The 144,179-nt window shown below is 34.1% G+C and overlaps 3 protein-coding genes across 5 annotated transcripts; 2 read left to right on the top strand and 1 right to left on the bottom strand.

The window, feature by feature from the left end:
- Positions 1–4,769: 4,769 nt before the first annotated feature.
- On the bottom strand, positions 4,770–8,902 carry LOC129001226 (uncharacterized). Its single transcript, XM_054428455.1, has 20 exons — positions 8,737–8,902; positions 8,571–8,678; positions 8,418–8,525; positions 8,267–8,374; positions 8,114–8,221; positions 7,963–8,070; positions 7,810–7,917; positions 7,659–7,766; positions 7,566–7,613; positions 7,369–7,462; positions 7,251–7,309; positions 6,247–6,354; positions 6,156–6,203; positions 5,945–6,052; positions 5,854–5,901; positions 5,625–5,750; positions 5,401–5,448; positions 5,248–5,295; positions 5,037–5,144; positions 4,770–4,993 (listed from the first exon to the last, which is right to left on the bottom strand). Exons 1-20 carry the CDS (start codon positions 8,900–8,902, stop codon positions 4,770–4,772), a joined length of 1,989 nt encoding a protein of 662 aa, XP_054284430.1.
- Positions 8,903–32,488: 23,586 nt separating this feature from the next.
- LOC128986083 (tachykinins) lies at positions 32,489–117,997 on the top strand. 3 transcript variants are annotated; one of them, XM_054406205.1, is made up of 3 exons: positions 32,489–32,560; positions 110,218–110,926; positions 116,969–117,997. In XM_054406205.1, the coding sequence occupies exons 2-3, from the start codon at positions 110,218–110,220 to the stop codon at positions 117,022–117,024; spliced, it is 765 nt and encodes a 254-aa protein (XP_054262180.1). In that variant the 5' UTR covers positions 32,489–32,560; the 3' UTR covers positions 117,025–117,997. The 3 variants fall into 3 exon arrangements, with proteins under 3 accessions (XP_054262180.1, XP_054262197.1, XP_054262189.1); XM_054406222.1 differs by having other exon boundaries at positions 32,530–32,647; XM_054406214.1 differs by lacking the exon at positions 32,489–32,560 and adding an exon at positions 83,527–83,613.
- A 22,211-nt stretch (positions 117,998–140,208) lies between these two features.
- Positions 140,209–143,659, top strand: LOC129001203 (uncharacterized). Its single transcript, XM_054428420.1, has 3 exons — positions 140,209–141,772; positions 142,838–142,935; positions 143,564–143,659. The coding sequence occupies exons 1-3, from the start codon at positions 140,209–140,211 to the stop codon at positions 143,657–143,659; spliced, it is 1,758 nt and encodes a 585-aa protein (XP_054284395.1).
- The last annotated feature ends 520 nt before the right edge of the window (positions 143,660–144,179 follow it).

Here is a 144,179-nt window from a genome sequence, read left to right as displayed (position 1 = left end):
ATTAAGATAATTGCTGATATAAAATCAGAGATAACAGTATTAAATGTATATCACGTAACGTATAAACTGACAATCGCCGGAGTATTCACGTTTTACGATGTAGAACTCTCGCAAACGAATGACCAACAAATAGGTGCTGAGGGAGGCATAAAAAATCCACTGTCCATATAATTCTTGTTATCGCTTGAACATTTTGATAAGCGGAGGTGTCGTTTATAGCTGCCCTCACTCCCATAAACAAGTCTGACGTCACTCACTGCTTGGCCTCACACTTGACATGTACCAGCCAAACTTCACACTGGGGTTTATTGAGTTAAATTTAACATTTGCAATCACAAGTTGTATATTTTTAATGTTTTCATTTCTATAAATCATATTCAATTGATTTTCATAGTATATGTGTTTTGCCAAACACACTATGTACAACTCTGCTCCATTATACTTTTAAAGACGATCAAAAATAAATGTAGGAAACGTACACAATAGGGACAGCGTTAGTTCTTTCTATTACTTTGTATTACGTTGTATTCAGATATATATTTCTTGAACAAGGTCTGATGTCAATCTCACCTTATAGCGAATATCCCTATAGGGAAGTAGCTATTACCGTAGGTGGTACGGAAGGCCTGGGCCCGGGACCAATTTACTTTTTCATTTTGATGTCCCCAGAGGCCAAAAACACAATTCGTTCAAATTTTCATATTTTATATAGTCCGTGAACGTGATTACTAGAGTAATTTTTGTCAGATTTTGATGTAGTTTGGTTTAAAGGTATAAGTCGGGATAAACTTAAATGAGTTCGAGAACCAGCATAATCGGACCATGGTAACATGTTTTACGGGGTTTTATTGTGTAAAAATTGGTTTTTCACATTTTTGACCCTCATAACACAAAATGTCCCAATTTCTCTCTAGACCATTTAAGAGCTTAAAAAAAACAAACAATTTATTATGCCAAAGTGTTTTTGTACGGTTATTGTTAGGTAGAAAATTCAATAAAATTGCAAGTGTAAAATGTTGTAGTTTGTTTGTTTATGGAAATATTTTGATCAAACTTTGTAAATTTATTTATTTTATACTAAGCTACTAATATTTTACTAAAAACACACTTTATTAGCCTCCCTGTTGCAGCAAACCTAGGTACTCGTTAAACGTCATGTAATTTAAATATATTTAATTGATAATCAATTCAGACAAATAGAAATTTGCTTAGCCGGCAGGTTTTGCTGCGGCAGGGGTATTATTATTTATATTGATGCAAAATACCAAACTTGACAACTGGACATGCAGACTGTGCCATTTTACAACATTTGGACAGAACCAGTGATTGGACAAAGCCGTGTCTGGTTGTGACGTGAATACACCTTCAGTGAGCCACGAGTTACAACACCCTCTCTCTGGCTGGGTAAAACTTGCTTTGTTACAGTAAATGTATATAGAGTCTGTGGATATTTGAATCAAACTCTCACATAGTTAATAAAAATAGTGATTCCTCGTACATTTCTTCAGAATGAAGCGCGCCATTACTGTACGAATAGCTAACCACCATTGGAGATTGGCGGAGTTTGAACCCAGAACATCAGGGAAGGAAGCCGTGACGTCCCCAGGTATTGCATTGTTGTTAGATAATGTACCATAAATGTATTAAACTCATTTAAGAATTACTGTTTTTATTATAAAATATACACGTAAAGTAAAAAAAATATTTACAACGATATTATACAAACATAATAAAAAACCAATACATATAGCATTTAAACACTAAAATGTCTTTGTATTGTCCTAACTCATTTTTGGTATTTTTAGTCGGCGGGACACTGGTGTCCTAATTGATCAGTGGTATCCTTGGTTGATGGGAATGTCCTGGGTTGATGGGGCACCGGTGTCCTAACTGATCTGTGGTATCCTGGGTTGATGGGGCACCGGTGTCCTAACTGATCTGTGGTATCCTGGGTTGATGGGACACCGGTGTCCTAACTGATCTGTGGTATCCTGGGTTGATGGGACACCGGTGTCCTAACTGATCTGTGGTATCCTGGGTTGATGGGACATCGGTGTCCTAACTGATCTGTGATATGCTGGGTTGATGGGACACCGGTGTGCTAACTGATTTGTGGTATCCTGGGTTGATGGGACACCGGTGTGCTAACTGATTTGTGGTATCCTGGGTTGATGGGACACCGGTGTCCTAACTGATCTGTGATATGTTGGGTTGATGGGACACAGGTGTCCTAACTGATCTGTGATATGCTGGGTTGATGGGACACCGGTGTGCTAACTGATTTGTGGTATCCTGGGTTGATGGGACACCGGCGTCCTAACTGATCTGTGGTATCCTGGGTTGATGGGACACCGGTGTGCTAACTGATTTGTGGTATCCTGGGTTGATGGGACACCGGCGTCCTAACTGATCTGTGGTATCCTGGGTTGATGGGACACCGGTGACTTGGTCTTTGGAAACTTGGTATCCTGTTCTGTAGTGGTAGACTGAGTGCGCCACTCACGCACACTGGGGTAGCAGGGGCCGTCAGCGATCTTCGTGTAGTCTGTAACAAAACAGTAAATATTGTACAATCATGTTTAGCAATAGTTACAACAAAAATTAGTCCTACAAATTTTAGATGAAAGAACAATCGAGCTTAGGGTTTTCCATGTAACATTATTACCATTTTGTGGAAGCTTTAGTCAAATTATTTAACTAATATTTTTTAATTTAAAAGGTTTAAAAATGCAGTTAATTTACACAAGGAACACTTAAACCTTAGCTTGGCAGTTGTTGACATTTATAATTTTGTTATAAGATCGTCACAACTCAAGATTAAATTATTTAAATTTAAAATCTTCTCGTTAATTAGTGAAATAAAAATGACTAGCCTAAACTATTATGATATTTGATAGGTAATACATCTTTATGCATAAATTAGGATCGCGAGAACTAGCATGTGATGCTGAAGGTTACAGACTCCTCACACACACCATCCATCAGGTTCAGATACTCTTAATCTATTCATCCGTGGTATTTTCACTTTTTATTAACAAGCAAAATATATTTTACCTATCTTAGGTCTGTTACCATATGAAGCACTTAAATCTCTCAAAATTTAAAACTGGATGCATCACAATGCCGTTTGATAATTCTAAGATTAAAAATTGTCTCCAAATAAGAGTCACATTAATGATTTTGCATTGCAGTATCTAGTCTGATTACTACATCCCAGGGACCCTTGGTGATCAGACCCATACGATTGTGCACACAGACATTCTAAAACGTGCAAACGTAATAAGAATTAAGACTGAACATAGTGTATTCGCAATGCCAAATAGAGTATGTATTTTTGTCTACGTCTACGTTTTTCGTATTCTACAGATCCGGTGTCCATAAACATTTTACGAGTCAATAAATAGTTGATATCATAAGGTACTGATATCACACCCGGAAACCGATTTTTAAACATTTATTGAAATAAAATTAGGGAATTACTTTTAAAGTATTCTTCTACGATGCATACTCTACTCTAACAGCTGGCAAAAACACCGTTTTCCATTTTGAGTCGTAGCAAAGATTACACATGTTACGCAAATACCTCATCTAATAAATAATCATTTTTCTTATAATTGCCGGCATTTTGAGTCTCAGGAATAGTATACTATTCATAACAAGAGTAGAAAGTAATTCATTACATATTTGGAACCATACCGTGTTTAAAGTGCGATATTTATCGAACACTTTTATTATGGGTGAGAATATGCAATGGCCAATGACCCACTTTTACTCGGTGTTTTTAACGTTACTTTTCGTGAAACTAAAAAGACTAATTATGTTTTAATTAAAAATAGACTTTGGAATATTTCTTTGTAACAGTTAGAAACATTTAAAAACTAATAGCCTTTTTAGGTTTGGCCATCTATTTTAAGTTTAAATTTACATTACAGTTTTGGTTGTTGATTATTTGATTTCTGTATTTAATTAGATTATTAAAAAAAAATATTAGCGACTTTAAATATAGCACGACTATCTAAGTCAGATTCATTTGGCTGGTTACAATATTTAACTGTTGACTTGATAACTTATAGCCTCTGAAACACCAATTGAATATTGTTTGACATTTCATCATTTGCTGAATATATTTTTATCAAACGTTGGTTAAACATTTTCGCAATACCTGATATAAGTATAAGTTTTAACTAAATTGATACAATAGTCAATAGTATAAGCAAGAAGCTAGAACTCGGAAGAGAACAAACATCCTCAACCACATGGAGACCAAGCAGTTTACGTTGTGATCAGCGACGCCAGCACAACAACATGGAGATAAACTTGCTAGTGACTCACGAGGCATGCATGGCGTGTCCCAACAGATAACTAAGTCTGGAGTGAGAAAGGTCAGTGTCCATCGGGGACTATCGTGACACAAAGTATCCCCAAACAACTCTAGTACAGAACCATCTAGTTGACTAGTCATAGAGCTCTACTGAGTAAAAGTACTAAAATGGAAGTCTCGAATGATAACTTATTGAGTTAATTCAGATGATACTTACTATTACCCCTGCTGAGGTTACATTTGTCCAACGCCTCCACACTACAGAAGGTGGTGTACCCCAGTCTAGGATCATGGCCACACACTGGGATGTACACTTCGTTACAGTTGCTGCGACACTTCTTGACACCGTGCACTCCCGTCAACACAGCCACTGTAACAACACAATATAGAGTTGTACATATCTTGGACTATAGACAAAGGTGGTGTACCCCAGTCTAGGATCGTGGCCTCACACTGGGATGTACACTTCGTTACAGTTGCTGCGACACTTCTTGACACCGTGCACTCCCGTCAACACAGCCACTGTAACAACACAGTAGAGTTGTACATATCTTGGACTATAGACAAAGGTGGTGTACCCCAGTCTAGGATCGTGGCCACACACTGGGATGTACACTTCGTTACAGTTGCTGCGACACTTCTTGACACCGTACACTTCCGTCAACACAGCCACTGTAACAACACAGTAGAGTTGTACATATCTTGGACTATAGACAGAAGGTGGTGTACCCCAGTCTAGGATCGTGGCCACACACTGGGATGTACACTTCGTTACAGTTGCTGCGACACTTCTTGACACCGTGCACTCCCGTCAACACAGCCACTGTAACAACACATTAGAGTTGTACATATCTTGGACTATAGACAGAAGGTGGTGTACCCCAGTCTGGGGACATGGTCACACACTGGGATGTACACTTCGTTACAGTTGCTGCGACACTTCTTGACACCGTGCACTCCCGTCAACACAGCCACTGTAACAATACAATATAGAGTTGTACATATCTTGGACTATAGACAGAAGGTGGTGTACCCCAGTCTGGGGACATGGTCACACACTGGGATGTACACTTCGTTACAGTTGCTGCGACACTTCTTGACACCGTGCACTCCCGTCAACACAGCCACTGTAACAACACATTAGAGTTGTACATATCTTGGACTATAGACAGAAGGTGGTGTACCCCAGTCTGGGGTCATGGTCACACACTGGGATGTACACTTCGTTACAGTTGCTGCGACACTTCTTGACACCGTGCACTCCCGTCAACACAGCCACTGTAACAACACATTAGAGTTGTACATATCTTGGACTGTAGACAGAAGGTGGTGTACCCCAGTCTGGGGACATGGCCACACACTGGGATGTACACTTCGTTACAGTTGCTGGGACACTTCTTGACACCGTGCACTCCCGTCAACACAGCCACTGTAACAACACATTAGAGTTGTACATATCTTGGACTATAGACAGAAGGTGGTGTACCCCAGTCTGGGGACATGGTCACACACTGGGATGTACACTTCGTTACAGTTGCTGCGACACTTCTTGACACCGTGCACTCCCGTCAACACAGCCACTGTAACAACACATTAGAGTTGTACATATCTTGGACTATAGACAGAAGGTGGTGTACCCCAGTCTGGGGTCATGGCCACACACTGGGATGTACACTTCGTTACAGTTGCTGGGACACTTCTTGACACCGTGCACTCCCGTCAACACAGCCACTGTAACAACACATTAGAGTTGTACATATCTTGGACTATAGACAGAAGGTGGTGTACCCCAGTCTGGGGACATGGTCACACACTGGGATGTACACTTCGTTACAGTTGCTGGGACACTTCTTGACACCGTGCACTCCCGTCAACACAGCCACTGTAACAACACATTAGAGTTGTACATATCTTGGACTATAGACAGAAGGTGGTGTACCCCAGTCTGGGGTCATGGCCACTCACTAGGATGTACACTTCGTTACAGTTGCTGGGACACTTCTTGACACCGTGCACTCCCGTCAACACAGCCACTGTAACAACACATTAGAGTTGTACATATCTTGGACTATAGACAGAAGGTGGCCTTAAGGCCTTAAAGGCTAGTACTCACGAGGACACCCGGTCGCTTATCAACCGGCGATCTGGTTGACGAGCGACCAAATTGCACAAATATCGCCGTGTGTGTACGTATCTGTCAATTTGGTTGACGGCGATTTGTAGGTTGCCAGGCAACTTTTTGGTTTTCGGACATGTATCGAAAACCTGGGGGTTTCCGATCAACCATTTTATCGCCGGGCAATCAGATTTCTCAAAAAACTAGAGTGTGTACGCTTCAGCGACCAAGTTGATCAACTAAAAACGGCTAGCGCATGCGCAGTACACTGTTTGTATCAACTGTCAAAATTAAACAGTGCTAGTGCTAAACGTGGTCTCTTTCAATTTAGAGGGGGTTTTCGATTGTTTGAGTTTATTGTAGACTGCTCAAGTGTTTGTGTTTGTTTGGATGAATGTGTGTACCAACCATGACTGAACATAGTGAAGTCAATGTTGATCAAGACGTGGCGGGCATAACCAACAATCCGGATACATCAACGACTGCGATTGGTCCAATACCCTTTAGCCCAAAATATTTTGAACAATGTCTTCCTTCAATTAATTAGAATTATAACTGCGGCAGCAATCTCTTCTTCGTAGGTGGGCATGTTGTCACAACACACAGGTCAGTGCAACTCTGCAACTAGAGCTCGAACCAGATTCCAGAACCAAACACAGTCCATCCCCACCAAATTTTGATTTCCTGCTCGGTTGAAAGTGCTAGGTATCCTAGTGTGTACCACCCAGCAATAAAACGTTCAATCATCAACTTAGTCGCTCGTCAACCAGGTCGCCGGTTGATAAGCGACCGGGTGTCCTAGTGAATACTAGCCTGTAGAGTTGCTGAGACACTTCTTGACTTGACACCGTACACTCCCGTCCACACAGCCACTGTAACAACACAATATAGAGTTGTACATATCTTGGACTATAGACAGAAGGTGGTGTACCCCAGTCTGGGGTCATGGCCACACACTGGGATGTACACTTCGTTACAGTTGCTGGGACACTTCTTGACACCGTGCACTCCCGTCAACACAGCCACTGTAACAACACATTAGAGTTGTACATATCTTGGACTATAGACAGAAGGTGGTGTACCCCAGTCTGGGGACATGGTCACACACTGGGATGTACACTTCGTTACAGTTGCTGCGACACTTCTTGACACCGTGCACTCCCGTCAACACAGCCACTGTAACAACACAATATAGAGTTGTACATATCTTGGACTATAGACAGAAGGTGGTGTACCCCAGTCTGGGGTCATGGCCACACACTGGGATGTACACTTCGTTACAGTTGCTGGGACACTTCTTGACACCGTGCACTCCCGTCAACACAGCCACTGTAACAACACATTAGAGTTGTACATATCTTGGACTATAGACAGAAGGTGGTGTACCCCAGTCTGGGGTCATGGCCACACACTGGGATGTACACTTCGTTACAGTTGCTGGGACACTTCTTGACACCGTGCACTCCCGTCAACACAGCCACTGTAACAACACAATATAGAGTTGTACATATCTTGGACTATAGACAGAAGGTGGTGTACCCCAGTCTGGGGTCATGGCCACACACTGGGATGTACACTTCGTTACAGTTGCTGGGACACTTCTTGACACCGTGCACTCCCGTCAACACAGCCACTGTAACAACACATTAGAGTTGTACATATCTTGGACTATAGACAGAAGGTGGTGTACCCCAGTCTGGGGTCATAGCCACTCACTAGGATGTACACTTCGTTACAGTTGCTGGGACACTTCTTGACACCGTACACTCCCGTCCACACAGCCACTGTAACAACACAATATAGAGTTGTACATATCTTGGACTATAGACAGAAGGTGGTGTACCCCAGTCTGGGGTCATGGTCACACACTGGGATGTACACTTCGTTACAGTTGCTGGGACACTTCTTGACACCGTGCACTCCCGTCAACACAGCCACTGTAACAACACATTAGAGTTGTACATATCTTGGACTATAGACAGAAGGTGGTGTACCCCAGTCTGGGGTCATGGCCACACACTGGGACGTACACTTCGTTACAGTTGCTGGGACACTTCTTGACACCGTGCACTCCCGTCAATACAGCCACTGTAACAACACAATATAGAGTTGTACATATCTTGGACTATAGACAGAAGGTGGTGTACCCCAGTCTGGGGTCATGGCCACACACTGGGACGTACACTTCGTTACAGTTGCTGGGACACTTCTTGACACCGTGCACTCCCGTCAATACAGCCACTGTAACAACACAATATAGAGTTGTACATATCTTGGACTATAGACAGAAGGTGGTTACCCCAGTCTGGGGACATGGTCACACACTGGGATGTACACTTCGTTACAGTTGCTGGGGGCTTCTTGACACCGTACACTTCCGTCAACACAGCCACTGTAACAACACAGTAGAGTTGCACATATCTTGGACTATAGACAGAAGGTGGTGTACCCCAGTCTAGGATCATGGTCACACACAAGGATGTACACTTCGTTACAGTTGCTGGGGACTTCTTGACACCGTACACTTCCGTCAACACAGCCACTGTAACAACACAATATAGAGTTGTACATATCTTGGACTATAGACAGAAGGTGGTGTACCCCAGTCTGGGGTCATGGCCACACACTGGGATGTACACTTCGTTACAGTTGCTGGGACACTTCTTGACACCGTGCACTCCCGTCAACACAGCCACTGTAACAACACATTAGAGTTGTACATATCTTGGACTATAGACAGAAGGTGGTGTACCCCAGTCTGGGGTCATGGCCACTCACTAGGACGTACACTTCGTTACAGTTGCTGGGGACTTCTTGACACCGTACACTTCCGTCAACACAGCCACTGTAACATCACAGTACTCCACATAAAAAAAATAATTTTTTCCTTATCGATAGTTAGTGTAAAAGATGAAACAGTAATGAATTACTTTGATTGTATTAGAGTATCTGGTTGGTATTTAAACTAGTTGGAAAACATTTTCTTGACGATCATTTGTAGGGACTAGTTGATCCCCAGAACGGCTGAACAATGCACTTAATAAATTTTATCTAATCCCTGGTAGGATGAAATATCAAAGTTTGATAACTCTGAAAACCTCTGTGTTTTTACATTAATAGCGGTGTTTGATAACACTGTTTATACAAGATGAGTGTTGGTGACGATGTGCACATGCCTGTCGCAGTAGCTCACCACACTGACAAGGTTCGTTGTCTTGTTTACATTCTGCTGAAGTTTCGCAACGTCAGCTTTCTCCGTTTCACACCTTTCGGGCGTTTTGATGTGAAGCACGCAGCTCGAGCGAGCTTTGATGATAAACGCAATATAGTCCAGGAGCTGAGGGGGCTTGAGCATGCATGAAAGTAGTACGCAATGTTATTGCTGATTATTGTAATATGGACTGTAAGGATCAAAATTACGTATGTCGCCTATTTCAAAAGTGGTCGATAAGGTGGGGGGACGGGGCAAACATGGTGGTTTGTGCTATGCGTTAAAACGCTGATATTTCGAAAACGGTAAAAGATAGAACATCGGTTAAAACGTCGTTGTAATTCAAAAAATGTGGACTAGAATAACGGTTATTGGGTCCGAGGTCGTATCTCTATAAATAAACAAGTTATTGTATAAAATATGTAAAAATTGACTTTTCGTGTAGTTTTTTTTACCGAAAGTAGAATTATTTTGTGAGTGTTGCAAAGAAGTAATATCAAATATCTTTGCTTATAGTTGTAATATGGACTGTGGTGATAAAAATTACGCATTTCGCCTACTTTTCAGGTGGTCGAGAACTTGGGGGGAGGGGGGCAAAGATGGCGGAACGCGCTATACATTGAAACGACTGTAGCTCGATAACGGTACGAGATGGGACATCGGTTAAAACGTAGTTTTAATCAAAACATATGGCCAATAGAAAAGGTTATAGGGTAAAAAGTTTTATCTTAACTAATAAAAAAGTTATAGCAATAATAAGTTTAACAAAATCTACACTATGCAGCTATTTTACTTCAAAAATCATATGGATTGTTTATAAATAATAGTGTAATTACTTAATTACTCGGCTAAATATTAACTAGATGGATTTTCTTATAAGAAAAAATATATTATTACGAATACATATGGTTTAAAATGTAAAACATGGCCTCCAAACGCCTTGGGGTTCGTCCGATAGGTTGCGTCATAATTGCTGCGCAGTGCTGCTGATATCGGCACAACTGTTAAATCCCCCCAAAGATGCCTTCCAACTCAGTGATATCGGGGTTGTGAAAGTATTTGTACAGTTTAAGACTACTGACATTTATTGTGTTTTACTTATACAAATAACATTCTTTTATAACTTTTAATATTTATTTAAATGTATTAAATTTCAATACATTTTATTTTAAGTTGCTTACGTTTTTTTTAATTGTGTGTGGCTGGTTTTTATGTACGTTTGTTCTTAGTGACTAGTGGATTAGGCAATTTAAGTAAAATTTCACCAACTTACAAAAGTTAGGTACCTATTTCAATTCAACAAATAATATGAACAACCAGTTTAATTGTTATGGACAGAATGAAGAGATTTACCGTATTTTTTATTATAATTTATTTACTTTTGTAGTTATGTTTTTTATTTCATATAACAGTATTTAATAAGAATCTGTTACATAATCATATTGTAATAACCTATAACATTATAAATAAAATTGGATTTGTAGTGGCAAAGATTACATATGTAATCTTTGGTAGTGGTAATATGTATTACGCATTTGATTGTGGCGAAACCCCAAGTATTATACGTAGTTTGGAGGCAGTGTTTTTACATTTTAAACCATATAAATTCGTAATAATATATTTTTTTTCTTATAAGAAAATGCATCTAGTTAATATTTAGCCGAGTAATTAAGTAATTACACTATTATTTATCAACAATCCATTTGATTTTTGAAGTAAAATAGCTGCATAATGTAGATTTTGTTAAACTTATTATTACTAAAACTTTTTTATTAGTTAAGATACAACTTTTTACCCTATAACCTTTTCTATTGGCCATATCTTTAACCGATGTCCCATCTCATACCGTTATCGAGCTACAGTCGTTTCAATGCATAGCGCGTTCCGCCATTTTTGCCCCCCTCCCCACAAGTTCTCGATCACCTGAAAAGTAGGCGACATGCGTATTTTTTATCACCACAGTCCACATTACAACTACCTATCAGCAAAGATATGTGATATTACTTTTTTGCGACACTAACAAATTAATTCTTCTTTCGGTAAAAAAAATACACGAAAAGTCCATTTTTACAATAACTTGTTTATTTATAGAGATACGATCTCGGACCCAATAACCGTTATTCTAGTCCACATTTTTAGAATTACAACGACGTTTTAACCGATGTTCTATCTTTTACCGTTTTTGAAGTCTCAGCGTTTTAACGCATAGCGCAAACCGCCATGTTTGCCCCGTCCCCCCACCTTATCAATCACTTTTGAAATAGGCGACATACGTAATTTTGATCACCACAATCCATATAACAATAATCAGCAATAACATTGCGTACTACTTTCATGCATGCTCAAAGCCCCTCAGCTCCTGGACTAATAGAAATTGTTGTCGTAGTACCGTATCTACTATCAGCTGATCTCTTATTTGCATTCTTATTGGAAGATGAGAAATCTTAAGAAAATCTTAGATCCCTAACAATCTTAAAGATCTTAAATCTAAGCTATCTAAATCTTTAGATATCATATCCAAAGAAAATTTACGTTGAAATACAGACAATGAATGCAAACCCTTTGTCATTCATTGATACAGCGGTCAATTAATGTAGCTGTTTAGACTCATTAAAATGTATCTATAATATTTCTGAATAATTTGATTGCGTCATGATGTATAATAGTGCTTCTAATTCGTGTCTTAAAACATATTGCAAGGCTCCGCATTATATGTACTAACAAGCGACTCTTCGGAATCAGTTTATCAAGGAAAGAAACATAATTATTACACTCCCACCAGGACGTAACCGACTGCTTTGAAACGTCGTTCGGCGGAAGGAAAAATCTGTTTTCGAGGCATACAGAAACACAGCTGCTAATTTGCTTAGAGTTTATAAGAGGAGATCAGTTATGGTTTTGCCTGTTAGTTGACCTGGTAGTACGACGACCCCAGTCATCTCGAGAGTCCGCGACGTATACATAGAACATGCCAGACACGACTCGTGGCCCACCAACCCACATCCTTCATAAACAGATTATCTTATCAGGCGTTGAAATTGGCCACTGAGAGCGTTATTGCATAACGTTAAACAAGAACACTGTCAAGATTGGTCGTAATAGGAAACTGGGCTTATGCAATCAATTTCTACTCTGGCACTTAGGTAACGTAAGACCCAAAATAAACGATAACTTGTTTTTAGATACACAACTCGTGCAAAACTAAGCATACAGCTGATGTAGCGGACACGGAAGTGCAAGAACACGACACGCAGTCTGAACACCAATAATGGGAAACCTTGATGAGAATTGGACGCAATGAGATAATTTGCCACAGCACTTCAGACCACAGCTTCGCAATCTTCCTAACCGACTATCTTGATACAAAAACAAAACAAGGGCTACAACGTTTTGAAGATGAGTGATAATTCTCTTTCAAGTTTCAACATGTCTTCCAAACCTAACTACTTTTAACATAGGTATACACATAATACTTGTAAAATGAAATAGCCCAATCGTAATCTGCTGTAGGTATCATTGATTTCATGACAGCCACTATACTTCAACAATATTGTACCGTTGACTATTGCACACTGAAGTTGTATTAATAGTCAAATATTGTACTTAGAGTGAGATAAGCCTATTTGAATTATTCATATAGAGGAGTAGTGTTTATGGCAGTCTTTATTAATTTTTAATAGCAATTTTATGTGTTACAGCTAACAAATCACTTATGCGCATGCATGTGCCAACATTATCATATTATTATTTATCTGATGAGCGCAGAAAAAATCGTGAAAAGAATAATGTTTTTTTATTAGCAATTATATTGTGCTATGCTCTTGAAAAGATCAAAATGCAAATTTGTGCCAGGTCAATAGTACTAAAATAAATGTTAACTGAAATGAAGGCTTATTACGAGTCAAAACTTGTTGACAAAACCAAACGATAATTTAGGCAAGTTACAAGACATGAGCAGGACTGGCGTTGTGACCTTGACCTACAAATGACCTTGCTGAAGTCCAGGAGGTCCTTGGAGAGATGTAAGAGATTGTACACTGGAGTGAAACTATGCAAATACCATTAAAATGTGGAACAGTTAGAAAGTGGCTTAGGTCATAGTCCTAGAAATAACACGTTTGTTTACATTAATATTTCTGATGGTCTAATGTATGGGGCAACAGCCTTGAAACCAAAAATATTTATGTCAAGTATAACTTGTATAAAACATTGATTTAGGGGCCTTTAGGAACCTACAATTTTATCTAGGCCTACTGTCGATGTTTCGATTATTGACTAACGGTACTGTAGTTATAATGTTTACACAGTACCGGTAATGTTATTAAGTAGGAAAATAGCGTTTGCATCTTGGGTGAAAAACAATTTCAACCTCCCGAAACGGACCAAACGTGAAATTATTTTCAAGCCTCCAAACTCCAAATTTTGGCTGAAAACGTATGTGGTGATGATTGTACATAACAAAAACCTTTAAAAAATACAAATACATCCCAGAAAATTCTACATAATAAATACTCCAGGATACAAACTTAGCTGAAATCTTCCATGAGAACCGTTTTAATTAATTTACTTAAAATAAACAATTCTTTCTAACTCTTTTGACAGTAATTCAACTTCATCCTAAAACACCCATTAAATTAACGGAAAGATAATGTACAGAGTAAAAATGCGACGTTAGAAATATAAGCATATTCAAATACTAATTCAACAAGAAACATATTTGTATGTTAAACACGCCAAACCTTCTTTTTAATTGAATGCTCTAGTCCTTAGAAGGAAAACCTTTAAATATTATTTATAACCGTGCTCCATTAAAACTTTCTCAAGCTGACACAAAACTATGCGATTGTAAGTTCTGTTACAAGAGTGACGAAACAAGGACAACGTGCTTTCGCCGCCGAGCGATAAATTTTACAAATATGAGGCATTGACAAACCACTTTCCTACGAGGAAACAAAAGTTAACTATAACAGTAACATTGAATCATATACTAAATACAGATAATATGGCTAAAGGGGTCATTCAAGCTATAGTAAAAAGATGAGTACGGGTATAACAATTTTTGTCCATAAATTAAATGCCTTTATTCATCTAGCAAATAAGATAGTACACAAATTAGATATTTTTCACGCATAAAAAGTACTAAGTATCTGATAAAGGCTAAAATAAAATAAAACGTAAATAAATAATGAAATGTTTTAAAAATTCAACAAAAACGATCTTGGAAAGTTTGTATAAAGTTTTTAGATTTTACGACTTAACAATCTGTGATGTAAATAAATTAAATACATTACAAAGCTTCATAATTAAACTTATATATAAATAAGCACAAAAAAACTTTAAAGTACCAATAATATTTTCTAATTAATTACTTTACTTACAAATGATGAGAAAAAGAGCCACCTCCATGTCTGGTGGTTCACAACTCACTGGAGGTCCAGGTTGTGAGTCACAGTGTTGTGTTGGTGCTCCGTCACACAATCACTCATCTGACTACCACGACACACACACCATCCTGCAGCCTTCACAACTGACCACTGGCAACTCAGTAAAGACACTCACAACACGAGCGCCACCTCCATGTCTGATGGTTCACAACTCACTGGAGGTCCAGGTTGTGAGTCACAGTGTTGTGTTGGTGCTCCGTCACACAATCACTCATCTGACTACCACGACACACACACCATCCTGCAGCCTTCACAACTGACCACTGGCAACTCAGTAAAGACACTCACAACACGAGCGCCACCTCCATGTCTGATGGTTCACAACTCACTGGAGGTCCAGGTTGTGAGTCACAGTGTTGTGTTGGTGCTCCGACACACAATCACTCATCTGACTACCACGACACACACACTATCCTGCAGCCTTCATAACTGACCACTGGCAACTGAGTAAAGACACTCACAACACGAGCGCCACCTCCATGTCTGATGGTTCACAACTCACTGGAGGTCCAGGTTGTGAGTCACAGTGTTGTGTTGGTGCTCCGTCACACAATCACTCATCTGACTACCACGACACACACACCATCCTGCAGCCTTCACAACTGACCACTGGCAACTCAGTAAAGACACTCACAACACGAGCGCCACCTCCATGTCTGATGGTTCACAACTCACTGGAGGTCCAGGTTGTGAGTCACAGTGTTGTGTTGGTGCTCCGTCACACAATCACTGGTCTGACTACCACGACACACACACCATCCTGCAGCCTTCACAACTGACCACTGGCAACTCAGTAAAGACACTCACAACACGAGCGCCACCTCCATGTCTGATGGTTCACAACTCACTGGAGGTCCAGGTTGTGAGTCACAGTGTTGTGTTGGTGCTCCGTCACACAATCACTGGTCTGACTACCACGACACACACATCATCCTGCAGCCTTCACAACTGACCACTGGCAACTCAGTAAAGACACTCACAACACGAGCGCCACCTCCATGTCTGATGGTTCACAACTCACTGGAGGTCCAGGTTGTGAGTCACAGTGTTGTGTTGGTGCTCCGTCACACAATCACTGGTCTGACTACCACGACACACACACCATCCTGCAGCCTTCACAACTGACCACTGGCAACTGAGTAAAGACACTAACAACACGAGCGCCACCTCTATGTCTGATGGTTCACAACTCACTGGAGGTCCAGGTTGTGAGTCACAGTGTTGTGTTGGTGCTCCGTCACACAATCACTGGTCTGACTACCACGACACACACACCATCCTGCAGCCTTCACAACTGACCACTGGTAACTGAGTAAATACACTCACAACACGAACGCCACCTCTATGTCTGCTGGTTCACAACTCACTGGAGGTCCAGGTTGTGAGTCACAGTGTTGTGTTGGTGCTCCGTCACACAATCACTCATCTGACTACCACGACACACACACCATCCTGCAGCCTTCACAACTGACCACTGGCAACTCAGTAAAGACACTCACAACACGAGCGCCACCTCCATGTCTGATGGTTCACAACTCACTGGAGGTCCAGGTTGTGAGTCACAGTGTTGTGTTGGTGCTCCGTCACACAATCACTGGTCTGACTACCACGACACACACACCATCCTGCAGCCTTCACAACTGACCACTGGCAACTCAGTAAAGACACTCACAACACGAGCGCCACCTCCATGTCTGATGGTTCACAACTCACTGGAGGTCCAGGTTGTGAGTCACAGTGTTGTGTTGGTGCTCCGTCACACAATCACTCATCTGACTACCACGACACACACACCATCCTGCAGCCTTCACAACTGACCACTGGCAACTCAGTAAAGACACTCACAACACGAGCGCCACCTCCATGTCTGATGGTTCACAACTCACTGGAGGTCCAGGTTGTGAGTCACAGTGTTGTGTTGGTGCTCCGTCACACAATCACTGGTCTGACTACCACGACACACACACCATCCTGCAGCCTTCACAACTGACCACTGGCAACTCAGTAAAGACACTCACAACACGAGCGCCACCTCCATGTCTGATGGTTCACAACTCACTGGAGGTCCAGGTTGTGAGTCACAGTGTTGTGTTGGTGCTCCGTCACACAATCACTCATCTGACTACCACGACACACACACCATCTTGCAGCCTTCACAACTGAGCAATGGCAACTGAGTAAAGACACTCACAACACGAGCGCCACCTCCATGTCTGCTGGTTCACAACTCACTGGAGGTCCAGGTTGTGAGTCACAGTGTTGAGTTAGTGCTCCGTCACACAATCACTCATCTGACTACCACGACACACACGCCATCTTGCAGCCTTCACAACTGACCACTGGCAACTGAGTAAAGACACTCACAACACGAGCGCCACCTCTATGTCTGCTGGTTCACAAATCAATGGAGGTCCAGGTTGTGAGTCACGGTGTTGTGTTGGTGCTCAGACACACAATGATTGATTTGAAGACAAAAAATAAGTTTTTTTAGCAGGGGCAGGGTTTCACTTTTTTAAGAGTTGAAAGTAATACAGTAGGGCTAGATATTTTACAATAATAGCAATAGAACAAATCAAATCTCCAGAGAAATCAACCGTCGGTTCCCATTTCTTTATGTAAATTTCAAATAATACCTTTTCAATAATAATGATAATAATAATACCTTGTCAAATAATAGCTTGCAACAGTGAACTACAATTACAGTATGGCATTGTCGTTCATCTTAGGCCTACTGTTCCATAAGGCAGAGTTTTTAAAATTCATTAAGACGTTCGTTCTTTAACCCCCAGTAAAAAGGAGACACCTCCTCCGCACAATTTGGCTAACGTATGGTCTTTAGGGGGCTTTGCCCCCCTTTCCCATATTGATGGACGCCCAAACATTATGGTGCAAGTCACACGAGGATGTTAAAGGTGAAAACAGTGATATGACAGAGCACAACTGTCAATGTTGAAACCAATCGACAGTGGATTAGGGAATATTTTATATGAATTGAAGGCATCATACTCAAATAGGTTGAGCTCATAAATATTTTATAACTAAAAAGAAATTTTAACAGAATGTTGCCAGTTTTCTTCATAAAGTGAACGTCTGATAACCACACGAGAAGATAACCTTTAGGGCCGAAAATAAGTGAATTTCCAGATTAAACCGCTTTGGAGCTTGTTTACGTTTGGCAAAGCGATAAATAATTACAGACATTTTGTACATTGTAACTTTGTCATGCCACTTCTTCATTGTTTTCGTATAATAAGCTTAGCGATTACATGAACATTTAAAAGTTTACGGGTTTTAATAATAAATAACTAATAATAATTAATAATAAATAATTAGGCTAATAACAATTAGTAATTAATTTAATAATCCTCCATCTATCCTAAAATTAAAGTTTGTATTCTTTATTTTTTTTTCTCATAATCCGTACTAAGTAATTTACCTTTTTACTTACAGCACAGATAAGTTCTGCTTCATTATGTCACTCAGTGTTATGGAAAAAATCTATTTCTGCCATAATATAAATTAAAATGTTCAAAAATGCAATATGGGCATTGTAAGCTGCCAAAACGCTATGTTGGCTTTACAAAAATAAACAAGTAAACAAAATAAACTTAGAAGATATTTATTAACAAGGTATCCATACTTACAAATTTAGAACAAAACAAAGCAAAATTCAATTAATATCATAACCGATTATTGTATTAAGCATATGTTTCGTGGTGGAATTCGTGAGAAAATTAAATTAAAAATTATATTACAGGGCTATATATTGTTTTTTTAGTGGTGGGTTCTGTAATTTTTTCGGGAGATATTTCAGTTTTGTTATTTATCATATAAACATCATATAAATTTAAAAAAAAAATAAATCACAACACCTTTGATTTACAATTAAATTGGGAAAACCCTAGCTATATGTACGAGGACTTATGTTAAATATGGCTTCCTTACGATAAAAACTACTCAAAATTTTTATTTTGCTGTTAATTATAGTGTGCATTCACAAAGAAAGCTTGTTACAATAGCTTTTTCAGCACTTATTCCGAGCGCTTGTGAATTTTGTTTTGTGTTCATTACAAGCTGGTTTTTTGTTAAGACAATTTAAAATTTATTGTAAACAATGTAAAATTCAACTTCATCAATTGATGACGAGTTATTTTTAATTGAAAATGTCAAATTAAAAATTCGTAGAAGGAATGACGGTGTTCATGCAATTAACCGCAGATGAGGTTGGTTTGCGGAATACTGCCATCTATTTCCTCAATTGACATTGGACAAAGTGAGGTTTTTTTCCTGTAGGAGAATGGAGTTAACCACGTACAGCTACATCCTCAAGAAACTCTATTAGCATGTAAACAGTATATAGTTTGAGGCGTTTGTCCCAAGTAACCCCTCTTCTAAAGACTTGAGATATCACTTCATCCACATCCACATTTGTTTGTCACTGACTGGTTCGGTCAACAAGAGCCGGAAAACAAGTACAAAACGTTCTCGCGTGCTTGTTAAAAACTTGTAGCAAGCACTTGCTAGCCAGTACACGCTTTGTCTGTGAACGCACACGCTTGATAAAATGTAGAATTTTCTCACACCGGTTGGAACTTGCTGCGTACGCATCCATAAACGGAATGTGACCCTTCAAAAAAGTTTCACTTCTTATTTTCAGTGCAAATTCACGTACATTGATACATCTTAAAGAGACCAAAGAGAAACTTATCGGTGGCCAACAATATATTACTTATTTTAAACTTATAAAGAAAAATAGGCATATTTAGTTCCATGCAATGTTAATATTTCATTTGTTATGGAAATAAAAAAAAAATATTAACCAAATAAATTCTGATCACAAAATAGAATTATAACGCTTCAAATTCTTACAAAAGCTACAATATTCTAAGACAAATTTAGTCAAAAAGAAAGTGAAACCAGCTAGAATTGAACCATGAACTACCAAAAATTAGGGACAGTTTTTTCAAATTTTATGGCGTCTTGTCACGTTGATGTCACGATCACAGATGCCACGATGTCTCAATGGTCGCGTAAGATAAATCCATGTTTATAAGACTCAGAAGATGACCGTGTGTCATAATAAATATGGAAAAAAAAAATTAAAATCATGTACAAAGGTAACTATAGGACTTACAAAGCCTGCATCTATGCCCAAGGACAAAGAAAGATTTTGATGCCGCTAGGGAGTTTATAAGAGATACAACCAAAGAAGTTTTCAAAGAGAGTTTGCGGGGTTCTACAGGTGCTGCAGTGTCAGTATCGTATCACGGTCATGTCACATTACACCCAACTGCTGATAATGCGTTGCAATTATCAAATACACTAATGTAATTACTTTTTTGTCGTTCAAAGCGTGGTTATCGTTCTATAATTCGACCACCAGTGCTGAAAATGGGAATACTAATTAAACCGAATGTCCACCTGGCTGTTGATTGGTGCATAAAAATGCGAGGTAACGTTTTATTATCACCCGCTAACACTAACTTTTATGAGTTATACAGTTCATTTACACGGTGAAGTGATTTCAGTCGGTGACAAAATTAGTTCATTTGTAATATTACAATACCCTTACCACAGCAAACCTGCAGACTGGGCGAATTTCAATTCGTCTGATTGGGTTGCTACTAAAATATTTCCGTATACAAGTCACATTTATTCCATATTTTAATAATATTTGATTTAACGAGTACTTGAGTTTTCAGTGGGGAAAGGGAAAACTGTTTTCATAAAATGTTTGTAGTATAGGATAAAAGAAAGAAATTTGCTAAAATTGTATTATATACTTAAACAAGAAAACTACAACAGTTTTATTTTCCTGCATAAGAAAAACATGAGAATTTTAAATGTTACAAAAATGCTGCAACGTACAACTTTTTTAAGTTCTACATGATAGTTGTTATAAAATTGGGCACTTTTACTCAGCTCCTACAATTCATGGAGAAGTTTTTCAAAATCAGGCTAAAATTGCTCGAGTTACCGTTTTTACTGACAAAAATTTATAAATGAATGAAAATAAGTCGGCCTCTTGTCTAGGTCTTTTCGTGCCACCAATGGTAATAGCTTCTTCATATTCTTCTCTACATAGGGAAATTCCCCAAAGTAACATATAATGTAGTCCTTATTAAGTCGTGAAAGACCGTCTCTGTGACAAATGTGAATTGGTTAAATACGAAAATAATCATTTTACTGTGTCATGTAATAAAACGATTGCGATAACAAGTAATAATTTTCAAAATGTAGAAAATTTATTTAGCCTATATACGTTATTGCTTTGTAAACGTCAAAGTTTATGGCTAAGTTTGCCATATTATTGCTAGCTGACTTACATTAATCGAGAAATTGCGTTAATCATATGTTTGGTAAAGTTTTATTGAATTTCCCATATAGGGAATACGCTATTTCCGTAGGTTCAGTAACACATGGACCCGAGACCGATATTCTTTTCCTTTTGATGTCCCCAGAGGCCAAAATCATCTTCTGTTCAAATTCATATAATACATATGTATGTGCGTCCAGTGGCACCTTAACTCGAGCAAAAATATCTGATTTTAAAATAATTTGGAACAAACGTGTAAAAATACGTTTATTCGAACGAGTCCGTGAACCAGCATGATCGGACTAAAGGAACGGGGATTTTATGGATGGATTTAAAATTGCACACAAAACCTGACATTTCGCAATATCTAAACCATTTTGTGGAGCATAGAAAACCATTACTTAGTATAGTAAAAGCGTTGTTTACGTCTAAAGGTTACCGAGAAAAATGTAAAGAACTGTAAATTTGGCCCCTACAGTATGTATTCTTATGGGGAATAAGTTACCTGCTGCAGTCTGCTTATTTAAGGATACATTTTGATCAAGTTTTGGCAAATTTATTTATTTCATACTGTCTTTTAACATTTCACTAAAAACACTCTTTTCTTCCCTGTAGCATCAAACCACCTAAGTACTCGTTAAACCTAATGTTATTTTATTTCAATAGGAAAATCAAGTAAATAAATTTGTGGAAATCCAATCAGGTAAACGGGCATTGGCTTATTCTGCAGGTTTGCTGTGGCGTGGGTTTTTATTAAACAGAAACCGTAAACTTTTTATATTAGTTTGGTACAGTGAAGAAAATACGATATGCAAACTAATAAAACTACAAAGAAGACGTTTTTATGCAAATCCATATCAGGAAAATAAATTTATGCCAATTCTTCAATGTTTTGGTAGCCATACAATGTGTATGCATTTCATCCTTATTTAATTTAGTGAGTATTAAATACATAATAGTATAATGTTGATCATCATATCATCATATGATTAAAAGTTTGTTATTTTATTTTCACTATTTGCTACATGTTTCTATTTAGGAAGTCGATTAAAGTAAAATAGTTCAATAATAATTATCTTACGGATCATAACGTCAAACTACATATTAACAAACAACCCAGATAAGAACTATATATTTACATAAGTTTACGTAAGTGTAAGTTTGTTATTGAAATGTATCATTATTTCTAGATTCATCTGCTTTTTCCTAGTTTTAGCTGCCAAGACTCTGCCAAAAGCAGAACATTATCACGATGCTCTTGTACTTCTTTCACATGCGACCTCACAATGTCAATTCTTATTTTTGAGCGGAGTGAAGTGAAGCTCTTATACTACACCCCTGCTTTTGTTTTACAAATACTCCTCCTGAACGGCTGAAGCGATCTGCATAAAATATAGCAAAATCATAGTAACCAACCATGGGAAGGTATAAATGTGAAATGGTACAAATTGGACCTCAGGGCTTTTCCCTACGTGAATTTAAACTTTTGGAACTTGAACATGGGCGTTATGGATTAATTGGTTGCTATGGCATTATTTGCGAGATAATAAAAAGGTAAACAAGAGTCGCAACATGTTAGAAAGATGTTAGTCAACGAATCATCTAAATAGTAGATTACAAATACAGTACAGAGAAAAAGGGAAGAACGATCGGATTAATATCATTGAGCATAATTTTATATAAAATGAATAACCAATAATTATAGTCGCCGGAATAAGGCTGATGCACCATTGTCTTTATCCAAACAGCCATTGCATTGACGTGAAACAATATCATTGCAAACAACTTCCAAATAAAATATTGTCTAACAATTTTATAACCGAACATAAAAAATCTTAAATAAGTAATGATGTTTCGTTACTATCTACCAACATACATGTTAAACAGCGTATTATTTTTAAAGTACTGCGATTTAAACTTTAACTTTGTCCGTATCTCTCTTACCCTTTCGAGTTTGGAGTTCTCGTTATAAAACGCAAGCTCGTTGTTAAACATGATGTGTTACAAGGCTAATGAGATAGGAACTGTAATGCAAACAATTAACACATGTCACCTTATTATAGAATTGCTTTTTAATGAAAAAAACATTTTATTTAACAATTTTTTGCAGGACCAACGGTTTGTATAAAATCAATACTGGGCACCTTACGAGATTAACCTTGTATAATACTAGTAGGGTTCCCCAAGCAAAAAATAACAAGTAAAATGAAATCATACCATTAATATGTATTTCTGATTTTTACTGTAATGAATTATCATTCATGCATTGTTGTTATCATCATACATCATATCTAAATATTATATTGCTTAGAGTATGTTTCATAAAAAAAAACTTCGCTTTCAGAACAACAATAGTATTAATGTGACGTTAAAAAAATCTTGTGGAATAAAAAACTAGTTAAAAAAGAAATATGTTTTTCTAAGATCGAGAGTAATCATATGTATGGTCAATAACGCAGTTAATGCTAATTGATAAGAAAATAAAACAATGTATATCATAAATATAATTTTATCATTAAAAAATTCTTCAGAATGTCGAAAAATGATTGTATTTTCACCCCCTTGTACAGTAGTGCATAGTGTCTCCAGAAGTTACCCTATACGATGAGAATCTTTTACAAACCGTTTCCAAAAAATCCGAAGTAATTTAAAATGTGCCATTTTGAAACAGCAACTGATGCTGAAGGAAACCATTGCCTTAGTGAATACTGAGTAGTGATGAACTGATTGGGTGGACCCTTTACTCATAGATGTCTGTGGTAGTGTAGTCATGTCCAACAATTATTGCATTATATAAACATGAAGGATAGTCAGAGAGATGACCACTGACCACTGCCCAGCTGTCACGTCGCTTTGCGGCTCAAGTACATCTTAGCTGAAAGCCAACACAATGTCATAATAGCATCTATTGTTAATATATATGCATTTCGTACACCAGACCTCATGTTGGTGGTTGGGGATGTTAATAGTTAAAGTTATTGAGTTTGTACACATAAAAGCAGTAATGTTATTAAAAAAATATCTAGTTCAGTGACAAAAGTAACTGAAATCAAAATAGCTTGTATAAACGGATATGAACGTCGCAAATACACTTATTTGGTATTTACTCAGGGGAGGTATAGAAGAGGCTACGATGACAGCTGAGGGCTTTTTATTAGCTGAGGGAACGCCATTACCGTAACAAAACTTTCGTTAGCCATCGGTCTCGGTGGTCTAATGGTTAGCGTGCCGGGCTGATATACTGTAGGTCCCCGGTTCGAATCCCGCTGGTAGAATTAACTTTTTGCCCAAGATTTTTTTATTATCAGCAAGTTTGGTTGGTTTGGTTTGGTTATTACAGTTTAATTTTATTATTAAGTCATTATAAAATTTTAATTGAGCAATTTCTAGTTTTATTTAATAAACAGAATTATTTTTCCGATTACTAAACTGTTGTTATATTATTTCTTTATCAGCAAGTTTGGTTAGTTCGGTTAGGTTATGATAGTTTAATTTTATAATTAAAAAATAGTAAAATTGAATTTGAGGCATTTATAATTTTATTTTATGAACAGAACTATTTTTGAGATTAGTAAACCTTTATTGCCAAAGTGCTCTCTACTACAGCGCTGTTCACGGAGGAATTTTGAACTAAATGCCTCATTTGTACCTCCCCTAAGTCAGACCCCACTTATTTCCGCAAAAGGAACTTTGCTTTTGGAGGTTAACATTCTTTTAACAGTGGCTACTTAGTTCAGAAAAAAAACCAGCTTTTATTATGTCCCATAGATATAAGGACAGGCCCATCCTCACAGCCTTCAAAAGCCTAATGGATTTGATTTTTAGCCTTACCAGTCAAACCAAACCGTCATGTAGGTAATAGTAGTTTACGCAATGAACGCGTAGATATAGTGCTATGGACACGAATAGAAATTTAAGGTACGATCCTTGGAGATTGTCTTAAAAACTTCTACTAGTGTCGTTAAGACTGTTTACGCGAGTTGCGTACACTACTTGACCTACGCCAGTGCTTTAATTACTAGCAACCACTGCTCATAGCTTATAAGAGAGGTTATGTTTTCGCGTATAACCTTTCATTGAAAAGTTCAAAGCATTAAAGTTTTACTTCTTTTCTCTCAATCCTTGAACCTCATTGGTTACTCGTGTTGTTAAGTAAAAAAAAAACAAAAAAAAAACAATGCTGTTAAGAAAAAAAAATTCTGTTACGGTCATAAAAAAAGATTCACTTAACAGCATTTGTTTACTTAACGACACGGGTAAGGAACCAATGAGGTTCAAGGATTGAGAGAAAATAAGTAAAATTGTAACGCTTCGAACTCAAACTAATCAGCTGTTTACCAATTTAATTGTTAATGATAGGTGCAATTAGTGGTTTGTACAAAGAATCGTTGTATCACCACAGTCTAACAATATAAATAATTTATACAGTCCCGACATAAGCTGAATTTTTTGTCGCCCGATAGCGACTGCAGCGCTCGTAGTTTTTGGAGGTATAACTAATGCGTCTGCCTTATTGGATTATTGGATTTTGAAGTTTGGATTGGAGGCTCAAGGAGGCACCCTATCCAAAAGCGACTTCGACTTGTGCTGGTGCTGTCGAGTGTCGATGTCAGTCAAATTAAATAAAATACCTATGTCAACATTGTAAATTACAATAGGCCTTATTAAATTTTAGAATCAAAAGAAAATGATGGCATTTCACGATACAAATACGTAGGCCTATTTGAAATTTTTACGAGAAGATATTGTTTCTTATACTGTATCAATTGATTAATTAAAACCAATAGGCCTACAAAGAAAACATTTAGATTTTGGTAACTCATACCACATAGCTATATGAACCAATTTTCAAGAGTTAATAAGTTCGTTGATAAACTAAGGAGTTGTATAATCTATGCTCATATATAGTTTGCATAGCTTAATATTATAAAAAAACCATTGTAAACATATATATAGTAACACTTTTATAACCACTATAAGTTAATTAAAAACCAAATAAGCCTATCCAGAATATATAATAAAAATATAGGCTACCTTTAAATAGTATATTTTGCTATTGTTATATTGTAGAAATCTTACTAGTACCTATTTGTAAATATATTTCAATTTCTTAAATAATTTATAATAATTACAAGCTGATGCTTTATTATATTTTATTATATATATATTTTTTTATTATATTATATGATCTATGACTATGGGTAAATTATATTTTCATGGACCAATAAAGTGTTGTAACACCATTTGCCCCACTGAGCTAAAATTATAACTGGAGGTAGCACTGCCATGGCAGAAGTCTGTCAAAAGCGAGTCGCTGATTTTGTTAGGTTGGTATAGCAGTAAGTTTTCTTACCATAGCAATAACATGGCTTCTTATAACTAGGTTGTATAGCAGTGAGTTTTTTTGTCATAGCAATAACATGGCTTCTTACGGACACCCACCTCACGCAAACATGGCGGCTGGCGACACGCATCTTTGACATTCAGTGCTACCTCCAGTTAGAATTATAGCTCAGTGATTTGCCCACTGAGCTATGCCCATTGCCCAATGCCTTTGCCAAAAAATACAAAATCCAAAAATCCAATATGGCAGTCGTGTTAGTTGTACCTCCAAAAACTACGAGCGCTGCAGTCGCTTCCAGGCGACACATCATTCCCATTATAAAGGATAGGGAATGTCGGGACTGTATACTTTATTTATATTAGACTGTGGTATCACTGTCAGAATGAATGAGAGGTTATAGATGAAAACATAACATCTTCTAAGAGCTATGAGTAGTGATTGTTAGTAATTTAAAAAAAACCGGTCGTAGGTAAAGTAGTGTGCGCAACTCGTAGAAGTTTGTAAGGCTTTCACCAAGGCTCTTGCCATAAATTTCTACGGTACTTACGTATTATAACGGAGGCCACTTATTTTACAGCGCGCTGCGGCGGTTAGGTTAGGTTGGGTTATCATAAGTTTTTATGACTCATCTCGTATAGTTCGATTCATAACGAAACTAGGAAAGTTCTACAAACATATTTATGATAACCCAACTTAACCCAACCGCCGCAGCGCGCTGTAAAATAAGTGGCCTCCGTATAATACGTAAGTACCATTTCTACTCTTGTCGATAACACTATCTTTACGCGAAAGTTGCTTAATCTACTATAATACACCTCACGCAAACTTACAGTCACTATAAACTACAACTATGTATTAACTGTCAATATAAACTACATTAGCTGCGTTTTGGCGCATCCTCGACTTGTACTGTTTGATGCATTAAAGAGTATTTCTTAAGCTCCCAATACTTTAACTGAACAACCTAATTTTAGTTACCACCTTTGGTAACCAAGAGCAAATAAAGCATCAAGTTATTCTAGAGGAAACATGCAGTTGCCGCCAAGTTAGTTGTACAAACAAAGTAATAGCTCAATATTTGTTCGAATATTGCGACACGAACACAGTTTATAGAGCGATAAATACTTGGTGTTGGCTTTCTGTGGTTTATTGGTGTTCGTTCGTCTTAGTTTGACATCTCGGATAATCTCTAGCTCGCTGGTAATAAAGGATTTTATGAATGAAAGAGTCAAAGTCTTTCAAAACAAAATAACAGAGGGTAAACTACTCAAAATATTACAGTCGACAGTTTCTGTGATGAATTGAATGTTGATTTTGTGTAGTATTTAGGCTAGCGAATCCTCTGCAATCTAAAGTCAGTTCTAGACGACTACACATGTGAATCTATCAATATTCTATTTTATGTTTTTTATGTTAATATATTTTTCCGTATTTTTTAAGGGTGAGGTCAAAACCCTGGTGCTTTTACTGTCATTTTTTCGCAGACATTTTTTTTTAATAAGGTGTCATTAATTAGTAACCTATGACAAATAACGTTAAAGATCCTATTAGGCAAAACCAAGTCTAGGTTGTTAAAATCTTCCTAACTTTGAATGAGTATCCTGTTTGAACTGTCTAGCAAAATATTTGGTTGTTTGAGTTTCCAAAACACTCATACAAAGATGTTTAATATTACTAGCCCATTTTTCACAGAGAGCTTTCAAACTTTACACAACTTATACAGTAAGGAGGTTGTTAAAATAATCTCTCTTCTGTAAAAATGTCTGCTTCCTAAAAAAACAAAATCTCGGTAACGTTACAAAAGCAGATTGCCAGCGGTTCCAAAGGTTTTATGTCTTGCGACCAACTTATAAAATAAGTTTTATAATAAGGCAACAATTATTCAGTGTTATAAACTTATTAATATTATCATGTACGCTGAGAACCACACAGCTAAATTGAAATTGTGAGGATTGTGTTGTTGAAAATACAATATAGTCAAAAACACTAGCCTATTGTTTGAGAAACTTAAAATATTATACAGAACTGTTAAACCCTACTATCTACAAGAGACTATCTGAATTGAATGTTGACACCTACTGTAAGTTGAATGTGACACCTACTATTTTACACTCATAGTCTATTTCTGTGTTTAATTTTTAAGGAGAATGCCCTCTCACACAAATACTGTTTTACGTCCCAATCTGCTCTTATCGATGCTTCCACCGTTCTTAACATATATAGCTAGAATTAGTAAAATTTTTTGTATAATATAATTCTGCCAAAAGTTAAAAGATGAAATAATATGTCTATTATTATTACCAATAATTGAGATGGGAATGAGGTTTATCGAGTGACCATGCCTTGGGATGAGTGAAGGATGAGTGTAGAATGAAGTGTGATAGTTTATGTAAAGCTCAATGTCATAAAATAGATTCAACTTTCTTAGGATTCCAGCAAAGTAGGGGTCTTTAGAAGTTTTGGGTCCAGTACTATTATAAATGTAGCCCACTTCGGATCAGAATGTTGACAGAATTTGTCATGCTAAAAATAAACAGTATCCAATAAATAGTACACTATTTACGAAAGATAATGATAACTGAACAAACTGTCTTAATGGCGCACTTCCTTCATGAACTCGTCGTAAACAAAATTTTAAATGATGAGAAACCCCTTATAAACCAAACACTGTATGACGTGTTTAACAGGAGGTTAATTTAAGAACTGAATAAAGCCTTTTTGTACATTTAACTACAAAATCTCTTGTTTAAAAAAAGTTAGGGGTAAGTGTTTTTCACTACACTATGTTTTTAGCTGTTTTACATACGTTAAAATTTGTGGCTGAAAGTTACGTTTTGCTAGCCATGCCAGTTGTCATAATCATTTTGGGACCGAGAAGGTTTTTACATCCCTAGGGCCGCAAAATCAGCTGCCCGCTTACTTTCTTAAACATGAATGCATATTACACTGTAATACAAAATCAGTATACATAGCAGCATTGCACTAGAATTTTGTTAATGTCACCGCTGCCTAGCAACTATTTATTATTATTTTTGCTGATTCCTCAAATTATTTCTTCACATAATCTTAAAGTTGTAGTTGTGTTGACTATCATTGTGCATTATTATGGTGATGAATAGTTGTAATAGGGTATAGGCCTAGTATGGTGAAAAATAGCATTCGTAGTACAGAACGAATCGGTTTTGCAGCAAAAAAAAAAAAAAAAAAAACTAACTAAGTTTTAAAAACTATCTTGAGCCAACAAAACCTCATTTTCGGCCCTAGGTACGAAATATAATATTTTGATCACAAGTTGTTGTTAAGTTAATTATCGTGTTGTGTATTTATCACGAATTCATCCTAACTATATTCCGTAACGTGTCACTACAGTGACCAACTCAACGATTACGATGACATCGTAATCATTCTTCGCGTCGTCGTGGCAACATCATGATAATCTACACGTCGCGAAGTAAAGATTCATCCAATAAAAAACGGGATAGGTTGGCCCTTTGCATATTGCGCGACAATATTGTAAGTTTTTGTCACGAAAAGTTAAAGTTATTTTCCTTGATCACAATATTAGAGTTTAATCACGCCCAAGAATTCACAAAACTATTCAAATCCATTAATATTTTGAATAACAACATTTCCCAAACAATTAGTATTTTAAATTCAGATTTTAAAATCAATATTACGTCAAAAAGTGAATATAATGAAAATATTTGAATGTACAGCCATGCCCTGCTAAACCGATCGGTACTATTCTGGTGCTCAGAAGACCATTCAATTATTAAAAAATTACAATTCCCGATATAAAAAACCTATAAAAAACATTCTTTTAACGGCACCAGTGGGTCGCAGTTTGAGGACCGCTGGACAGACACTATCGTGTTTTCTACCCAGGAGTAAGCCCACATCACAGTAAGCCCAACGGCAAATAAGTGGACAAATCCTTGGTTAAATACTGGTAAGTTGTAAAACATAGTCTGCTTCTGTAACGTAACCAAAAACAACATCTTAAGCAGAACACTTGAATTTCAAAAATTAAGATACATTCGTCGAACTTAAGTTTATATAAAAAAGAACTTTAAGATAAATGAAAAGTTCGCAGAATGTTTCAAAAACCTAGTTTATTAAATTTGTAAAGTTTTGTAAAGTGGTCAAATGGGATAGTTCCATAAAGTCAAACGTAAATACCTCTTTGTAGGACTTTTACAGTGCACGGTATCTGTATAACCAAGCTAATGAAGAGATTTTCTTGTTTCCTAAAATAACGAATCGCGGTTAGAATGGTTACCATTATTTTTCTGTCTAGAAGCATATTCTAAAACACCCTTCATTCCAGCATCCTCTTGTTTTCCATCAAGCAGAGTTAAGTTTATTGTTTTATTCCTTTATCCATGATCATTGATTAACTCACGGTACCGATTAACTAATTGTTTAATCATTTGCTTCGATGATAATCATATTATCATCTATATTGATAATGATAATGATGTATCTTAATGATTGTATTTGCTATATTTTATTTTATTTGTATGCTTCAATACAGTTTAAACACCATTTACATTGAAGCAGTTCATGCACTTATAATATTATTGCTTCAGTGGGTTTCTTGTTGTCTTTTCACTTCACTTTTACCTACACTTTCATGCCATGCATTTAATACTAACTTAAAAACAAAATTTTCAATAACTATAACAACAATGTATATATATTTGAAAAGATTAACAATGATAAATTATATAAATATATAAATACTGACTAGTAAAAATAAATAGAACAACGAAAAAATATATAAATTAACATTTACTGATTGATTAATACTGTTTTTAATTTTAATTTGAAATTATTTATGTTGTCAGAGAAAATATCAATACTATTGCACTTTTTTATTACGAAATTGTAGTGTTTCATTATATAGAGGGGGGAGGAGGCATGGGCAGTGGTGCGGCTGTAGGGCAACGAGAAGAGATGTTTGTTTCTACTATTAAAGCAGGTTTCAAAGATAAGCACAAAAAATGAGATTGAAAATTTGAAAAAATTAACATGGATTTTATGCGTTGCCATGCTGGTGACGAAATAACAACGAAATATAAACAGAAAATCAAAACAAATGGAAGAAACTCCAATCACATGTTTTATTTACAGTGTGGGGTGAAAATAGAGAAGTGAGTACATTACATATTTTTGGTCGAGTTTCGACCACTGGACGACCTCTCGTTGATATTAATACCTACTTCACTAGCTAAGGCGTTCTAATAGACAACCCGTATAAGAAACAAAAAAAACTTCGAATAACAACGAAGTGACCCTCTGTACTATGTTGAGACAACTATGTGATCCTTTAATTCTCTATTAGATGTACAATTCTCCAGTAGGCCTACCGGATAGTCCAGCATTGTAACCGATCTTAGATAGCTAAAATTTAATACTAGATGGTCGATATTTAAGTTTTTGAAAGACAGGTTTAGAATTTCTTCAGAAGGGTTAAAATTTTTTTGGTACAACTTTGGAACCCAAAACAAGAACACAACTCCAAGTAAGCCCATAAATCACGAGTAGCCACGTCTTACGTCATTGCCACTTTCACAATCTGCTGGGTTTGGATAAGTGTTTGAGTGGCGTGAACAGTATCCACTTGTCATCGCCAAGTTTGTCACAGGCTCATTACCCAGGGACCGTCGGTATCTGTGGACAGTCGTTGTGGGTGTCAACAATGGGGGTGGCAACAATGTGAGGTGGAGGGTGGAGAGAGGCACCCTGACTCACTCACTTGGGCCGCAACCCCGCTACTGGCAACACTCTCCCACTGAGCCATATCAGGTACGACCACCACACTCGCCACCACCACTCTACCACCCTAGTACTGTACTTCTACTGCACTCTTGCACCACCACCTTAGAAACCAAGGTTAGATCCTCGAGCATCACAAAATCGGCTTTCATTTTGAATTGGCATTGCTTTGAAAACTCTGTAAAAGGTACTTATATAAATAGTTAAAAGGTACTCGTCGTATAAAGTCATGAGATTTTAAAGCTTGGTTGGAAAATTTTAAACATTTTTAGGAGTCTACACAAATATTCCATTCAATACTCGAGGTATGAACGGTAGACGACGTGACGCCGAGTAATCGGTCATACAACTCAGCTCGCGTTGAAAGTCACGCTAAGATGCTAATTAGGGCCAATAGCTGCTCGGTTGAAGCGAGATATCGCTCGTTAATGTCACTCCAGGACCAACTGACATTTAATTCCACCTTTGTCGTTACCATTAACAAAAGGAAACTAATTGCAAAATGTTAGCGTTAATATTTATAAACTCATTTAATAAGCACTACATTTTGCTTATTCTTTCCATGGATTAAAAATATTGTATCGTAATACTTAATTTTTAGTTGGTTTGAATAATCTATATATTGTATTCAAGTAAGTAAAGACTACAATCCTACAAATGTACATACCAGAAGGTGAAACATTGTATCACCTAACAATCTACATAAGATTTTTAAAACGCATATATTGAATCAATAAGATATACGCTAAATCCACAAAAAAGTAGTTTAAGATAACACTTGCTAAAGCTCTTAAACCTTTATCAAATTTGCTAAAACTTTAACTGTACAATAAAAAGATTTGTTCAATTTTTGCCAATACACAAAATGATAAACTGATATTTAAATTTTAAAAAGTAGGAAAATTACAGATTCTAGTAAAATATTGCTCACCCGAGTTATTTAATGCAGTTTTATGCAAAGTTAAATACGCAAATATTGGCAATAAAAATCAATATGAATAATAATGAATTGACCACCAACTTATTCACAGTATCTCACAGGTATCTTATTAAACATGTCCACGTTTTCTGTACAGTTTGATGGAGTAGTATGGCAAATGTATTCATTACTTTGCTTAACTCATTAGAGTCCCTTTTTCAAACTCATAATTTTATAAATAACGTAAAAATGCTAATCCATAAAAATATGACAACAGTCTGAACAGATTAGTGGCAAAGCATTTGGATTAGTAATTGACCAGTCCCGGCAGTTATTTATAAATCCATGCTTTATTTTTTACAGTGATATGATACAAAAATATAACAAATAAATCAAAACATATATAACATAGTAATAGTAGTCTATTACTATGTAATATATGTTTTGATTTATTTGTCTTTTTAATGTGCATTATTATATTTTTTTTGTCCATAGTTATACAATTCTCCTATAAATTAAATAAAAGTCTCTTAAGATATTTTGTGTGCTTACTACAACTATGCTCTAATAATTTAGTAAGTTAGGTCAAATGAAACTCCAAGAAACTACTAAGAACTATTTAATGCAATCTTTACACCATAATTGTTATTGTATACAAAAATAATACGGATATTTAATAAAACTATCTATCAACATATGCAGTTATTATTTGTATTACAATCAATATTTGGTATTATTTATTAGTTAAGCATAAATGAGTATAGTGGTTGTGAAATCTCTAATTACAAACACTCTTTTAAACAGTATAATACGATGCTTTAATAGTTCATTGGCCAAAAAAAGTATAGCACAGTGTTTCGGTTCACCTACCATGATTTGTCTAAAATATTATCTAAACTACACAATATTTTCCAACGAAAAAAACCCTTTTGCTGGTTTCCACACTCATAATGACTGAGAATTATTAGTTTTTTTTGGAAATCCTGCAAAATCATATTATCTTCAACCATGAAATCTTAATATCTTAACAGGGCCTCATAATGACTTGTAATGATTCTTTATGGAAATTGTATGTCATTTTTATAAATAATCTTTCGTTATGTTTGGATACATCATGGTGGTGTAAGCAAAATAAATATATCTATTATTTATGAATAAATTCAACGACGTGTTATACGTTGGCAAAATGTGACTGTGACATACCAAAGCCGTGCCGGCGTGCATAAGTAACACAGTAGGATTAAATTCAGTTTTTACTTAGGTACAATCTACTTTTTGAATTGTAAGTTTTGGATTAGTAAATAAAACTATCCAAACGAGTTATTGATACTCAGAGTACATATACCTTGATATGCATAAATAACGAGTACAGTTAGTTATGCACTTAAAACAAACACTCACCATACGCGATAGAAATCGTAATAATTAACTGATGCCTCTTTACATTCATCACGCATTGGCATTTGTATTGAACGTGACATAGTTTAATATTACTATTCTGTTATAGTTTTACAGTAATAAGTATAAATTCAGTTTACCAACGAATTGACGTCACCTAGAGAAAGACCAGTGTATTAAACATTTACTTTTCTTTTACTTTTGGAAGTGGTAATACACTTATTTGTATTGCAGTCACGCCAACACGACACAATAATTTCTTAGCATGTGTCGTGATCTTGTATGAATTTATCACAGTTATTAAACTTAGTTGTAGCTAGTATTTCACAACGAGTTAAAAAATAACTACTACTCGATATCAAGTAGTTTAACTACGGAATTTATCGAGCTTAACCGTCACAAAATACTCTATATCAATGGTGGACTTTCTTAACTTCATGGAGCTTAAATTATAGTTTACAAAAAATTGATAACGTAGGAGAGTATTTAAGGTAGAATTTACACACCAAACTACTTATTACTGGATAATTATTATTAGAATGAATTTCGTATTTTTACCACAAAATACCCAATCTGGCTATTGATTTACACTAGACAGTGATTTTATTGTATAAATAAATACTGGTTTCCAAACAACATAGTATTTATCAGTGGTCTGTGTGTATCTGTACAGCAGGCCGGGACCCTGAGACCATCTCCCGGGTATAGCGTTGTGAACTGATGGAGATATTTATTACTTATTCAGTGCGTATTCAATTATTGTTATGTAAGTTTCGGAATTGGAAAAAGCTTTCAGTTTTGCGATAAAAATAGTCAAAAAAATTTTAGAATTTAAATTACGACCAGTTAAAAAAAATACAAATCCTATTAGATTCTATTAGTATCGACCAATGGTTCACATATTTCACATTTTTGCAAAGATTAAATAAAAAATCAAACATAACTTTTACAATGAAAGCTTTAAACTGCAAGAGCCCCAGGCACAGCACCACTCGTGGAGAGACTATGCAAAGAAATTCTACACGCTCAGGATTAATTAACTATAAAAAGTTGATTTAATTAAATTCATTGCTCACTTCCAATTAAGGTCTGTTCAATCCAAGCGCTTTTATAATTACTTAGATTTTAAAAATGAAATATGAAACTCAAATCTCACCAATGTGCTTTGTTTCCAAAATAGTTTGAAATTAAAAATATTTATTTGTCATCAGGAAGTAAGTTGTTCTTTAATTTATTTCACGCTATATAATCGTAGGTACAGAATATTTACTTTCCGCTCTATTTCATACACACACTGAGAATAAAAGTGGCGAGTTTGTTTAACAACTGCGGGACTCTGAATGGAACTGAACTCGTTCTCTGCGAGTTTCACGTCTTTGTTCAAAAATTGTGACGCACAGTAACATTTTAATTTGCCACAACATTTGTTCTGCCTCAAAAAATAAATTTGTTTAGCTAAACTACTTAAAACTAGTTAACTAATAATCTCAATACGGCCGTTGATGATTTTTAGTTTCATACATATTGCGATTTACCAAATCTCTTGGCAAAGTAATAGTGTTTTTCCATGCAAGGTTTTGAGTTTACATAGGTACATGTCATAAAGGTTACCTGACATCATGTCACGTAGGCAAGATTGTTATACACTAACTGCTATATAGATTGCGCTAAAGGGGATATCTGTAGAAATAAGGCAATTGCAGATCTGCTTATCTTCAATGCAACAACATCTAAATAGATATATAATATCCTACATGCAATAAAAATACTAAATATTATGTCATTTTATTAGCATACTAAAATCTTGCTAATATGATCATTAAAGGCAGGTTTGTCTCAGTAGTTATCCTGGCCATACGACAATTTACTAATATACTTAGAAAAATTTACTTACTATTTTGTCGTATAAACTCAGCCTTTGCGTACTTTGCACAAATTTATATTCATATATATTCATATTTATATTCATTATAGAATTATTTAGATTGATTTCTTCTCTTAATTAGAAATATCAAGGAACAGAGAAATAAATTTACCCCGAATCTACAGAAGTTTATATTATACTAACATATCTGTAGACTATCTTTTTATTCACGACTGGGGCCAATATTTAAAACATGCTTTTGGACACAATTTGATTGCCGATATCCATCATGCGAAAGTTATTTAGTTCTTAACGAGTCGACGTTTAGTAACAATAGTAGTAAATAAAATAAATAATGAGATAAGTGTTTGAAATGCCGTATTAGTGGTTGGCTGCACACACCTTCGCTCGTATAGATTACATAAATTTAGACCTTCTGGTAGGATTCAAGTAACTAATTGTTGTAGCTTGTTCGGTACCTGGATAAACTTGAGATATTTAACTCTTATACATCATAACATATATGCAAAACATAAGTGTAAAGTTCACCAGTATAATTTTTGGTAACTAGCTTTTGATCAGTTGACAACTTTGAGCGTAAATGTATCCTCTTCCTTTAACCACTTATTAGGTCTACATACACTTATACAACCTTAAAGAAATTGGCTAAGTGTGAATGATTGTTAAAAATTTCTTTAAGCATATGTCAATCACCTTTACAAGAAACAAGCCCAACCATTTCATAACAATATTCTTTCCAACACGCATATTTCTGAGTCCTCACACTTATGTGGTAAAAGATGAAATATATACTTCCTTGTAAAATAAATGCAAAGATTTGTCAATCAACATAAATAATTGAATCCTTATAACTGTCGTATTAATATTTCACAAATACACCTATCTTCTTAAAAAAACATCCTACCAATGTTCGGAAACGGTTTTCATGTGTTGACGTTGCATTTTACTGATTTAAGTTAATCAACAATATTAATAGTTTCATTGATAGTGACAAATCTATAAGTATAAAAGAGGATGTCGGTTTGTATATTTGAATAAATATTTGGCAGTGATAAACTCAGACACCGCTGGACCGATGGCCATGAAACTTGGTACATACATGTAGAATTTCATGGAGTAGGTTTATACACAATCAATTTCGTGCTAACTTTCAGGGCTTAAAGGTGCCGTCCCTGGAACCCTGGAACCGTCTTAAAGGTACCCATGTCAGGGATTTTATTTGAAAGAATTTGGTTTAGATTTGTTTACTAACAAAACATAAAAAGTAAAATGTAAACAGGTGATTTAAGTTAATGGTATGTTTCGTTATGTTATTTAATTATTTAATTGTATTTATTTATATGAAGATTCGTTTCTTGGTTCCATGTGGTTAATGAATTAGACCTTTGCATATATTTTAAATGGAATAGGCATACACTATTTAAAATACTGGTATTGATTAAAATAAGGAAAATTATGGGAGGTTGAGATTTGCCTGAATAATTTGCATGATGTAACTGGTTCTTTACAGTAGATTTTGAGCTCCACATTATTCTCTTATGTATTGTTGCCCCGTTTCGAAGCACGGGCAGAACAACTAGTAATACATATATTCCTGAAGTTGTTACCAGGAGTGCCGATTGTCATCTTATCCGTGGTTTTTGCAGATAAGCAGGCTACTTTTAGCTTCTATTAAAATAAATTACAACGCAGTGAGATAGACTTGGTTAGTGAAAATTTAAACTATAATTTCACTAAGTTGGATACATTAAGGACATGCTTATAATTAAATTAAATGAGGATAACATTTGTAAAAAGAGCTATATTTGTTTACTACCAATTAAAAGGAAATATATATATATGTTAAAATGGAGATATAAAATACCTATTTAATTTGCCAAAGTCATAGTAAATATCATTTACCTATTTTCTACAAATTATGTAAACGATAGGCTTACAGCGGGCACAAAATTGGTGACCAGTCATTGTAAATATAGCCATGTATCAATTAGCCACGCTACTGCGGTCTTATGACGTGACTCTACACACACACACACACACACACACACACACACACACACACACACATAGACACCACTATACTAGGTCTACTGCACGGTGTGTAGCCGGCGGGCTCGTCCTGTCCACTACGTCACTGATTGCGATGGACGCTGATTAATTAATCTTTACTGTGCTATGAAATATTTCAACCAGATAACGAGGAAAAATATTTCCATTATATTTAACCCCATATTGTAGCTGAAACTCAAAATGTGTAATTAAATTAAATTCTTAGTCAACTTTATTGGCTGCACATTTTAGTTTATAGTAATAACCTAGGCGTAAAGCAATGACTACTGCTTTAGATTTGAAAGCAGGTGAGTTAAATTGTTATTTTCAGCATAGTTGATAGTTTTTACCACAAATCCGTGTAATTTCTAATTAAATCCACGTCATCTCTTTACATGCTAAGCTGGTGACTGACGCTATTCATACATTCCGTCAATAGGACTCGGTTTCTTCAGTTTCTCAAATACTGTTTCTGCTTTCATTCGGCAAGATATATTTCTAAGGTGTTGGAAGGATTTATTTGGTAACAAGTGAGATGGAGATTTCCTTAATATTAATGCTTTAGCGTTAAAATTCGCATTAGAAAGAACCACCTAACTGAATTTGCTTTGTAAATAATATACTTTAGGCTTAATATAATTTTAAAAAATCTTGTAAACTTAATACCAAAATAATCTTTGATGGCAGCTGAATTTTCAGTATGTCTCTAAGTCTTATTGACATAAAATATCTAGAACATTTATTTGAAAACAAATTCATCGTCGTTTTATGTCATTGATTTATTAGTACGTTAAAATGTCGGTTGCATAAAAAAAATCTTTGTCGTAACCTATTATAATAGATTTTTTATAAATTTTTCAATGCTGTATTCTGATAAAATTTAGTTGTAAAAATATGAAAAAAATATCATTAAATCTAAGGCTTAACATTATCGTCAGTCCTTCGTCTCATAGGCTAGCTAAACTTTTAGTTTGCCATTTCTTACTTGCAAACTAAGAACAGAAATTTACTAGTATTTGCTGGAACTAACGAAATATTTTTAAACATGTATATAGGCTAGTTGAGTTTCACCCAAGTGTAGTTGTTCCATCAGAGGGAAGTGTAACATGTTACCGATGTTGGCGAGACCTTGCTCAGTTGTATGTAGCTACATTTACACTAGATACGCAACTCGCATCACACAACAGTGCATCGATAATTTAGTGAACCCAAGAGCCCTATAGAAAAAAAAACATTTTAAAAATTGGACCATAAGAATTTGCTTAAAATATCATTTCGCTGCAGATATTTTTATTCCAAACAAAATGACGACACCAGTATATCACACAAATTGCGATTAGTAATAATGTTTTTCATGTAATTGTTGAATAAATTACATCTTTATGTATCAGTGTCAAAAAGTTACGTTATATACCTAAAAACCTAATATTTAAAGCAAAAGAGGAATTTTCCATCATACTGGAGATGGTTCACAAGTATGTGGGTGGAAATCTTAAATGAGAGCATAGATCAATCAGTATGTTGAATTAAGAATGTTATCATATTATCTAATAGGTTTAACAATACCATAATAAGTCGTAGCGAAAACGGAAGAGGTTTAAAATTACGAGCTTGAACTTCCTATTCCTTGTAATTTTACACTGCCACAGTTTTGGCTTCAATACACCTTTTTTGGTCGGGTTTGCAGCCCTGTGTACTACTTATAGGCATTAAACATTTCCTCTTGTCTGGAGGATAAAAAAACTTCTTTAACACATTGGCTCAAGCATATTTTAATGTAATAACGAAGAATTATTACCTAGAATGTTTTTAGGCCGGGTTTGCCAATGCAGAATGTTAATTCATACACTATTTGACCTATGATCGCTTAAATATCTTTTCATCTTCCTCATGGACCCGTACCCAGTATTATGGAAAGTTGATATTTGTGTTAAAATAGTACAGTTTTAGTTTTACTTATGTGCAAAGTTTGTATAGCAATATCTGCAATGGTCTGGAGAAACCGGTACCGGATGTTTTGAGGAGACTGCATATAAAAGTCTAGTTCGTCAAGAACAGTTGGATCTAGATTTGAAACTTGAAAATGCTACTGACTCTTTTCAGTATTGGTCCTTCTGAACTTTGCAACTACATGTATATAATGACTAAAAAGCTCGAAAGGACATGGTACTGTGATTCTATTGGTATCAGAATATTTAAACATCTCAGTCATGACGTATTCAAAGTGTATTAGACTACGTTATCGGCATCAAGGGAACATACAGTAAGTCAACCTTTGAGGTTTTAACATTCTAGGGCTGCTACATATGCTTACTGTTACAATGGGATTGCGTCATTGACGTTTAGGTTTTTACATGTACCATTGTAATAATCTACAAATCACAATTAAGCTCTAAATTCGATACATTTGAAGTAATCAAATATTTTTTACCTCAAAGAGACACTCTTCTACGTGTTGTTATGATATTATGTCTTCTACACCAAATGCGATGAGAACAACGATAAAAAGTCTTTTAAAGCTATCTATTACATTTAGAAACCAAAACGAACCCAACGTGATCTTTTAGAATATTTTTTTTTATGTAGCGTCATTGACTTTGGGTAGTACAAGCTTTACGTATTAATGTAAAAAAACTCTTACACTAGTAAGTACGATTTTTGCTTTGGCAAATCTCTTCCTTCTGCAAATGCATAAATATGCTATCAAACGGGTTTGAATAATCATTTTAAAATACGTGACAAATCAAATATTGATAAAAAATAAGCACTAAAAAACTAATAATTAAATAGTGATACAAACAGTGCGATTGGAGGCTCTGGAAGGATAATATCAGGAAAGATAAAAAACCTGTTAATATTCTTTAAATCGCCAAACATTGTAGCCTAGAGCTAAGTATGTTTAGCAAACTTGATAAATATTGATGAAATTTAATAGGAGGATGGATCCGACAGTGGTGGAATTCTGAATATGAAAAAAACTCGATAGTAACGCCAACGAGACAAGACGCTATTTGACGTGTTTGTATCATGTATTCCTATTGTAAGCTCTAGAACATTTCAACTCAAACATCTCCTCGTATCCTTTTTGAATTATTAACTTTTTACATACTACATGTACTATTCGTATTATATAAAAGGTCGTCCATCATCAGGTTATACTGAATTCAGTTCTTTGTTTTAGCCACATTAAACCGAGTGTGTATTATTAATCTCAAATAATATGGTAATGACAAGTCAAATAAAAAATAAATAAAAAACAGCTTTACAAAAGCTTATAATACCCAGTAAGGAGTTAGAGCTACAACTATACACTATAAGTACACACAAATATAACAATGTCCACAAATATAAAGCATTTTGGAGCATGGTAGAAGAACATGTATTTTATTAATCGAAACAATTAATTCATAATCCAATTTTGGATAAAATGCACCAAAATGAATCTGCAATAAAGAACGTATGTTTCTCAGTTTTAGCGAATTTCTTATATATAGGGAAACAAACTATTACAGTAGTTCTCGTGGTAAGACCTAGACCCGGGATCGATTTACATTTCAACTTTAATATGCCTCCAAAGCCCAAAAACACCATCCGTTCAAATACATTAATATATTTATACATATATAATATATACAGAGTCTCCTGGAACTCTCTACCAATATTTTAGAGTACTGTTTCTGGGTAAGAACAATATCTAAATATCATATTTAAATTGTCCAGAAGTCCATACTGTTTTTTTTTTTAAGTCCATACTCACACTCACATAGCCACCATTTTGTTTTATTCACTTATTAATCGGTCTAAAAATGAGAAGGAGTTCTGTTCACAAAAATTGGCTTAGTGTATTATATATAGTTTTGTAGTGTATAAGGTAAATAAACTTTGATAATCTTAAGCCTAGGATATTAATAAAACCATATTACTATATTATTAATATTGAGTAGGTTGATCATTAAATTAATTCAATAATTTATGATGTAAAAATTAGGTCCCAAATACAGTTATATTAATGTTTAATATATTTCCTAAGGAGATAATATATAGTAGTATGTACGGCAATGGTGCTGTAATATGTACGGTAAAATCACACATTTTATTTACTACACTCATATATCATATTATTGGTTTTCATATGGAAGGGGACATGCAGTAACATAATGAGCGAGTCAGATCGAATGGGAGAATGAGATTCGACTCGCTAATCATGATAAATACAGAGCCATGTATCATATTGGTCACGTTGGTCTTTTTAATATTTCAAAGCCCTCACTCTAACAAAAGAGGCTCATTTGTTATGTCGATCAACAGAATAATGCTCAAAAACATAACCAAGCCATTAAAATATGAATGGAAACATTGCAGAAAATTGCTTTTCACTGGTAAATGAGGCAGTAATAATTGTTTTTAGATTACTGCGCTTTTAATTTGGTCGCTGGAACTAGAGTCTTATTTTCCATGATGATATCTTTAGGAATCGTTCCAACCTCTGGTCGGTAAAATACATGTGTTCTGTTCCTCTTTTGCTTTCTAGTAAATAAAGTAGTTGAAAGAAGCAACCAGGATGTTTGGTCTATTCTGTAAACAAATATGAAAATAGTCTGTTCTGAATTACACAGTTCATTAATTGAATTAATCGATTAATCGATTTCGAATGTCTTACAATTAATCGATTCGAAATTTTCAATCAATATATAATTGACACATGAGTAAGTTTTGTATCAGTGATGCAATTCAATATCTTCAGATATTTTAGCTTTTAAACAGTGCAATACTTTCTTTACAAAATTTAGGCGGTGTGAGGGGAAGCGATTCTATCCCCTCCACCTCACCCTAACTTTGAAATAAAGCCGGCTGCTGATCAGCTGATTAATACATTAAGTTGAAAAACGTTTTGGGGGAACCCAAGGAACGTTCCCCTTAAACTCCATACATTTTGTTAATAGACTATCTATTATATTATTAAAGTGATACAATCAAATTTTATGTAAACGGTTAAGGCCATTTACCAAATAAAAATATAGGCATATGGCACATACAAATTAAGCTTAGAGTGTGTAGATTTGCCGAAAAGTATTGATATGGACGAATTTCCTAAGGGCTCTGTCCCACAGGCTGATTTCCAAAGGGCTACGCCTGTCATGCTTATGATTTAATTTAATTTAGTTAATGAAACAGCTGGTCAGTACAATGAATGATGTTTGTTTATTTACTCGAAAAAGATGTTTGTGAAGCTTTATGTAGATTTAGGAGGGTTATGTTTGGTTTTAAAGAAAGTTTGTATACGTTTTGTATATAATTGCGCAAAGTTTCATTTTGTAATTTATATAGTAAGCTAAACTAAATGTAAAGAGGCTTGACCAAAGTTGAAGAATTATGGTAAACATGTCATTCGTGAAGCATCAATATGAAGCAATTTATGTTATTGCTACACTAAGGTATGTTGTCATATTCTTTTGGATCTATTAACATAAAAAGTAGGGGTTTGAAAGTAAGCAGGTTTACACTTTTAAATCAGAGTTTATATTTTCAAACTAAATCATAAAGTTGCCGTATTTTATAACACACATCAGGATTACTTTAATAGCTCTCTAGGTCACATTTTCTTCCCGTTGCAAAGCACGGGTATAGCAGCTGTATTAAACTAACTTGTTACTGCAGACCATTTAAATACATTATACATTTTAACTGGTCTGTCTTGAAATTGAGTTGAAAATTTAAAATTCAGACAATAAAATTGAAAAAAATGTGTTTTTGGCTTCTGAGGACATCAAAATTAAAAATAAATTGTTTTCGGGTCTAGGTCTTTCCTACCCTAAAACTCCTTCCCAAAAAATAAATCTATAATATTAAAACATAATAGGGGGTTTTTATTTCACGATTATGAATCAACCACTTGACGGATTTTCATGATTTTTGTGTTGAAAGAAAGATAATTTTGAGAACTAGGTAATGTCGAAGGCATAATTTTAGTTAAGGGTTTTAGTTTTTTGGAAATTTAGTTTAAAATTTTAAAAAGTCTAGCAGCCATTTAACGCTTAATTCTACTCTAGCTTTTGGTATAATAAAATTTGCTTAACGTAACAGCTGTAAACATTCAGCGTTTTTCCGACACAAATTCAGCTTTTGGATGAAAATGAAATGACATACGTAGAATTGACTTATTTATACTATGTGTAATGCTATAACCGTATATACGTTTATTTAATCGGTAAGAGGATGAGAGTTTATTTAAATATACATAGTAAAATAATAGATGTTGTAATTTATTTTTTTGAGCAGTCTATAAAATATTTAGTTTGTTTTAGTGAAATATAATTTAGTTATAACTAACAATTGGTTGAATAAAAAATATTCTATAGATTTATGAGGTTAGTTTATTTACTCTGAGATTTTGTCATTGATAGTAAATAAGTAAGATTCTATAACCATTGTACATACGAATCGAAGCTCACGAATCTTCAAAAGAAAGCTAATGAAAATTATTTTACTATTCGACTTTTTGAGGAAAGGTTGGGGAAATAACAATGATCACATGTTTTAACTCATCTTGGAAGCTTTTTCTTTACTATCAATTTTGAACTGCTTAAACTATGCCTGAATTAGTAATAGACACACTATACAGTTTTAATGGACTACTCGATTCCCGTACGTAGGACGGGCCAACAGCTCGTTCACTAATAAAGAAACAACATTCCTGAACATAATATATGATATATTATATTACATGCATACCATTCTGGAATTTTTCAGAACATTGAGATGGTACGTCAAGATACTGCCATATTTTTTCTACGTACTGTATATGATAATTGCGTGCAAGTTATAAAACGTACTGTGTTGCAAGTATTCAGAATCACTAGAGTAAGCTGAGATTTACTTAGATATTGACATACCCAGAGCAACTGATCGGTTTGGGAAAAATCATAATGTAATTAAGTGTATTTGCTCGGCCAATATACAACCACGAGAAAAAAATACAGTGCTCTTACAGCAGTAACAATTTCTTAAAAATATAACCCTGTTCTGGTTATAATAAAAAAAACATTGAGATCCTAAGAGCTAGCTAGTCTTTTTAAAATGTATTTTTCAATATTCTTAGGAGAGGTGCAGCCGCCTCAACTCTTGGTGGTGCAATATACCCGGGGATAAATCTTTCATCCTAGCTAAAATATTCAAAAGCCAAAATTAAGCCTTTGTTTGGATTTCTATAATCAGTCCATTTATCTACTTCACTAGTAAAACCTCATGAAATTTTATTCCCTGCAAAACTTTCAAACTGTTTGTCGTTTTCAGTAAAGTTTAAGAAGCTTTTTTCCATTATAGAAAGCAAAATGTAAAACAAGATACAATATTAAAGATGGTATACATAGCAATTTCATTTATATGCATTTATATATAAAGTATTCTTATAAAAAACAGTATTGCCTCATTGGGCGGTCTTTGGAGTGTCAATCGCCAATCAATCAATCAATCAATACATTATACTTTTAACATAGTTTATAGTCATTGCATTGTATATGGGTACAGTATTGAGTAAATGTGCTTTTAAATGTTATTATTCACATCCATAGATTACAATAAGAAGTAGAATGCAATTAAATGAATTATTCAGTAATAATATCAGCAGCATATTCATATGGTAACTCAGTTGATTGCAATTTCCCATCAGGATATAACATTAATCAGTAGCATCTAAATGGTAATGTGTACGCATTACGAATGATTCATACGATTTTTACCATGATTATAGGGTTGTTGGTTATTACTTTCGATGGAAGATCACTTTACGGTTAATATACCCGGTATTTTGCTGATGAAACATACACATTGTGGATAAAAATACTCTTTCAGCTGACCTTACTCAATTGCTACTCCGTATTTGAGTTAGTATGTATTAATATATATGCAATTTGTAATATCCCTATATATAATTTCATTTCATTATTCTTAACTCACAAACAGATCCGTCCATCTGTGTTTTAGGTTTGGCGAATTGTATTTGTTATTAATAGAAGGACCTTCCACATTTTAAAATAACGAAAGTAGAAGATTGTTTAAAATTTAAAACAAAAGCGATTCAGATAGCTCAAGATATCTTTTTGAGGACTAGTCCGTAAAATTTTACGGGCTCGAATCATATGGTTATGTCAAAGCTTATCTAAAAAACAAATCAGCTATTCTGATCCTCTAAAATGCTTCAACTCGTTCGATTTGTTTGGTAAAGTAAACGTTCTTTTTTAATCAAACTGTTTAGGCTATATTTTGTATTTTCTGCTATAATATATGACAATGTAACGAAAACTATTGTTCGTAACTCATCCTAAAATGTTTTTTTGTGACTAAATGAAATTTCCGGACTCGGCAAGGTTTCGTCCAAAAAAGCCTACTTTAGTAACGAAAACGACTATTTCTATACTTTTCTATTTTTTTCTTACATTTTTCTACACAAACGTATTCAGGTAATAATTTAATGTCTAACGCCAGTTAAGATTTAATGCACTTCAATAATATGCACTTTATTATTGTATTTTTGCCGTAACTGAAAACCTACAGCATGTCCGCAAAACAATGTCCATACATTAGTGGACACGGCAGCTTGCACCTTAAATATGCTGTCTCCACGATCAAGTTCATATCAGGTCTATAAGTTTCTAGATAATCCTTTGTCCGAATAATTATCATAATTACAAAGTGAGACCATTTTGTCGAAACGAGACAAACTAATGCGGTGTGGTTCACTGTTATTCACCTGTGGCGACAAGTACTGTGTGGATGCTCAAATCTTTGTCATACCCGAATACCGATGATGGCGGATTTCCTTGATACTCATTGTAGTTGACATATCATACAAAGTTAAACGAATTCATGACTTAGCATGTGTCCACAGTACATGTCAACCTAGTTGAACTCGTAATTACAGTCTAACATTTTTATAAAGGTTTTATTTATCTATTGCATATAGTTTATAAAATAATTTAGTGTCGTCATGCTAATTTTTTGTAGTAAGTACACCATACTACTAATTGCCTAAAGTACCTTACCTTTCAAATAATTGCAAAGTGATTGTCGTGAAGATAAATTTATGAACACATTTAAGTCAAGACACAACATCGAATGGGCCATGTTCCATATCTGAGCAAAAGACTAAAAATACTTAAGTGCGACATCGTGTGGAAGTTTAAGTCTATTGTTTTAAAATACACGTATTGTTGTACAAGTTGACAATATCTAAATTTAAAGAGCTATCACATTGAATATATGTATTTATTTTACATAATATTACAAGTTAATGCATAAATAGTCAGTGCTCACTAAGCTTCTAAAGCACAGTAAGGAATTGAGGATTTACCAGCTCTTGAGCGCTCATTATGGGCTGAATTACAACCAAAAGGCTGATTAATACCGAGCTGTAAGACTGTAAGGCTGTTGTGGCTGAGGTCTAATGAAAGTGGCTGTGACGGACGCAGACACATTTCCCTTCATTGACTACTCCATCCAGACAGTCGGTCTCTCGCCATAATTATTATCAGAGGTCTAATCTAGGCCTTCAATTTACCAGGAATGTCCAGTTTTTTAGTCATTAAATCAAATTAAAAAATTCGTTTCATAACGATCATTTTGAAAATCGGGTGAGTATCAAAAATACACAAAAATGCACTTTAGTCCGTTTCAATATAAATGGCTATTTTTTGGTTGTTATTGGTTCTGGTACAAAATTCTCTGTTTTGACAGTTGTCATTATGATAATGAAATGAATGTCCTGCAATTACCTCCATGCAGATTTTTGTGGCTTATAGATTTATTATACGATTGTTTAAATTTAGGTTTACCAGGAGTTGGGGTATAGTAAACCAAATGACGGATTTAAATAGCTATAAATCGTATTGAGAGCTGTCTCCTTTTCTAGCTTAACTTCATTTAAATGAGCTGTATCCTAATATTGAACTTAAAACTTACTAGTTTACTAGGGCAACAGGGGTATGCGGATGGTTAAGTGCGGTTGTGTGTGTGTGTGTGTGTGTGTGTGTGTGTGTAAGGATGACACTAATGACAATGTCATCTCGGAGGGGTGCTTCCCATTGTGGCACTACAGTGATGTATGATGTCTGACACATACAACTTGCTCAGGTGACAAACAAACCGAGTACCACTAAAATGTTTTGGACTCATTGCAAATTTTCACATTAAATCAAATTTTTTTAAATGTAAAAATCGTGATATAAATTAGCATACTTTCAAAATTGGCATAATACATACTATGTAAAACATGCAGACTATTGCTAACTCAAACTGCACTTTTTAGAGTCACTCATATGATAACAGGAATAACTCGAATAACTTTGAGTACGAAGTACAGTAATTCCTATATACATCTCGTGATAACGACGTATTTGTGATTGAATTATCTGCTTATGATGAACACGATCTAATATTGCAGAAATCAGTGGAATTGATTTTTAGGTTAGAAATAGTTAATACAGTATATTTTAAAGCAGTTAAGCTCAAAATATCTTTAGTTATAGATAGATTATGGCTGACTAAACTAAAAAAGAAAAATGCTTCCCCTCGAAAACTAAGACCGTCAACGCATAGTATGAAGATGTTAAAAGGAAATTTCTGCATTTTGTATAAAATTGTAGCTTAGTTTTGTTTTTAAAATTAAAAACAAAGAAAGGCTCTTGGCGGCAACGTAACCTCAAATCTCATTCTCCTTTGAATTGAGTCACCGTGACTTTGGTCATAACGAGCTTAAGGATTCTCTCTCTAGGAGAGGGAGGGCAGAGAAAAGACCGTTTGGTATATTCCATTGAGCGGATAATACTTAGGTTTCAAATCATATGGTTCTGAGAACAAAAACGAATCAAAAACCATATCGGTTCAAAATATAAGTGATTGAGGGGATTCATAATAGCCTACATCTTATATTGGCAAAGTTTATTAGATGAATTGTATAGCGTACATTGTGTAATGTTTCATATTCATAGACCTCTAAAGAGTTGAAGATCATTTGCAAACCAAAAACTACCAAACAATATTTGTTTTAGTTAAGGCTGTCTCGTAACGTCCCTCTGTCTTCGTGGAGATCGCATTTCTACATACAATGCATTAGTAGTGTTGTGAAATTATTGCTTTCACCATCAATAAGTTGTTAAATCACTCAAGCTAGACGATTCATAGCAATGAAAAAATTAGGAATTCAATAAATATAATAACACCTCTTAACCTTATAACTGCATAAACAAACTAGGAATTTATCCACGTGTTCGCACATAAAATGATCCTAATACTAATTGAAATCCAAGGCCTTAACAAACCCTGTTTTAATGTTCATTTTCCACATACTATGTCGAGTTCGACAAATTGCAATTAGGGTCAACTAGCATATAAGCAGTTTATCCTATTTTCATCGTGGATTGATGGTACATTTTTGACCTCGTTCTGTTGTAAATGTTACGGTCTGACAAAGATTGAAAATGAATTCATGCATTAAAACTACGAGTATGGTTCCAAGAGAAGAATACAGCTGCAATAGATTTTAATTAAATTAACGATATTTATAATTTACCCATTTTACATCCCTACAGTCTTTAATGATTGTAATTTTTAAATAATTATCGTCAAGATTAGAATGTAAAAATGTTTGCATGATTTTAGGGATAAATAAAAGCAACAGTTGAGTAAATAAATGCGAATGATCCAGAGTACATATTTACATGTTGATATGATTGTATGAACGTACGACGACGTAATCATCACAGTCGGTCTCTTGACACGACCCACAATGCTGCATGCTTCAGTGTTGCCTGCCTCTTATACACTTATAGCATTGATTTGGCGCAGCTCTCTATGTCACTGGCAGTGCGGCGAACTAAATAAATACGGCCGATGATTCCAATTGAAAGTTATTTACATGTAGTTGAAACATAATCAGCTTCGTGAACTGATATGGCTACACTTACTGACTGTGTTAATGTTTGGATTTGGGGAATTTGATAGAAAAATAATACATAGTAAAATACTGTATATTCAACAGTTTTTAACTGGAGTTAAATTAATTAATATTACTGGGAGGACCAGATCAAAGATGAACGGAAAATTGAAATTAAAACTAGAGTTTCTAGAGTTTCTATATACAGTATTTCAGTTGAAGCGTAAATGTTGAAGTGTAAATGCACTAACCGTTAATTAATATCCTCGAAGGAGACACGGTGTAGGTAGAGACTCCCGACAGTGGTCCGCTGTGTCCCGGGCTAGGAAAAAGGTGTTGTCTTTCCAGGGGGATAGGTAGAGTAGATCAGAATATCCTTACTAGAATCACAGATTTTTTTTCGGAACTTGATGTATATCAAATAATCAATCAATCAATTATATCAATTATTTAAGATGTGGACGCCACTATGTGCGCATGTTAACCCAAATATGAGTGAAGGATAAGTGGGGCGATCTTAGTGACTAAGGCCAACGCACGCACTAAGGAAAACACAGCTTCCCCCTGGTAACTCGAATTATAACACAAAACAGTTATAATAGGGAGTGTAACATAAGTTTGAAATGAGTAGCCATTTAAAATGACATATTAAGTAAATGTATCGAAATTGGTTTATAAAAGAAAAATGAAAGAAATGAGAACGCGGATTGAAGTGGTCAAAGACTCGGTGCGTACAAACTGGACTACGCCCCGCAGGTAGCGTCAGTGTAGCCGCGCAAAGGTAAGCGGGCACACCATAGAAACGGAATTTGATTGTTTCAGCCAATCAGAAGCCGACCTCAGTAATAGCAATGACTACTAAAACCTATTCTGTTTTGACTGACATGGCAGTTGATGGATTGAAACCCGACCTCTGTCTCTCTTTCACCACGCAAATAGGTATGCATAAAACTAGCATAGGCCTACATTCATTTTATACTAGGTACGGTATTTAACAGACAATAAATTAACTAAAATACGTCATCAATTTTTTATTAATAAATTGCAAAAAGAAAACTTTAATGAGAGTGCTTAAACAGTCACGTTCCTTCAAATTATTTCGCGTCCTAGGTCGCCGACTAAGTTACATAATATATGGACCAGCCGGTCCTGCTTAAACTATTACGTTAATACTATTAGTCCGCGTTTAGTAATGAAAATAATGTAAATGTACCATAAATATAATGGTCAAACACTTCTTACTGTTTATCATTTAGGTTCTTAAAGCAGGTTTTTATCGCATTATATTACCTTATTGGCAGGTTAAATCGTCTGCCGTACCACGCAACGTCTACAGAAAGTAGTTGAAAGAAACATATTAGATACGTAGATACCACATTAAGCAATGTCCTATATGAAGTAACAATTTAAAAGGCAACACTTGGGGTTGTAAAATGATCGTTTAATGCATCGCTCATAGTTGCCTTCATAGGTATTCTATATAAGCAAACTACAGTTTTTAAACTAGTTTGTTACTGAATGTATTAAGAAAAGTACAAAAGAATCAATTTTTTTAATTATAAAAGTTAGACACAGAATAATAAATATGTTCCGGGCTTTCTACGCAGCTAAGAACTTTGAGAATGGATGAATGCTTTTCACGTGTCATTTAAAACAATTTGAATACCGGTACAAAAACATCTTGAAATAGATAATTGTTTTTAAAACTTACGAGATAAAATATCATTAAAGGTACAACGAAATGTGGCCAACGTTTAAGGTACTGGGTCAATGCAATGCTGGATAAAACCATGAATAAAGATGTTATCATGCACGGAGTCGGTGTGAACGTTATCGAACGGCGCGCTGTGATTGGTTCAACCACATAACTGGATATAAACATAGCGATCTTACGACCAGTCGAATACAACTGGGAGCTGACTATTGGGCTTGGGGAAGACCAAAGTGTGTAAACATAAGTTAACTGACACCGCCGTACACAGTATACTGTATAGGCCTACCAACACACTTTTTAGCGGATTCCCATATAGGGAATAAGCTATCACCGTAGTACTCATGGTGAGACTTGGACCCGAGACCGATTTACTTTTTCGCTTTGAGGTCCCTAGACGCCAAAAACAATGATCGGACTATGGGAACGGTGGTTTAATGGGGTTTTATGGGGTAAAAATTGGTTTTTCCCATTTTGAAAAAAAAAACATAAAATGTAGTAGGCCCTAATTTTCTTTCAAACCATTTTGTAGAGCTTAAAAAACAAACAATTTACTATATTGAAGCTTTGTTATGCGCCTAATGGTTACGAAGAAAATTAAATTGTAAATTTAAAATTTCTATGTTATTCTTATGGAGAATAAGTAAACTGTTGCAGTTTGCTTGTTTATGAACACATTTTGATCAAATTTGGAAAATGCACTTATTTCTAACTAAACTATTTAACTTTAAAAAAACAAAAAAATACTTTTACTCTCCATGTTTGCAGCAAACCTAAGTACTCGTTAAAGTAATTATATTTAAATAAGGAATGAATGTGATATTTTTAAGGATAAATTTTAGTGTAAATACAATCAGGCAAATAGAAATTCGTTTAGTCTGCAGGTTTTCTGCGGCGGGGGTATTTTATACATTCATTTGAAACTAAAATAATCAATTCAATAATCTCCCTAGGTTCACGAGTGGGCTGGCAGTAGAGGTGTATTTTCATTCATGTTTAAAATAATGTTTTTAGTCGAGTTCTTATTTTAAAATTAATAACAATCCAAAATTAATTCATAGATAATTTTCCTTTTCAGTGGTTTTAAAGTACAAGTACATCAGGACACCTGGTCTACGTAGCCATTACACATCAGGTGCGACATAGCGGTTAACTCGTGATCCGTCACACGTTATTGTATCATGGAGGAACGACCGAGAAACTCTTGTGTTGGGACGGCAATCTTTGATTGTATATACACAGTGAGTCCACTATTAATTGTTTACACAAAGAGTTGTCAGATATAAAATTGCACTTGTTAAACAACCAGTTTGAACTAATCCAAATAGGTTGTTTGCACCTTGTAACAGTAATAAGCACTCAACAAGCTGATACTATTTACTATTTATACCGTATGGGGGTTTTAGTGTAAAATTGGCTTTACTTTAAACGTCTAGGCGAGTAATACTTTTGATTGGAAACTTGGAATATTTGATCACTGTGCAGGTTTGATGCAAACGGGGTTTTATTAACTACAGTATAGTCTCTTGTCATATTTAATGATGTCTAAAATTCAATATTATTAGACGGATCAGAACCAAGTATGATATACTGTATTTTTGTTGATACAGCGTATTGTTTCGTTGAATATGTTACATGAATATGTTCAATTTGATATTCTTAACGCCAAGAATGATAATATCTACATCTACTCGCTAACTACTCGGCCCATTCATAACTTTACTTTAAAAAATACTGATATATTCGTTGCACTAAAACATTTTTAAACGTTGCCAGCAACAGATGTAGTTTTAAAAATCACTGTTTAGTAAAACAGCATCATTTAATGTTATATACAGTATTAGTGGTAAACAGTAATGTAAATCTTATTGTATACAATTCGTATTTGACTAATACTGAATACCACTGGATTATTAAAATATGCAATAGACTGTCACAGTGGTGGACCAGCAGTACAGTGCACAATACACAGTAACAAAACATATGTCATTATGCCACATATTCAACTCTTAGCAAAGAATGAATATCTTTATCTGCTAAAAGTGCGATGAATTACATATAATTGTTCAACAACATGGTTTAGTCCCCAACAAACGTTACAGTAGTGGTTAGTCAGCAGCTGTCGTGTCGGACCTTTGGTGATGCATCAATGTTGTCTGTCATGTCCTGGTAGTTAGGCATTCTCTTTATCATCACATTCTCACCTGGCCTCCATTCACTGCCACACACATACTCACATACACACGTTTACACACCAATACTGGCGCTCATACGCGTCTTATCTCATATTATGTCTATTGCCCAAGAATGTTAAACATACAATATACAGTATATACTGAAACAGGACATATAGGTGGTTAATAAACGAAACGCAATCTTGTTAACAGAACTGAAGTGCTTTCTAGAAACAATAATGTATATGTAGCCTTTTAAAATAATATCATGATAATGATGTGATTTGTTTGTGGTACATAAAATGTTGAAACGCTGAAGGAAACTGTGACGAAAACTCGTTGTACACGTTGTTCTTTTATTATTCAGTTTAAGCTCCGATAGCTCTTACTCGATAACTTTTGTTGAGCGCCATTGTGGCTACTCTCGAATACTTACTTTTGTTCGAGTAGCAATCTAGACGGCCTTACAACAAACATCGTGGCAGAAGTATTACATTTTAACATTCATATGCAAATACTTAGGAGGTTTATATATGTTTTTTAGATCACTGAATTTATTATCCTTAATAATCTTTGTTTATGCTTGTAGTGTTTTTTGTTTATAAGAAAGTTGAGCCTTTATACGGATTTTTAACAAAAGTAGCACATAAATAGCTCATATAATATGCTGGCATTGTTTACAAAGATTAAATTCAACGAATACAACTTTTCATGTCATGTTTTGGAAAATAACATTTTTTCAGTAAAATATACGAATTATAAAAACTACCAAAGGCACAAAAATGTTTTGGTTCCATAAATCACAGATTGTGTGTAATAATTGTGTACCGTACTTGAAAACCTTTCATGTTTAGGCTAAAACAGTTACTGGACGATTTCTATACGCCCTATCCCAAGTCGGTGTGTGTAAAAACTATAGCTAATCAGTACCAATAAAATACAAATTAAAATATTGCCCTAATAGAAACTGCAACGTCTCAAAGATACCTTATAACCTGGAAACCAATAGCATTCCCTTATCAAATGTTTGGCTACGTCGAGATGGACTTCTCATGATCTTAGTTGAATGAGGATACTAATTGCATTTCCTCTTAAAAAGTTGGAGTTTTGTTATCGAATAAGAAATCAAGCTTATCAAGGATATGAAACAACAACAAATGCTTTTTCACCATACTACGATTTTTTTAGTAGTTTTACAAACGTTTATTGGAGGCCGAAAGCTACGTATTACCGTCTATGCCAGTTGTCATCGTCATTGGGGAACGAGCAGTTTTTACATCCCTAGGGCCTAAAATCGTAAAAGATACGAAATTGAAACTTTGCACAAACATTTATGACAACTAGAAAAAGCTACAACAAGATTATGAAAATTTTTAAACTTCATAAACCAAAATGGCGGCCATTTAAAATGTTGTCTCTTAAATAACTAAAAAACCGTTGATTTTACAAAACTTATACAAGGATACATTTTTTAAGGCAATTAATTTAAATATCAATTAACACAATACTTTTTAAGATTGTGCCAATATTAACTGAGATATGGCGGCTTTAGTAATACGTGACCGTTGAAGGTTAGTTGTAGTGCATTCCGAGGCATGCGGCTAAAGTTTGCCACAACAATGCAACAGTCTCCGTCCGCTTGGTATGTTAATTTTAAGCGATTTTAGATTATTTCAAACAATAATAAAATATTACATAACCCCAAAAGTGTCTTTTTGATCAATTATCTATCATTAGGATGGCTCAAAAATTGCATACTTTTTTACTGTCTTTAAAATTCACACATCAGCTGTGGTGATAGTCGACGTACTTGTTTACAAACTAATCAGCTGATTTTATTGTTGTCTGTAGATTTTATTGTTTGTTCAATGTAGTCAGTTCCTCTAACTTTTTGCATTCACTTTTAAAGTGCACACTCAGTGTAAAAGTTTATTTTACCAAATGGATTCAAAATAAGTGTTGAACCCTTAGGAGTTTAAATGCAAAAGCCATGTACAAAATCTCAGAACTGTAGCTGAAGTAGTTTTTTGAAGTATAAAATTATGTATACTGAAACATGGAGTTTTCGAAGTTGCGGAAATCAGTGCTTAAACTTTTTACTACTAATATTTGTTAGTTATGTTATGTCGTGTTATCGCTGTTTACATGTATGTACAGTATTGTTACAAGCCACACATAAATGTACATAAAGGTACCCTGAATACTATTAGAGGAAGAGCCAATATAACACGTTGGCAGTTACTGGTCAATAGTAAAAGTAGTTTTCAAAATTTTATCATACAATATTAGAAATAACAACTCCCTAGTTTTTAAAGTTATTTGTTTTTATCTCTGTTGTAATATTGTCTTTGTTCTACTCCAGCCAACGATTCTAATAGAATAAAATGTTGTTCAACTAGTTAAGGAAAATTGCCCCTGTTGCATTAAACATGTAAAGGTATGATCAAGGATGTTGAATACTTATCAGCTTACACTGCCCGCCTTGCTGGTTAGTTTGAAATTCAAAGTGTAAACCATACCAAAAATGTTGTTCCAATATTAACCTAACCTCCGCATTGCCATAACAATGGAAGCCGAGTGTAAAGTTGTTGGTCCCATGACGGACGTGACTGAGCGAGATTGAGGTTAAAACAATCAACAGCAGCAGGGAGCTACTCGCTGGTACACCATGCAACACTGAAACATCGGCAATCAAACAATGAGAAGTTAAATCTCAACATTTACTGGGAAAGAAATGCCTTTATTTGAATTGTTGGCCAAATCCCACAACACGTTTAGGTTACGTCTAGGTAGTTGCACGTTTTTTTGCTAGTGGTAACCATGTTTGTTAACACATTACGAAATAATTTTCTTATAACAAAAAAAAATTGTTCGTCTTTTGTAATCATTTTGTAAGTTTTTTTATCTCATTATATCTTTATTGATTTTCCCCTCAAAGGATAAATACAAAAATACATTTTCCAAATACAATTCGTGAAAACACAAAGGTTGGTAAATTAGTTTCACAAATAACCAAGTAAATAAATAAATATATAAATAGTAACATGCAATAAGGAATCCAATAAATAACTAATAAATATAAGCATAGAATACAGGTAGGTAAACAATCAAAAATCTGCAGTGATAGCTAAGCCAACAATCAGAAAATGTTTTTAAAACATGTATTGACGGAAGAAGAGCAAAATCGAAATGTTTATAAATAAATTCAAAAGTTTTTAAAATTATTTCGTGTATCGAAAATTGAAAGGTTAGTATAATCTAGCCCGGAACTGCAAGAGAAGTAAGTCTGATCTCTTAATGTACAGTATACTAAACTTAATTAGAAACAAGTCGTTTTGCACAAAAAAAACTTAATTATACAATTTTTAATCTGGGTTTGGAAAAATTCGTCCTTTTTTTTACAAAGTTTGACTATTGCTATTTAAAAATTTTGTGACAGTTAAAAAAAAAAATTTCATAACTAAAAAGTATAGACTTGTTTTTTTTTTATTTAACTGTAACAATAAAGAAAAATTTATTTAAATGCAACAAATAAATTAAAGTAAGAATTCCTTATGAATGTTTTAGTGATAAGTAAAATTCACATGAATGGTTTCACTATGTATTTATTTTAATTTCTCCTGTTGAACCCCGGTGACGTAGCCTGGGGCAGTGTGACACAAAAGAAACGCAATGCAAGTGCATATGACTTGGCAATGAGAAAATATGAGAAAGAACGTTGCCAGCTCAGTAATGAAGGGAATGTAATCTAGCCTGTAATGCTCTGATAATGAGAGCATCAGGTCGATGGATCGCATACTGACATGAATATTATACATTACCATGGGTGGCATGTCAACACTGTAACTGCATTTTACTTTGGCTGTTTGATGTAAGATCGTGAGCCCTGTTTGGCACAGTGTGGAATATGTGGAATATACTTACTTGATATACCACAAAGATGATTATATATAATATATAAATGCATTAAATAGATGGACTGTTTCATACGTCACGGTAATAGTTTCCATTTATCTTTGTACCACTCGCAGGAAGGTTCGTACCGAAGTCGATTAACTATTTAAAAACACTTAAAATAACCGCAACAACGTTTAATAAACTCTTGGTGTTACAACTCGTCAAGTACTAACGTCTTATATTCATCTTGTGGTAGCCTACATGTGACATGTTTCTTCGACTTAAACTTAGTTCATCCACGAAAGTAGACTCTGCACACCATTTCAAAATGGCCTAGAAGGTCGCGCTTAATAAACACTTTGCATTTTGATAAAATAAAAATGAAAAATATTGACAAATGATGTCCTTAATTAATCATATCTCTAAATTACAGTAAATGAAAGCGATAAGTGTATCCGTTTACAATGTATTTGTTGTGTCACTTACGGTTACATCTGTTCAGTGATCCATCATGTGTGACGGACTAAGTGACTATAATTAGATGAAACATCCATTATTGTTTGTGTCTACACAACAATAACAACATTATTATACAGTATTGTTATTGAACAAAGCCAGTTTGTTGTTGAGTTGTTTGCGGCGTTGTCAAGTGTGCGCCTTTTCAGTGAAAAATGTCAGGGTAAAAACAGAGCTATCAACACAAAAATCTTACTTGAATATAGCATTATTTTAAACGTAGTGTCAAAGAGGTCCTGTAAACGGGGTAGCGGATTTTTATCCCCCTGGAATCTTACCCCCTGGGCAAACGTGACGTCACAAACCAGGGGGTAAAATTCCAGCCGCGAACTTTTGAGTTTCGCGACATCAGCTCGATGGATTAAACGCGGAATTAAACATATATTTTCACGGTTGTAAATTTAATCAGAACACATCAAATTATAAAAACCTAGAATGTACGGCCCGGATTTTTACCCCTGGAATTTTACCCCCCAGATTTTAACCCCCGCAATTTTACCCCCTGGCCAGATATATAAATTAGTGAGGATGATTAATAATCTTCATTTAGCTTTAATTTAATAGTAAACATTTTATTATTAAGTAGCCTATCTTAATTTATTTGTAACATTAACTAATCGAACAGGTTTTTAATTTTAATTTTGAGATTCGAGTGTCAGGATTCGATCCAAGCCAACTGTTGGTTAATATGATCAAAATAAAAAAGCGAATTCTGTTTACTTAGTTGAAATTACAAAATAAATAAAAAAGATAGCTGCTAAGTAATAAAATGTTTACAATTAATTAAAAACAAAAATTAAGAAAATCAATCATTTAATTTCTAAAATCGGCCGGGGGGTAAAATTCCGGGGGGTAAAAATCCGGGGGTAAAATTCCGGGGGTAAAAATCCGTGGGCAAAAATCCGGCCCGTACATATTCAGTTGTCTAAACGCTAGTTATATTGACAGGGGGTAAAATTCCGGTTTTTATCGCTAATCTAATTAATCACGCTCTGACTCATTAGACTTCCAAATCCGCGGGGGTAAAATTCCGGCCGCGAAAAAAACTTTTGGCCACTCAGGTTACTACGTCATAGTGACGTCAGCTTTGCCCAGGGGGTAAAATTCCAGGGGGATAAAATTCCGGCGACCCCTGTAAACATGTAAAAATATAAACAACTTAAATAACATTATGTGTACTAATTGGTCTATTTATCAGGAGTAGTATTGCGGATGGAAGTAACACTCAATTGTGCGGACGTTAATTTACACCAGGGAGTATCGCGTCCACAGATCACGCCTATAAATATCCATAATTGGTGACCTCCAAGTAGCTGGATTACAGGACGATGCTACGTTCCCAGTCTTTAATAATAGGCCTACTGATTGATTAATAATAATAATAATAATAATAATAATAATAATAATAATAATAATAATAATAATAATAATAATAATAATAATAATAATAATAATAATAATAATAATAATAATAATAATAATAATAATAATAATAATAATAATAATAATAATAATCATAATCATAATTTCAATTCAATTTCAATTTGTTTATTTCTCGCATGCGAAAATTTGTTGTACACTGCAGCGCCTTGTATACCTCTCTAGCTGCAAGCTATTTGAGAGGAAAACTTATATCTATTGCCTTATTATACTATCTTTTACAGGTACATCGTATAAATCCATTTATTTTATTTTCGAATTAAATAATCTTTAATAAACAACCATAATTTGAACAAAAACATTTTTTTTTTCTTTTTTTCTTTTTATGTTTTTTTTTATTATTATATTTGACTATGAGTTTGTGTGTTTATTATATATGCGTGTGTGTGTGCATCATAGTAGTATTATGGAAATAGTTAATCCTGGGCCGGGCTGGTAGCCCTGTGTTAAAACTCGGAGCCGTCAATGCCTCTGTCACCCAGTTTCACCATTCCATATCATGTATAAGTTTACATATACATGAGACAACCAAACACAATAATACTCATACTCATAAAATACTCATAAAACAACGAGTGATTAGCATTTTACAATACCAAAAGATTTTATGAATAAAAACTAACAATATTTCCCCTATCCTGTCTCCTCACTTTGGGAAAAAAGCAACACCAGCAATCCATTCCAGTCCAGATCAAAATAGATGGAAGTAAAAAGTGAGGTTATGTAGCTCAAATCTTCATTCCTCAACTCATGCTTGGTTAATGACTACATTATACATGAAAATGTTGATAAAATTAAAATAAATAAATACCAAGTCCTATAATATTAGCCTATAGTCCCCCCAGTTTATGTTTAATTCTTTAGTTTAACTTTAACTTCGTTCTTACTTGCTATTGATCTTAAATCTAGTGGTAGTGTATTTAACAAAGTTGGGATTCTGTGTTCTAAAGTTAATGTTCCATAGTTATTGAAATGCCTTTCGGATCTAAATTGCCTATGCCTAAGATTATATCCTACATAATTTATTCTTCTAAAATCATCGTTGAAGTAGTGTCTCCCTAGGTCAGTATATTTAGCCAATGCATCAAAAGACATTATTCCTAAAAGATTGATTGGTATTTCATTAAACAAAACTTTAACAATCCTCTGTAACACCTGTCTAAGCTTTACTTTGATGTATTCAGGTGACAAATAGTAAATAGAGATCCCATAGTTAACAATACTCTGTACTAGTGAAAAATAAACCATTCTCTTAATACTGACAGGTAAAAACATACTTAATCTATAACATTTAAATAATATTACTTTTAACAAGTTAGATATTTTTGTAACATGAGTGTCAAATTTCATATCTGAATCAAGAAAAATGCCTAAATGCTTGATCTTGTCATCGAACGTTACAGCTTGACAATTACATTGGCCTACGGGTCCATTTAGAATTTCCAACTCTACACAATCTTTAGAATGACAATACAGCTTAATAGATATGTGTCTGCCTATAATTATTCTTGGGTTCTTAAAAACTATTGCTTTGGTTTTTTCTGCATTCAATTTAATAGAATTGTTAAAGAAATATTTGATTGCGAGATTTAAATCATTTTGCACATACTCCAATCCTACTGATAGATCCTTATGAATTACATATAAAACATTGTCATCAGCATATTGCAGAACATTACTTTTAAATTTAAGGCTAGCAAAATCATTTACATAGATATTAAAAAGGGAGGGGGACAGAATACTTCCTTGAACCAAACCGCAGGTTTGGTCATAGCTTGAGCTCACAGTATGGCCAATACTTACATGTAGTTTTCTCTCTGCAAAATAATTTTTGAAAAATGCTAACAACTTGCCCCCAATGCCAATGTCTTTTAACTTTTTCAACATTATATCATAATTTACAAGATCAAATGCCTTGGTAAGATCGGTTGCAACTGCTACAACAAACTTATTTTCATTCAATGCTTTATTAATATCATTTGTTAGAAGTTCTACTACATCTACTGTCGAGCAAGTAGGTCTGAACCCATACTGTGCTTTATTGATGATTTCATTTTTGTATATATAATTTTGTAGCTGTGCACATATATAATGCTCTAATACTTTTGTAATTGTTGATATTGACCCCACTGGCCTATAACAGTTTATGTCTTTCTTCAAACCCTTTTTGAATATAGGCCTTAGATAGGTGACTTTCATTGGTCTAGGTATAATACTTGTTTCTAATATATTTTTTAAGAGGTGAATCAATACAAGCTTTAAATATACAAAATTATTTTTTATGTCTTGAGGTCTTATGTTATCTGGCCCAGAGGATGATTTCGGATTGAGCCTATTTACCGCCGCAAGCAGTAAATCTTCATTGATTGTTATAAGATTCATGCTCATTCTATTTCCAATATTATACTTGCCCTCATTAATGTTTTGTGCTATTTGAAATGGGTTGCCTGTCATTTGCTGATTTACTTTTTCAATACTTTCTTTGAAATTATTTTTAAATCTTTCTGCAATGGTTGTAACATCGGTGTGTTCTTTTATTTCAAAATTATTCTTAATAGTTTCTATTATTGTAGGCCTAGGAGTTTTATTCATAAATTGATTAATTACTTCCCATGTATTTTTGACATTACCAAAGTTTTCAGACAGTAACCTAAAATAGTGATTTCTTTTCTCCGCTCTTATACTTGCTGTCAGTGTGTTTCTGACCCTTCTAAATGTGTTTCTAAGTTCTAAGTTGTATCTGTCTCTTTTAATTAGTCTCCATAAATATATTTTTCTATCCACTAACCTTTGAATGTTATTATTATACCAAGGATTCTGAGAACATTTTTTATCTAACCTAACCTTGCTTGTACTTTTCCTATATATTTCTTGGAATGTTTCTACTATTTTGGTATATATTTCTTCTGGGTCTTTTAAATCTAAAATTGGCCACCAATTTATATTTCTTATTTCCGTATTAACCTTTTTTGTTACTATTACCTCTTTAAAACTATTGATCTCCTGGATTTCATTGTCCATACATAGGCCTAAGCCTAAATCTACTTTTAAGCCTGTCCAGTAGTGGTCTGCAATTTTCTCTTCTACAATAAATGATGTAAATGTTATGTTATGCAATCTGACATTGACATGATCAAGGCATGTTGATACTAAATTGTTATTATAGAATTCCACTCTTGTGGGTGTCTTAACTGTATTGGCCATACCTTAAGAGTACAAAGCATTGACATAATTATCTGCACCATACATTTGAGTTAGGTAACACAAATTGATATCCCCTACCATTACTAAATTAGCCTCATTTTTCAATTTCTCTGATGATAAGAAATTTTCAAGTTCACAATTGAAATCATTAACATTTAGGCTCGGTGGTCTGTAGAAGGCAGCAATAGTTATACTTTTATTCAATAGGAAAGTTTTAATGATTAATACCTCTGCAGAGTTAAAATTCACATCTAATACCTCTACTTTAATTGTTTTCTTATAAAAAATCATAATACCTCCCCCATTTCCTGACGGTCTACATTTCATCACAGTTTTGTACCCTGGGATTCCATACATACTACCTTCTTCAGCCGTTACATTTACTTCACTTAAAACTAGCACATCTGTATATTTTAAAACATTTTTACATTCTAACAACAACAAATCCCAATTTTTCCTTATACTTCTTATATTAATACATAAAATTAACATTTCCCTTTCATTTACTTTGTGAGTAAAAAAATTCACATTCTGGTCCCAACCTGCAAATGACAAAAAGTTCTCGTTGTTGACATACTCATTTTCTTCAATCTGAAAAATTTTTAATCGATTGATTGAATTTAGAAATAGAGAGAAATAAAAAAAATTGATAGTTAGCCTTTATTATGTTATGTGACTTAAGATCCTATTTGACTAGGCCTATACAATTTTGTTAAGGTCTGCCTTTTTAATAATTTGAATTGCTTTTGCATCTTTATGTTTTTTTGCCATTATTTTGTTTCCATTCATCCACAGATATTCGTACCCCTTACTCTTTTTCAAAACTTTTGCTTCCTTCATTAGGTTTGAGAAGTACGGTGTTAGAAGCTATAATAATAATAATAATAATAATTTCAATTTCAATTTCAATTTGTTTATTTCTCGCATGCGAAAATTTGTTGTACACTGCAGCGCCTTGTATACCTCTCTAGCTGCAAGCTATTTGAGAGGAAAACTTATATATATTACCTTATTATACTATCTTTTACAGGTACATCATATAAATCCATTTATTTTATTTTCAAATTAAATAATATTTAATAAACAACCATAATTTGAACAAAAACATTTTTTTCCTTTTTTTTCTTTTTATGTTTTTTTTATTATTATATTTGACTATGAGTTTGTATGTTTATTATATATGCGTGTGTGTGTGCATCATAATAGTATCATGGAAATAGTTAATCCTGGGCCGGGCTGGTAGCCCCGTGTTAAAACCCGGGGCCGTCAATGCCTCTGTCACCCAGTTTCACCATTCCATATCATGTGTAAGTTTACACATGAGACAACCAAACACAATAATACTCATACTCATAAAATACTCATAAAACAACGAGTGATTAGCATTTTACAATACCAAAAGACTTTTTAAACAAGTTTGTGCATACAAATTTTAAACAACACATAGGTATGAAAATGTACTTTTATGAATAAAAACTAACAATATTTCCCCTATCCTGTCTCCTCACTTTGGGAAAAAAGCAACACCAGCAATCCATTCTAGTCCAGATCAAAATAGATGGAAGTAAAAAGTGAGGTTATGTAGCTCAAATCTTCATTCCTCAACTCATGCTTGGTTAATGACTACCAACATTATACATGAAAATGTTGATAAAATTAAAATAAATAAATACCAAGTCCTATAATAATAGCCTATAGTCCCCCCAGTTTATGTTAATAATAATAATAATAATAATAATAATAATAATAATAATAATAATAATAATAATAATAATAATAACAATAATAATAATACTAATAATAATAATCAGCCTTGGATTATTATGTTGACATCAATTCCAAACAATTTTATGCAGTTTGTCAAATGTATTAAGAATTAAAAATCTTAAATCAATAACCTAAATTACCTTTTGCTAGGTTTATTGAACAAAATAAACAACACAATAAGTTTGTCAATTCCATTAAAATGAATCTGTTTGCTTTCAAAACAACACTTTGAATACCTTGACTCATTCCGAATCCCAGGAAATAAATTAGTTATACTCGTTCAGTGTTGAGAAAGGTTTAACCAGTTTTACTATTATTGTTGAATACTAAACACACACACATTGCATCTATATACACATCATGGAAGACAGAAGTAGGGTCGAGGGGTGGTTATAGTAATTGAGTGTATAATAAACAGTTCGTGTTTGTAAAGGAGCCTCCACAGAATCTAATACACGACTCTGGGGACAGTCCGATACACAACAGTCCACTAATTAAGCAAACTTATTGGGTTAATTTATTGTAATTTATTACAACTAAAATCATATTCGTTGGGCAAGGGCCAGGGATCGAAGTACAAGAAAAAACACACTTTTGAGTAAATGGAAATTGAGTTCAAGCTGATTGTTTAGGACTTTTATTTTTAGGACAGTCTTTGTTAGTTTAGTTTAACAATCTTTACCCGTTTAACATGAATCTATGTACAAATTCTGTGTGTTCGTTTGTCTGTCTGTCTGTATTATATATTTCAAAATCCAGCGGAAGGATTTTAACTAGATTTTGGAATTATGGACTTATAGCCCTAAAAACGTGATTGACGATAGCCACTACCTCGGAAAAATCACATTTCACTACACAACCCATTAGAAAATGTAAAAATTTAACATTAGCCTTATCGGTAGCCAAGTTACTATTTTGGTTGAACAAAATAACAAGGAAAAAATAAAAAATAAACTTGTAGACTTGTAATTATAGCAAGCTATCCACAGTATACTAGCAAATTACAAAATGCAGTACAAAGGGGAAAACATGAGTTGCATCTATTGAGCAAAGCTTACAATGAAGATTTTATTGTTTGCGGTTGTTCTAACAAAATGTATTTCATTACTAGGGGAAGAATATTTGTCTACTTTTGTAGCTAATAAATTTATTGGTGCACCAGTAGGCATATCGCAGGGAACTGTGAATATTACTGAAAGAAAAAAACTAATTTAGTAACCAAAAGTCTTAGCACTGGGCTTGGGGTTTAGATAGTGGGGTTTAGATAGTAAAATTACAGGAACAGAAATAGATTGAACACTATTAACCAATACACCAAATTAACCGAGCAAGGTTCGGTCCCCAGTAATGAAACCGATATAAGATATCAGGTTTGATAACAATCGAGAAAACTAATTCTGATGTCTGGGTTACGAGCGTAATAGGAAAACCAGCTGTAGTTTCACAGGGGTCTGTTGCCGAATCATCTACTAGCAAGGTTATCCCTACTGTACATACCCAGTCGTGATGTTTTGTGATTGAACAACAGGATAAAACATGAATAATTTTTACTTGTGTACATAACACAACCCAATTGATATCGTGATCTAGTTCTAGTTGTTTATTTTAGCATGAGACAGAACCAGTTTAAACATAAAACGAATCCTCTTTCAGCATTTTTGACGAAAAGTTTCGTCCATTGGCTAGCTCTAATAAAAGAATTGTGACTACTGGTAGGTCTTCGGTTTTAGCGAATTTCCCTATAGGAAAGTAGCTATTACCGTAGGTCTCATGGTAAGACTTAAGCCCGGGACCGATTTACTTTTTCATTTTGATGTCTCCAGAGGCCAAAAACACCATTTGTTCAAATTTTTATATATGTATATATATATATATATATATATATATATACGTCCGTGAACGCGATAACTTGAGTAATTTTTGTCCGATTTTGATGAAATTTGGTTTAAAGGTGTAAAGCGGGATAAACTTGAATGAGTTCGCGAACCAACATGATCGGACCATGGGAACGGGGCTTTACGGGGGGTTTTATGGGGTAAAAATTGGTTTTTCTCACTTTTGACCCTCAAAACACAAAATTTCCCAATTTCTCTTTAGACCTTTTTAAAGAGCTTAAAAAAACAATTAATTTAGTATATAAAAGTATTTTTGTTCGGTTAATAGTAACGGAGAAAATTAAAAAAAATGTAAATTTAAAATTCCCATGTTATTCTTAAGGAGAATATTGTCAAATGGTGAAGTTTGCTTGTTTATGGATATATTTTGTATTTTGATCAAATTTATTTATTTTGTACTAAGCTATCAATATTTTTCAAAAACACACTTTATTAGTTTCCTTGTAGCAGCAAACCTAGGTACTCGTTAAACCTAATGTTATTAATATATATTTAATTGAAAATCAATTAAGACAAATGGAAATTCGCTTAGTCGGCAGGTTTGCTGCGGCGGGGGTATTTTGGTTTGTGGCGTCTTCTGAAGCTACCATTACTTTCGTTTTAGGAGGAATTAAAAAAAATTGCCTCGACGTTATATCACCCTTTCTCTTAGTCGCATGTTTACCATGTTGCAATGGTGTTAGGCTCAGCTCAGTTTGTAGATTGGTATTTTCCCACTGGACTGGTCCGAGTTAGTGACATATTGAATCGGAATGTGCTGTACAACGAAATATTTTGCTAAATATTGAGAAAAGCTTTGCTAAGCTAAGCTATGTATTTTTTAGAAGAATGGCTAGTTAATTTTCGTAATTTATGATAAGAAAATTAGACATCCGATACAACATTTGGACGGTTATACGATTTTTATTGTTACGATACAATCTTGAACAACTTGTGTTTTGTATTGCATCATATCCCGAAAGTGAGAGGACGAGTGTGGTTTGTCGATGATAACTGTGTCCTGCACACATGAACGCTGCTGTCAAAGGAGTGATAGAATTAAACCGTTCAAAGGGCCTAACACTGTTGGGCCATTATATTGTTGTCTCAACGATTGTCTGATGGGTGGAATACATTAGTTTAGCCAACATTCTCCTTTTGATAGTTTTATACACCTTTAGCCTTTAAACCACCCTTCATATGGTTTTAAAGAACATTTTTCTATCTATATTGATATTTGTTTACTGTATCTATAAATATTTAATTAGTTTTTTTTAGTTACAAATAAAATTATATTACCTAAAGATTATATTATGAATAAAATAACGAATATTCATTGTAAATCTTGATAGATCAAGGCAATTTTTATAAAATAATATAGATATCACTCATAGAAACAAAACATAAAATATTTTAATGTAACATAAACTATAACAATGATTGTATAAAAAGCATGTGGCAGTTAAGATATGAAGCAATGAGTTTTGGAGAGTGTACTCTGAGGAAATTATAAAGCACGCAGTTCTTTTTCATTAAAAAAGAGAGCGGTATTGCAACTTTCTCAGACATTTTGAAACTTGTTGGAACCCTGTTTCATTGTTTGTTTATCTGCTAACCTGGCTGTAACTGTTGCCCACGGGGACTTCATCTCACCAAGGTGCGTTGATTGTTCCCACTGGAAACATTACTGCAGTCCGTTGGAGTTGGTCCGGGCTTTCGTTGGGAAATTTTATAATCCTGACCTAATGAATTTAAGTAAAAAAAATATGTTTACAATATTCACCTAAATGATTAATTATATTAAAAATTGCACCGTTTGGTGACAGGGTGACATAAATTTCGTTGCATATTTTAACCAAAAACACGAGTGAAGAATGGGTCTAGAATTGAGTGAGATGATCTGTGTGGCTTTGTTACTGACCAAGACCAGCTGTATCATAAGCTTTGATCTAGTTCAAGTTCATAGATCATTCAATTTTGAACCATGAAAATGCGACACACTTTTCTCAGGATCTTTCTGGTAACCTTTTGCTTGTTAGGCGAGCATCAGCTTGCTCAGCTAGCCACCCAGCCAGTTTTATTACACAATGAAAAAAATCGTTTTACGCTACTAATTGTAAGATCAAAAAAATATCTCTATGATTGCTAACTTAAATTAATTGTTTGCGTGTCTTCGTTCATAATACACAAATTGTTTATATTATTATTTTTTTAAATACATTATTGTAATTTATATTTTTAGTTAAAATACTCGTATGAGTACTAGTAAAGAAGATTTATTAACACCTTATGCAGTCTTCAGGTGTGGGTATTGTTGAAAGAGTACAGTGCCAGAAACGTACAGTATACACTATACAGTATCATAGTTAATGTCATTAGTAGTTGCTGAGGGAGTCTTTTACTGTGTGATCACATACGTATAAAAAAAGGATAAATATTGAAAGTTAACATTTTCAGACTCTACAACAACAGTTAAGTTATTCATTAGTTAAAGGTTCGCATATCGAAAACTAAAATCTGTTCAGTGAAGAATGATTGAGGAATATATTTAGAAATAATGACGGCAAATCACAGAATTGTAGGGATAACATATTTATGGACGAGAAAATACCATGATAATGGTGGACAACAAATACAGTAGAGATTATTGTCCTCATCAGTTCGGAAACGTGTCAGTTAAGTGCAAACAGTCGTTATAGTCCCTCATCAGACACAATAAACACACATTCTCCCAAACATGGAGGCCTGATGATGAGCAGTGAGTCGGTTCTTTATATGAATCAAACCCCTCCCTTCTAGAACCGTTTAAAATGAGGAAAATATTGAATTCCGATCAAAGTTGTTCGTTTATAGCTCACATGACAAAAGGTCGACAATATAATAGTAACAGGGCTAAGGTTTGGACCATTCCCTTACGAAAAAACCTTTAAAAAATTAGTAAAATAAAATGACGAATTGGCAAGTTTTAATTTTAGTTTTCCGAAAAAATATTTTACAAATCTATTCATTGATAAAAACCTAGTTGTACAATGCCTTCTATTGATATTTACGCTTCATTTTAAGTTATTTGAAAACTATTTGGCTATTGACCAATCCATAAACCTAACTTTTTTCTTTGTTGTCATTGTTTTGTTTTAAAATAAGGAAAGATTTCACCAATAAAAAGATGTGAATTATAATGGTTGAGTGTTTTTTTCTAGTTGTATGCCGCGCCGATTAAATCTCTGAAAGAGACTACGAACAATGTACTAAAACTATTGTTGCAATTTTTTAAATAAAGATGAAGATTTTTCTTAAAACTTTTAACGAAAAATATCCTTTACAATCATTTCCGGTCTTTCAAGTAGGCCTAAAAAATTGGCTTAAAATAAAATTTTATATTTGTTTGGTTATTTTTCAATAAATTTAACCCAGTAAATAGTGTGAGTCCATTTAATTTCGAAAAATGATTGATAATAAATTTAGATTGGATCTAGATTAGATTAAATTTAGAACCTCTTGGTGTTGGGTTTATTAATAAACGATTAAATATAAAGAATTATATTTACAAAACCCATTGAGAATATATACATACATCCTAAAAATGTAATACAAACAATACAGAATTTTCATTGGAGTGGACGCAGTTTTAGTAGAAGAAAATTGCATTACAAAGTCATTAAACCGGCTATTGAACTTTGCTAGGCTTTGATTAGTCCAATCGGCCTGAGCCTGATCAGATAATAACTTGTACATTGCATCTGTATGCAATATGTCTCAGTTACTGCGTTCATCAGAGCTCTTAGTTGTTGCACAATTATTGAAAATCGTCATTTAGGAATTGTTAATTAAGTTTCCAAACGACTATTCCTCTTGCGACCCTTTTATTTCATAGTAAGCTTATGTGATTTGTATACCTTGTTTTCGTTGAGATAAACATAAAATAGCATTTGTTACGATTTGTTTCTGTAAATATCAAAACTTTATTAAACTGATAAATAAACAATATAAAACATAAACAACCCCTCAATTGTATTTACATTTAGCTAATATATCAATTATTCGTATCAAGCAATATAACACCCGTAAACAAAACCAACTTAAAAGATTATACGAAGTGTCTTTTGTAGTTGACTAACTTCAAGAGGCAAAGTAGCTGAGTTTGTCATTCAATCTAACTTAGAATTGTACTGCTTAGGCTGATTTGGAGAACAAACTTTTCTGGATTAAATCATGGAATCCCTATGAAGCAAAATATTTGTCTTAATAAGCTATTTTAATTGGTGGGAAGAAAAATTAGTATTCTAACCATTAAGGTGTTAAAACACTATGTTTTCAATATGTAGAGTGTCGGATTGATAATTGGATGCTATGTTTAAGTGAATTGAACAGTTTTATGTTTAATGAATTGGGTAGTTTTATGTATAATGAGCTAATAATATCCAATATCAATATTATTGAAATACTCGAGATGTTTTCTCCTATGTTGCGTTATACAACTTAATTTTGTTTATACAATTTATTGTGATCATTATTTAAACATATAAACGGAGCTACGTTCCACTGATTTCACATTGTCAAAAGCAACATCATTGATAGCCGGAGTTTTTGAGTTTACATCTCTGCAGTATGTTTCTAACTGTTCAAATTTATTAGTAAAGGAAAATTTGGATTTTATCTGTCAATCAGTTTTTGAGATGGAGACACCACCTAGGTGTGTATTTTAATTCAACGATAATGTGGCCTAGAACAGCTGGGTTCAGTTTCAAAACTTTTTGAAAGTCAGAAAATCTAGTTTGACAATTCTCTGTGTATACGGTAAACGCTAAGGTAAAAAAATTAGGTTAAACCTTTCCTTAACAATTTGTAAGGAAATTGTTGTAAATTCATTAAAATGTTAGTGTTAAAAGGACCTTAAATTATCCTTACTTCAAACATAATACTACAATTTACATAAAATATTGTGGAAGGGGGCAAGTGTTGTGGAATATTCATAACGTAATTGAGTTATGGCGTGCAAGTATAAATGAAAAATATTTTAGTCTTACTTAGTACGCAAAAAACCCTTTAATCGATAATAAGTATCAAACTGAACAACCTAAAGTCAGTCAGATATACAAATACAAAGAATACATTTAATTTCTGTGGAACAAAGCTTGAGTGTGCGTTTATTGTAACTTATTGCATACCTGTACAATATCGTGGAAGTTTGTAAATGGCCGTAAAAGCAGCAGCGGTGTGGAGAGTATACCTTCATTACCAGTTTACGTCGCCGAATAATTTAATGCAAACCAAAATAATTAAGAGTTTTAAACTTTTGCATGGCGCAACGAGTTTAAAAAGTCCTCTAATTAAGGAAATACTGGATAACTTTCCTCGAAGATTGTGTTGTATAATGAAAATCTGTGTTAACCGAATCATTATAAATCTAATGACTCATTTTCTAAATCTTTATATTAATTGCCAGTTTGGCAGTATGAAACGTTTATAGTTTCTGTAATCAAACTGTCACATAACAGCGATGTTGACATTCAGCCCCAACATTTCCGGGAAAAATACATAATTCATTCAAGACTCCACACAGATTCTTAGGTGTTGTCTCTTGGTCAAATACAAATGCAAATAACTCTGACTTCGTTGTTTAAACTGACAGCAATACAAAATCTTCATATTTTTTATTTTATTATTTTAAGGAAAAGGTATTAATACAAAAAATGTATATAACGAACCACTTTTTGTAGACAATATCCAATGATAGCCAGAACCAAAACAAATTTAACTGAGCTACGTCAAAAATATATACATTAAAAACAAAAATATCAGCACGTCTAAATTCAACAGTTGAAAGTTTTTAAATTTTTCTATTTCGACTTTAGTGAGTTTACTACTAGTTTTTGGGGAAAAGGTTTTGATAGGTCATGCTAAATATAATCGAGTTTGGCCGAATCATTATGACTCGGCTCTGTTTTGGACGTTTGATGGTGTTTTAATGATACTAGCTTTTGACTTATCACAGAAACTGTGTTCAAAAATGGAAATAGATGATGCTGAAACCCTTAACACGAATTACCAAATGGTACTATTAAAGCAAATAAGAATTTTTTATAAAATCAAATAACATTCTTTAACGGTTACAAAACATTGAGAAAACTGAGCATGGCTCATAATGAGCACATCTAAAGAAATAAACTATTATATTGAAATCATCAAATTTATTTATTTTAGTATATGTCTGTTGTTTGTAATGAAATAAATTGTAGAAAAGGGACAAAATTGCACCAAGTGTGATAAACGTTTGCCATCATATAAGTTAGCGTGTAAGTGGGACAGAAAACAGTAGCATTGATTGCAGAAAGCTCCTTGATAATATATGCGGTTATAAATCGGTTTCTGCCAAACTTGTTGACACGTTATTTCCTAAACACATCGTGGACAGGTTAGCTACAAATGCATAGCCCGTCCTACCCAGCCTGATATAATATCTCAAACCTTTCTATGACTTACTGCATGCATCTATTTGAAACTAGAGTAATTAATTATGACTATTTTATGGCTACTTTCAAAAATTTAAGATGTTATTATTTAAAAATTGAATGGTAGTGAAAAATTAAGTTGTTATTTATGCAATTTTACCGGACTTATAATAACTTTAAGTCAAAATTAAAAATGTTGGTAACCATATATGAAAAATATTATCTCAGCGTCCCATGAGAACAACACACACTCTAGGCTGAGCTGAACTGATTATTGCAACCTATCTTCTGTCTATATTAGAAAACTTCAACTGAACATAATTATTAAGCACACACCAAGAATGGGTCAAACAGCTTCCGGTTTTTAACCCTGTAAAGTGTATTAAATGTTTACCCTCCATAGTAAATGTTTTTTAATTTTACATACCGTATCTTTTGTTGGTATAGTGAAATTGTCACAGTCATTGATGCAATTTCAAACATGAATTTATTCCTGTGCATACGACGTAAACATTTTGCTGGAAACCGATTGATAGTTCCGCAATGAACGACCAACTTCATTAAGCACTAGTTTAACAGGTTATATCATAGTGTTCCTAACAGTGGTTGATATCAGAGCAAGAGGTCAAATAACCTGTTACGGGAGCAATTAGGGAAATGATCGCAGAGTAACCGGCACCGGTAACGGCAATGTTGATTATGTAGCTGATTTAAGTTAAAACTGGCAAGCCAACATTTATACGAAGTACCTAAATTGTGTACTATACATTTTTTATATAGAAAGGTTGCAAATAATTAAATTTCTGCATATAAGAATAAAATATAATGACTTACAAATTACATTTTCCTACAGTCACCCGACAAAGTTGGCTTCCCTGTACTGTTTATAGTACAGAAAGCTGCTAATTGCTGCATATTTATACTTTGCCGTACGGTTTATACTTTGCCGCACGGTTTATACTTTGCCGCACATCAGGATTCCAACCAAACAACACAAAACAGCGTGGTTTTATTATGCACGTAATCCGTGTACGCTTGGAAATAGGTTGGCAACACTTAAAGATGATAATACTATGAACAGCTGATTGACTATTATAACTACGATTTAACCTGTCATTTCGTGTTTATAGTTTTGGTATTTCTGAACTTTCTGGACTTTTCTTTTAAACGTTTTTAAAACATTCCTACGGTCTTAATAAACAAGAAAATACCTTTAAAGCATTTTTTTTAGGCGCGGAAACCACTTCAAATTACAAAAACATACGGAACTATATTTATTTATGTTTTATAGTGACTGTAGGAAAAATATAATGTGTAACACGAGTGAAAAAGGCCTTTGCTGCACTCGAGATCATTCCGCACTCGCCTGCGGCTCGTGCGTAAACATTGCTCTCGTGTGCAGCAAAGTGCCACTTTCACCACTAGTTACACAAATAACTATTGATATACTGTATACGACGCCGATACATGAGGGGATATATGAGGGACGATTGTTGGAATTAATGCATAGCTTTGCTACTGATTACAATCAGCTGGTTTTATAGCGAGGGCATTTGCGTCTAGTTCAGGACCTAAAAAACCAATACAGTAACTAGATTTTTTCAGGATCAAACTTAAATTTTTTTTGCCATGCGAGTTAATTAATGACAAGATAACACGTATCGAACGGTGAGGAAAAGTTTTAAATTTAATAAATTTTAATAATTAATTTAAGTAATCTTTTAATGTGTTTTCCTTTTGAAAACTATAATAAGGTATTTTTGTTCAAATTGAAATCCGTTTGATTAACTTTTATGTATATCCAAATAATTGATAGAATCAACGAAGAATGGGATTTTAGGATCAGGGCCACAAATCTTACAGCTATTTCCTTCCTAACAAAATGTACAAAATATATCTTTTTGACTCTAGTTTCCCCAATCATTAGAAGTTTGGTTACGATAAAACTGACTATCTTTGAGAATAACCTTACATAGTCTTGTTTGATCACATCTATAGGATCAAATTATTAATAATAGGTTAATGTATCACACTTGGTTTGATAACACACTGAAATTAAAATTAAGGGAGTTTAAAGAAAATATTGTTATAAACAGTTTATGACTTAAATTGATTTTAAATGCATCTTTAATCAAATAATATGGACTTCCTTACTGGTATTTCAATTAATAATCAAACAAACTTTTACCAAGACATAATCAATCTGACAAAGCCATTAGTTGTAGCCTTATCCTCTAGGGATGAATCGCCCAGGACTAGACAGTAGACACAGTCTGCAGTAACAGGTTGTTACGGTAATCCGTCTGCCGAGCTCGGTAACACTTACTGTAATCTACGGTTAATCTTCAGTAGGTAAATTACCCTGTTTTGTGGCAAACTATGTCATTCTACTGGACAAGTTCAAAAATAGTTACTTCAAACTGAACTATTTTGTACTGATTATCTGTACAATAACATATAGTCAAATATAATCAAATCATCCTTTTTAGCAACGGAAGAGTGGGTTTATTGCATGTACCTTGAAAGAACAAAATATAGTTCTTTTTACACCATCGAAAAAGGTGGCCGTGATTTAAAACTATATAAACAACTCATGGATCAGTGGCTCAGTGTTGGCCGGTAGTTATTTACATCGTTGGTGGTTTAACGCCGCCGTTGGGTTTTTTTATGGGGTTACTTTAAGAATATGTAAATAAAGTATGTAACAAAATTTATGAGTTTATGCATGTTTTAATACATTTCTGAATATTTTACTATTAATAGGGCCTTTTTATTAAGCTTTGAAATCATGAAACCTTTTTCGATGACACTGTTTATAGCAAAAATAACATCCTATACACTTAAAATCAAATCAATCGGGGAGGGGGCCTTTTGGTAAAAAAAATGTAAGAGGGAATACAATATTTTTTTCTAATCATTTTTGGTGGAAATATACACCTTACTGGTGGTTAAAATAACTACCTATAGCATTGTACAGTACGTTTAGATTGGTGGTTTTCAAAATAGTCAGCCTTATTCGTACGATTGTTTAATGTAATATTTTAGAAACTATAATAATCTTCTAACGATGTAAAATACTATAGCGGTTTCTTTAATTCAACAAAAATTTAAATACTTCCTAAGCCTACACAAACATTATCAAACTGTTAACCCACCACTATTAAATACAATGGACAATATTTAGAATTGTCATTTGGAGAAAGTAACGATTAATTAGCTTCTATTGTTATACCTTCTCTGATGTAATTACTACCTCTGTTTCGTTGCCCAACATAAATTGTAAATAGCTTGCAAAAATTATTCTTCTTTCGCTTGGTCATGAAAATGTTAATTTTATCTAAATATTAACTAATATCTTTACAAGTAGAGTAGGCCTAATTGGTCAATAAAAGTAAAATAAACATTCTGCATATCCATATACAGCACAATCGTAAATACACGTATAAAAATCAGTCAAAAAATATTTAAAATTTCACATTTTTTACGTTAGAATATAAAAAGATTTCTAACATACCCTCGAACCAATGCCTATTTCCTGTTGGTTTAATATCGTAGTATTTATCCTAACCACTAAATACTCTATGCTTACAGCTGTTGTATTTTTGATTCTATAAAATAATGATAATGCCGATATTGTGTTACATTACAATCATTTGTAACCTAGAACGTTAACAAGAAATCCTTCTAAAAACTTGACACTTGAATAGAAAACGAACAAACGTTATTTTAATGTTATATTTGGAGCTTACGTATAGGCTTAACGTGATCAACCTCACGTCTTGCAGGCAGGAGTGATGCTACAATCTTGTCAATGGGTGATCACACACCGCCTCCTAACACATATGTTATCTGTCAATACGGAGCTTGTACTGACTGCTTGGCTTCCTATGGCACAGTGAAATAGTAGCTTAACAATTTCCTTGGCACCATGTTATGAATATCCATATGGAGTGTTGTTACTTCTCTGACCCACCTTTTATAACAAGAAGTATTTTATCATACCCATTTAGCAAAGGTGAATGTTATCTTATTATCAAATAGGTAAAATAAAAGGGTGTCGACAAACTACTTAAATATTAGTTTTTACACTTTTTAAATACTTTTAACTCCGATGAGCTATAATAACAGTTAATGTAGTTTATATGTATTAATGACCAGTGTAATGCGATATAAAGCCATATATGCCAATAAAGCTATTTTAGCTTAAAAACTCTTAAGGGAAAGCGGTCCAACCCATTAAAGTTTTGTGGATTGCCGGGAATTGAACCCTTCCCACCCACACCGAAGTCCGAGACGCTAACCACTAGGAAAGCAAAACACCCAAATGCATTTTGTTGTCGACAAATTCAGATGAGGGCTAAATCCTTAAGGCATTGGCTAATATACTTCGGTACTTTTTGAAAAATTATTAATTTGTATGATGACAATAAGTGACCAATCGCAACAATATAATTATAACAATGTATGTAACCATTAGCTGTGAAATTACTTCAAATGCGATCTCAAAACAATAAAATTACAATTTATTGCTTACTTAGAAAACCACGAATTCTACAAGGTTTAAGAATATTTACAATGTAGCAACTCAAAACTTCGCATCGAAAACAGTTAGTTCCAGTAAAAAATTTGAAATGTTTCTTCTTAGTGTGGAAGCTTCAATACACTTGAAAGTACACTTGTAAGCTTTCTCCCTAAACTGAAAGGCAAATAGATGGAACCTCCAGTTGAAATATGGAACCGAGGCAAATAACTCGTTACTCGGCCTCTAATTAGTGGCAGGTTCGCTCTCCCATCTTGGCTCAGTTGTATCGCGATGTGTTACTGTACTGGAGTGACAGACGAGCATCGATACTGATGTAATGAATAATACTTGATAAGTCATAAAGTTACATTATGGTTTAGGTACGTAACGTGAGTCAGGTAAAAATTGCAATGTAAATTCTTTCAATAACCATAGCATGGAGATCAGCATTCATAAAGTATTAAATAAAACTTACATTATACGTGTTTTGAAGGCGTTTAGGTTTATGATAACTCCAATTTGAAAGCTTGGCTTTATAATCGGTTAACAATCATTCAACAAAAACCTTTAAAAAAAAATCTTTTTAATGGTTCAAAACTGACTTAATTTTCTTTATGGAACTTCAATAAACGATCTTACACAGAACATACTTCTGGTATTATATACTCCAAAAAAATGTGTTCCTTTATTCACATATATCTCGAACTGTTATTATAGTGCTGAAAGTGTCAACAGCATACGTTAAGGTAAACTCAATCAATCGTGAATATAAAACGGCTTCATGTTCAGGCACTTGCAACTAAATGTTTTTACATGGACAAAGAAAAATCATTTTACCCTTTATAATTCTTATTCAAATTGTAATTGGCTTCCATTTTTATCTATACAGTATTTTCTGTTTAAAGTTAATTATTGAAGTTTATGTTATTTGAAAGATTTCTGAGGAAATTTACACTATAGTGAATTAATAGAATGTTTTCTTAAACTGCTACTTCACTGATATTGTTATATTTTAGACTACATTATCAAGTACCTCTAATACTATTGCAGCTATCGATACTCAACGCATATTGAGGTGATGCGATCGTGATATGTAGCCTGCTTCTGCCAGATAACCAATTGTAGACAGCAGTGTGGCCTGTCTTTGATATATCAGTAGATAACAGTTAGTGTTCATTTAAAATAAAAAATAAATAAATGCTAGCTGCTAATTAATTGGAACACGTATTTTTAAATAGGTAATCGAATGACCATAAAATGTAAAAAAAATATTCTTTAAAACCTAAACGAGACCGTCAGGTGAAATATGTGTGGATGGAAAACAAACCAGTAACAAATCATGCATACAGAGATTTATTTAATTTTTGATTTATTTTTTGTTGAGTTATCAGTTTTCTTAGAAAGTTTTAACTAAATATATTTTTCTAGAGGCTATTTTATTATTGACAACATAAGTTATTTTATTCTTGGTCGTATTAAAGCTGTTTGAGATGAAAAGTGGTCATGTTTAATGTACGTTTATTATATTGACTTCGTAATTACAGAAATTTGTACTTTTAGGATTAAAATAATAATTCGATCTGTTGCAATCACTTGGTGAATGGCGTAAAACTGACAATGGTAACTACTGACGCTTGAACCTCACAATGATATCTGCCTGTCCCACACACTCACTGTCAATGGCCAGCTTCTCTGACCACTGCAGACTGCGGTCAACTATCCACTCAGATGAATCATAAAGAATTATACAAGATTCGTTGCCTAAGTCTAAGTGAGGCACAAATATTCGAAATAAATGGTTATAAGTATGATAAGCTTTGTCAAGAATTATGATATAAACAATAATATTAGATATATAATTTTGTGATAGATATAAAACGCGTTTATCTTTAACAACAATACTTGATAAATATACAATAGTACATAGATAGTCGTGCTGGTAAAAATATGAAAATAAACAAATAAACAATGTGTTAATTCATATTCAGCAGGTGCTATGCATGTTTACTTGGATTTACTGATAGAGCACATGTCCCCACATACAGGATTTGTTTTGTGAACAAATATATTTTACAATGCATAGACTGCATCATCAATATACTCTTAAAGGAACCTGTTTAAAAAAATGTAAATTAAAGACGTGGCTTACTAACAACTGTTCCTTTGAGATTTAAAAAAAAAAAAAAAAAAACTAAACTTAAAGATGAGATCGAAACTAACCTTCTATTTTTTAGTTATAAAAATAACCTTAGTTAAAATAAAAATCTTCTATTAATCAATGGCTGAATTCCATTATGTTTGCCACAAACCACTTAAATAGAGACTTAGAGATTTAGATTAGACTAGACACTTAGACACTTAGAGACTTGGACGGCTAGATACTGTTATGTCAAATTGAAGAAGAAGGTGGGAGTTTTGATGACGATAGACGTACAAATCAGGAATAGCCAACAGTGCAGTACCGATATCAGAGATATTAGTAGGCGTATGCCATTATCCATGCACTGGTATGAAAAGCATACGTACCAGACATATATTTGCATTTATGTCCTTCGGTTTTAACGCCTACTAATCTTTAATGAAAGCCTTATTACCACGGTCTAAAAAGTATTCTGGTCATCATTGCTTATACAACTATAAAAAGTTCTAACAATAATTAAGTTTTTTTACTAAGCAGTGTTTCAAAAAGTATTGTTTAGATTATATTTAAATTAACATAGTTTTTATTGTAGTTCATTCTGGAGTTGTACCTTTCGGTAAAAGCGTGTCTTAGCATCACAGGAATTCGTGTTGCATCAACAAGTCCCAAATATCTATGAAGAGTGTTTAACAAATGACAGAAGTCCCAGAAAACTCAATAAAAAGACTCACTTCGGAGTTATGCCTTTCGTAGCAATGATTTTCGGACCAATGCCACACATCAATAATGTAGCCACAGTCAGCAGTACAGTGCCAAGGTAATGGCTCTTAAGAGTCGGGAGTCAAGTGTTGGGGACAAAAGCGTTGATTACACGCTCAAAGTTACAATGGCTTCTGTAGGTCACCGGTTGGAGTTTTAAAACTTTTAGTGGTAGGACCTATGCTGTTTCTTACTTAGTTGTATCTGAAAACTCGTAGCATTAAATAACCTAAAATCCTCAGAATAAAAGGTTTATGCTCTTGAAAAACATCAAAAACAAGGTTGACTTTAAGATTGTTTTAACATAATTATTTTAGCTGTACATTTCAAAAGCATAGCTGTTATTTTATTTCATTAAGGTATTTTCACATTGAATGTTACACAATGTTTGGTTTTGTTAGGTTGTGAGGATATACGTTGAAACACACGCATATACACATTATATTTAAAGATCCAACCCTAGGGAGTAAAAAGCATTTGTTTAAAGTTAGCTGTTGTAAACTCATTTGTTGTAAACGTCGATTATAAGCAATCGCATTTATCAAAACTATGTATCGACTGATTTTATCAGTTGTAGCTTATTTATCACAACTGCTTATTGTTTTTTTCAGTTGGGCCTCCTACACAATAGCTCGACGTGCCGATATTATAATATACACTAACACAATCGATATAGGTCACAATGTAGGTTATATTTTCATGACAAGACTTTCGAGCTTAGTTTGTTATATAATGATGCAATATGACGAAAGATAATATAGTTCATTTCAAGGGCAAAAAGGGCCTTTTCAACCTTCGCCCATTTCCCGTGAAACTTGAGCACGGGTTGGAAGAGACACTTACGCCCTAGTAATAAAATATAGGTTACTATTTTTTATTTTAGGTCCATATAGACAATTTTTATTTTTTATTTCACAGGAAATAGTTTTTAATTTTTGTTTTAATTATATGATGGATGGCAATAGAATACATTATTAGGAATAATTTATCCAAATCCTTTCTACATGCAATGTTTTTATCTTCACGTTTGTCAATCACCAATTTACAATATCGAGTAAGACACTAGGTAAAAACGTAGTTTTGTGTTTAACCAGATTAAAATATTTTTATTTAGGAACCCTTTGCCATGATATTGCAAAAACGTATTTCCTTGTAAAACAGAGTTCCTTGTTTAGTGACCTCAGTTGAGTATTTTATTCTGTTACCTTTACGGCAACCATAAGCATTTCCCATTTACAGTACAAGAGCGTTTCCCATATAATACAACCTTACTACCTTGCTCTATCAGATGTTGAAAGCTCATGTTTAAAGATATTTTGCAACTTTCCTAATTTAAAAGACTAGGTGTACAACTAACAGTTTCGTTATTTAAGACCAGGAATCTTAACAAAGTTTATAAAATGTCAATATTCCTCAGTTCCATACTTTATTTTCATAATTAAAAATATAAAACTCCATTTCAATCATTGGTATTATTATAGATTTAAATTGATTACGTTTTATTCTATCCACCATTTAAATTTAGTTTAATCAATAAAAGCACCTTCTTCGAGTCACATTATTAATTTTATATTTTTTTTGGTGGTTTAAACGATGGTAAACTTTTTTGATGGATTCCTTCACTGTTGATATTTAATAAATTAAAATATAAAACTTGTGAAAAATTCTATCTGCTAATAATTTAGATACACTGTTTTATTAAAATATGTAAACAAAAGTTTAAGTATGTAATAGCAGCTTGTAAGTGCCTTCACTTTGAGCCATCTCCATTCAATCTATACTGTACTTAAATATTACTGTACCTAAGTTCACAAAATATTAACCTTGTACTGTAAAATAGCTTATTTCAACATTATGAAACATGTTTTACTTAACAGTCTAAATTATCCATTAAGTTGAACATGTTTCCTATCAAAATTTGTAACATTGTAGAGTGGACTGGCATTTTTGTAGAGTATTGAATATTTGTATGGAAAAGATTTTGAGTTATATAGTTTTTGCAAACATTTTGGAAATTCTATTATTTTTCGGTGTTACGAAATAAAGTCTTTTAACTTGAGATCCCTCCCGTCTCGGATAAATAAATCGGACTAATAAATACTCAGGGTAGATTTAGAAATGTAACAATTTTATATCTAAAATGAAAGTGATTGCTTGCAGAGTTTTGCAGTTTATAGTTTGTAGTTTGTTTGAGTTTCAATTACCCGATATAGCATCGGCATGCGGCCGATATTGAAACACGGGTTCTGTGAACCTTTTATTGATAGTTGAAGCTGCTTGTAGTCACTCATTCGCCAATGACAGAGCCATATGTTACATGGCTTGGCACTCTGCTGTACTTGTGATACGCGGTATCACAAAACAATCCTTGATAATTGGACTGTGTGTTGCCAACAACAGTTGTCCTACCAGCTGCACTTCTAGCACGCTGCAACTTGCTCTAACAGGTACACTTTACATTTTATGCCAACGCCTTAGAAATGTAAAACAACAAGGATTTTACACATAACAGAATGTTATATCGTGTAGTTCATTAAGGAGAGTCGTATTTTAATTATTTAGTTAAAATAAATAATATAAATAACCTTCATTATAAATATGACACCTTAAAGAACGACATTTGCTCGAATTAAGTATTTCTTTTATGTCTACGTTGAAGTGGCCTTAAAAATACGTTACTGTGTAAAGCATACAACACAACCTAAACAAAAATATACAGATTCATAATTGAAGGAGTATAATGCTGACCAATTGCAGGGAATCCAGTGTAAGTTGTTTAAGCACGTATCAATTGTGTCATGTTAGTAATTTACATTGATTTCGTTTTCCAAACATTCACTAATTCTAGTTATTAGTTTACATTTCAAACGTAGGTAGAAGACTGAAGCATGTACAGAGGGATTACCGAGCACCTGCTGACTGCTTGTATGTTATGTTTCAATTAGAGGTCCTCCAAAGTGACGAGGACAGCCTACACCGGTGAAGGGGTGATGGGGAGGCAAACTGCATGTTAATGTTTTAAACCGTCTCAAACACTCAATTACGACCTGGCGTGGTTTATTCACGTGACCAGCTCATTTCAAGGTTATGCCCACGTAGAGCAGTCAAGATAGTTATGTTTAGTTCTACCCGGTAGAACTCTCTTGCACACAATAATGACTGAAATTTGTCTATGTTTAACATTCATGATCTGTCTAAATAATGAGATGTATTAAACTTATGTTACAGGTACGTTTTGCAGATTGTAAAATTTCGTAAGTGAATTTCGTACTTTTTTCTTCCAAAACGGAATAGCTTAAAATAAATTCCCTTGGGTAAGTTAGGGGGATAAAATAAGCTATAGGCCTATAAGTTAACTAAATGCTTCGATGTGTTTGGTTAAAAACAGATAAAATATAATAAGCATGTATAATTTTTGCAATGATTAATGCACTGTTACCATCAATAGAAAAACACTCATTTCTTTTACATAGGCCAAACAAAAATTGTAGGCAATAGTATATTACACTACTAGTCGCGAAAGTGGCCCATTTTTGGATGAGATAGTGTTTTACATGCGAGTCGAGCATGGGAAACATTATCGAGCCCCAAAATGGGACTTTCGTGACGATTATTAAACAATACTTTTTATCACGATGATAAATCTACTTTATCAAACATAAAAAAAATATCTGATATTTCGTAATGTATTCATTTTTCTAATCTAACACAATACGGCTGTACAATTAATTGAACTGTAAAATTCTGCTGATTGAACATAAACAAACTGCCAAAACAATGTATTTTTAATTAAAACACAATGGTGTTCACTCCTTTTGAGCTAACCGGGAACTTCAGTTGCAACTTTGTTGATGTCAGGCAAAGTATTGTTTGTGTAGCGAAAGTAATGTTTATGTCAGGAAAAGTCAGCTGATCACTATTTGTTTTTGGTGTATGGAAATGGACAATTTTCGAAGATCTCAGCTATATGGAAATGGACTGTTTTTGAATAATGATTGATGAAAACGTATAACCAAATCAATTTTTATCGGGTGTACGAAACCAAAACTTAATACTTGTAAAAGGTTTTTTGTTCACACAAACTAGCGTCACTTCGTGACTTCAATATCGGTGATATATTTGATATATAGTTTATAAGGGCTAAAACGTGTATTTCTCATCATATACCTATTATTTTCATTGCGTATGCGATCTCTTCCAGGTATCTTAAAAAATTACAAATACTAATGAAACATATCCTACAGTGAAAATACAAAATCTAACGGAAGTCATTTTCTTCAAAAATGTTTAACAAATAACGTTACACACAAACTATGAAATTTTAAAAGCCTATAGAACAAAGGAGTTTTACGGGATACAGGCCTAAACCAAACACGCAAATGACACATCGTGAGAAAAGACCTTTTTATTGATACCCAATATGCCTGTAAAAATAAATATTTAGGTGTCTATTTGCCGCACACACAAATCCAACAAATTCTTTCATAAATATAGATTAGATCTATTACATATAAATGGTTTATATTTAACCCATTTATACGATCCGTTGTAGTAGAACACTACTAGGACACTACACTATGAGATGTATTATACGATTTAACTCTTCAAAAACCTGTCTGGTTACTATTTTAATATTTTTTACTGATAATGTAATATTGACTGGATTACCAAACGACGGGTTTTTTATAGCTGCGTGGACAGCTTTGGACAACTTTGCGGCAGCATCGTTATTCACCCTAGCAAAGTAAAAAAGGCATATGCTGTAGTTTAAAAAAGGACTTAAAATCGTTTGGACTTACATACCAACGTAAGTGCCAAACCGTCTCACTAGTGGCTGAACAATACTTACGTTACGTTAAGTGATTCAACTACAGTATACGACTGCCATAAGCTTCGTAGAGGAGAACTGCATTGTGTTACTAATTGGTATTTGTTTACTTGCGCGGTTAGCTCAGTTATGAGTTTATTTATCCGGTAATTAGTCTCTTGTGATAGCCAATTCTCAACTGAGCACAACAATAGCACAGAGGTGGGACACAATTGACTAATTTACACGGCTAGCCTCAATCACCCTGGATATTCTGTCGCTGCAGGGACAAATAATTTACTATGCCGTGTGTTTAGCTAACTCTGCCATGAGCTTAGTGAATTGCAATAAGTTGGATAAAGCAATCTTTCTAGAATTCTCATTACATGGAGCACAAACAGGTTTTTTCGGATTTCTTTGGAAGATGACATCCCCTAACAGGATTTGGTACAATTTATATAGGATAGTCTACATAGTGAGTGTATTATATAAGGCAGATATAAATGCATAAATTTTTTACAGTTTTCTCTCTATTTTTGGGGTTTAAAGTATTTATTGTTTTTCTATTGCTGTTATGGATTGTACACACTATACAATTTCTTTTTAATGAAATTACAAATCACTTAAGCCTTTTAGTAAACAATAATATCATTTTATATTTAGGTAAGATTGCATTTATTTGTTATAGTCTATAATACAAATCTTAACTTTAAAATATTTTAAACGTCAACTTACTGTAGTTAAATAAAAGAAAACATCGAATGAAAGAGTGAAGAAGTGAATAGTTTAATTAATTAGTTAAAATGTAGTAGACACGTTTTATAACAATCAAAGGCATAGCCTGAAATGTATTTACCGCTAGTTAAAACGTAAAAACCGCGTAAAAATGAAATGATTAAAACCTTTATAATATACAACTAACATATTTTATGAAACATGCCAATGGTGTTATAACCGAAAGCCATTAATAATTTGCCATGGAACGAAACAACACAAACGTTGACGCAGTTGATTACGCCGTTACATTATTTAATACATGTTTTCACTATACATTTATCGCTTGTACTTCAGGCAATATTAAATATTTCCGACTCTGCAGTTCCCCTTCGTATGGCAATGCTTAAATTTTACTTAAGGATACGATATAATTAATGAGAGTTAGTACTGATCGCTAGTACAGTTTGAATGGCAAACTTTATAACATACTGGAATAACTTTCACTTGGCAATGAGTGTTAAAGTGAAAATAAATACAGATATTCGATGACTTTAAAATCATATGGGTAGCCTATACATTTAGTTGTTTACAGTATTTCAATATGTTATGATTTTAGGATGAGACTATTTTGAAATAACTTTACCGCATTCCAAGATATTTTTTATTTAACTAGACGACCAAAAGATTTATCGTTACCATTCCTGATTAAAACCATTTTGTTTTTTAGTAACTCCTAAAAAAAAGATCTCTAAACAAAAATAGCTAACGTTATTTTTAAAAGTTGTTGAATGATTTCAAGTCGAGCAGGGGAAGAGAAATGGAGGGATTGTCCCCAGGGAGCGCCTGATCTGATCGCTTCCCCAAGTGTTGGGAATCTGAGGCAAACTGTTATCGCTGCCTCCTAGAGGTACACTTCGTCACATACATTGTACATTGTAATGGAACTGTCTGACCTGTCATCGATGAAAGTAGTATATATATTTTTAAATATATAGTTTAGTTTTGAATGACATAAAACACTTTTATTATAACTGATTGTTCACAATTGCAGCGGACAATAATGGTTAATTTTAGGGTTAATTGGATGAATGTGATTTTCTTCGTGCCTTGATGGACTTAGGGCCTACGTTGTTTTTTTAATTGGTAACCATCATTGCAACCCATAAGGTCAATGTTAAATTTTTTTTAATGATGCACAAGTTCTGATCTCAAAGAGCTTCGCTCGCTCCGAGCAATTAGTGGTTTAGTCCATTTTATGCTAGGGAATGTTATTAGAGAATTGTACACGTACTACATACGAATGTATTTTCCTATTCTCCATGTACTTCACCAAACTATACACCAATCATTTATTTACTATAATAGAGATATCGTTGTTCGTTGAAACCATTAGTTTATAGTGGCCTAAGAAATTTAACATAAAATAAGAAAGTTTCCAAATGTACCTCACACTCTCTTCCCCAGCTGACTATAAAGAAGAAATAGTATCCAACCCACTTGCTCTTTGTTCTTTGTTTGATAATTAATTTTGATTCCTAATTTTTACATCCAAATGTACAACAAAATTCGTTGGAAGTCACAGAGACCACACAATTAAAATTTAATTCCTTGGTCGCTGGGGAGTCAGGGCTTTATTTAGTGTAACTTTCACATTTGGGCAGTGTATACATGAGAGCGCCACAAGGTAAAAACTAAGGTGTGTTAAAAAAACAGGTTAGTCATCTTTTTGGCTAAGAAACAAAAAATAAAAACACTTATTTCGCTTATTGATCACCAAATACGAATTTTACCAAAGTAAGTTACACTTATCTATATAATATGTTCTATCGCGTGTAAGTTTGGCATACGCAAGCTGTAGTAAAGCTGTTGAAACGTATCACCTGTAGAAAGGCAGAGCGGGCGAGTGGCGAGGCGACGGAGCTTGGCAAAGTCGACACGCAGCTCGTGACATAATCTGATACGGTTGTTTGCGGTTTTATTATTCAACTGGGCAATATAGAGTTCGATCCATAAAACAAGTGGTCTTATGGGAATAATTACTGTTACTATTTAATTCCGCCATCATTCATTGTAATTTCGTAGATTATAAACTGCGGAACCGTTGTTGAGGTTTCTGATATTACTCCATTAAATATAAGAAAACTGTCAATAAAACAAGTGACCCTTCCAAAAAAGCTTAGTTCGTTAGTAGTTGCACAAAAATTTCGTCCTTTTAAGAATATTCATTACTGAGGTATAAGAAAAAAATAAGCAAAAAAAAAAAATAAGTTTTGAGTAAAATACTGAAATCTCTCAGGTTTGTGTTGTATTCTTCTGCATCCCGAACTTTATTTTAAATTGTAGATTTGAAAATCACTTGGAAAAATTATTTTTAGTTTAGGCTAATGCTCAGATCTTCTGGCAAGGAAATGGTTAAACATTCAATATTGTGAGTGGGACCTTTTGACCTTTTTGTAGTTATAGTAACTAACTATAAAAGGAACTTAACTCGTATAAGTCCGACTTTAGTTACATCATATAAACTATTTAATTGATTTGACGTCACACGGTGACTTGTTGTTTTACATTGACAGAAAGGTAATACATTGTCACTTCTCAAAATAAATAGGTGGACTGTCTTAACTCTGAACGTGCAATGCATTTTTTTGAGTCAAAAAACATGATAAGGATAAAAAATACAGTAGGTAAATGTTTGTAATGTTGAATCTTATTATGTCTAATAAAATTGTGCACATGTGGAGAACCAAAGGCTTACATTATTTTACATAAAAAAGTTCCGTAGTGTTGTTATGAAAAATATACTAATATTTTAGCATGAGACATTAAAGAAGGGATGTCTGTTTTCACTTTTGCATAAATCGGCAACCAGACCAACTGCATTTTAATGTATGGAATAGTACGAGTATAATTTATCACAACATTGTATTTAAAACTCCACTTCATTATTCGCGACCTGAAGCAAGTCTCCGCACGATCACAGAATAACAGCTGACTCGTTACCAAGGATGTTAAATGAGATTATCCTTCTCAATAATTCATCCCTGTGCAACTTGACTACTTGATTTCTTCAATGTTGTAGTTTTAATAGTTGGGTCATCACATAACAACATTTAACTAATACGTTCACACAATAAGGTAGCGGAGTTTTACTAATTTCATTTAAAGGTATATATTTGATACGGATTATGGTGTATAATTAGTTATTGTATAACTCGATAACATCATACGTGTCCTCTATTTGTTTGGAAAAAGAAAAATGAAATATCCAGAATTGCTTGGTTAATTGGGCTCAATGTTGCCAGCGGTGTTTCAGTTGACCGCGGCGAGTCCACTATCGAGCGATTTACACAACGTTAATGTTTTATTATGAGTACTTTTTCTACTTGCTTTATCCTGACCACACGTACCTAGTACACCATGTATGCGAATATGAAATGTAATGGACACTAATTAAAAATAAATATTAGATAACTTATTGATTGATCATTAGTCGTTGATCCGGGCTCAACATCAACCGCTATTTAAAATACGATTGAAAAACACTTTTATATGTGCGCTATGTCAAGGTCGTATAAAATCAACGTACCATAATCAACAACAATAGTATTTTACTTAAAACCTCCCTTTTACAACACTGCAGATAAATCGCTATAAACATGGAAGTGTTTATAGTGTTTATAGTATATCTGTATGGTATATCTGTAGAGCTTTTAAAAAAGATTATAGAAGTTATTGTACATCCTTTGTGTCATGTCATCAATGTATGCCTTGAGAAAGGTTATTTTCCAGACAAACTAAAGGTGGCTCGCACTGTCCCAGTTTACAAAAAAGGCGATCCCACGGCCATGAAAAGCTATAGGCCTATATCGATTATACCTGTCCTGGCAAAGATCTTTGAAACTGTAATGAAAAACCAGATAGTCTATCACTTTGAAAAAAATCATCTCTTTCTTGATGCCCAGCACGGGTTCCGTCGTGGTAAATCCACAGTTTCTGCTGTCCTTCAACTGGTCGAAAACATTCTAGACTCCTTTGAGTCTCAAGAATCCACAGCCTTGGCATTGGTTGATTTAAGCAAGGCGTTTGATTGCGTCCCGCATGGCCTGCTGATACAAAAGCTCTCGGCATATGGAGTAGAAGGAGAAGTTCTAGAAACGTTTCGTACCTACCTCCATAATAGAAAGCAAATTCTCACAATCGATGGGGCAAATTCTGAGCCACTTGAGGTATTTCACGGTGTGCCACAGGGCTCGGTGGTTGGGCCTGTGCTGTTTCTGATCATTATAAATGACCTAGGCCTACTGGGAAACATCCTACTATTTGCAGATGATACCTCCATTTACACTAGCGGCCATGATCCAGAGACAGCCTTGACAATAGCAGAAGCGAAGCTTGTTGCCGTAAAATCATGGTTCGACAAGAGTAGCCTAAGCCTAAATGAAGGTAAAACTCAAAAGATAGTATGCAGTCTTTCAAAATACCATAATGAAACAGATGAGGTGAAGCTCCTTGGCTTCCAAATAGATCCGAAACTAACTTGGGAGAAGCATGTTAACTACATCTGCAAAAAACTAAACCGTGTGATCTGTCTCATACGTAGGCTGAAACGACTTGTCTCCAAGGATTTTCTTGTTACAGTCTACTTGTCACTGTTTCATAGCCACATCATCTATGGTCTTGAGCTGTGGGGCCATGCCTCAACCTGCACTAAAATCCTAGTCCTACAGAAGAAAGCTCTCCGAATAATAGACTCCGCCAATGATGAAGAGCTCTGCAAGCCCATATTCAAGAAATTAAGCATATTTACAATCTTCAACCACTATATCTTAGTCAGTCTTCTTCACATTCATCGAAATCTACCAACGCTACCAATACGAGCAGACCAGCATAGTTATAATACCAGAAGGAAGAAACACATTGACCTACCTTTCTGTAGACTTACCAAAAAGAAAGACTGCTACCCTGTCCTGGCTATGAAATTTTTCAACCTACTCCCGGCTGCCGTCAAAGAACTAGAACCAAGGACGTTTGAAAATAAAATTGGGACTTGGCTTAAAAACAACCCCTTCTACACACTTAATGAGTATCTAGAAGCCGACCACTCCTCAATAAAATGAAGTGACTGCCAAATTTTAATCAAGATCTAAGAATTACATTTCTCAAAGTTTTTGCTGTAAATATTTGTTTTGTGTAAATAGTATTGACGCCATCTATCCAGTTATACTGGTCAACGATGAAGAGAAAAGTATGAAGTAAGTATGAAGTATCACCTGATCAGTAATGAACATGTGATACGCGTAAGAGTTTCTTGACAATTACTTGAAAGCTCAAAGTACGAACCGAGTGGCACTAGTAGGGCGAGTGACGCGACGCGACGCGTTACTATGAGTGATTGGTTATTGGATGCTATCAGAGATAAGTGAAAACCAGGACATATCTCGTCTGAAGCCTCACATCCGTCTTTTAGTAAAGATGGCAGTTAAACCTGACGACCAAATATAGGCAACACAAAATAATTTATATTGGTTAGAAATTCTCTTATAAAACCAAGTAGCCATTCAAAAAATGTGACAAGATGTGTGCACTGTGCACTATCATTTAAATCAGTGGATGATAAAACTGATTGAAGAATCACATCAAGAACCTACTTGTATCAAAACTAAAGACTAAGCTCATATTTATCACTATTTTTGTGTTTTCTTTATCCACGACTTTGGCATGTATTGTGTTTGTCAGGGAGAGCTTCTAAACCTTGGTATTGAAACTATTAAACGTAGAGTTTTCGCTATGATCATCAATTGGTAAAATTATAAATTAAATCTGGATCCAGAACCAATCTTGCTTGCATTCGAACCAAAAACCTACATTTTGAAGGTGGCACTATAGCTACACTTGGCTACTTAGAAAACTCCTACTATAGAGGAGTATGATTCTAGACCAGTTCCCTTTGCAAAATCGGTTCGCTAAACGAATACATCTATATTTCTGTAAACATGATATGTAACAATAATATCTTTCAATATAAATTTATCTCTAGAATTATGTAGGTTTAAACAGCTAGTAAATATTGATAACACCTCTTGACAAGTATTCGACACTGTAGCACAGTTTCTCCTCGTATAACAGTTTGGTCTGCATACAATGCCCAATCTCACAATACGTTTAAACGTTTGTAGTTCTCCTGTATCGGTTGCAAGTCATTAATCACTCATTATGTTTCTCATCTGCCTCAGTCATTGATTGTCTCTGGTGTGAAATAGTGGTTCCATTTTGCAAAGGATAAATCACACTGCATTTGTCCAACAAAACTGCAATGGCTTTCCAAATTTTACTTGCTACAGTTTGACAAGATTAGTCTCTTTCAAGTAATGTGCATTTTCTAACTGTTAATAAAATTATATTTTATGAAAAGTATTATGCATATTTACTATTTTTATAATAACGAAAACCTAAACAATCATAAAAATTCAAGTTTGAACCAACAGGAATAATACGCAAACTAACACGAAGACTAATATACTTTAAGTGGGGCTTTCGCACTTACTTTTCCCTTGCATAGGGTGACATGCCCAGTGAATGACTGGTGCCTATGAATGACCGTTTCACTCTAAATCGTCTACAATAAGAGTTAAATTAAGACAGAATTGAAAAAAAAATTGTTTAGACAATAGATATTACTCTATTCTTCATATTTAATCAACATTTTTCAAGTATTGTTAATTATTTATGTTTATTTTGATGATTTAGCTTGGACATGTTTTGAATTTTCGTTTTTAGCTTCTGCCACTATAAGAACTCTGCAGGAAAGGCATATTTCATTACCGTATTTTTGTGAAAAAAGCAGTTGAAATGACGATTTATTTGGCTAATACTTAATAGTAGGAGTGTATATTAATCTTAAACTATCTGTTTTCATACGTAAACCAAAAAATAAGTTTTTATTCAAGCGGTCACATACTGGAACAGATTCCTGGGCTAAACCAATGAATGACCGCCTGGTCATTTTTACTGGGTTTGGACTCAAATTTACTATTATTTACTATCAAAATGCTCAGAAATTATTAAGAAATATAATTGTCGATATCAGATTAAAATTATAATTAATTTTCTTTGTCCTAACCAGTGAATGGCCGGACTATGTCGAAGTGATCTACTTATTTTACTAGTAAACATGTGTCATTGAAATGGTTAGTGATTGGTGTTTTATTTATACCAGAGTTACTATTTATCCCAATTGAATATCCTCTTTGGCACTTTTCCCATCAGCTAATCAGGCCTGCCTATGTTTTACTTTTACATTACATGTCAAATGTTATATACTTCTGATAATGTTTGTATATAGCGTTGGGTTTTTTCTTTTAAGCTATGTTAACATTTTTCAACAATATAAATCCCCCTTTTTTGAATATTACTGATTTTATAAGTGATTTACTAAACCTTCCGAAGTCGGTCATTCACTGGTATAGGACTGGTCGTTCAGTGGTATGACATCGGTCATTTACTGGACTCATAACTTTGGTGTATAAAAAAAAAATTTTTACATGCATGATTGATCTTTTATGGACAATTTATTATATAGGGCAAACCCTTAAATAGCAACCAAGAAGTAGGTATAATAATATATACAATTAATACTGTCATTTAAGAGCATTGTGAGGCTAACAAAGAATTTTACCCTTAACCGGTCATTCACTGGGCAAGTCACCCTACCTCATGCCGTTGACTGTATGGTATTTACCTAAACCTTTTTGTACACTTCCATTGTACCATTGATTAATTCCGTAATGTATTTGATCGTGGTATAAAGCTCACAAGCCTTTTAGAGATGTACAGGGTCTCATATGCAAGAGCATACATTTTAGGAATAGGTTTAATGGATCAAAATGAAATGAAAATCATGAATAACATCTTATCTAAAAATGCAAATTCATTGTAATGACTTTATACATGAGTATAACAAACCTATACATTGTCACACTCGCTCACCGTATAAGTAGATCAACGTATAAGGGGATAGTTTTTTTGTTATTTCGTTTGACGTCCTTAGGGTTATAAATTAATTTATGTCTAAAAAATACTTCAAATGTCCTTATAAAATTAAGCATGTAAATTAAAAGAGTTAAAAGCTATTTAATGTAAATGAGTCAATAAACAATATTTGTAGGTTTCAAAATAGAGGACAATTTCATTTCATTATCCTAAATTACTTCAGAATGACCGATTTTAGGAAAGGTTGTCACGGGCACTAACAAGTCACAGTCACGGATTTAAAATCACATTAACACGTTGGGTGCTGATGACGGGAATTCCCGCAATTGCTTAACATTGAAATAAATGCAACTTTTATGTTCAAACATGTCGACAGCACAAATAGTGTTAACATCAAAATTGACACTAAGCTAAGCTCAAAAGATCGAATGATAAACACCTAAGAAATTACAATTTTTAGATGCAAATTAGAGCGAACAGTATGGTATCTCCTGGCCTCTTGGCCTCGTTTTACCTGGCATGAACAGCTAAATTCCGTATTTTCTCACGTGATTTTGAATAGATATTTTTGAACTTTTTGTCGTTTGATAGGAAATTTAAATGCTAAATAAAAGTGTTCTTGACAGTTTTTTTATCAGCCATCATTTAGTAATTTTAGTTATAAAATCTAAAGTATCAGCCATTTTTAAACCAATACCTTTTTTTATATTATCTTTTCTCAAACCAATTTTGACTTGTTTAATTGTATACATTATTACATTTCATCAAGATATATTAAGTAGTTTTTAAGATACAAATTTAAACACACACAAAAATTGTGGTTATATCTCTAACAAGAAATTTTCTAAAAAAATTTTGATTTTATTTCTATTTTGACATATAAAGCTTACTTCTAACCTTTTTACTGATGGGACATCCCGTATTTAGCCAAGGGTGGTGCTGGTCTATTGGAGGGGGGGGGGCAACTTCCTTTCCTAGAGACACGGGTTTTATACAATCATCAAACTACAGACATTAATGCCTAAAACACCTCAACCCGATGGTTTGGAATCCATTTTTAACTGTAGATCCATGTATTGAGTAGATTGGATAAGTTTCTTCAGTTAAATTAGAGAAAAGAGATTAAAGAGCTCCTTTTACTGAAACATTACTTTAAAATATTCAGCTTACTTTCCTGCAGGATTATAGCTGTTGTGCCCCTGAACATTATATAACAATCATTTAAAACTCATGCCATAGTAAAAAGATGGTTTTCATCAGTGTTACGATTGTAGTATTTCCTCCCCAGTGATGTATTCTTTTATTATGTTATTCTTTTATGTTCTTTGTCAGAAGAGCCGAAGCTCCCCGACACACCCGGTACCTATTACATAACCCGGGACCTATGACGCCGATTGGAACTGACGCACCAACCTTTATGACACCATAGGAGGATGACTTAAGGTCATCACACTCACCGGCTGCCAAACGGCAAATAACCCATCGGAGAGAGGGTTGCCCCTCAATCCTAACCAAGGATACCGGCTACTTTATTCCCACGCCCACCCCAATTAAGTTCCAACAAGGCCGAAGCCCTTTGGACTAAAAGGAGTGCCCTGGACGTGCCATAGTGCAAGCAACACTCGGGACCTATCTAATCCCTGACAGGCAGAACCCGCCATCATAGCCAGAAGGAAGGGGACCGTCAGCAACCTCCCATTTACACCACTACCCGATCGAGGCCTTACCCAGTTGCTGGGAAACCAGAGATAACCAGAGCGATAGATCCCCGGCTACCCCTGGCTGGCTCGGACCCAGCACCCGATCTACTTCATTTGCCCGTCAGACCCAACATCACTGCCAGGCCGTCAAGGTTTCCCAAAAGGAGGCAGGTATAGAAGTGGGACCCACCCGGATGAACCTATCCACCAAAGGTGGCGACACCCTTAACTCAATTGAGGTTCCAGGGAGAACCCCCCACACTCCAGAAAACCATACCTTCCGTGCTCAGAGACAGGGATTGGCTGGAGAAGTGCCTACAACCGTTACCCTCACACTGCGGAAAGCTACGTCCCCTAGAGTGTCCCCGTGAGCTACGGGTACTCGCCCGATTTCACCTCCAGGAAAGGCTACTTCCAAAGTCGAGGATTTGCCACACTGAATGCTGGTCGTACACAACAAGCGGGCCGAAACCCATAGAACCACAGACACAGGTAGGTGGGAGATTGATGGCGCACTTCCATCTCTCCGAGAGCTAAACACCCCGCCATCCTGGATGGAGGAATGTCACTGGGACCAGCCCAGTCGTCCATGACTGTGGCCTACTTGAAATGCCGATACCAACACCGAGCAGTTGCCTCCCCTTTGGGGGCTAGATTTTCACCTCCCAGTGATGTAGGCAGAATATTACCCCCAAATATAATGCTAAAACAACAACCATATCTAGCTTGTAACCAGCCTATAATGAGTTGAGGAATCATCGCCATCAACGTAATGCATTCGTATCCCTAAAAACACTATTTGACTTGACGGTAGCACAACATTTTCGTACTATTTCAACTGAACGATCATTTGTATTGTATAAGTGTATGTATTTGTGTATCACAGATTTGCGAGAAGTGAAAATGTGTTAGTACTGCGAAATTGTCTAACATAACAGGAGAACTCAGCAACAATCGATATTAATTTGATAAATCTTATGAGATATTAATGTGTACATTTTATAGCTACCGTTGTAACACTCATTCGTCTACTTCTAATAGTGACAAAAATACATAAAGTGATTGCATAATACAATTAAATGATTTATTTATATATTTATAAATTTCTACCTATTCTATTGTATAAACTCGTGATCAGTAGATGACATTACTTGTACTCGTTTACAGTAAATGCGAGCGGTGCGGTTTGACACCCAAATATATTCCTTTAGTTTGCTGTATCTGTCGAGCAGTTAATCATCGCATGTCACATGGAGTTATCAGTACTGTGTTTTATATCGATGCCTACAGGTATCCGAACGTCCGATATGTTGTGTAATAAATGACAGGTTTCAAAGATAATATATAAAACAACCACATTCGTCACATTTGCCCTTTGTTAAATCAACAATAGAGCATCATCAGCACTAACTATCGTAAACATTGAAAGGACAATATGTATGATGTGGAATCCATAAATTAAAAGGGTCGTTTCTTTACGGGGCTAAAGTACAAATTGTAATATAATAAAACTGTCCATTATTCATAAATAATTAAGAGGTCGTTTCGTGAATTTCAAAACACACGTATGTTACACTGACAACAATATATATTTAGAAAACGTTCGTGTCATCTTAGGAAATCCAATTTAAATACGTTTACAAACATAGTTTGGCTTTTACAAATGTGTCAAATTAAATTTTATTTTTTACCTACTTTAATTTATTTTATTTTGACGTTGGACAAACCGGTGTAGTTTCTTTGAGAGGCGTTCCAAAAATCCTAAACGATCCATCTGCGGATTGCAACTGACTCAAGAAAAAGATTTATGCATTTCGTAGCTTGAAAATAAAAGTCTACAGTTTCATCTCCAATAGTTATATAAGATGCTTCATTTTGATATTCTTAATAAGTTTTACTGAAAATATTACACAAAACCGTGGTCTGTCAATCAATATCATATTTACCGGTTCCAAGCAATAGAAAGCGTTATTATATTTTTTATTATATCTTTTATTATATCTTTTATTATATTATATCTTTTATTATATTATATCTTTTATTATATTATATCTTTTATTATATTATATCTTTTATTATATCTTAGGATAACCAGTGACGTTGTACTGTCTAAAATTTAAATTGGTAGTGTTAAAAACTCATAATATAATTGAGGACATGAAAGAAAATCAGCTTAAGATTTATTGCAATCTCAAAAGGTTTGCCTACTCATTGAACATGGCCCTACTTTATGACAGAGATTATAACAAGACAGTAATAATGGGGGTGGATTTGGTATTTATGTGGATAAAATTAAGCAGAACATAGATCAAAACGTTTAAATTATATGATAAACAGTAATTTATGTTTGACTGACAAAAATTAAATTAGATGCAAAGTGATGTTTACGGGTGGCTAAACATAAAAAACCGCGCGGGGTGGAGCGGAGCGAGATGGCGCGGAGCGGGGTGGTGCGGAGCGCGGTGGCTCGGTAGGGACTCGAGTATCTTATAAATCTACCGCAGCATTTCACGGTCACGGACCTTTCATATTTCCAACTACTTAATCTACTAAATATGAAAGTATTATGTATTTAAATAATAATTATGTTCAAAACTTGTAAAATTATGCAATAAGCAAGAGAAGTTAGGAGTAGTCAAACTAGTTGGAATATTCTACGTATTAGACATCTTTATCTTAAAAAACGCAACTGCTAAATTATTAAACAAAAGCTATCAATAAAATATTGTTATAGTTTTTTCCAATCCTATACACTTATGAGCATTTTACTATTACAGTTCATAGTAGCTATAAATATATCGTGATTAGGTGTTCTATGCCAGAAATTATTCGTATTTAAATTTTACAACAGTATGAGCCATTTAGGGAAGTTAAAAAAAATCAATTTTAAAACATTGTTGATGTTGAACGGGACTACTTAAATTAATTTCTTCGATAAACTCTACTTTAATTTTCATTATTGTTTAACTGGTAACTGGAGGAAATGTTAAGAAATTAAAATGTTTAACTGACTAAAAATGTGAAAGAATTGTTAAATGATGTAATTGTGAATGACACTGACAAGCGAGCTCTTGACAAAGCAAGACTTTTCGTTTCTGTCCCGACAAGTGTGTATTGTCTCGGACGGAATCGCTGAGACTTGGTCATTATAATTACTTTCTTTCTTTATAAATTAAACATTTTAGCTCGACGTTAATAGGTAACTAATAATTACTGATTGTAACATATATTCAATTGAAATTGCAATTATGTTTTGTTACTATAACCAGTGATAGCTAAGTTGTTCATAGGTTGTGATTGCGTAAGTGATATTTTATTTTTTCCGGCCTAACAATTATTTTAGTGGAAAAATATATATTGTTATGCAAATGTTTACTTTTACAAAAAGCTGGCTAAGTCTTATCTATTACAATGCAAAGAATGATATTTTTTGGGTTGTAATAGTTTTGTTAAAAATTGTTAAAACTAACTTAAGTAACTTCAAATCATTTTATTTCGTGGATATCATTGGACATATTAGCAGTCTATTTTACTACAAGGACCTAAAGTGACTACTCCCCAAACTACTTGCCACATCAAGTGTACTTTTGACAGGGGACTATGCTATTTTTTATGTAGATGCAATAAATATTACTCCGATAGCACAATAATTAATTCATATTTAATTACAGAAATATTCTTACATCACAATTTGTCCAAATCTAGAACAAGGGGTAATATTGTAGGGAAATATACTATATGACACCATTATAAACACGATATTAAAATAAACTTTTGATTAGGGACTATTTTTTCGACGAAATTAGCGTACGAGTTTAACGGATATAAAATTGTGCATCTGATGTCTTCGGCTCCAGTTTTTTTTCTTAGGAAGAATAACAGCTACTTTAACTCCGCAAGTTTGTGTTGCAGTACGACTGGAACGGCGAGGCTGACTGCAGCATTGTGAACTAGCAATCAGCTGTTGAGAGTCACTCGGTAGACTCAGCCATTGTTGATGACGTTACTAGAACGAGTATTGACTACTGCTCTTAATTAGGTTATCCTTATCTCTCTTAGACAATGTGTGTATAATAATGCAAAAACTTTTCTTTAGTATACGGCTAAAAACTAAAACCCTTGAAATATATTTCCAACTTATAACAACGGTACCGAAAAAGAAAAAAAAAAAACTAAGATGGAAAAATGTAACATATACAAATTATGAGGGTCAAGTCTCAAAGTGGCCACGCAGATCAGGGTTTTCGAAAAAACACTTAATTGTGTCACCTTCTTTTTACAATCATAACGACCTCTCAAAAAATAGGATTATTATAAAGCAAAACTAAGCTATATGCTATACTTACTGAAGCTTTCAAATAATACTATTAACTCGTAGTATCAGGGCAGAATTACACAAATGAACTCATAGATAACCAAAATATTGAATTAGGTTTATTAAAATAAAACATCCTGTTTGATAATAATCTTGGAATACATAATTTCTTTATTTTTGTTTTAATATAACGAGTAACCCTGCTTCAGTATGACAATATTACTTGATACGGTGAACAAATTCTGCTGAATTAAAACATAAAATGATACAGAGCTAGATTGAGTATAATGCCTGGAGTGGTACAATGTATCGAGATATGATGAAAGCTAATTACCTTTGGAATTCAACACAAAACATCGCCGCGTTCAAGCTACATGCTCGCAGTTTGTCAATCTTTTAATGTGAGTTATCCACTTCAGAAACGCATTTACTAAACAAATTGCGAATGATTTTTTATGTTAAATTAAACGTAGACTGAAGACCTTGGACCAATATTGATTAATTTTTAGGAATAAACGTATAAACACCAGCATTGCAAATTTTTAAAATTCCACGTAGGACAAGTTGGAAGAGGAATAGGAAGAAAGAAATGAAAGAACGAGCGGCTGATATAGTGACTGTTCAGGAAAGACGGAAGCTTAAATCTAACTCTACATTTTCGTTTATGTACTTTTTGTTCACTGGACTAGCCTCCTACTTAGGAGTGGTTTTATTATGTTGTTAATGAGCTACCGAACGTGTATAAAGCTAGCATGTATTAAGTGAGACTTATGTGCTAATATGAATAATTACATATTGATGTGTCGCCGTCAAAAAATATCTAAATCTCTATTGTGAGACTATTCTAAAATGATTTCATTTTGAAACCAGCTTTCATTTACAAAAAATCTGTAAATCTTTAACATCGTTTGATTATTCTATGCCATCGATATAAAATATTAATTTGATACATTTTATCCACTGATGATAGCAGTTCCCCATAGTTGATATCACGTCTCAATATTTTTTTACTTATGGCTACACGTTAAAACTTACATTTAATATTTGGTAAAATAGCAAGAATATTCTGATTAAAACCTAGATTAGCCTACGTACTTTTTCCACCGGTTAGAAACATTCTAGTGTCGTTGACTTGGGAGGTCAACATTTACATTCAGCGCGGACTGATCAACACAGAAATGCTCAACAATAACAATCCTTCCTATCTGATTTCAACCTTAACATAAAGTTATGCAGAATTTACATTCAGAAAATTTGAAATGTAATGTCTACATAAGAGCCAAGTGACCCGGCCACTGATAGCTTATAGTTGAATGTAGTCTATGTAGTCATCAATTTATTAGTAAAAATTATTGGATTTTGAATGAAAAAGAGATATAATTTATAAAAAGAAAATACCAAAAGATGAATAAAAAATGGATTTGTTCATATAAAGTAAGGGTGCAAAAACATCAATAATTCAGTCGAATACATCAATTTCAAACATTCGAGTTGTCTGAAAATTGTTAAATGTTGAATATAGCGTTACCTGTTATTTGTGATTAAAATGAACTCTGTTTAATGTTGTGCACTCCATAAAACACTAAGTTATAATGTATATCAAAATGATTTCTACAATAAAAATTTGCGGTAAAAAGAGTGTTAACAATTAATTGTAAATAAATAATCCTCTATGAAATATATAAGATTATTCAGGCGTTACGTTACTCTATAAACGTAGGTAAGTTTCAAAACTACTTTGAGAAGATTAAAAAATTAACATAATGACCCAATCACTGTGGAATATAAGATATTTTATAACTTTCCGCATTTTCTACGTTATTCTGGGATTTGTTTGAGTTGAAACGTATTTTATGTAGCCACCGCTTCGGGGACGGCTCCGGGCTCCCTTGTGGTGTGCAAGCAGTTCACGTATCTCTATACTTGACAACTTAAGTATATAAACATGAAGTACGGGGCTTAAATATTTTTTCAATATGTAGGCAAATAAGGATATGTTTATTTGAAATCACAATCTATTTAAATTAGATATTTTGAGCGTTTTATTTTAGTTTCATACAGTACTAAGAAACATTAGGTATAGCTACAAAACTACTACTATGTAGTGCTTCTGTTTGGTTCTGTAATTGGTGCTAACCAAACAAGCCCTTGACAGTAGGAATGGCGACCATGAGATGCACTGTGTTGTAGATCGTCCCACAACAAGGAGGATATTTGTGTTCAAGATCTGTGACCAACTAACTATTTACACGTTTTAATTTTCATACGAGTATGAAATTCGTTTCCATGTAACATAGATCGAAAGCGGGGATTTTAAATAAGATGTCTAACACAAAAACGGACAAACTCAACACAAATTGAGGTAGCCGGCTACTATTGAACACGAATCGTAAAAAATTGTAGTAATCCAAACAATATAAAGATAAAGTATTGCTGTTTCATGTGGCCCTAACCTTGCCCGGATGATTAAATAATTTTTTTTTTCTTTTCATTTCAGTATGTTTTATAACCATAAACAGTAGCCTGTAGCCAATAACGTTGTGATTGAAGGTGTCAAACTGAATATTATTTCTGTGTTACAATATTTTTGATGTAACCATTAACACCTTCAAAGATGTTTTTAACTTTACTTCGGAAGGCAAATGTAGCAAATAATTTAGTACATTTCACTGAATAATTTAATTTATTTACAAAAAGAACTCTGCCTAAAAATACATTTTTGACTGTTTAAAATAAAGTTAGCTAGACACATTTTTATTCCATTTTTTTGCTACCAGCATATAAAACCCATTAGGTGATCATGCTGTTTCCAATGTCCTTTAATTAGTCATTGAATATAATTCGAGTTTTGAAAATAAATAATTGCAGGGATATCATTAAGAAATACTATCAATCAATCTTTATGATATGAACTGTAAGTATTTTTTTAACTGCGCTTTCCCATCACATACTATTGTTGAAGACTTGCGTCACTAATAAGTGACGTAGTTTAAACGTCACTAGGGACGTTCCTCAGCTGATGAGCAACTTCTTCTTCTCCCACTACATCACCGAACACACTGAGACTTTATTTTTTACTTTTTCTTTGTTCCTTGCGCATATCTATTCATACACAAAATTAAAACCTCTTTTACTTTATGTGAATGAGTTATTTTCTATTTCCTTGTCGTGTCTACTTCAGTATTATCATTGACTATACATATGTTCAACACAGATTTTGTGTAGAACTAATATTTTAATTAAATGATAGGCTTTACCATTGCATCGCACAGGATGTTCATATTCCGAAAAGGTATTATAATATTGATATTACACGGCCGGACTCAGTTTCACCACAACAAGAGGTGAACACAAAACATTAGCGTTTATCTGTTGAACATGATAGCTGTACGTACATGACTTTAGCTTAATTTAATATCAAGTGTGACAACACGTGTTGTTCATTACCAACAAATGTAAGATAAGCTGGGAACATTTAAAACACTCAACTATCCATAATAGGGGTACATTTATAGCAAAACCTAGAGTTAACATAATTTATCATGGTATAACCAAAAAACATTCAAACAAGGGGTGGTTACGAATTTCATTCATTATTACTAGTAGCCTGAATCACTTCGAAATCCGTGATATATTTTATATACCATTGATTAGGGTTAACGATTATTTCTCATCATATCCTTATTATTTGCTTTACGTACCCTATTATTTTCATTGCGTGTGCGATCTCTTCTAGGCATATTAGTAAAATTACAAATGCTAATGCAACATACTATGATAACACAAAATAGAAAGCTGCAGTTACGCAAATATCAATATTGGGAAAAAATAATGTGAAGGGTATTGAGCCAACAAGCAGTTTACTGAAGTGCAGACACGGCTCTTGTATTGAGAGTGATATTGCCCTCTTGGTAATCTTCTTTGATACCATTCTAGTTATCTACCTCTTCCGAGGTATGGAAGTATACAACAAGAATATATTCATCCTCCTGCATACCTATAACATTTTGATGCAAATCAAACCTGAAAGTATGAATACATATTTGTTTTGTTTCATCAAGATGGTAGCTGAAACAACGGTGATTATAAAGGGCTTTTGATATGGATAGTGAAGATTTTCTTATGCTATTTTATAATTTTCCTAGAATTCCTATACTTAAACGAAATTAATGATAAAACACCAATGAACAGCTAAGAGAGCAGGAACCTTGTTTTAAACTCATAATTTAACTAAAAAACCAATCAAATCAAACACAAACATCTTGCTTTGCCAGAAAGTGAGGAGGAGTTATTAATTTTAATTTAAGCCTCCAAGATGTGTACTGGTATAAATATAACCTATTATCGTTGGGAAACGTGTTTTTCTTTGTACGCTGCAATAACTCGCATTAGCGTTTGAAAGATGTCACCTCATTCATTGTTGGAAGGTCACGTAAAATATTGCTTATAGTGTTTTTATACAATGCAATTCAACAATGCTTAATTTAACACACAGACGAGAATGGCAGCCAATTTTAAAGTTTACTCCTCCTGCATATTGTTAAAGGTAATACAATGCCAAAATTGTTATGATTCTGAATATACATTTATGGTTGATTAGCGGATGAGTGTTAAGATGTGTGAGCAAAAGGTAATTATAAGCTAGGAAATTATTCTAAGGCAAAGTTTCTAGCGATCAATGTCGTTTGTTTATGTTTCAATATTCTCTAAATCACAATGGAAATTAGTTTACTATATTTGATCCAAAGCACGGCATCATTTAGAAAGTGGAAGTCACGTTACAACATCGCCGTAAAACAGAACCCTTTCTGAAAAAGTAACTACGTGCAGAAACGACTTGACAAAGTTTAACTTGTAAACATATTTAGTCGCTCTTGGTGGTTAGATACGGTCGATGAGTAACCTCGCTTGGCTTTGGAGCTTTACCTACATTGTGAAACATTCTTGGGTGTTGGACACCAAAATATAATGTTACAATGCATGCTTTGTAATACTATATCAAAGTGTAACATTTTAAAGTTGTGAATAAAACCAACCCTACAAATTGTTTTATATATGTTTTTTATTTTGTAATCCATATCCAAACTAAACCATGAATAAAATAATTTTTATTTTCCGGCCCTACGGAAATTAATTCAATATAAATATTGTAATACCTAATGTACGGAAGATCCTTGAGTAACTCTATGAAGCTTAAATATTTGTAATTGTTTTTAAGCTTTTTCTAATATTTTAACAAGCGAATCAGCCTTGAATAAGATTATTAGGCGATAAATCCATTTAAACACTAGCTTTTGCTGAAAGGTGAGTCAGGAAAAGTGTTGAACAAACATCGACTGTCATCGAATAACCTTTTAAATCACCTTTCATAATATATAAGCCCTTACTTATGTTTTCTTGAGCCAACATTGAAGTTGGATTTTAAATATATACTTTTGTTATAGCAACTTTAGTAGAAACACAGTTTTGCTCATCCTGTCCTACCCTGGTCGACCTTTCAACCCTCATACCCGCCGCCCCGTGGAACCGGTCACTGATACCTGGCTGGCACGGCACTCGCACCGCCAAGCCTCAGGCTGTAAAATTACCCTCGTCAAAGTTTTTTATAGGCAACTGGCACTCGACCCTGCACTTTGTAAGCCATCTTGGGTCAATTTATGTGGCATGTTTCTCCACTTATTGGTGGACCGGCACGTTTACCCACCTAATTAAATTAACTCAACTTTATGAAATGCGATCATTCAGTTATGAAAGACGTCTACAATTAATTTAAAAAATATTGATCATACTATTTTCCATAGATTTATACGAACTTATAACATCTAACAGTATGCTACAATTTCTATATGATTAGTTTGTTATGGTGGGAGGGGAATGGTGGTAATATAAGTGATATATATTCACATACATACAGCAGCCTGAGAGCTACGCTCAGGTGCGGCCCTGGTCTAACTTGCGAACCTGTGAATAATTTACAGAGTCTAATAGCCTTAGTTGCTGCCAAGGAAACTCCCTTCCTATACAAAGTAACATCATCAGACTATACAGGTGTGTACAGGTGTCCTAATATGTTATTACAACAAAAGAGATATCACGAACACTAGAGCCACAAACTAAATCTAAAGAATTGTAAATTGAGACTTAGAGCGAGACCCCTGAACATATGGGCAACACAGTTACGAACAATACTGTCGACTTTAGGGTGGCATAACCCATATCTGCATACTAAGTGCTAATAATAAAAACAGTGCTTGAAGTTTTATGCTTAGGCATTAAATATAAAAAATGCCGTTGCGTTCTTTCATTTTTTGTTAAACGAAGTACTCTAGAACAGTATTTTTACTCAAAGGGAAAATAATTCGTATTAGTAAAGATACTATGACTTAAGTTCTTACTATTAATCCTGATATTGTTCAACTATATAGTATCGTAAAAGAGGTCTTGTTTGTTGGAAAGTCAGACTCTTGTAAATCGAAAAAAACCGTCAATTGACTAAAATTCAAAACGCATTTTATACAACAGTAAAACTTAAACAAGCCAACAAAAACATGCAATGAAGCGAGAAGCCAGAACAGTGATGTGTAGCGATCGTGGCGCGACTCACGCTTCATTAGCCATACTCGACGAATGTTTGCGGCTTTTTATAACCAACGTCTCATAGCCTTCCAAGTGTTAGAGGAGAATATAATCTCCTACCGTTACACGTCACTTGTAGAACAATTCTGAGCTAAACAAGCCAACAAAAACACGCAATGAAGTGAGAAGCCAGAACAGTGATGTGTAGCGATGGAGGCGCGACTCACGCTTCATTAGCCATACTCGACGAATGTTTGCGGCTTTTTATAACCAACGTCTCATAGCCTTCCAAGTGTTAGAGGAGAATATAATCTCCTACCGTTACACGTCACTTGTAGAACAATTCTGAGCTAAACAAGCCAACAAAAACACGCAATGAAGTGAGAAGCCAGAACAGTGATGTGTAGCGATGGAGGCGCGACTCACGCTTCATTAGCCATACTCGACGAATGTTTGCGGCTTTTTATAACCAACGTCTCATAGCCTTCCGAGTGTTAGAGGAGAATATAATCTCCTACCGTTACACGTCACTTGTAGAACAATTCTGAGCTAAACAAGCCAACAGTGCAGTAGCAATTCACACACAATTTTACGGATGGTACGATTTCTCAGAAAAGTATAATCAGATATAATCAGATATAATATGTATAATCAGATGTAAGTTCCATCCAAATGAACTTTTTATCTTAACTGAAAGTCCTTACATTATTTTGAAAATATATTACTTTTAATATAAGCAACGTAAATAAAAGTGCTTTGTAACAGAAAATAATTTGATCTACCTCCTGTAAAACTTAATTCACGATTTATGTTTTAGTGAGTTTTCTCTGTTGGGCAAAGCTATTGCCGTATATGTCTCATAACAAGACCTACTTCTAGGTCCGATTTAATTTTCCATTTTGATGTTCCCAGAGACCAAAAACATATATGGTTAAAACTTATACCAAACATATGTGTTCAAAGCACGATAACTCCAGTGATAACACAATACCACATTAGAATTAATTAAATTTGGAACAAAAAGTGTGCAAACTAGCATGAGTGGACTATGCAAACAGGTTTTTATGGATTAAATATTAGTTTTCTCATTTTCATCCCAATAAGTCATTCGGGAAATTCGCTTTTCGAGTTTTATTGGCCTAGCGATGTAGGCTATATGGTCTAGAATATTGTTGTAGGCTACAGTGATTAGTAATAGCATTTAAGTTAAAACATTAAATAAATAAAACATTAAGCACAAAAAGGTAATGTAAGGTGTGGTACTTGCAATATGGATTTTAAAATCAACAATTAGTTATACATTCTCTATTATGGCATGCAATCACAATAACAAACAAATTACGATAGTTGTAATTCAAACGAGACAAGTTTCAGGTACTTGTATATGTGAATATCAATCATATGTTTGTAAATCTTTGCAAAGAGCTTGATTTATAAAAATAACATACTCATTTTTGCCTATACTGAAATTACAATCAATATAATACTGTATTAGTACAGGATGTTTCTGTGTACGTGTACTTCACAACAATCATATATGCATGTATTTACATGTGGATATTCGGATGGATCAGTGTTTGATCCTAAATGAGTTAGGACCTGGTGAGGGAATGAAGCCTTTGTTACAGACGATGGTCCAACAATAACACCAAGACGCGTCTCTTCACAGTTATGCTAATCCTTTAAAACAAAATATTATTTTACTAGTCTTTAATTATGGATTTTATACTCATTTCAAATTGAAAATATTGCCTTAAGGATCCAAACAATTGTTAGATTTAAATTTAACAGTACACAATATACTCCAAAGGAAATTATGCTCTTGTATACATAACTTACTAATTATATTGCAAGATGTGAATTGAAACTATGTACACAAACAACTGTACGAGGAAAAGTGAATAATTCACTATTACATAATATAATTTTAAAATCCCATATAATTTTTTAAGGCTGCATGGTTATTTCTCGTTGATTATCCCCATTGGCTTAAAAGATCGAGCGACCTAACATTCAGTTAGGCTGTGTCACAGACTTGTAAGCCATTGAGCATTCCATAAATAAAGGATGTGATTTGCTCATGTATATTAACACAATACTTTGATGATTAAATTAGCGGTCATTATTGATTATATGGCGATAATCAAACGCATTGTTATGAGAAGGAAATTCTTTAGTCCATATAGTGATCATTGTCTAATGTATTGTTACCCTGTACAATTCTATTAAAAAGGCTTAGGTAAAAAAAAAGTTTGCACATAAAGCTAAGGATTCCTATGAGCTATGAGAAACTTTAGAGTGTACAATGAATTGATGATGAACACCATAAATTTAGAAGATGTTATAAGAAACAACTGGAGGAGAAACTATGGGAAGAGATACCAAGCTGTAAATTGTCTTGAATCCCCACTATTTCACTGCAGTTGAATCCTCACATAGTCTAGCACATCTGTTTGTAACGTCTAGGGATAAAACCTATTATTTAAAGATAACATTGTTGAACAATGATTGAACCGGTTGCACATATCATTTTATGAACCCAATACATTTTACAATAGTTTAGTTCATACTGTTAAGGTGTCAGTTGAAAGAATTATTAGCTGCATCTTTATTAACTGCTGTTTTATACAGTTTACCTCGTTGAGTTGAACAAGGTATTCAAATACTCTTTATACTAACCTCGGTAATGCTTTATACTTACTCCTCATTTTATAATCTATTAAATTTAATGATAAAATGTAAAAATACGTCCTTTAAAAATCTCTTTAAACGTACTTATTTATTTTACCAAAGGTTGTCTAATATAAAAATACAGTTGAAAAACTTTTACGACATATTTTTTTTGTCGGATTCTTACTATTACCCTAATGACTGGTCAACATATTCTTATAGCATCCCAAGTACGGGTGGGTGTACATATGTTGATGGCATATCTTGTATGTTACAGATGGGACTGCAGGCGAGGTGGACGCTAGGCCTCCTGTACGTGGCGGGCTGCGTCTGGGTACTGCAGGCGGAGGATGCTGGTGTCCTAGAGCGCCGCGCTCCCGCCATGGGCTTCATGGGAATGCGCGGCAAGAAGGACATGTTTGACGACAAACGAGCTCCTAGCATGGGCTTCGCAGCAATGCGAGGGAAAAAGGACTCGTTCGACATGGCCGACTACTACTCTGACTTCAAGAGAGGAGCTCAAGGTATGGGCTTCATGGGGATGAGGGGCAAAAAAGACTTTGATCCGGAGTACGACTTCGATAGTGGTCTGGACAAAAGAGCGCCATCCATGGGGTTTGCAGCTATGAGAGGAAAGAAGGCTCCGTCGGGCTTTATGGGAATGCGAGGAAAGAAGTTTGACTACACAGACGACGACTTTCTGGATGACGACAGCTGGCCTCTAGATGATCTAGACAAAAGAGCGCCAGCAGCTGGTTTCTTCGGGACGAGGGGCAAGAAAATGCCCCAGAACTCGGGGTTCTTCGGGATGAGAGGAAAGAAAGGTCCCTCAGGGTTTGTTGGCATGAGAGGCAAGAAGGGGCCGGCATCTGGGTTCATGGGGGTCCGAGGCAAGAAGGACGGCGAAGACCTGGAGAGTTTACTGGCGCTGCTGGCGGAGCAACATGGCGAGCGGAATAAGCGGGACGAGCCGAACCATAGCGGAGGTAAATCTTCAACTTATTACAAATAATCAATTATATTCATAGTTCAATAGCGTATGTTTATCATATAGGTAACTTTCCTTATCATACAAAAACAGTGTAAATTTATTTAATAAAAATATCTATATCGGGTGTGGCCATGAACAATTAGCCTACAATAAAGTTCAACTGTAGAATAAATCCGTAGACGTAATTATCGTCAGCTTAGCTTAGCATCACCGAGTACCTACGATTGTTATTCAAAATATTTCAACCTTAATACTTTGTCAAATTAATACAGTATTCGGTTAATTAAAACTCGACTGCCATTTTCTAGATTTTGAATCTGTCCTAACTGTAAATATAGGATAATATAAAACCTGTATACGTTTAATGAATTGCCCTCTTCATGAACAAACTTGGATTATTGGTGACTTCAAATGACAAGCTACCATGGAGTTGGAAATATTTGGACCAAAGTGGACACAACGATGCATATTATAACTATATTGATTGTGTTCTCTGATTTTAACGTGTTTATTATTTAGTAATTCATGTGTTGATTTTACTATTGCCCCTATATTATACCATAGCCAATTTGTTTATATTTTAACAATATCATAACGGACTATGACGGCTGGTAAAGTGTGCTGTGTACCTGAAGATAACTAGTTAATGTCCTAACAAAGGGTCGGATTTAATCAGGTTAGCTGGTAGTCCCTCACGGCAGTTCTCCCCGCCTCAGTACAACCTGCAACTGACGACATTTACACCGCTACGGTAGACAAGCAAACACTCATAGAACTGATAACACTCCAACCAGATTGTTTGGGTATTTTTTAGAAATCAAAATAAAGTGTATCGGCTTGCTCAATTTTATTATCAGTTGATCATTGTTGAATCACAGATTGTTCCTCAATTTTTATCCAACATGTAAACGTAGAACTAAAATATGTTAGTAGTTTTGGGTGCTAACTAAGTTTTTTAAACTGCAGGTAATCGAGTTATCGTGATTCTTATTCATATTATTACATAAATCACCATTTTCTGTCCGATTGTTTTCTTGCCATAGAAGGTGGAATTTCTATATATGAAAAAAATTAAATCTGATCACACCACTGATTCGATATTTTGAAAGTCGTATTTGGTTTTATACACTCTACAAGTACGAAGTTTTTATTAAAGTCATTTACAATATAACTATTTTACTGATTAGAACATACTGAAAAAGAAGATTTAGGATACATTGACCAAAGACTGCTCTCAGAGTATAATAATGATTTTCCCGAGCACAGCTCGGTTCCCAGGAAATCGTTTAGTAATTTATATTTTTTTAGTATTTTTTTTTTTTTTTATAATGGAAAAGAAACACATAAAAGGTGTTTGTAATCTGTAGCTTCCGACTACAAACACGATTAACTGAATGAATAGATATGAGATTAGGAATGAAACCGCTTGGATTAAAATGATTACCGATAATGTAGAAAAGACAATACCCATCAGAATGAATCCAACTGAAGTGCTACTTGATTCAATGAGATGTGCCTAGTTAAAAAGAAGGTCTCATTATTCCTGACAGTGAGATTGTAGAACAGAAAGCCAAACCTTAGATTGTTGAATTTGCAATATTTTATGACAGCTTGTGCCTGTTCAATCAGTATAAGTATTATTTTTAATTTAAAAATACAATTTTGGACCAACTAAATATATTTCACAAAAATTAAATATTATTAATATCACTCTCGGTACTAAACATTTCCAAAGGAATGAAAGTTTAATCAAGCCGAGTTAAAGACGTTTTTAACTCTGTGTTAATGTTGTGGAACCTTTTTAGTACAAAAGATAACTACAGTAGAACCTCGATAAGAAGACCCTCGATAACAAGTCACCGTTGATACCAAGGGTCATTTTCAAATCCCCTTGAAATTATTTTACCCCTAATCATATGTCATTACAAACCTCGATAAGTAGTCAACATTGATAACAAGTCTTTTTTATGATCCCTGCGAGAGTCTTGTTATCAAGGTTTTACTGTATTTCTTTTTTCGCTTTACCTTGGTCCCAAGATAGGATACCTAAAATTGCATATTAAAATCATATTGCAACAAGGTGTATATTAATAAAATTATGTACAGCATCTTTTCTGTAATAGTTAAAAGGGTTTAAAATGGCTCCCTTATATTATTGCAATGTCATAACATTGCGATAATCTTTAACAATATGAGCTTTCAAAGATTTTTGACATGCCAAAGCCAAAGTCGTACAACTCAACATTCCTGATACATGAATAGTGTTCTAGTTAGGAAAATATTTAAATCAATATTGCTCTGTCATTTGTTTTCATGCAATATCTGCCATGTAAGTTTTCTAGTTAATAGCCATTAATGGCCAATATTAATATTGGAATACACATTTACCTAGTGGCATGTCGTTAAGATATTTTGTTTTAACAACCATTGATTAATTCAAACAATATTTAATGATTTGAAGCAACCAAAAGGAGACGCTAAATTACAGCAGTAAAATTAGTTACAGTAGCAGTAGTTACATTTAAAAGTATGTTTTCGTAGTATTTAATCAGTTATCTGTTTAAAAACTAAGAAGAAGCAATTAGGTCAACGTATATTGTTACTTACTGTACTCAGTTTTCCTTGCTTGGACAGACCCTCGCCAGGAGAGAGGCTTCAGAACAGTTCCAATCAGGCTGTCCCTGTAGACAAACGAATCTGGAGTGAATAAATAATGCTTTTGCACCTCCTCTCCTTTCACGGTAGCCTAATTTGATACCAGCCTTGCGAAACCCTTTTGTGAGACCCAATTTAGAACATTGATAAGTATTGCATTGTGTAATCTTGTCGATTTAAATTGAATTGTAAAAACAATAGTAGTAAACTCAATATGGTATTCAAGTCATAATTAGCTTTATTTATGCAGTAAGTCTAAGTTACCCTAAGTATTGAAAGAACCATAAAGTAATAATTGAATACTACGATGCCCTTTGTTGGGAACGAAAGTGTCCTAAGAGTAAAATAAAGGCTGTTATTCTTGCAATATAAAAGGGCGGAATTCCGCGAGGACAATGGCATTGCAAATTATTCCATTACCTAAGCTTGTAGTAGCTCAATGCTGTGTTGACTGAGCGGGAAGCCTGCTTTCCTATTCTTCTTATGTATTTCAAGTTTAAATTAGACTGTCGGCTGATTCAATTCATTCCTAATACATGCTGTTCTACTCATGCATACAAACATTTCATGAACACGTTACCAAAGGTTCAACTATAAAAAATAAAATTACCATACAAAGTGGTTTTCCCTTTATTTTTATTAAAATATGACACTTAAGTTTCTACTTTCGACTCCTAACACATGTATCTGGTTAACAAAATGTTATTATTTTTATCTTTCCTGACAATTTTCGAGTTGAGTTGTAAACGATTTCATCAAAAGTCGAGTTATTAAATATCAAGTATAATTACTATATATACACATAATACATTAATTTACTATACATAATATATACTATATGTATGAATAAATTAGGAGTCGTCAGATATCTTTTCAGTAACAGGTGTATAATGTAAATCCAACATACTGTTTATCTTTTTAAGATAAATTATTTAGTTTGAAAATTTGTTAACTTAAGTTTTAAATTTTATTAAAAAGAAACGTTAAAGTGTTTCATTAATAGACCAAAACAGTCCAAATTTCACGAGTACAAGATATGCCTAAAACATTATTTCCCTTTCGTCAGTAGATTTATTTATTTACATCATATCATGACATATAATTTACTTACAAATACATACCAAAGCTTTTTATCTGGTTAATTTAACTCATTTTCTAAATTTTATGTTTAACAAGAGATAATTTAGGTATAGGGTTTCCGGCTTGCATTATGCACAACTCCCTTGCGGCTGTTAAGGTTTCATTAAAGATTTCATCAAACCTGTGTAAGAGGTCCGACCGCTTGGCCTTATTGGACCAAGTCTCAAAGCCGCTTATATTGGTTGGTAAAATCCATTAACTCGTCGCATATTTAAACGTATCAATTTTCGTTTGGTTGGATTACTCTGTTTATAGTTGTTACTGCTTTATTTAAATAGTAAAATATGCTGTTCAAAGAGCATAGTTTGGTCCCTGTATCTGATACGTGGAATTAATTTAATATACTTTTAAGGGGTTTCACAAAAATTAAGCTCCATTTAATTTCAGGTTATACAAATATTTTCCCTACTTATTTCAATAATTCAATTTTGTCTAAAGACCGAAAGAGCTGGTGGTACAATCAAAGTCTGTGTCATCCTATTAATTGCAGTTGTAGTTAGTTGTTCCTGAGAAATAATGCAACGCTAACTTGGTGGTCTTAAAATAATAGTACAGGTAAAATTCTACTAAAATTTGTCCATTCATGGTTCTTGCAGGAAACGTAGTACTTACCATTAGGTTTTGAAATCTGAAGAGTCCCTAATGATTGCGGGGTTGGAAGTACCATTTCATAAGGGTAAAATTTTAGGGGGGGGGGGGTGGTAGTGATTTTGAGAATATTTCTATTTATGGTGCCACGATTGAAATTGTGACCGGGGGCGTAACCGGGATCGATTTAAATAATAAGAATTCTTTAGTGAGAGGTAAAAGAATGTTTAATCATTATTCAAATAAAGTGGATGGACAATATGATAAAGATAATAATAAAGACAATAATAAAAATGGATGATAAAATAATTATAGGCTCCTTTTATTTAAATAGGCCTAAGCAAATGAAATTTATATATCAAACTCTAATAATTATAATTCTTTTTGACACGTTAATATATTCAAACAGGAGTTTAATAGTCACTATATTTATTCACACAAATTATAAATGAAATCAATTATTATAAAATTGATTACGATTAGTATCAATCAATCACTGACTTTAAAAGGTTAAGTTAGCCTGGACAATCACAAAAATTATAAAGTTGTAATATTAATAAAGAAATCGCCTTACCCAAAACCCGGAGACCGGCGAAGTGTCCCCGATAGATGACTGGGGCCAAGTGTCTTCCTTTCGGTCAACTCCGACCTCAGTCTCCCCAAAGTACAATTGCTAAGTCTACGGTTTTTGTGGGTCGGTCGATTGAGCAAGCTACGTGTCATCAAGAATTCTGTCTACTAAATGCTAATGTTCTGACACTGGTATATGCATTGTGAAATCCATTTACCAGGTCTTTTACTTTTGAAATATAATCCCAAAATTTAGAAAATAATTTTTGGTGACTACCCGTCACAATGGGATCCAAGCAAGTGGGGTTTGGTTTTCTATATTTCTTAGGATGCAGAGTAGTATGAGAAAAAGACAACTGTATTCATAAAAAACTATTATGACAAGTTAAGATAAAATATCAATTACTATCAATCAGTTAATATAAGTTAATATCAATTAAAACAAAATTGGTCATGAGTCTATGTGTAATACGTTAACATTGTAAGGAACATTAACTAAGAAACTAGTAGTTACGCCTCTTTAATCACTACGTGTCATATTGTTCATCAGCTACTGAGGCATCATCACCATCCATGGAAGTCAGGGTCCAATAAAACAACAACAAACTGGTGGTTTTAATGGTAACTACTACGTTTCCTGCAAGTTTCATGAACGGGCCAATTTTACTATGTGTTTTTAGAAGAGTTTTACCTGTACTATTAGCGGAAGCATCTGTGACAGTCATGCATATTTCAGTTCTACTTCTAATGTCAGTTTGTCGTTTTGCAGTCCCCTTAGTTCTCAGCCAATCGTCCTTAGAATCGGCAGAAGCGTGTGTGACAGTCATGCATATTTCAGTTCTACTTCTAATGTCAGTTTGTGTTGTGTTGTAGTTCCCTTAGTTCTCAGCCAATCATCTTGAGAATCGGCAGAAGCGTGTGTGACAGTCATGCTTATATCAGTTCTACTTCTAATGTCAGTTTGTGTTGTGTTGTAGTTCCCTTAGTTCTCAGCCAATCATCCTAAGAATCGGCAGAAGCGTCTGTGACAGTCATGCTTATATCAGTTCTACTTCTAATGTCAGTTTGTCTTGTTGTGTTGCAGTCCCCTTAGTTCTCAGCCAATCATCCTCAGAATCAGCAGAAGCTGTCAACCAATGAAATGCCAGATCTGCGCTAGTTACACCTCCACCTCCGTTTCTCTTCTCCTACAAAATCTATTAATTTTGTAATAGATCTAGATACCAAATACACAATGTCAATACGGCTAATCAATATGAATCAACCATGTTTCTCTCAATCCCTTATCATTTCATACGACTATATTTAGGAATAGAACACTTCTTGGTAGGCAATAAAAACGAAGTGTTGTAATTCTAATACCTAACCTGTTGATCATATTGTTACGTTTATAATTTTTTACTCCTCTTTTATACACAACAAAATGAGCTCAACCTTGGGGGAGGGGGAGTCACTGTTTTTTCAAAGTATTTATAAAAATGCAAGGAATATGTTCATATTTCAACATTGTCAGTTTGAGTGGCAAATTTTCTGCTCTCTGCATAGTTCTGGACAAAGTTTTCTATTGAAATTGTTTGTTTTAATTTGATGGTTAAAATTTAAAGTCAACAAATACTTCTAAAAAAGATATTATCAATAGAATTCAACATTTACTAAATTTGGTTTTTTAGCTTAACGATCAATGCACGTGACAGTCAAATGGTGAAATTAAACATGTGTACGTAAATGTTAAGTAATCAGTAAATTGGAAAAACAATATTAAGAACTAATAATTGTGGTTTAAATAATATATTTTGGTAAATATGGAGAGCTATATTTCTTATCTTATTTATTGGAATTCTTTAGATTTAAGAATAATATATTTTACTAAGAAGTATATAAACGTATATTCATAATGTCAGAATAATCGTAAAAAATATTTAAATATAATGCATTTTTTACTTTTTTCTGTAATGTAGTAAGCCCACAACCAATTGATGTAAAATATAGTTGTTACTGTTATGATATAGCAGAATATATTACATGTAATAAAGTTGGAGTAATGGTAGATCAGAGTGTCTATTCTGTATTAATTAAATATTTTAAAACATATCAATAAAAAGGCAATACTTTATTCCTGGTGTGATTCTTTCCTACGTGCTCCTAAAGGTGTGATCGATTTTAAAATCTGTAGACGAGAACTGAATAATTCTATTGCACTTCAGAGGAGTCTATGAGCATGTAAATTTAAATACTTCAAGACAGTATTGCAAATTTGTTTTAATGTATCGAATATACCTATATTCAACCACATTTTGCAAATCTGAAGTTAATTCTAATTAACATAACAAATAGGGTTCTAACCTGTTTTAGCTTAGTCTAATGCACACCTTTGAACATTTTTCCCATAAAGAAGGTAGCACAGTGGTCTTGGGCTAAAGTAAGACTCGGACATTGCTGGTTCTAGCATTACAAAACAACATTCTATGATAGAACTGCAGTCATCACTGGATAACCCATATGACGTATATACACTGACTGTACGATAGTATGTTTTGGTACAGCTAATATAGGTGAAAAACAAATGAGATTTATTTAATAAATTCAAATGATGAAAAAGGTAATAAAAACTCAAGCATCACTGTAAATCTACATCTGTTGATATATCTATCAAACATCATTAGTTGTTTCGACAGTTTATTATACAATTTTATACTCGATTTCCCGGCTTTCCGTTTGATATTTTATACCAAAAGCAATAGAATTCAATTTAAAGCTCTAAGCTTATTGATAAACTCTATACTACACAGCTCTTAAGTTAGAACCTTTGGTGAAGTTGTTTAGGCCGTAACTTGGTATGTCTTACGAATACATTCTTAGTGTTCACTTAAGTGAACTAGTTTTTTTTATGAGTGTGTATTATATTCATGTAGCAGTGTGGGTGCAGTCTCTAATATGAAGAACTTAAGAGCCAAGTTATCTTCTGGACTTGAGGTGAGAGTATTCAGATTTTATCACTTTGTATTAATCAGATCAGTTAAAATAGAATAGGGTGAATAAAAAGTCAAGACCCCCCCCCCTCTAATATTTTTCTTAGTAAATATACAGAGATATCCTTTTGGTGGTCTTGCAATCTTAGCGGGAAGTTTCATATTATCATTTTGAATTTTTATTCGTCCCCCAAAAAGGGGGGATCTTGGGGGCAACTAAAAAATTTTAAATGTAAATCCCCTTCAAGTGACACTTCATTTTAAAGTGTTTACAAAAACTTAAAGAATTGTGAAAACCAGAGTTTGATATATCTACTCTGTCCAAAATGGAAGCCAATATTACAATTACGAACCAATATTGCCATTGATTTTCCATAATATTTAACGGGCTACCATTTTGGATAGGAATGAAATAGTATACTCTGGTTTACATCATTCTTTAAGTCTTTGTAACACTTATCAATAAGATGGCACTTGAAGGGGGTTTACTCTAAAAAATGTTGGGTTGCCCCCAATATTCCCCCTTTTTGGGGGACATTTACAAATTTCAAAATCATAAAATGAAACTTCCTGCTAAGATTGCATGACCACCAAAAGGATATCTCTGTATATTTACTTAGACAAATATTTGAAGAGGGGGGTCTTGACTTTTTATTCGCCCTGTATTCTATCTGACACGCTATCCCAGTTATAAGAGTTCTAGGTAACATAAAGAGCTATATACCTGCTCTTACTTAAAGCACTCTCATTATCAAAAACAGCTCATTTAACAACTCATATAACAACTCATACAACTACTACATTTTATCAAAATCGTTCGGACCGTTTTCGAGAAAACCCGATTTTCCGTTTTTGTATGGGTTTTATGGAGAAATTACCATTAAGAATTAAATCATTACCTGGAGATATAATGGATTAGTACCTAGGTACCAAATTTCATCAAAATTGAACGACAGGTGTGGTCTGTACCTCTGTACACATCTACACACAGACATCACTTTAAAAACCACCTTTTTTGGGTTCAGGGGGGCCCAAAACGGATGTATCCACTCAAAACTCAAACTAGAATATTTTGACGAAACCAATACTTTCTCCATATACTTTTTATAGGGGAGAGAGTAAAATTATAAATGAAAATCCATTTAGACAAGGGGTTTGGATGCCAGCTTAGGCTATGGATCTTTTCAATTGAATATGAAGGCATAAGTTTTCGGACTTTACCATTTGATGGATGTTTTACAGGAAAAACTGATACGTAACTACTTTTAGAGTAAATTTAACAATTACCTGCAACATTACATTATAAACATTACAGATCATTACATTATAGGATATTTCTGGTGTGCATGCATACAAGTATAAATTAAAGTCAGTCTTTCATGAAGAAATGACGTTAAGAAGGGAGGAAGATGATTGTTGTCGATGAATTGTGACCTCTCCACAAGCCACCGCCCTTTGTCACTTCTTTGCATTTCCACCGTTCCGCAACTCGTCAGAACTCATCCTTTTATATATCTAGCATTTTTGTGTTTAAATAATTTCCAACGTATCCTTTCTCGCTGTGCTTGCTTTTTACATTGAACTTAATTTCCCTATGTTCCTTTATTATACAATTTATACCTGAATTATAAGCTGGTAATAACCTCCATAGGTTGTTTTGGGACATTGTTCTTCGCGCATGTAAATACCCGTTTTAAACTCTTAAAAGGTTATAGATATTTTCTGTGCTTACTTTCTTCTACGATACTAATGTCCGTTATAGTCTACTAAACGGATATTCCCAACCAAAAAATGCAATTCAGTTCTTCCATTTATTTCATTTAGCTTGATTATATTAATTTTGATATTCTACCTCTTTCTGTTCTTCTAAAATTGTAGGAGATTAGGAAAAGGTAGGATGATTTTTCAGGAGGGCCAATCAGGCAGGGGTACCATAAACGACAAAGTCACGTTAGTAGAAAACCAGGAACTCAGGACTTCTAACAAAATCTAAATGAGCACGAGTGTTTTAATTGTTTTACAATTGCGAGAAGATTTTTTAAAAGAAAAAACCATACGTTTTCTTAGGTAACAAAACAAAGCATTAATGTTTGTAATTAGCTCTTGCTTTTATAAAAATAATCATCCACAATAGGGTGCAAAATAACAAAAAAGTAAACGCCATAAATGTATTTATATATTTGAGTAAAATTGTGCTTTGATTGCACAGAGTTCACTTACTTCATTTTGTAAGATAAAAAAAGAATTTAGTTTGTACTTAATACTGTTATATTTCCTTATTAAATGGCGAATAAATAAAACGTATTTACACATTTACTGACAAACAATATTTAAGTTATATAAGTATTTAAAACTAGCTGTGTACCCGTTCTACGCACGGGGATCTTATAATATTCAGTTGAAACCTTCTTATATAACGAACAGCAGTTGGTTTGCATATTTTAAGATATGCTGGCCAAACTATTATACATAGCTTCATTTTATGTTGTTTTTTGTTGTTCCGGATCGGTATGACAATCAATAAAAGGTTAAATTACCTCTGTGTCTGCCGGTCGATCCTATAACGGTAGGCTTACTTTTATTTTTACTATCTGATCTCGTTTGCATGGCTCAATCACGTCCTGGTTGAAGTTCGTTCGCTACGCTCACTCACCTGTATGTTGGAGCTCGTTCGCTGCGCTCACTTTCCTTCAGGTTAGCTCGTTCGCTACGCTCACTTGCCTTCAGGTTAGCTCGTTCGCTACGCTCACTCGCCTCCAGGTTGCAAATTAGCTGTTGTCATAAATGTAAAAGAAATAATAGTGCTAGTGCTGCACCCTGTTGGTAATCCTTGTAACTTTAATGCTATTGAACATCACAGAACAGAACCAACTTGTTTAATTGAAACAGCTGTTAAGATTCAATAATTTCATTTCTCATAAGGTTAACATGGGCTTCCAGAAATTCCACGTCAAAAATCGACAAAAACTTGATTTTCAAGGGTTTACTGTTAAATATCTAACTGTCTCATATTCGATGAAATACGTCTAAAACCATCTCATATATGTATAGTATTTGGAAAATAAGTTTCAGGCGGGACAGTGCTATAGTTATTGAGGAGTAGTTGTAATAAAGTGCGTATTTTAGCGTTACCAAGAGAATGACAGATAGACAGACAGACAGACAGACAGACAGACAGACAGAAATTGAGATAAGGTTTGATTCGGTTTCTCTGACCTATGAAATGTAAAAATAACCAAAAAGTTCATTATTCTAAGCAATGTACAGACAAAACTCTAATTTTATTTATATAGATAAAAATAAAATACCTTCAGAAATATGATCTTGTATCCTTTAAAAAAATGTACTAGATAAAGTTTATTGGTGTTGGAAAAAACTTTAATCTAACAACATATTTGTTTAAAATATGATTCTAGTGAAACATGATGCCTATTTATAAATACTCGAATTAGAATCATATTTTTATTCATTTATTTTATTGATTTATTTCTAACGAATTACCCCAATAATGCATACATTGGATACACACACTAGAGTACATAATAGTAAAAATACAAAGTATACATAACAAGAACAAAACATGGATAGTTAATAATTTTCAAACAAATTTTTTAAGAACACAAATAAGCAAGATAGGCAGTGAGCAAGAGAACGGAATTGTAAGGTAGTAAACAGGAAAAGAACAGACTTGTAATGTGATAGACTACACAGACATTTCTTGGACAAAGAGCCCTACATTTATAATCATGACAGAACAGCTACACAGCCGATAATGTCCAAGGATCTGATTGTTATTTGTTCTTTATTTACAGTAAGTAGTGAGCACTAAATCATTTTAAGATGAAAAGTCGAAAAATGATAATTAAATTGAGCATTAAATATCTGCGATGACAATGCTTAAAAGATCTTAGTGTAAAAGTGTGGGCAATAATGCATTGTGATAGAAGAACACAGGACTGGGAAAAAGAAGAGTTCATAATAATAAGTCCCTTCACTAGCACTTACCTAGAAATACGTGAACTTGAATGATTAATGAAATGATTCAAATAAAATTTCATTGGCAAAGTTGGTACTAGTTACAAATGAATGTGTACAAAGCAAGGATACGTTATACCATGAGCCAAGACATTTGTTTGTAACAAGATGAGCATAAAATGGCATAGATCAAGACGAAGAGTTGTCCGGAACTTAGCCTACAACCATTAGCCTTCATCAAATATTTCGAACACCTGCAACTTGTTCAACTGATCCATAAACACTTGGAGCTTCTGTAATTAATTGTGGCATATAGGGGTTACTGTTGAGGGCAAACACTGCAAACCAACCAGACATAGGGTTCACTAAGTGGTATGAGTGATGTGATCTAAGTAGTTATGTATTCTGACGTACACAAACCAAAATGTAAAAGAAATATATCCTTATTTGACTCAATAGAAACGGGCCAGGCCAAATTGATATAGAATAATAAGCTCATAACAATAAATAAAAATATCCAGTAAAAGCTTGATTAAAATCTAAAACGTAAAATTGTCTACTTTGAATCTCAGACCCCTGATGACAGATGTGCTGAAACACAAATAAAGGTTTCTATGAAGCATAAGGTTTTTAAGTACAAAGCTAAGACAATATTCTTTAGTAAAACGTCAATGGTTCAGAAATGAGGATATGCTTAGCGTTTCGAACCAGATTTGTTATGATTCGTAATATTATTTTATACCAACATAACCAGCCAAATCGATCAAAGTAAATAATACTGTATTTTAATAAGAAAATTATTATTAACTCGGAGTGAAAAATAACAATTAACTGATTTATATACATTTCACATTAACGAAATTTTCAAAATACAAATGACAGATTGGTACTGTAGTTGATACTTTAAATGGGCTTAGCTGGTAATATTTCATACGTTCTAGTACAAAAAAATAAAAATAGCCTTAAGTAGTTTACAAAATATTTGTAGGCTCTAAAATAATCTATTTGAATACCCTTTCTGTATAAAATTTATAGACAATTAGAAACACTAGTCCGTCAATTAAACACAGAAAACAGTCTGTGTGAAAGTTGCATAGATGCAATTAACTAACAAAAAGTATATTGTGAGGTATAAATGTAGGTTGTTTCATAAGAGTAATTAATATTTTAGAATTACATAAATTTCAATTGCGTTGAACTTTTTTTATCGTATCGACGAGTCTCAAATATTTCTCCAATAATTGTAATTCACTTGGTTTCATCATAAACATCTATTAACATCTATCTAAGCATATATACACATCTATCTAAAAAAAAACATCGATCTAAACATTAAAATCTATCTAAACATAAACATATATCTAAGTTCTACATCTTCATATATAACTTTGCGATAGAATTTAACAGCTCCAGTAGTAATTACGCCTTTTATTACATACTATGGTCTAGTGTGTCTTTTGACTTCATCTATTAAGCCTCAACAACACAGTGGACTTACCAGAGCACCAAATACTACACAAGGTAATAATCCAAGGAGCAAACCAGACTATTTTGAAAACTTTCGAAAGAAACAATAACTTTGCATACATTTAATACAATCTACTTACACTTTTTCCCTTTACTGGCATGGTATTACCTTTGGAATATCACTCAGCAGTATATCAACCTTATCTTTAAAGATTTACCGGTTACAGTTTAACTATTTAAACTCTTCCAATGTGTTTATGATTATTTATACACTTCTTTCTATACATTTAATTTCATTGTTACGATATCATGTTTACTTCCTAAGTTAGGAATTTGTTTGACGACCCTATCTAAAACGTCAAACTTGAGTAACATTGAAAGTTATGTCGTATTTAAAGTTAAGCTGGCTGAAGACTTAATGATTGATGAGAGGATTTCCCTTGTGTTAGTTCTCCCTTAGCTAAGAAACATTCTGTATGATCGGTTTAGTGTAACAACACCACAGTTTCACTTATATTTATTGTAAATTATCTGCAAAATATAACGCGTATTTTAAAAACGTACAACCACCCGTTCTTAATTATGGTGAATTGTTCCTCAAATAAAAACACAGCTAAACAAGCATTGTCATTTCCATTCTGACATTTGTAATTGGTATAGTAATTGAGTTGATTACTCGGCTGAAAATGCCATTAGGTGGAAATATACTTAACTAATAGGAATAGGTAATTACTTTTATTAATTAAAACATTAGTGAATTTTTTTTTATGATATCATACAAATTTAATGAAATAACATAAATCCTATCAAAAGGAAAAAAACTATCTTTGGTTTAGAAGATTCCTCCTATATAAAATAAATTATTTTACTCTTTTTCATCATATCGAAACCATCATATCGATCATAAATAAATATCATGAAATCATCAAATGATATTAAATATCATCATATCGATATTTAAACTAGAAACTAAGCCTATTTAAACAAATCTAGGTTAAGTTAAAACTACATGTTACATCACACTCACATACTTCTCTCTATTTTATGGTATATTTAATTTTCTTCTTACTTTTCAACAAATGTCCACCAAAACCTTAAAATCCGCACATCCGTGGTTATTCTTGTTGAGCTGGAAATTGAGCTGCGTTTTCAATTGCAAGACTTACATACCTGCGACTATTGACTGTTCTATGACTATCCAGTCCGTTTTGTACCAACCACGGACCAATAAACTTTTTAGGTAAGGTTACCAATAAACACTCAAGCTAAAGTGTTTATGTATATAATCATAGCCTTCTCTAGTTCTAGTACACAGGTGTTATTAGGGGTGGCTATTATATCACAGAGGGAATCAGAATACATTCAGCTGAGTCCCTGATATTTTTAATTTTTGTAAGTCAATGTCAATTTGTAATTGCTATACGGGCATGGTTGGGCCTAAAATAGTAGGCTAAAATTATGTAGTTCAAGACATAACCAGACTAAATAAAAAAATTACTCATTACTCAATGTGTGAAATATAAATTAAAGATTTGCCAAAACGGACTTTTATTTTACCACATTGTTATCAGTGGATTTCTTGTTACAGTAGTTATACTATTGGGAGAAGTGTTTTTAACGTAACTCAAATGGGTCACTTTTTAAAAAGCTTGTATGTTGGTATACATTTCTTCATGCTTAATTTCCGATCAGCTAATGTGTATTGTTGCATAGTTATCTTCGATGTATAGTTAAAACTTTTGATAAGACAATAAATAGTTTATTCTTAGACATTGGAACCAAATCTGGAAAGTGAATGTTAAGCATTTATTGGTATACAATTTATTTTTAACATATTCTTCTACAGTACACACTCATTAAGCTTGGGAAAACACCTTGTTGAATCGTATTTACAATAACCTCATCCGGTATAACACAACAATGCACATCCAGCTGGTCGGCAATGAAGCAAAGGAAACAGGGATACCAACATAAAATGAGCTGGTTTTGTCTTTAAAAGTTTCTCGTGCTCCTTGTAAAATTACAAAAATTATTTAGGTTGTGTTAAAACCAAACACAACCTAAATAGGGGGTAATGGGTGCCCTGGGAGTGGTAGTACCTTTTGCGCCGTTCCGACCACACCTTGTATGCAGGGTGGGTTCGGCAGACTGGTCCACACCAGGCATCAACTCTCACTTGTTAGCTACGGAGAGCTACCCCTGCCACTGGGTGTTGGTCCACCTACAGAACCAAGTGAGGGGGGTGCTTCCCAATCAAGGGAAGTCCTTTGAGTTGTAATCTGGCCGGTGCACACGCACGTCCCAGGGAGTAAGCTGAGTCATGACATCAGACAGCTGAGGCAACTCACAAGGCAGGCTTGGAGGCCAAGGAGGCAGCCCCTCCACCAAGCTATGGGTGCGATAGGCCAATAACCTGTTCACTCGAGAAAAATTATTACAGAAACCTTAAGGAACAGCCGGACGGGAGATTTGGTAAAGACCTTTGGCCTGAAATGGATAACGAGAATCGGATTTTGGAATGTGAGGACATTATATCAAACTGGGAAACTAAAACAAGCTGTAGCGGAGATGAAAAAGTACAGAATAGAAATAATGGGTATGAGTGAGGTACGTTGGAATCAGTTTGGAGAAATAAACGCTGATTTAAATACAACTTTCTTATACTCGAGGAAACCGAACGAAGAGGATGACCATAGAAATGGGGTTGGACTCCTGTTGAACAACACTGCAAAAAAGGGCCTAATGGAATGGAAACCCATTTCTGACAGAATAATAGTGGCAAGGTTTAGTTCAAAAGTAAGAAATGTATCCATTATACAATGTTATGCACCCACAGATCTAGCTGAAGAGAACGAAAAAGACCAATTCTATACAGAACTTCAAGAAGTTTTAAGAGGTGTAAACAAGAGAGATATTTTGATTGTTATGGGGGACTTGAATGCAAAAACTGGAAGTGACAATGTTGGATTGGAACAGGTTATGGGGAAACATGGAATTGGATTGAGAAATGATAATGGTGAAAGGCTCGTAGACCTCTGTGCTAGGAACGATTTAGTTATTGGAGGCACAATATTTCCCCATAAAAACTGTCACAAGGTATCATGGGTTTCTCCTAATTACATTACAGAAAATCAAATCGACCATTTTGCCATTGGAAGAAAGTGGAGGAAATCTCTACTTGATGTCAGGAACAAACGTGGAGCTGACATAGGAAGTGACCATCATTTGATGATTGCGAATATCCGACTAAAAATTGCTGCCTCAGTCAAAGCAGCTGAAAGAACATCAAGAAAATTTGACACCCTAAAGCTAAGAGGGACACAGCACAAGGAAAACTTCATGGTCGAGCTTTAGGCTCTATGGATGACTCAAGTATAGAAGAACATTGGCTTGGTATAACAAACACGTATACGAATACTTTAAATGATGTTTTAGGCTTAAAGAAGGCAGGGAAGAAAGATTGGATGTCTGAGGACACGTGGAAAAAAGTGGAAGACAGAAGAGAAGTTAAGAATAAGATAAACTCTTGCAAGACCAGAGGACAAAAGAGGGATATGAAGATACTCTATAAGGAAGCAGATGTAAAAGTGAAGAGAAGTGCAAGGACTGACAAACGAAAATGGATGAGCGAGCTGGCGGAGAAGGCTGAAGAGGCATCTAGGAAAGGAGATATGAAAGAACTATATAACATAACAAAAAAGTTGTCCAAGAGAAAAATTAATGTAGGTAGACCAGTAAAGGATAAGGAAGGTAAACTTTTAACAAGTGATCATGAGCAGATGAAGAGATGGCATGAGTTCTTCAGTGGACTATTTGAGACATTGGAGGATGATGGAAATGTTGAAGGTGACCTGGTGGGAAACATAGAAGGAGAAGAAGAAGAAAACATAAATATAAATCCCCCAACAGAAGATGAGATCAAACAAGCGATAAAAGAAACAAAAAACTGGAAAGCTCCGGGATGTGACAACATTGCTCCAGAGGTTATAAAGGCAGCACCAGATATAGCAGCAAAAGTTTTAAAACCACTGTTTGAAAGAATCTGGATTGAAGAGATTATGCCCCAAGACTGGAAAGTGGGACTTCTTTGTAAATTACCTAAGAAAGGGGACTTAACAAGGTGCGAGAACTGGAGAGGTATATCCTTGCTATCAATCGTTGGTAAAATGTTTTCAAGAATAGTATTGAATAGAATCAAGGATGTAGTAGATGGGAAATTAAAAAAAGAACAGGCTGGCTTCAGAAGAAATCGCTCATGCATTGACCAGATCAACACAATGAGAATAATAATCGAACAAATGAATGAATACAGTGTTGGTATATATCTGGTTTTTATAGACTTTATGAAAGCCTTCGACTCTATAAAAAGGGACCAAATCTGGAGAGGATTGACAAGATTAGGAATCCCTGGAAAAATAATTAACCTAATCAAAGAAATGTACAAGAACTACAGTTGTAAAATTATACACAATGGACATTTAAGCAACCCGATAGAGGTAAAGCTAGGGGTGAGGCAAGGTTGTGTCTTGTCACCAACCCTCTTCCTGGTTGTGTTGGACCAGGTGTTGAGGAACATAAGTAGGAGAGAAGCAAAGGGTATTTCCTGGGGTCTACAGCAGAAGCTTGAAGAACTTGCATTTGCAGATGACATCTGTTTCTTAGCCCACAAATTCAAAGATATGGAAGGAAAACTTGCAGATCTTGAAAAAGTAGAGAAAGCTACAGGGTTGAAAGTCAATGTCCAAAAGACAAAATCAATGAGGATCAATCCAGTAAATAACAATATGTTTAAAATGGCTGGAGAAGAGATAGAGGAAGTGGATTCTTTTACATATTTAGGGAGTGTGTTGACAAAAAATGGAGGGGCAGATGATGATGTAGTGGCCCGAATCAAGAAGGCAAATGCTGCATTTGTTCAACTATACCCAGTTTGGAGAGCTAGGGAAGTATCAATCAGAACAAAGTTAAGAATATTTAACACCAACGTAAAGTCAGTTTTACTTTATGGATGTGAAACGTGGAAAGTCTCTCTAGCAATCACAAACAAGCTACAGGTATTCGTGAACCGGTGCTTAAGAAGAATCTTAAGAATCTATTGGCCAGAAGTAATCTCTAATAAAGATTTGTGGACAGCCGCCAAAGAGGATCCCATAGATATACAAATTAAAAAACGAAAATGGCAATGGATAGGACACACTCTGCGCAAAGATCAAGACGCCGTAGAAAGACAGGCCTTGAGCTGGAATCCCCAGGGACAGAGGAGGAGAGGAAGACCGAGAAAAACATGGAGAAGAACAATTGAAGCCGAAATCAGAGAGGCGGGTAAGAGCTGGAGAGAAGTTAAGGCATTGGCTGCTAATCGTGTCCGTTGGCGCTGTTTCGTAGAGGCCCTATGCTCCGCCAAGGAGTGACAGGAAATAAGTCAAGTAAGTCAAAACCAAACGCCCTGTACTTACTTAGACTTTAGCCTCGCTTTGTCTAAAAAATTCCCATTCTAAACACGTTGCCACTGAGAGATTCTATTTAGGATAGTGATACGATAATTTACTTTGATGTAAAGGCTTGTTGATGTTATATGAAATAGATATTGGTGTAACTAGTGGGTAAAGTGGCACTTTGCTGCACACGAGAGCAATGTTTACGCACGAGCCGCAGGCGAGTGTGGAATGATCTCGAGTGCATCAAAGGCCTTTTGCACTCGTGTTACACATTATATTTGTCCAACAGTCACTAAAGCATATAAATAATTAGTCTTTCAAACACTATACAACACGTTTTTAGGTTCAGCTGGCAACACAAATAGGTGCCCTCCTAGAGAAAGTAGTACCCGGTCCGTATCACTCCGCTATTTTTCTTCGGCAAGAAATGTGCTCCGCGTTTTGAGAATATAGTTCCGTATGTTTTTGTAATTTGAAGTGGTTTCCGCGCCTAAAAAAATGCTTTAAAGGTATTATCTTGTTTATTAATATCGTAGGAATGTTTTAAAAACGTTTAAAAGAAAAGTCCAGAAAGTTCAGAAATACCGAAACTATAAACACGAAATGACAGGTTAAATCGTAGTTATAATAGTCAATCAGCTGCTCATAGTATTATTATCTTTAAGTGTTGCCAACCTATTTCCAAGTGTACACGGATTACGTGCATAATAGAACCACGCTGTTTTGTGTTGTTTCGTTGGAATCATGATGTGCGGCAAAGTTTAAACCGTACGACAAAGTATAAACCGTACGGCAAAGTATAAATATGCAGCAATTATCAGCTTTCTGTACTATAAACAGTACAAGGAAGCCAATTTTGTCGGGTGACTGTAGGAAAAATTCATTATTAATATTCTAGAGACCATTGCGCCTGGAATGTAATGTAACTTATTTAGTTATCCAACTATCAAAGTAAGTCTCCAACTCTTTTGTATCACCATGACATACACAAGCCTAAACTTAAATATTAAGTCTTATATCATCGCATTATTTATTTCTTTAAACATTAATAATACTGCATTTAAGTCAAATAAATTAATATACAACGAATTTAATCCGTATTGCATTGTGGTACATAAATTACACTAAACGTCAATGATTTCAACTAAAGTTCAAATTATACGCCGGCCACGAAGACAGCGTACGACGAGGTTTCAGCGGTTTAGACATATCTTCACAATAACATATTTTTTTAATTTATTGGAATTTTTAATATTTATTTGATTTCCTAAAATTTTAAACTATCGGATAACAGTTTAAAATATCCAAGGAAAAATCCCAAAACATAGCCCTACCCTTCTAAAGTAAAGAAGAAAAGTTGTTAATTAAACTAATTGAAATCCGTTCTGAATTTAATTTTCATTAATATAATCCTAATTCATAGGAATTATCAATATTTATAACAATTATTCTTATTGATTTGGTTGTTTACTCTACACTATATAATATATTTATAATTTGTTTACTGTCAGGGCAAAACGTGTGGCTTGTGGATTGGTATACCTCATTTACCATCCCGTAAACAACAGGGCAAATTGTATACCACAGATAATAACAGATTTAAACCATTGTAGCCGTGATTCCTATTTCACTTGATACTCAACGTCTGTTTGGTAGAAGGAATGTATCATAAAGTGGAGCTGGCAAAGCTTACTACTCGTTTGACAACAATCGTCACAACAGAAACGTTAAGTTTTTGTGTCAGGAAATGTGACGGTTGGATTTGAGAAGCATGAAATTGTGACCTTTTCACAAGTAACCGCGTATTGCCTTCTTTTTGCATTTGCATCGCCTTTTAAAATATAAATTACATCTCAATATTTTTTAGAAAATTTGATGTTTCCAGCAACTGTGAACTTTTCATAAATGATTATCAACGTTGGATATAAACTTAAAGCCGCATACAAATAAGTACCAAGGCTAACCTATTTTCATTATTTATGGTACAATACCTTAACATACATATGTCTACTTGGGTCTTTATTATTTACTTCCTATATGGCCATCAATATTCGATTTAAGCTAGAATTCATTGATTCATTGCTATTGAGCTATGAATCTATATGTCCATTATGCAATGTACATGAGTTTCACTATTACCCAGATATACTATTCACTATTTCGTAGAACCAATGTGTTCAGACTAAACTCAAACAAACCCTGGATAATATCATTTACCAAGTCCCCAAGGTCTACCTTTAGACAAGATGAGTCTGCAATTCCCGTAGAATGAAAATCGAACAAGCTAACTCCTCTCATAAGTGTAAATGTCGCTGGCATTAGAATGTGTCACCTCGCATAGCTTGTATAGGGTGGGGCAATGAGAACTGTACATTTTTTTAGCTACCAGATGATAAATATTGCAACAATGAGTGAACCAGCCAATGTGAAGAGAGTACGAGTCGCAGTCCCTCAAAGTCCAATGAGGTCCACCAGGAAGCAGTCCTTGGTACTTAAAATTTATAGGAGAACTCTTGGACGAATCTTGAATCAAGATTTCCATTTCCACCCCTACAAGATACAAGATTAAGATACCTACTCTATCTCAGGCAGAGAATCGCCGAAGAGGTTTAAGAGATTCCTCAAGAAATGCTTGAAAGCGTATTCGACGGGGTTTTTAGACGACTCAAAGAATGTCAAAATTTTCAAGATTGTTTTACCAGGTTGTTTAGAGTCAAATAGACCATAACATACAGCGTTTTAATCAAACCCGTTTGGGCTGTTTTTGGAAAAAAAAAATATATATCTTCCGTCATAAACTTCACTCGAATGATAATACTGTTTTACTTGGGGCTTGTGTATAAGAAATATACAACCGTTGCTCTAAAAACACTTTCCATATTCCATGTTATAACATAAGTATATGACTTCATTTTGTTGCCATAGTTTGATTTTGAAAGTATCGATACGGTATTTTAAACAAAAATGTGTATATTAAAAACCTAAGAATACTGTCTGATAATAATTTTCCAACCCCAACATACTCGAACCCAGCATTGTATTACACATCAGTCCGAAACTAAGCTGTTCACTAAAATCGATGAAGGGAAAGTTTAGATTTGTCTATCAACACAAGCCAACTACCATTAGGCCTCATCAAATATTTCAAACACTTTGAAGTTGTCGATTCGTAATAATAGTCGATAAATATTCGATCGATCAAATTTAACTTGAATGCACCTTAGTGCTTTTTGAATGACATCCTAATGAAATGAGTTAATATGTTAACCTAAGTTAAAAATTTGAGATTTTAAATAGGGTTGTAAATTTCACATTGATAGAAGTGCGCTAGAAGAGATTTCAAAATATAAGTGAATACAGAAAGTGTTCTTTGAGAAGTCGTACGACAAACAGCCATCAGGCACTGTGGGTTCTTTGGCCAATAATTGGTCTATGGTTTTATACGTCGTCTATGAAAATATCAACTACCTAGTGATGTCATTAGATAGGTACATAAGTTTGTTATCTTGGCTTAGTAGTTGTAAAACGTCCATACAATTGTTTTTTTTATTTGACTTGGTTTTTTTAAGAAGCTGCTTTCAGTTGTTAACTATGATGGTAGAATACGATCAATTTTTTATTTATATTTTAGTGGCAACGAAGTTTCAAGAGAATTTTATTTTGTGCTCCTGACTTGATAAGGTTTTAATTTTATATTTTTTAATTACAATTGAAGTATTTATATGGAATTAATAGACAATGCGGTACTTACGTATTATACGGAGGCCACTTATTTTACAGCGCGCTGCGGCGGTTGGGTTAAGTTGGGTTATCATAAATATGTTTGTAGAACTTTCCTAGTTTCGTTATGAATCGAACTATGCGAGATGAGTCATAAAAACTTATGATAACCCAACCTAACCTAACCGCCGCAGCGCGCTGTAAAATAAGTGGCCTCCGTATAATACGTAAGTACCGAAAATGCTGCTATACATAGCAATAGACTTGCAATACGTAAATTTTTCACCATAAATTAGAAAAGATTCCACATTTACTCTTTCCAATTAATTCGGTTTATGATAATGAACATTTAATATTTAATAAAAACCACTTATCCGTTGAAGATGTTTTGAGTTTTTTGTGTGTATGTAAACGCAGATAATACCAATGTACGAGTGAATTATTGTTGTACATTTAACTCTATTAGACTTTATCAACTTTGCCACTTTCATGGTTGAATGGAAAGCTTGAAACAAACATCCACCAATACCAAAACATAATTACAAGCTTTTGGCAGACCACCACTTCCTACGTATTTTGTAATGCACAAAACAAAAACAAAAAAATTCATTACCCATACTTCAGATTAAATCGTGTATTTCTAAAATGTAGTACATATTGTTTACTTTACTCTAAAAAACGTTATTCAACCACTAAGGCTGGTATTTCCTATTGTATATTATTCTTAAAAACAAATTTAAATTGAGTCAGCGAGCTTCAATAATCTGAAATATTGAAACCACAAACAGCAAAGACTTGTCAAGAGACGGCTGACGTCTTGACAGAAACAAAGAAAGCTATTTCGTATTTTTCGTCGGCATCAAGTGTCATTGTCTTGGCGGAATGGCGGCAAGCTGCTGATTATGGAATACCCCTCCTACAACCATCACTGAACCTCTAAACATTGCACAAATATCAACAGCGACCCGCCGCTGGAGGCTGTGAAAAATCTTCCATCACACAACAAGGTTTGTAGATGTTGATTAATTAACAATGGATATACGATAATTGAATGCTGTTGAAGTATGGTCATGCAGAATATGTATAATTTATATTTTATTCAACTACATCAGTCATTGTTAAAAATATAGCCTATCAGTATAACTTTGTAAAAACTCCTTAATTTTGTCAACATGGTTTCTCATTTCTACAGGATAAATAATTAACCAAATCAAGTAGGTAGCTTAGAACAAAATAAATACTTGTTCATGTTAAAAGTTAAAAAAAGTAAATACAAATATTATCTAGAGTTAGTTGATGAAGAAACTGTTTTTTATTTAGTAAGTTGTCTTATAACATTAAAAACCTTCACAAAACATCAAAATTCAGTAAAGTCTAACTTATATTACAAGCTTTTAGTATTCCAAGTTAGACTTTACTGAATTTTGATGTTTTGTGAGAATTTTTAATGTTTTAAGAAAACTTGCCTAATAAAAAAGCTGTTTCTTCGTTAACTAACTCTAGATTATATTTTAATTTACTTTTTATAACTTTAACATGAACAAGATGCGACGGTGTCAAAACTACCTATCCAGCCTTGGTCGTAACAGTTCAAAATTAAAAGCACAGATTTGACAAATAGTTTTAAACTATTTTCAATACAACTGTTGGATAAAGTTAACGTTTGATTTCAAACTGACCAAATAAAGAAAAGCGCGTATTTCTGTATTACAAAAAAAAACATGGACTTATAATTTAATTGTTGGGTATTTATTTATGAAAAACGATAGTTGATCATGGACAAATATTCGACAGAGGTGACCACACACCAATATTATAAAACACCAACATTATATACTGTAACTGCTTAGCATTTGTTGTCACAGTCCAACTTTTCTTTTAAAGCAATAAGTGTCTGCAGCGTTATAAGGTTGTGGTCACGGATATTAAACTTCCGTCTGGAGACAAAAATCATCTATTGATACACAGTGGCACTAGTTGTACAAGACAACTATGTTATTGTTCATAACCTAAGTACTTAACTCGTTAATAAACATGTGACCAGTGTAATAAGGACGTAATTCTGACCAAGGATAGTAAACTTTCGTTTGGTAACAAAAAGCATGTACTGATGACGTAAACTACTTGTGTTAACAAAGTCTCAATTTAGAAAATCTATACCATTCTGATCTAACAAATGTAGTTGGCTATTTGATCGATTAAAACACAGTTCCATAAAGTGTTTTCTTTCATTAGCCAAATTTTTGATCGAGCAAAGCCAATTACTTTTGGAATTCAAGTTTTTTTTTATTACAATGCATCGGTGAATTATACCCTTGACAATTGGATACTGTTGTATTAATAGTCAAATGTTATAATAAAACAAATAGCTTACTGGTAAATTTACGCATACAGTATACAGATCTAGGGGAGATATCAACAGCCTATGTGTGTTGTATGTGAAAAGGTGTGCCACAGGGCTTCTGCGTAATTCCTACACTCTTTACGTGTACAGTGTACACCTCATTAGGCTCTTTCCTGTGTTTATCTAGTATGCAACAAGTTTGCACGGTACATGTAGTATAAAACAATTCAAACTAGCCATTAGCCAATAGCTGAAACGGTTACAAATGGTTCAGTATAATTGCATGGTTATATTTTTATGAATCGTTGACTATTTCTTTGTTTTCAACGCTCTCACCCCAAGGAACACAGTGGTGTTAACGTTATTGTTAAGTTTGTTGAGATACACAAATGCTCGTTTGGTAATTTACCGTTAAATGGACGAACATGTGTGTGATGTATCTTTTCGTTAAAACATGTATGTATCAATGATTTTCCAAGATTTGTAGATATTTCTGCATTAGATAAACACTTAGAATATCTATAATATTATGACGTATCAGCTTGATTATATTTTCATATACACAATTGATCAGATACTACTCAAATTGCAATGAATTACAGGTACGAAATGTGCTGGCTGACTAAGAATATTTTTGACAATTCGGTCATGACTTCATGTTTAAGCCAGTTTCCATGTAACTTAATCCTTGCTAACGTACCATTGTCATCAGATGGTAGTTTTAAAAATATTTCAATATACATTAAGGGTTAAATTACACATTGAAATGATGAGTGGATGATTCTTGTTGGTTGCATTGACTAAAAGTTAATAGACCTTAAGTATTATTTTTATTCTTGTTATTGTGAATTATAACAATTATTTAAATAACAAATAATTATTGTAATATTAGTTAATCTCTAAAAATATGAGTAGAAGTTTTATGCTTTGTCAGAATGTTGTAAAAAAATAAAGATTACTAAAGGTAATGTTTTGACCACCATGTAGATTCTTGCCTGATTAATTGAGTGATGTGCATTAACAAGAACATAACATCGCTGGACCCAGGAGTCTGTGATCCCTTGTAATTAGTCAGCTGGTGTTAGTTTGCAGCCAGCAGCCAGGTAGAAGCAACATCAGCAGAACTACCAGTTAGCAATATTAATATTTACATGATTTGAAATAGCCATCAGGGGTTTGTCAGCATTGCTTTCGACAGCTATCTGTTAAAACTGCTACACTATGCAAGGGCTCTCCACCCCATCCCTCGGATATCTGTTTCTTACAAATTATAAATATGGTATTTTATTTTTTGTAAAGGATTGGAAAATTAGGAAAAAATTAAGGATATTGTTACTTAACTTATATTATCTTGTAGATTATGGAACAGGACTTGATTAAAACGAGTGGCGAGAGTTTGGTTGCGGCACGTGGAACAACAGCAGCTAAACCTGATGTCAGAGGTTGTGGTGGTTTGGTGGTTGTGGGGGGGGGGGGGGTAAGACGTGACACCTTGAGGGAGAGGGACAATCAGCCTTCTCTGGGGGCCAGGAACTGTGATAAGTAAATAAAGAACCGACACTTTAACTTTTACGTGACTCGAACATTTTTTAAAGGCAATTCTGGTAAGTATTTTGACGTTGAATATTGAAAAAATATAAAAATTCAAGTCAGTATTTTAACTTTGATTATACTAATTCGTGGATCAGATCTATTTTAAGTGAAATGTGTCGGTGGAGATATTACCCATTTCTTTGATGGTGATCTACGCCACTGGAATTTTACATAAGAGAATCATACACGCTTCAAGACGAAGTGGCCCTAATCCTCAAATGTTATTGCATATGTCGGGGATGCAACCTGTCAATTTCAAACTCCCTTGGAAAACGCCATTAGGGGGTTGACAAGTTTTAAGGCCGTTCATAATCTCAATCTTAACCTCCATCTACATTTAAAAATTGCTGTTTACTGGTATAAACAGTCCAGTTACTTAAGATCACCTCTCAAGATTTAGTATGTTAATGTTACACCGCCGTTATAGCTACCTTGAACTTTGCTAAACAACTAAGAATTGTTTGTTATACGTGGAAGGTGGTAGGTAATATTTTGTCAGGACTCTTATTCAATGAACACGAGTTTAAAGTATTCGTAGATTAATTAATATAAAGCTGTCCCTGCTATCAGAGATGTTATTTAAAATAACTATTTATATTGGTTTTGTGCACAGTCGTATGCATACTTCAGGAGATGCAAAGCAAAATAGTACAGTATGAAGTTAGATGAGGTCGCCTACAGGTATATCACACATGACATGTCGTTACTTTTCCATAGTGAAAATCGCACAAAACATCCTCCACATCCTTCAGAATAAACCGCTGCGACCATTTCCTAGACAGACTTAAAATGCACTTTCGTATTAATATTGCTCTGTATATTGTAATTCCAATGACATTCAGAAATGACGAAATACATTTTTCTAGTCAACCCTGTATCCCAAAGAATAAAACTGCTGATTACTATCACACTGAAGTCTGGTCCTATAAAACCTTTTTTTGCAAAAAATGATGTCAGAAATCCAAGTCGGCAATACAGTACTACGATTCAAAGTAATAAGCCTATCAATTTTTTTTTGCTGCACTAGACATTTTACTTTAACTATATTAAGGTAAAATATACACAAAAATACTTACAAAAACAAATAGCAATCACTTGATACATTTTACGTTTGGGAAAAATCAATTTCGATGGTCCAATATTGCCAGGGTCCTAAACAGCCCGCGGACCCTCGTGTAGGCTGTACTGTGCTGATCTTGCGACTCCTTAGATAAACTCACTTTCGCCACTTGAGTTAATAAACCAAATCCGATATAAACCAATTTAGTAGTGCCTGAATTTTATCGTAGTTCACTAGGACGGATTAACCTTTGCAAACAATACTTGCTCGATTCTGATAAGCGTCTTACATCTGTTTGGGTTTTAATGTGAGACATGTATGAAAGTGTAATGTCACGATTAATTTCCATCATCAAAACATATTTACCTGCTAATGTAAAGTAGATGTTATAGTAAAATTTAACATTATTATTCCATTTATGTTCGTAGCAGTAGTTAATGTATTTGACAAAAGTAAGCTCTTACAAAACTTATACAGAATCTCTTTATAAGGATGCCAAAATATCAAAAACACATCATTGGCAAAACATTTTTACAGAGAGCTGTTGTGCAATGCGTGGATAAGCAGAGGTGAACACAATTTCAGGCCACACTTCATTAAACTCGCTTAGTTAGAATCGAGGCTACAGAATATCATACACGAGAATAGATTAGCAAAGTTGAATACACTCTGTTTTAGTCATGTTATAAAATGTATAGATATGTCCTCATCTATATAAGTATGATATAGAACAGTTGCTAAGGTTGAATAGTGCTAGTGAATGAGTGTAGTAGTTATTCTCAATATTTATATCTCATACTAATGTCCAAGTATAAACCTTGACTTTCCTTTTTCGTCCACCTTTCTTTTATTGACATGCCATACTTTTTCGACCTTTCTTTTTGTATCACAGAGTTGTAGCGATACAAACTATGCGATACACGTTATATTTTTAAACATATTTTTATATTTTTAGTCAATAAACTGAATCGTATTATGAAACAGTATCAACTGTCAACTATCGAGTATAACAGGTTTTATATGCAACAAAAGTATTTCCACACTATTTATATATGTTAACACCCCACTTGTTGCCTGTAAGTGATTGCTAGAGCAACTACCTTAAAAGGTTTTGGAGTGTGTCTATTTTATGGCCAATAGACGAAAACTGTTATAGCAACACGTGACTGAACTGGCCAATCCAGCAACAGTAACTCAGCTGTAGTGTAAGGCTATGCTCAGGGTGAGCCTAGCAGACGACGCCACACAAAGACTCCAAGGGTGGTCGTCATCATCTGCTGGAGAAACCCGTAAACTTGCCCGATTGTGAATATTACTACAACAATATTGCACGAGTGATAATATGCATCTTCAATTAAATAAGCAACATTAATTCAGCATATGTAATATCATATCAACTAGTAATACATAACAAATCTTTGAGTTATTTTGTTTAAAATATTATACCCAAATTTGACCAAGTAAGTTTCTTACATACTTTAGCTATTACCAGCTAAAAAAGAGTAAAAATTATTGAGTGCTGAAGTATAACTGTCCTGAGGTCTACATTAATAGTTTGTTTATTTGCTGGTCATCTGGTTTGATATATTATTGTTTCATGTTTACTTTAAGTTTTGGATTTTGTTATTAAATACAATGAAAGAAGTGGCTCTAACAAAATGGGTTTTAATTTAATATATTTAAGGGCACAACATGGTGGCAGCGGTAAAGACCCAATAAATTGAGTAACAGGGTGTCTAATATATATGCTGCATTACAATGTCAGACTCAGAAAACTCAGATATAACAGTAAGAAGACAAACATCTAAAATGACACAACATTCAGCAACATTGGGCTTCATTGATAAATACTCCTTTAAACCAGAAGATTGGGGCCCATGGTTAAAAAAGTTCAATAGGTACAGAAATGCTACCAATTTAGATCAAATAGATGGAGAAAAGCAAGTAAATTTCCTTATAATATCCATGGGTGATAATGCAGAAAATGTATTAATAGCAGCAGGAGTAACAGAAGAAGATGAAAAGACTTATGATAAAGTTGTGGAAAAACTTAATAAGTATTTTACACCAAGGGTGAATTTGACCTATGAGAGAGCGAAATTCAATCAACGAGTACAAAAGCAAAATGAACCGATATCCGATTTTATAACAGATGTACATCAATTAGCTTCTTCATGTGATTACAAAGACATGAAAGACAGCCTTATTAGGGATAAACTCATTGTTGGAATAACAGATTCAAAGTTATCTAAGGAACTTCAACTGATGGCTGACCTAACCTTGCATGAAACAATAAATAGATTGAAACAAAGTGAAATTATAAAGAACCAACAAATTACTGTTAACAGATCAAGAGAACAAGATTTTGCAGAAATAGACCAAGTGAAAAAACATCCGAACTTGAAACAAAACATAAGACAATATACTTCTAATTGTTTTTACTGTGGAGGACAGAGGCATCCTAAGGAGAAATGTCCTGCTCAGAATATTGAATGCTACTACTGTGGATTGCAAGGACACTTCAGCCGATGTTGTAAAAAGAGACAGAATAATAAATACAGAAATCAGAACAATAAATACAGAAACCCAACCCTGAATCAAATTCAGGAAAATACCGAGAACAGATTGGAACAGGATAATAGAAGCGAGGACGGGTATTACATTAACAGAGCTGAAGTTAAGAAAATAAGAGCGACAACAAGGAACTACAATAAACAGAATGAATTTGAAATTGATGTAAAACTTGATGGGAAATTGGAACATTTCAAGATTGACAGTGGAGCCGACGTGACGATTGTGCCTCCAAGAATGGCTAGAAACAAATTATTGACTAAATCAAACATTGTTTTAAAAACACCTGGGGGGAAGTATTTAACAGTTTTAGGTAAATTTGAAGGTGTAATTAAGTATAAGAATAAAACAACTTGTCAAACAATATATGTGATCAATGGTCAAGAGGAAGCATTGATTGGGAAACCATGCATCTCAGCCCTAGGGTTCTTAAGGGTCATCAGAGGAGTTAAAAATGACATTCAGTCAAGTGAATATTGTAGCAACCAGAATATCAACACAGACCTACAGAAGATCAAGAATAAATATCCAAGTTTATTTAATGGGATTGGTAAGATGAAGAAAGGAGCTCAACTTAAACTGAAACAAAATGCGGTACCGATGGAGTTAAAAACTCCTAGAAACATACCTATTCCATTAAGAGAAAAAGTGAAAAATGAACTTAAAAGAATGGTTGAAGCGGGAATCATTGAAGAAGTTTGCGGACCTACGGAGTGGTGTCATCCAATGGTGGTAAGACCTAAACCTAATGGTAGTGTAAGAATATGCATTGATCCTTCAGCTTTAAACAACCATTTACAGAGAGAAAATAACGTTTTTAATACTGTTGAGGACTTACTTGGATGTCTAGGGAATTCCAAATGGTATTCAAAATTAGATGCTAATTCGGGGTTTTGGCAAATACCGCTAGATGAGGGTTCCTCAAAATTGACAACATTTATAACACCATTTGGTAGATTTTGTTTTAAAAGACTTCCCTTCGGAATTTCAACAGCCCCGGAAATATTTTGTAACAGGATGAAAAGTATTATTGGAGACATCCCAGGAATTTTGTGTTATATGGATGATATTTTAATTACCGGAGAAAGTAAACCCGAGCATGACAGCAGACTAGACCGAGTGTTACAAGAATTGGAAAAAGAAGGAGTTACCTTAAATGACAAGTGTGAAATAGGAAAAACAAAGATTTCATTCTTAGGTCACATTATTTCTTCTGGTATGATTCAAGCAGATCCCAAACACTTACAAGCAATAATCGATTTCCCCACACCCAGTGATGTGGGAAGTGTTAGGAGATTTCTAGGGATGTTGAATCATGTCGGAAAATTCATAGAAAACCTTGCTGATATCGTTCAACCACTGAGGGAACTACTAAAAAAAGATAGGGCTTTTGTTTGGGGTCCTAGTCAAGAACAATCATTTAAAACAGCCTTAAAGAGTTTACAAACAACTCCTGCCTTAATACCATTCAATTTGAAAAGGAGAACTATAATTTCGGCCGATTCATCAGCTTATGGTTTGGGTGCAACACTTTTGCAAGAACATCAAGGACATTTAAAACCTGTGGCCTACGCATCAAAGAGCTTAACACCGACTCAACAGAAATATGCACAAATTGAAAAGGAGGCTTATGCAATAGTATGGGCATGTGAACGTTTCAAAAATTTTATAACAGGATTGAAGTTTCAAATTCAAACTGATCATAAACCTCTGATTCCTCTCTTAAGTAGTAAGGGTTTGGATGAACTGCCGCTAAGAGTTCAGAGATTTAAAATGAGATTAATGAGATATTCGTACGACATATTGTGGGTACCAGGAAAACAATTAACAACTGCCGACACGTTATCAAGAGCGCCAATCAACAAAACTGAAGAGGAAGATATTGAGAAACTTGCAGAAGAAGCAGAAGCATGTGTAAGAACAGTAGTTCAATCAATCCCAGTATCATCTAATAAATTAGATGTAATAATAAAAAATCAAAGAGAAGAATTACAGGATTTGTTAGATATTACAATTCAAGGATGGCCTAAAAATAAGAACCTATAAAATGAAAGATTAAAAGAATACTGGGATCATCAAGCAGAATTGTCGATCAATGAAGATATACTTATGAGAAATAATCAAATAGTGATTCCTCCATCCTTGAGAAAAGAAATGTTAGATAATATTCATCAAGGTCATCAAGGTATTAAAAGATGTAAAGAAAGGGCTAAAATGTCAGTATGGTGGCCCAAAATTAATCATCACATCGAACAAAAAGTAACCTATTGCCCGCAATGCATTGCTGACAGAGTGCCTCCTCGCCATCCTATGATTCCTACAGAGGTTCCTGAAAGACCCTGGCAGAAAATCGGAGTAGATTTTTGTGAATTCAACAATGATAAATACATAATTCTCATGGATTATTATTCCAAATACATCGATGTATATAAGGTATCTAACTGTTCAACGGCAATATTGATTAAATCAATGAAGACATCGTTTGAAAAGCATGGCATCCCCGAGTCAATTAGATCAGACTCAGGTGTGCAATTTCTATCAGAAGAATGGGAACTATTCAAATCAGAATACGACTTCACAGTGGAAACTAGTTCACCATACCATCATCAGTGCAATGGTCAAGCTGAAAGTGGTGTGAAAATCTTCAAAAACATATTAAAGAAGTGTAAGGATAGACATCTGGGCTTATTGGCATACAATACGATGCCAAAGGAATGTGGTTATAGCCCATCACAACTATTAATGGGACGGATTTTAAGAACAAATCTACCAGTGAATAAAGCAACTCTACTTCCAGCCACTCCAAATCACAATAGATATAGACTTAGACAAATGGAAGAAAAGAGGAAACAGGAACAACAGTTCAATAAAAGACATAGAGTGACCCAGGTCAAGGATTACCCAGAAAACGCTAAAGTTTGGGTATCGGACCGAAGAGAAGAAGGGGTAATCAAGGAGAAGTTAGAGAACAGGAAATATAACGTTGAAACTAAAAAGGGAGGAAGATATATCAGGAATGCAAAATTCTTATTCCCTATGTTCTCCTCTGGAGGAAGAGAAAATCCTGATAAAGAAAACCCCCATACACAGACACTTCCTCCAAGACAGACACATACACCAAGATCCAACCTACATAATCATTCTTCAACCATACACAG

Source organism: Macrosteles quadrilineatus, unplaced genomic scaffold (assembly GCF_028750875.1).
Source record: "Macrosteles quadrilineatus isolate MER2022 unplaced genomic scaffold, UCM_ALF_1.0 Scaffold_1__1_contigs__length_201487025, whole genome shotgun sequence".
Taxonomy (NCBI): domain Eukaryota; kingdom Metazoa; phylum Arthropoda; class Insecta; order Hemiptera; family Cicadellidae; genus Macrosteles; species Macrosteles quadrilineatus.
This window is presented reverse-complemented; position numbering and strand designations above follow the sequence as displayed.

What these genes read in the sequence shown, in the direction of transcription:
- LOC129001226 (XM_054428455.1), bottom strand. Translation starts at nt 8,902, where the DNA reads ATGATCCTAGACTGGGGTACACCACCTTCTGTCTATAGTCCAAGATAT. An exon ending in ACTGGGGTACACCACCTTCT is followed by an intron (nt 8,222 to 8,266) that starts GTCTATAGTCCA and finishes GTGTTGTTACAG; the next exon opens with TGGCTGTGTGGACGGGAGTG. An exon ending in ACTGGGGTACACCACCTTCT is followed by an intron (nt 8,071 to 8,113) that starts GTCTATAGTCCA and finishes GTGTTGTTACAG; the next exon opens with TGGCTGTGTTGACGGGAGTG.
- LOC128986083 (XM_054406205.1), top strand. Translation starts at nt 110,218, where the DNA reads ATGGGACTGCAGGCGAGGTGGACGCTAGGCCTCCTGTACGTGGCGGGC. An exon ending in CGAGCCGAACCATAGCGGAG is followed by an intron (nt 110,927 to 116,968) that starts GTAAATCTTCAA and finishes GTTGTGTTGCAG; the next exon opens with TCCCCTTAGTTCTCAGCCAA.
- LOC129001203 (XM_054428420.1), top strand. Translation starts at nt 140,209, where the DNA reads ATGTCAGACTCAGAAAACTCAGATATAACAGTAAGAAGACAAACATCT. An exon ending in GGTAAGACCTAAACCTAATG is followed by an intron (nt 141,773 to 142,837) that starts GTAGTGTAAGAA and finishes TGTGGGTACCAG; the next exon opens with GAAAACAATTAACAACTGCC. An exon ending in CAGAAGAAGCAGAAGCATGT is followed by an intron (nt 142,936 to 143,563) that starts GTAAGAACAGTA and finishes AATTTCTATCAG; the next exon opens with AAGAATGGGAACTATTCAAA.